Genomic DNA, 144179 nt, shown 5'->3' on the forward strand with positions numbered 1-144179 from the left:
ATGATGATTGGCTTCAGAGTTAAAAGAAACTTTTTTTTTTTCTCTGAGAAGGCCCTGATTTCACTTAAGCCAGGAGGCATGAAAAATACCCAAGAGTAATTTAAGGCTGCAGTGAAGATGATTAATAATGGAAGGGATATGCTAGAAGGAAGGATATCCAGTTTGAGATGAAGAAAAGATATAAGAAACAGGAAAGAGAGAACCATTAGGAAATAAGAGAACAGGTCATGTTCTTGAAAACCAGCAATTGATGGTGTTGGTGTTTGAACCCAGTATTAGTCTAAAAACCATGTCCCTCACTTTTATACTCTATAGGACAATTAGATGGATACACTTGTGGTTTTACACCAAGAACAAGTGTCATGGGACATATGCTTTCAAGATATAAAAATTATATATAGTAAGTGCAGAGTGGGAATACTAAACATTTAAATAATTTTTAACTCATTGCTGTCAAGCTTTATGTCTGGGTACAGTACTTGTTCAACATTATGATATGTTTTGAAGGAAAGTAGACTCCTCATACTTGCCTAAATGTATTTCCACTGTACCTTTTTACTGATGCCTATAACTTGAGTGTTATTTAATCCTTTACTTTAGGGCAATGTTTTTCAAATATTTGTGCACTTCACAATCACCTAGGAGATTTGATTTTAAAAATCTACCCCTAGACCTTACCTGAAAGTTCTATTTCAGTGGAGCCACACTTTCAGAAACATTTATTTAAACAACATCCTCTCAAAAAATTTCCTATAAAGAGAAATAATTAAGCGGGTATTAAGACTGTGGAAAAATAGCTAAAATTTGGTCCCGGAATGAATAAAGTTTTATTAAAAAGATAAGATCAGAAATAGTTCAATCATGGAAAACTGGCAAGCAAAGTCAGGATGAACTGGTTATGAGTCACGGGGGGTACATTTGGAGGTGCAACTTAGAACCTAGTAGAGCCAATCAGAAGGATGGCGAATTCACAATTTAGTCATGTGAAGACTAGCTATTTTTCTTCTTTCTGTAAATGATTGCCTTGATATATGGTGAGATAGCACTTCCTAGCAAATAGAACACATTCTATATTTTGCCAAGCTTTTCTGCAAGGGCTGTGTGACTCCATAGCAAATATGATATTTAACTTAGTCATATGCTTCAAATCTGTGGGAAAGTATGCATTCAGGAGCAATTCATCATGCACATCTGCAACAGTGCTGCAATTTAATATAAGCGGCTTATATTATTGATGAAAAATTCTTTACTATTAAAGAACTCTTTGCTTTAAAAAATACATTTTATCATGAAATTCAATCCAGATTGCATTTTACTGTTTTCTTTAATGGAGGATTTGTATTTTATACCAGAGTAAAATGGATAGAAAGAATATAATAACTAGGTATTGGGTGAAGGAAAACATTGACAATAAGCAAAATCAATGAAAAGCAAGAAGAAAAAAAAATGTTTATTGTTGAATGCCTAACATGATCAGCTTTAAATCCAATTACATAGTAAGTAAAAAGAGTGACGTTTAATATCATCCAGTGAAGATGAGTTTATCAGTTCTGAGCCAAAATGAACAGGAAAATAAATAGCTCAAAAGAGATAAAAGCAAAACAGATGCTGTTGCTGTCAAGATAGTGTACTGTACTAGGTTAGGCTGCTGGCTCCTTGCCCTGCTCCAACCCTAGAGATGCCACAGAAGAAACACAGTTTTGGATGGATACAATTAATCAACATAAAGACCATGAGTACTCCCTGAAGAGGCAGAGGACAGCCTGAGGTGTAGGAGGGTAAGAATCCACTGCCAAAGGCTTTGTCTCTTTGACTCACTGCTGTTGATGCATTGCCCGTCCTCATCAGTGTGATATAGCAGAGCGATTTCTCAATTAGCTGAAGCAGAGCTACCATTTGATCCAGCAATACCACTACTGGGTATCTACCCAAAAGAAAATAAATCATTAGACAAAAAAGATACCTGAACTCATATGTTAATCATAACACATTTACAATAGGAAATATGGAACCAACCCAACTGTCTATCAACAGATGTTTGGATACTGAAAATGTGGTGTGTGTGTGTGTGTGTGTGTGTGTGTGTGTACATGCATACCATGGAATACTGTTCGGCCATAAAAAAGAATAAAATCATGTCTTTTGCAACAATAAGGAAGGAACTAGAAGCCATTATCTTAAGTGTAATAACTCAGAAACAGAAGTCAAATACTGCATATTCTTGTTCTTACTTATAAGTAGAAACCAAGTAATGTGAACACATGGACATTGGGAGTAGAATAACAAACACTGGAGACTCAGAAAGGTGGGCAGAAAGTGAGGGATGAGAAATTATTTAATAAGTACAACGCCCACTATTCAGGTGATAGTTACACTCAAAAACCAGACTTACCACACAATATATCCAGGTAACAAAACTGCATTTGTCCCCTCTAAAGCTGTATGTTAAAAAATTAGACTAAACCCAGAGTTATAGGGGCAAGTGGATAATATCAGGACAAGCCCAGAGCACTGCTGAGGAATAAGTGGACTCAACAGAAGCACTGTTAGCAATCACCAGGGGTTTGGTGTAGGCCCTATTGTTTGCAACACAGAAAGCCAATCACTGAGACAATGAGTATTGCCAGGGAAGAAAGGCTGTATTCAGGTGGTGTTAGCTGGAAGATGGGAGATAAATCTCAAATCCGTCTTTCTAACCAATTAAAATTGGCGGTAAAAATAACGGGGAAGGAATGTAACTATGTGTGGGAAAACAGAAATTTAGGGAGGGGCAAGAAAGCAATCATGATTGATGAGGGATCTGGCATCTCATTGTCAGAATACAGTGATCTGGTGAGTTTCAGTCTCTTGATACTCTCTGGGAGCACTCAAACTTGCTTTCCTGAGAAAGAACTCAGATAAGACAAATTTAAGTTTTAAGCTTTAAGACTGGTAGGGTCAGTTTCTATGGTTATTCAAAAAAATCCATAAACATCAGTCATATGGGAAAATTGAGACAGTTTCAGCATGATGTTAAATGGCCTATGAGCATCCTGACTTTCTCTCCCTTATACACCACAAACAGTGGGAAACTGGAGGAAAATGAGACAACATCTCAGAAGTGAGGGATACCAAGGGCAAAGGAATATAGTGTTTCTCTTCAGGTCAGGCTTATGTATGAAAGAGAAAAAGAGACAGCAGGAAAGGGAGTCAAGAACAGGCTATGGGGACTTAAGACTCTCCAATCTGAATAGTGAATCCTTAAGTCCACACCAACTGAGTCAGAATGACTCTATTTTGTTTACCTGTTTATATTACCCAGCAGGATACTTGATGATCCAAGGAAAAATAAACTGACAGCTAACCCAAAACAAAGAAATAGGAATATAGATATAGATATATACACACACTACACACACATACATGTATATACTCAAACATAGTACATATATATATACACACATACAATAGGTATAATATAATGTATATATTACATACACATGGAATGAGAGCTCACTTCTAATAAACTAGAGATAACTCACTGACTATACATCATCTGCTATAACACGTTACCTATTATAAGATAACTACTTACAGTAGATAATGGAGAGACAGATTAAGGATTTTTTAAGCATAATAAGTATCTTAAAGGAAATGAGATACTGATAACATAAAATAGAAAAACTGTGATATGAAGTAGATAAAATATTGTTTAAGAAAAATGTAATAGTTAAAATTAAGGAAGTACAGCTGAGGAAACTGAAAAGGAAGTTGAGATATTCTTGCATAAAGCACTGGTGAGAAAAAAAGAGATGAAACATAAAAGAAAAAAGAGATACAAGGGAGAGATATATTTCATTTTGGAGTTTTAAGATTTTTAAAATTAATATATGGATTCTTTTTGAAGTATATTATTCAGAATATATTTTTGTTTTTCAACATGTCCTCAGTGTTCACCAATATTGTTGCATATTGCTGAATTTCCTTTTTAAAAGGATAAATAGTATTTCAGGATATTTATATTACATATTTTCTTTGTCAGTTATCTGTCAATGGACATATAGTTTATTTCCTCATCTTGGCTATTATGAAAAGTGCTGCGGTGGACACAGGATTGTTAATATCTCTTTAAGATCCCGATTTCAAGTCTTTCGAATAAGTATCAAGAAGTGGTATTGCTGGATCATATGATAGTTTTGTATTTAATTTTTAATATTTCATAATTAAAAATAAAACCTGCATATTATTTTCCATAGCAATTGCAGTTTTGTATCCCCACTAACAGTGTGTAAGAGTCTCAAATTCTCTATATTTTCACCAGCATTTAATATCTTTTGTTTTTTGGAGAACATAGAGAAAGAGATAGGGGTAGAAAGTTTATTCAAAAAAGATAATATCAGAGAACTTCCCAAACCTGGAGAAATATACGAGAACGTTCTAGAACACCAAGCAGATTTAATTTAAAGAAGACTACCTCAGGGTATTTAGTAAGCAAACTTCCAAAGGTCAAGGATAAACAAATGATCCTAAAAGCAGCAAGAGAAAAGAAACAAATTACATACAGTGGAGCTTCAATGTATCTGACAGGAGAATTTTCAGTGGAAATCTTACAGGTCGGGAGAGAGAGGCATGGCATAACTAGTGATTAAATTAAAAAAATAAAACAAAAAACCTTTTACCCTAGAATAGTATATCCAGCAGAAATATCTTTTAAGCATGAAGGAGAATGAAGGCCTCTGCAGACAAACAAAAGCTAACAGATTTCATCAAGACCAGACCTGTCTCACAAAAAATGCTAAGGGAGTTCTTTAATCTGAAAGAAAAGGATAATTATGTACAGGAAGAAATCATCTGAAGGTACAAAACTCACTGGTAATAGTAAGCACACAGGAAAACTTGGAATAGATTAACACTAAATGTGGTGTGTAAACTGTTGGCTTAAGTAGAAAGACTAAATGATAAACCTATCAACAATAACTACAACTTTTCAAGACATAGTACAATACACAACAAAAAGTTAAAGTGGGGAGACAAAGTTAAAGTGCAGAGTTTTTATTATTTTCCTTTTTGCGTGTTTGTTTATGCAGTCAGTGTTAGGTTGTCATCAGGTTAAAATAATGGTTGTAAGATTGTATTTGCAAGCCTCTTGGTAACCTCGTCAAAAAACATACAACGGATACACAAAAAAAGCAAGAAAGTAACGCATACCACCAGAGAAAATCACCTTTACTAAAAGAAGAGAGGAAGGGATGAAAGAAGGAAAAGAAGACCATGAAACAATCAGAAAACCAATAACAAAATATGAGGAGTTAATTCCCACTTATCAACAATAACATTGAATGTAAATGGACTAAACTCCAATAAAAAGCCATAGAATGGCTGAATGAATGAAAAAACAAGATCCAATGAGCTATTGCACAAAAGAAACACACCTTACCTATAAAGAAACATATCTACTGGAAATAAAGGCATGGAAAAAGATATTGAATGACAGTAGAAATGAAAAAGGAGCAGGAGTTGCTATGCTTATATCAGACACAATAAATTTCAAGGCAAAAACTGTAAGAAGAGACAAAGAAGGTCATTTTACAATGAAAAAGTGGTCAATTCATCAAGATGATATAACAATTTTAAATATATATGTACCTAGCACTGGAGCACCCAGATATATAAAGCAAATATTATTAGAGCTGAAGAGAGAAATAGTACCTCAATACAATATTAGTTGGAGACTTGAACACCACACTTTCAGGATAGGAGAGATTTCCCAGACATAAAACTGACAAAGAAACATTGGACTTAATCTGCACTATAGAACAAATGTATCTAACAGATATTTATAGAGGATTTTATCCAATAGCTTCAGAATACACATTTTTCTCTTCAGCACATGAATGATTCTTTAGCATATAGCATATGTTAGATCACAAACAAGTCTTCAAACAATGAAAAATTTAAATAATATCAAGCATCTTTGCTGACCACAACAGAATAAAACTGCAAATCAATTACAATGAAAATAATGAAAACAATACAAACGCATGGAAATTAAATAATGTGCTCTTGAATGACCAATGGGTGAATGACAAAGTTAAGAAGGAAACTGAAAAAGTTCCTGAAATAAATGATAATGGAAACACAACATACCAAAACTTCTGGGATATAGCAAAAGCAGTATGAAGAGGCAAATCTTTAGCTATATGTGCCTATATCGAAAAACAAGGATGATGAAACGTAAAGAACTAGAAGAGCTAGAATAAATCAAATCAAAAATTACTAGAAGAAAATAAATAGTAAAAATCAGAAATAAATGAGTTTGAAATGAAGAAAACAATACAAAACAGCAATGAAACAATAAGTTGATTTTTTGAAAATCAAACAAAAATGACAAACTTTTAGCCAGAATAAGAAAAAAAATTAAACAAGATACAAATAAAATCATAGTTAAAAAATACATATTACAACTGATACCACAGAAATTCAAGGGATCATTAGTGGCTGCTATGAGCAACTATATGCCAATAAACTGGAAAACCTAGAAGAAATGGATAAATTCCTCGACACATAGACCCTACCAAGATTGAACCATGAAGAAACTTGAACAAACCAATAACAAGTAATGAGATAGAAGCCATGATAAAAAGTCTCCCAGTAAAGAAAATAGCAGGACCTCATGGCTTCATTGCTGAATTCTACCAAATATTTAAGGAACTAATAGCAATTCTACTCACACTCTTCAAAAAATATAGAAGATAATGTTTCTGAACTCATTCTATAAAGCCAGTATTACCCTGATAGCAAAATCAGAAAGACACAATAAATAAAGAAAACTACAGGCCAATACCTCTGATGAATATTGATGCAAAAATCCTCAACAAAATACTAGCAAACCAAATTCAACAATAAATTTAAAAGATCATTCATCATGACCAAGTGGGATTTATCCCAGGGATGCAAGGATATTTTAACAATATAAATCAACCAATGTAATACATCATGTCAACAGAATGAAGGACAAAAACCATATGACCATTTCAGTTGATGCTAAAAAAGCATTTCATAAAGTTCAACATTCCTTCAGGATAAACCCTCAAAAAAAAAAAAAAAAAAAAAACTGGGGATAGAAGGAACATACCTCAACATAATAAAAATCACATATGACAGACCAACAACTAGTAACATATGTTGAATGTAACATATGTTGAATGGGGAAAAGCTGAAAGCCTGTCCTCTTTGCTCTGGAATATGACAAGGCTGCCCACGTTCTTCACTGCTATTCAACGTAGTACTGGAAGTCCTAGCTACAGCAATTACACAAGAGAAAGATACAAAGACATCAAAATTGTCAAGAAAGAAGTTAAATTATTCTCATTTGTTGATGATATTATCTTATATTTTGAAAAACCTAGATGCCACACAAAATATTAGAACTGATAAACAAATTCAGAAAAATTGAAGGATGTGAAAACAGCACACAAAAAACAATAGCATCTGTATATGCCAACAGTAAACAACTTGAAAAAGAAGTCAAACAGTAATCCCATTTACAATAGTGACAAATAAAATTAAATACCCAAGAGTTAACCAAATAAGTGAAAGATCTCTGCAATGAAAACTATAAAACAGTGATGAAAAAAAGTGAAGGATACCATAAAAAGGAAAGATATTCCATGTTCATGGATTAGAAGAATCAATATTGTTAAAATGTCCATAGTACCCAAAGCCATCTACAGATTCATTACAATCCTGTCAAAATACCAATGACATCTTCACAGAAATAGAAAAAACAATTCTAAAATGTATATGGAACCACAAAAGACCTACAGTAGCCAAAACTATCCTGAGCAAAAGGAACAAAACTGGGTGAATCACATCACCTGATTTCAAATTATGCTACGGAGCTATAGTAACCAATACAGCATGGCACTGTGGCATCAAAACAGACACATATACCACCGAACAGAAGACAAAACCCAGAAACAAATTCATACACATACAGTCAACTCATTTTCAACAAAGATGCCAAGAATATAGGCTGGGCAAAAGACAGTCTCTTCAATAAATGATGCTTGTAAAACTGGATATCCATATGCAAACAATGAAATGAGACCTCTATACCTCACCATATACAAAAATAAAATAAAAATGGATTAAATACTTAAACGTAAGACTTCAAACTATGAAACTACTACAAGAAGATATTGGGGGAACTCTCCAGGACATTGGTCTGGCCAAAAATTTCTTGAGTGACACCCCCAAGCACAGGCACACAAAATGAAAATGAACAAATAGGAGCATACCAAGTTATAAAGCTTCTGCACAGTAAAAAATCAGCAAAGTGAAGAGACAACCCACAAGATGGGAGAAAATATTTGCAAACTACAATCTGAGATGAGATTAATAAACAGAATTTATAAGGTGCTCAAACAAATCTGCAGGAAAAATAATTCAATTTTTAAAAAGGGCATTTCTCGAAAGAAGACGTATAAATGGCACACAGGCATATGACAAGGTGCTCAAAATTATTGATCATCAGAGAATTGCAAATCCAAACTACAATGAGTTATCATACATGGAGATATCATCACCAATTAAAATGACTTTTATCCAAAAGACAGGCAATAACAAATGCTGGCAAAGATATGAAGAAAAGACAGCCCTCATTCACTGCTGCTCAGAATGTAAATTAGCACAACCACTGTGGAGAACAGTTTGGAGGTTCCTCAAGAAGCTAAAAATAGATCTATCATATGATCCAGTAATCCCACTGCTGGATATATACCCAAAAGAAAGGAAATTAGTATACTGAAGAGATATGTGCACTCCAATGTTTACCGCAGAACTGTTCACAATAGCCAAGATTTGGAAGCAACCTAAATGTCCATTAACAGGTGAATAAATTTTAAAGATATGGTACTTACACATAATGGAGTACTAGTCAGCCACGAAAAGAATGAGATCCTGCCATTTGCAACAACATGAATAGAACTGGAGGTTATTATGCTAAGTGAAATAAGCTAGGCACAGAAGGACAAACATTGCATGTTCCCAATTATTTGTGGGATCTAAAAACCAAAATAATTGAACTCATAGAAATATAGAGTAGAAAAAATGACCTTCAGAGGCCGGGAAGTGTAGTGGGAGGTGGGGGTGGCAGAGAGGTGGGAATGGTTAATGGACACACACACAAAAAATAGAAAGAATGAATAAGATCCAGTATTTGATAGCATAAGAGAACGACTATAGTCAAAATAATTTAATTGTTCACTTTAAAATAACTAAGTATTATTTTAATATGGAATACTAGGCACTATAAACACTCTGGTAGTGGGATCAGTCAACTAAATATAATTGCATTATACTCTTTTGTTTGTAACACAAAGGATAAATGCTTGAGGGAATGGATACCCCACTTCATGATGTGATTATTACATACTGCATACCTATATCAAAATAGATCATGTACCCCATAAATATATACACTAGTGTGCAAAAATTAAACATTAAAAAACAACCAATGTAAAGAATATGCATATGGAAATTTAGTTTGTGATAGAGCTAATATTGCATACAGATGTGGAAAATAAAACTATTTATAAATTGTAAAATAATAATAAAACCAAAAAGTGATCCAAAAGTGGTTTTAGTTTAGTCTGCCTCAAAATTTCACCTAATTTTCTACATAAAAAAATGAAAATGTAAAATAAGAAGTAGACACATGTAGTCATCAAATTTCTAAAAATGTTACATTTCTATATATCAGCAATAAGCAATCTGAAAATGAAATTACAAAAACAATTACATTTACATTACCATTTAAAAGAATAAAATATTTGGAAATTAAAGTAAAGTAAGTCTTATACAACAAAAATGACAAAAATGCAAAATGTTGCTGAAATAAATTAAGGAAGATAAAAATAAATGAGAACATCTCTCATGTTTATGGATTGGAGATTTCACATTGTTAAGATGTCAGTATTACACAAAGTAATCTAGAATCAATGCAATTTCTATCAAAATCTCAATTACATTTTTTTGTAGAAATAGAAATGCACACTCTAAAATTCATATGGAATTTCATGGGACCTTGAATAGACAATCTTGAAAAAAAACTCTGGATGACTTACACTTTCTGATTTTAAAACATACTACAAAGCTACAGGAATCCAAAAAGCATGGTACTGGCATAAAGACAGACACATAGACCAATATAATATAATAGAAGGCCCAGTACTAAAGCCTCACATACATAATCATATTATTTTTGACAAGTTGCCAAGATCATTAAATGGCGAAAGGACACTCTTTTCAAGAAGTGATGTTGGGAAAACTGGATATCCACATGCAAGAGAATGAAGTTGAATCGTTCCCTAACAGAATATACAAACATTAATTCAAAATGGATCTTAGATCTAAATGTAAAGTTTAGATCTATAAAATCCCCATATAACAAAATACTCACAACATGAATAAAACTTGAGGACATTACGCTATGTGAAATGAACCAGTCCCAAAAGGACAAATGCCGTAGGATTTCACTTACATGAGATATTTGGAGTAGTCAAAATTATAGAGACATAAAGTAGAAAGGCAATAACAGGGACTAGGGGAAGGGGTGAGTAAAAATTTATTGTTTATTGGGTAAAGAGTTTCACTTTTACAAGATGAAAAGTTATAAAGAGGTATGTTTATGATGTTTGCATGACATTATGAATGTATTTAATACCACTAAACCATACACAAAAATGGTTAAGATATTAAAAGTAGTTTAATGGAGTTAAGATATTAAAAGTAGTTACTAATGGAAATAAGAGTCATTGATGAGTTATAATTATTTAGAAAAATATACAATATTCAACATTATATATACATACTAATGGGGCCTCAAAATGTTTAAAATAAGATGTGTAAAAATTACCAAATCAAATAGATAAAAAACATACACATGAGTGTTTAAACACAAGTTTTACCAAAAATAATAAATCAGATTGAAAAAGAACAAAGATAAAATTTATTTTGATAATAGAATTAACTATCTTGTAGTGATAAAAATGTTTACAATATTTTCTACAACATGCAGAGGATATATTTTACTTCAAGAACACATGGAAAATTTAGAATATTGATAATACACTAGGACCAAAAGTAAATCGTAGTAAATCCCAAAGACTCAACAGCATGCAGCTATGGTAGAATGCTTTGTGACATATTGGACTAAATATGTCCATACCCTATGATTTATTTATTCCACTTCTGAGTATTTTTGCAGAAGTCTGTAAAAAAAGAAAAAGCACAAGAAAACATTAACCGTGATGTTTTTGGAATAGCAATTGTTGCAAGCAGCCTGGGGAGTTTTTGTTTTAGTTTTTTTTTTTTTGAATCAGAGAATAGAAGAGAAATATTCAGTTGCACAAGGAAGAAAGTAAAGCACAAATAAAAAGTAACAACTAAATACTTAAGGAGCATTGTGAATAAAGGACAGGAAAAGTGCTAACTAAAAAATTTAAAAATAATAAACTTCCATTTATTTAAAATTTTAAAACATACAAAACACTTTACAAATAATAACCCATTTATGCCTGAGGTTGCAATTTTTTGAATTTTTGCAATCAGACATTGGTGATGGGCTTGAGCAGTAGGATATGAATAACTCCCATATGCTTAGTGTTCCAATAATGGAACACTAGGCATAAATGTGTTATTAAGGAAATACATCAACTGCATTGGAGTAATTGACCAGTGTATCGTGGAAATGGAAATAGTGAATTGACACAATAAAAGAAAATACAATAAACATACAGGAATGTTAACACTGACTGATGGTAGCAATGTATTATGAATGGAATAATGGCCCATTCTGCTCTCTCAACTTAAAGTCAATTCATTTCTTTCCATCCTCCATCTACAGAGAGCTCTATCATTTCAGCTCTGAAATACTGGGCAATATAAACAGTATGGTAGTGGGATCAACCAGTCTGACATAGAATTGGCACAATGAAGAAAAGTGTTATACATTTTGGAAGAGTTGTGACAAACAAAATATTGTTGTAATATTTTAACAGGTACAGTAAATCAAGTTGAAAGGGAGATTAGTAAGATATAGGATATGTGTTTTTTTTCTGTAGCGATCTTCAAATTGGGTCATATTGCCTTTTTATGGTAGATTACTTCAGTGTATCCAAATATGTTTCACATAGATATAATTATCTTCTTCCTTACTCTTGTCACTTAGTGCTAATGTCTTCTTTGCCAATGTTTTCAGTCGCATTCATCATTTGGCATTACACTGGATGCTGCAGTAATGGACTTTTATTCCTTCTTTTGTGCCATTCAACAGAAAGAAAATTACCTTTTTTTTTTTTTTTTTTTTTTTTTTTTTTAGAAAAAGGAAGCAAAAATAAAATAAAATATATACTTTTATGTTTCTCCCAGAAAATGGGAGTGAATTAGTTTATGTGAGATTTCATAAGGATCTATAGTAGGGGACACAACACGAATTGATGTAATTAAAGGTAAGTCATGTACATAAGTATCTCAGGTGGTATATAGCCTTGATAATCAATTTGTGACCTGAGGATCACGAGTATCAGCATAACTGGTAAATTGCTGAATCTCTACCCCCATTCCAGTCCTACTAAATTAAAAATCTGCATTTTCATAAGACCCTTAGGTTAATCATGTAAATGTTAATCTTTGAGAACCACTGGCATATAAGACAATCTGTACACACAAAGGCTATGGTAAATAGGAGAAAGCATAACCCATTTATAGCTAAAAACTTCCATCGTTTAGGTCCAGGATTTTACATCTTTTATAGCTTGTAAAGAGAAACCTGTAATGTAACTTTTAATACAAAATTCCCAATATTTATAATAATTAATGATAACAAACATTTAAATGTTCTCTGTTATTCAAAACACATCAATTCATTAATTTCTAAAGGCATTTTTTTTTTACATTCTCCTCTAGATATTTCGTATTTTGCCTAACTCTGAAGAGTTGGTGACTCTCCCCCTGAGTCATGGCTTATAGCTCCTTTAGGCCAGGAGGGAGAGAAAGAAACAAGGATGCTTCTATTATTGCAACCAAGATGTGGAAATTAGGTAGCAAAGATGCCTAGGAGTTCAGCCTTTAAATTAACATAGCTTTAGTTTGAGGCCTTGCTTCAACAATTTTAAGGGGCATGGCTTTGGGCAAATTACTTATTAATTTTTCTGCTTGTCCCATTAGCAAAATGAGGCAAGTCATTTCTGCAGTATAGGGTTGCTGGGAGGATTAAATGAGACAATGCAAGTGAAGAGCTTACCACAATACCCAGCATGAAGTAAACTAATAGTATCACCATTCCCACAGTCTAATGCAGTGACTCCTAACCCTTTCCGCACATCAGAATCACCTGGGGTGCAAATCAAAATGTACCAATCTCTGAGCCCCAATTATATCAGACTCCCCATGGGTGAGACGTGGGCTTGAGGATTTAAAAATGTAGGAGTTTCTAATGTGCAATCAGATTTAAATACCACTTATGTTAATGGAATGGAGCATATAGGTATATAGTTGATTTATGACTAGAAAGGAAGGTAATTCCCTGAGCCTTTAGCTGCTTTTGCTACCTCTACAATACCATTTTAAAACTCCGTGCATATGAGGAATGTTATCTTTTTTTTTTCATTTTTTATTGAAGTTTCTTCAAATGAAAAGTGTTTTTATTTATTTTCTCCTGTGGCTCAGATACTCTCCAAATTCATACATAGGACTTACTTATTGGTTCCTTAGATTAGAAATCACAGGATTATGAAATTATGACATTACTCCTTGTATTTCTTAGTCTTCATGCAAAGTAATGTATAGGAGTGATCAATATGAAATTATGACATTACTCCTTGTATTTCTTAGTCTTCATGGAAAGTAATGTATAGGAGTGATCAATCTTCTCCTTCACACTCAAATACTGTTCCAAGCATGAAATAATTAGTATTTTTTAATTATCAGTTGATTTGTTTGATCCTTCGTCATAAGTCAATTTTGTCACCGGATATTTGCATAGTTTATTCAAACCTTACTCTTTCAAACAATTCTCAGAGGTAAATTTAAATAATTATAAATCCCCTTAATAATTTTTTTTTAATTGTGAAGTCTTCTAAAAATGGAAAAGAATGCACTGAATGTTTTTTGGAAAAGATCTGAAGCATAGCTCATAACAGCATTCGTTTAATAATGCATTATAATTATTCCATATACATAAGAAGTTCTATGGAATACTCAATAATACATTCTAGTTGGCTGATTGAAAGAAGCTAAGACAGATTGAAAATGAAATTTTAGAAACTCTTAGAATGATGAGAGATAAACAAATATTCAAAGAATAATATGCCATGAGGAGTTACGTTTTCTAGATTACCATCAATACCAGTTAGGTACAGACAACTAGAGCGTACAGGAAAAAGTCAGTGGTGCCATGACTGGACTTAGCTACTTTTTGTGCTCAAAACTTTCTTGCTATGTTGTTTTTTATGTTACCAAAATATATGATTAAATAATGGCTTTTAAAAAAGAATTTTTCCTCTTCCTGGAGTTCAAAACCATTAAAATAGCTGATCATCATTACTCACATGATAATCAGAGGGAAACTGAAAAAAATCTAAGCAACACATGGACAGAAGCAATGAATCATGTTAACCACAAACCCCAAAATGCCCAAGACTTTGATGAAATTCCCAGATAAAGATAATTAGCAACATTTCCTTTCGTTTGACTTTTCATTTTCTTCACAAGAGAACTTATGTTTATATCACTTATTTTCTTTGTTAAGAACAATGTGTGATTTCTTATCATATATGGTAGAATTTATTTTTTATTTGATCTATTTCATTCATACCAAATAACAGAGCATTTTATTTTTACTTGTGGGATTACACAATGTGAGAGCTCAAAGCATTAATTATTTTGTTCAGGTTACGTCAAAATACATTGGATTTCATTGATATGGATGCTGGTACTGAAAAAATATTAGTTATTCTTTACTTGATCCTGGCTCCTTTCTTCCACTGTCTTTGTTTAAGCAATTGACAACTTTTTCCTTCCTTCCTTACTCCCTCTCTCCCTCCCTCCCTTTGCTCCTTCCTTCCTTCCCTCCCTCCTTCCTCTCTCTTTCTTCTTGCATGTATGATTTATTAAGCCTAACTCCAAAAACTTTTGACCCATTTTAGAACTTTGATGTGCCAACTCTGTTCTATCCTTTAGACTTTCTTTTTATACCTATACCCGTAATTATTTAAGTTTGAGACACAGCAGTAAATACAGCACCTTACTCCAATTATTGATTCCAATATTCTAGCTTTGAGTAAAATAACTGTTTCTATCTATCTGTCTCTTCTAACAGACAGTAAGGTAAAAATTCATAGGTGAGTAAGTTAAATTCTGTTAAGTAAGCGGCTCTTAATAGACTCCCCATTCCCTCAACCTTCTTCATGTATATGTCTAAAAGGAAATTTGGGAACTTATGTTGTCAGAAAAGAGAATAATATTTGAGTTCAGGAATTAAACATGTTTTTCCAACTCATATCTGTGGGACTGTAAAACAAATTTGAGTTTAATTGATTGGTATTTTTTCTTCCTGAGCACTGAGGCTGAACAAGAACAATGTTGTCTCCTACCTCTAAGTTTCATTTAAACTTTTATGTGTGTGAATGATATAAATCATCCTGAATCACAAGTCTGATCAGACTATTCCCTGCTCAGTCACCTTCAGTGATTCTCATTGCCTCTGAGAGCATGTACTTTTTAGTTGGCATTCAGAGATCTATCATATTACTTCCAAATATTTCTCTTTATATTCACCACATGTGCTTGATTCCATAAGTCTTCCATATATATTATATTCTCTAGACTTGTCCTCATCTCCACATATATCCTGTCTTTACCCAAGCTATTCTTTCAGCCGGAGGCATCAACTACTTAAGTTGAGACTTTACACCATCCCCTTGCAGCTTAAATGCCTGTATATCGATGTACCATTTCCTAATGCCGTCAAATGAAGGTAATTTTCCTTCATCTGAACTCCCCAGAAGTTTTTTGGAATCCGTTCTTTTAATTTACCATGTTCTTAATAGTATTATCTTTCTAGCCATCTGATTAATTTTATTCATCTAGCCTCTCTGTATTTTTATTTTATGAAGATAATGCTTACTCAGAGCTTAAAAAAGTCAAATAAGATGAAAAAAAATCTTGTAGTAAAACAGCAGGTCTTAACATGATCCTCATCTAACCACTAATTCTGTTGCCCAGATGAAGTAATGTTTAAGTCTTTTACCTATTTGTATATTGAAATAATTTGATAATACTATATTTTCTTAAGTTATGCATTTTAGACATTATCATTTTTCTATGTTATGAATTTTGAAGAGTATGTTTAGGGCACTACCATTATTGTTTTTATTATTTCAGCAGCTCTTAAAAAATTTATTCTATTAAATTAATGGTAATCAGTGTAACTAATAAACCCCCACATTATATTAAAGTCACACAATACAGGTATATAGTCTGGATAGCTGTCACCTCCAAATCTCATATTGAAAAGTGATCTCCAATGTTGGACATGGGGCCTGGTGGGAGGTGCTTGGATCATGGGGGAAGATCCTCATGAATGGGTTGGCACCTTTGCCATGGCAATCAGTGAGTTATCTCTCTTGGTTAACATGTGAGCTGATTGTTTAAAGGAGCCTGGCACCTCCTCCTTTGCCCCTTCTTGCTCCTCCTCTCACCGTATCATGGTGGCTTCTCTTCTTCCACCATGATTTTCAGCTTTCTGAGGCCTCACCAGAAGGTGAACAGATGTGGGTGTCATGCTTGTACACCTTGCAAAACCATGACTCAAATAAATCTCTTTTGTTTATAAATTACCCAGCCTCAGCATTCTTTTATAGCAACGCAAAATGGATTAACATGATATCACATGGATGGTATTTCTGGTCAGGGTGTAGAGCATGACAGCGACCCATTAGTCTCACCATGACAATTAGAGGGGAGAAGGCATAAACTATCCAAATTTTATTTTGTAAAAGACAATGGAGAACTCTGTATGAATTGAAGAATGAATGATCAGGGAAAGTCCTTCTTAAGTAAGAGGAGTTATTTTATTTTATTTTGTTTTATTTTATTTTATTTATTTAACTTTTGGATACAGAGTTTCGCTCTGTCACCTAGGCTAGAGAACAGTGGCGTGATTTTGGCTCACTGTGACTTCTGCCTCCTGGGTTCAAGAGATTTTTGTGCCTCAGTCTCCCATGTAGCTGGGACTACAGGCATTCACCATCAAGCCAAGCTAATTTTTGTATTTTAGTGGAGACGAAGTTTCGCCATGTTAGCCAGGTCGGTCTTGGACTCCTGACCTCAAGAGATCTGCCCGCCTTGGCCTCCCAAAGTGTTGGGATTATAGGCGTGAGCCACCATACCAGGCCAGGAGGAATTATGCAGTCACTTTTCTTCCTGGATAAAAGCCAAGTCTGAGCTTTAGTGAAGGATCAAGCTTGTAATAGGTAGAGACTCTGGTAGAGGGAAGAGACACATTTACTTCTCATATGGGCTAGTGTAAAGGATTAAAATCCAGAGGAGCCTCATATATATAGTGAACATTTTTTGGATGACATTTCTCCTCTAAGGTAGTGTTTTTTAGTAATGGGTTGGTGCACGAGGCCAGTGGTTTCACTAGAAGGCAGAGTGAGGTTTCCGTAATCTTGTGGTGCTGAAATTCCAAGGTCCTGCTGGATGTAGTAACCTGTAATCAGTCAATACATTTGAAACAAGAGAGGAATTGAAAATAACCAAATTTACAACCCAGTCCCAAACTACTTTAATTCATGATTGAGTCAAAGCAATCAGACCTTCACCCTATCTGCTACACAGAAAAAAGAAAAACAAAAAAAGCCTTTTCTTTCTGGAGGAAAAATAAAAAAATTGTCAACTTTATTATCCAGAGTTATTGTAAATATAATAAATTATAAGATATGCAAAGAAGCAGGAAAAAAACCACAATGAATAAGAAGTGAATCTTCAATAGTCACACAATATTGAAACTGGCAGACACAGACTTTAAAATAATTATTTTAAAGAATATGTATTTTAATATGTATTAAAGAAAATGACATGAAATATGAGCAAAAAGAATAAAAAAAAAAAGAATGTCAAGAGAGAATCTATAAGTATTCCTGATAAAGAGGCTGCTTTGCTTCAAGAGATGATTCATGGGATTCTATTTTGTGACTTTGTTGCTCTTTCAAGATCACTGGAAAAATAAAAATATTGAAGGTAATATGGGCTATTATTATATATGATGATTATTATTATACTGAATTTTCAAACTGAAGAAAAATATCCTTCATTTCTGGGATTCATTCTTATATTTTTGTGTTCTTTGTAATTTTTTAATGTAATGTTGGAGTTTGGAAAGTTTTCTACTGTTCCATCTCCTTTATTCCACCTACAGGGAGACATAATAAAGCATCTAAATTTTCCATTGAATTTTTAATTTTTAAATTTTTCTTTTAAATTTCTAAATGTATTTCTCTGATTCTTTATGTTCTCAGAATATTTTAATTTTCTTTCTTAGATGTGATATGTCTCTTTGTTTCTTTTAGGGTATTAAATATATATTTTAAAATATTCTATCTGGTTGCATTTTCTGTGTTCCAATTGAGTTCCCTCTTTTCTTCTGTTTGTTGTGTTTTCTGTCTTTTGCTTTGGAGGTTTCCCTTAAATATTGGATGATGATTGGTTTTCATATTTAAGAGTGAGTCACTAAAATGTTGATTGGAGACTTTGTGTATACGGATATGTTTTGCCAAATAGTCAGCATCACTGCAGATGGTTATGTTGAGTAGGAAAAGTTTCCATATGACTCATTTTCTAGTACCTCTGACTGCTGGTGTTTTTCAAACCATGCAGAGAAGACTGGGGATCTCACTCATGCAGTATGATGACCTCCATCTGACGATCTTATTTTCTTTTCCACTTCTCTTCCTGACTTCTTTCTGAGCACCAAGCTCAGTTCTCTCTCTTTCAGTTTCCTCAGATTAGACAGCAGCTCTTTATTAGGCAAGGTGAGGTGGAGGAAGGGAATTCAAAGATATTGGTGTCAAGCAGGATAGGATTTCTAGGAGGCAGTAATCATTGAGTATGCGGTCTTTCAACCAATTTATGAGTTTTAAGTTTCTTCCCTCAACTATACCTTCTGAGGTGGCAACTGTGTTCTGCTAAGTATTTCTTGGTTCCTGATGGATCAGTTGATTTTATTACCATCAGTGTCTCTCTGCAGGTGCTTGGAGCTCTACTTCCTTCACTCTGTCATATTAGTTACCACTCCTCCAGCTAATTTGTATTTTTCAAAAACTGTTGCTATCTTCATCTTGCTGTCATCTTGCCTCTGTTCCTCTCAGCCTCTATTTGTTTACTTCGTTTTACTGGGATAGTAAAAACAGGAGAAACTAAACATTTCTAGTCAACTCAGCATGATTAAGAGCAAGTTTATTGCATTTATATTACTTTCTTTTAAATAGAATTGCATTCTAATAGGCATCTCTTAAGGTGGTGTCTGAGTCTTAATTCTCATTTATTATTAATTAAATTCCCACAGAGGTGTTTCACAGTATGTGATTGCTCTTTTTCAGGCATACACACATATATAAATAGGAATAATAGTCAAAATAATTTAATGAATGGAAAGGCATAAGCACAAAGCAGATAGAATGAATGCAAGACTGATCAGAAAAGATACACTGCATTGGAGCATGCTAGCTGAACATCAGGGGTGTGTGTGTGTGTGTGTGTGTGTATACATATGTGTGTCTAATAATTTACAGATACGATGGTCAGAAATGGTGTCGTTTTTATTTTTGAGAGAGGTATCTCTCTTTACAGAATTTTAAACCTGTTTTTTTTAAGATAGAGCATTTCACTGTGAGTTCTTAGATACTAACTCTAAGTTGCCACAAATTTATTTTCAGTTAGCTAACAAAATGAACCTTGGACTCCCTAATGAATCTCTTGTCCTTGAGAGAAAATATCACTTGGTCTAGGGGTAATGCAATTAAACCATATTGAAGTAAAGATCATTTACTTTTTTAATAGACTGCAGACATAAAACCCCTTTTTGGAAAACATCTTTTATGTTTGTTAGCGTATTCAACAGTTTTACCTTAAAAGAAGGTTGTGAAGATGTGAAAAAGTAATTTCTTAAAAATGAACTGTAAGGCTAAAGTTACCATCACTTTAAATATGTCAATGATATGACCCACCTAGAATGTTACAGCATAATTTCAACTCATTGACCTACGGTTATAATTTTTTTAAGTTAGGCTAGCATTTTACCAATAGAACATTAATATATAAGGATGCAATTCAGTAAATAACTACAGATTTCATAAGACGAATGCAAAGACAAACTTTGGTTGAAAAGAGATTATATAATTCTATTAGACAATTATACTGCAAAAGGTTGAAGCAACAAGCAAACAATTTTAGCTTCAGTCAAAGCTTAAAACTATTAACATTCTTTTCAGCATCTCTTTTACTTTTAATGAGGCAGGATGAGTAAAGTTAGGAGGCCATACTGACCTGCCCTCTTTTGTGAAGCCTTGCTGATTCCTTTCACATCCCTTGGACCCTCGTGCATCAGCACCTAACTCTTTTGTGAGTTAAGCGGTCCTGCAGGATACCAGCTGACCGCCAAATGGTTACAAGTTTCTGATACCCAGTAAAAGCCCCTTATTCCTGTTGCATGTTTCCTAATCTCCAGACAATCAGCACCAAAGCCCAGGAAACTATTAAATACAAATTCCTGCCTTGAAGGACATAGGGACTTCTCTGGGATCCTGCACGTGCAGCTAGGCTCCAGGCGTAGGTTACAATAACCTTTTCCTTATTTTAGCAGTAACATACACACACTTAGAGGGAGATTTATATGCTAATGATACATGCGATGTGTGTTAGAGCATGTAGATGATGAACTCATGCGCCAACCGCAGGTCAGCCTTTTTATATTTGACCTCACCAATATTTTATGAAGATGTATGTACAGATCCCACAAAGGGAATTCTCCTTAATGTACTAGGGGCTGTCTCTTCCTTTGAGTGGCCCACTCTGCCACTGAGAGTACTTTTGCTTCACAATAAACTTCTTTGCCTACTCTAACTTTGGACTTGTTCTCAAGTACTTTCGTGCAGCAAAGTCAAGAACCTGAACCAGCCTACCAACAAAATGACTAGTCTCTAATAAAGCAATATAGAAGGTGATTTTTTTTGAAAACTTATACAGATTTAAATTTTGAAGAAAAATTAGATTACTAGTGATAAACACTCAGATCCCATCACAGCCTGAAAAGAAAATGTTGACAAACTACTACAATACTTGAGTCACTCTACATATTCTGTTTAAGTAAACATTTAGATTTACCCACTGACTAGTTATCCTTGAGAATCATGTAGAGCTTTCAAATAACGTAAATTAAAAACCAATGCACCCTAAAGTTATACTTTTTATTAAATAAGTATGTTACTTTTAGAAGAAGTGGCTTCGGGTGAAGAATTGGCATAACCATTTAGCTTCTTATTAAGATGATATTTTTCTAACTAACTAGGGATATTATCATTTCTCTGTTTCATGTAAATTTTGTAAACTGAAGAGAACAACTAATTTTATTTATTCAAATGTATTACACTTTTGCTAGCCATAGGCTGTTTCCACATAAAATCACAATAAACATTTTAGGAAAAAAGCAAAAGACAAAGAAAACCCTATCTTTTTGTCTTGTTTTGTTTTGTGAAAAAGACACAAGAATTAATTGAGATTTTATATTCCATGAAGGGAATTTTTGTTGTATGAAACCAATGCATGGTTTTTGTTTCCACTTGGCACAACCTATCCACAAATAATGTTTTTAAATTATGGATTTTACTTATGATATTCAAATTCTCTTTAAAAGAATTCTTCCAATTTATATTTAAATATACTTTCTGATTGAGAAACTGAATATATCAAGCATGAATCAAATGTACATTTCTTGTGAAATTTTTTTATTTTCTGTGCAACATTCTATGACCTTTTTTCAAACAATTGTATCAAAAGACATGCTACCCTACTTCATAATTATTATACTAAATAATCTCTATAATAATTGAATGTAACAAAAACTTGCAAATTTGAAAAATAATTATTCATAGTCACAATTATAATTAAGAATAATCACGAAACTATGCTTAAAATGAAATGCCATCAAGCAGAAATGTTTAAACAAAAATAATTAGGTATATTAGAAAAAATATTCACAGCCAACAAAAAGTTAAAAAATAGCTCAAATTAATGTTAAAAACATTATATGACCTAAATACAAAGTTAGAAAGTTTTACAGAATTTTTCTATATGAGAGAAAATCTTAAAGGTTTATATACTCTATAATAAATCTTTATTTTCAGCTCCAAGCAATTCAAAGAGGAGAGAAATTTAGATCCAAGTTCTAAATCAAGCTGGCATTTACAAACTTCTGAATATAGAATGAAGCTCTTAACACAATGGGTGCACAAAAATTATTTTTAAGTTACTGGTGAATTTCTCCTAGGGTAAACTTCAGAAGCTATTACAGTAAATGGGTTCATATAAAATACCTAAATAACTATAAATGAATCATTTCTAAAATTTATTAAAAATAATATTGGTATCATTAATTGAGCACTCACAAATATCTGAAATGATACTATATAGGTACTATTATCTTCGTTTTACAGATGAGGAAATGAGACATAGATAGTCTAATAGCCTGATCAAGATAGTGAAACTATGTAGATCTAAACATAGAATCTGGGACTGCCTGACCTCAAAGTTGGTATCCACTATGTTACTCTTCAGGCCCTGAAATTTTTCTGAGTGATTGGGACAGAAGATAAATTTGCAGTAGTTTCTGCTAGATGGTGAATTTTCTCCAAGCACACCCATTCTCTAAGTCCTTTATTAATGCAGTCAGTGAACTGTCTTCGGTACTAAGACATAAATAATTATCCTTTTCCTCGATGAGCTAATACAGTAACCTCCTTGAGAAGACACTGTATTATACTGTTTTATTTGCATGTGTGTGTGTGTATGTTCACATAAATACATGTGCATACTCCACCCATGATTCCTTTCTTTATTTCAGCAAAAAAGGTAATTTTAATCCAGCTTCACTAGTGATGAAGCTATTATTTCCCTGGAAGAGAAATTGAAGAAAAGAGAGACAATTTGGGACCTGGCAGTATAGGCCCAGAAAATAACCTTCAAAAGTCATGGCAATATAAAATAACATATTTTGTATGTAACAGTTACTACAGCTTGGATTTTTTCCTAAAGGAGTTGAGTGGGCATTAAAGTATTAAAACAAGGCTTATCCTGTTGAGTTCTATATTGTAACAACATGACTTTGGGGCTATGTGTGAGGTTTGGAGTGGAGTGAGAGTAAACCAGAGTTATGTGTAAGATAGAATTAAGAGCTTATTGCTGTCAATCAGAACAGGAATAATGAGGGCTTGATTGGCTCAGCTGCAGTTAGGATGAGTAAGAAAAAAAGGTTTTGAATGATACATAAAGCGCTAGCATTGAGAAAGCATCCTAAATCACTGGTTGGGTAAGGAAATACAGAAACCGAAAAGGAGCTGACTTTAAGTTTTCTAGCCTGAATGGCCATTTGAATTAAAAGTATCCATGATTCAAAAGAGGAAGAACATATTCTGGATAATAATAATAATAATAATAATAATAATAATAATAACCTCCTGGGAAATAAGTCCAAAACCCTACCAGTTTTATTTTCTAAAAAAATTGATATATGCATTTTTAAATGTATATGTATCTATATATACAATATGGTAATAATCTGATAAATGTAAAAGAAAATAAGATGTAAAATAAAATCTAGGCCCAAATTGAGAGCTAGCTCAATCATTTATTTTGTTCACTTGTTTACTAAAATGATTAATAAATCCTCTTGATTCAGAAACCCTTAGGGTTTTGTTATCTTTCCAACGAAGAATAATTTTGCTCTAGATGGTTTCAAGCTTTATTGTGAAGTAAAACCTTGGAAAGGGCTATATTTCTTAGTTTGCTGTTAAGTCTCCTGTATGCTCTCTACTTGTCTCCCAGTTTTGTCAAAGGATCACATCTGAATAGGTGGCTTTTGATTTATTCATTAACTATTTTATAAGCCAAATAAGACATGACATATAGGAAAAAAAAGGCTAATCCAATGCTATGGTATTTCATTATGAACAAAGCCTGGTTTCCTGGGTGACTCAAATACTATTATGGCATTGTTTTGCTTTGTTTTGTTTTGTTTTCCTTTTCCCTGTTTTCCTGTCTTTGAAGATTTCCTGCATTCTGACAATTTCCCAGCACCTTAAACTAAATACTGAATAGTAAATGCAGGGACTCACCTAAAGAGGTATTTTGCTTGCTGTTCTTCTATTACTGACAAATCCTATGTGATGAAAGGTCTTCAGACAACAACAAATCTCAAACATATTGAATCTTAGTTTGGGATTCTTCAAGATGACACTCCAATATATGGCAGAACAGAGTGAAAACAAATTTTCCAGTACGCTTTCAACGTGTAGGATGGACAATGATGAAGGAAAACAGTTATGTATTGATTGTCAGATTGCTGTTTTTACTAACTGAATGTTTTGATTTCTTAAATATCCTACTTTTGATGAAGAATTTGACTTCTCTGTATTGACTGAATTATTTCAACTAGCATGCTAAATTGACTAATAAAACTTAAGAAATGACTTAAGGGCTGGGCGCAGTGGCTCATACCTGTAATCCCAGCACTTTGGGAGGCCGAGGCGGGCAGAACACGAGGTCAAGAGATCCAGACCATCCTGGCCAACATGGTGAAACCCCATCTCTACTAAAAATACAAAAATTAGCTGGGCGTGGTGCGCACGCCTGTAGTCACAGCTACTCGGGAGGCTGGGGCAGGAGAATTACTAGAACCCAGGAGGAGGAGGTTACAGTGAGCTGAGATCGCACCACTGCACTCCAGCCTGGGCAACAGAGCAAGATTTTGTCTCAGAATAAATAAATAAATAATAAACAAATAAATAACAAGGTATTTTTGTCCTGAATCATGTTAGAAAGAATTTCCTAAACAATTTTGGGAAAAAAAAATCACATTCTGCAAAATTTAATAAAAGTTATATTTAAAAAATATCAAAAAATAAAGAAAAAATGCAAAGAAAGGGGGAAGGAAAGAAGAAAACTTCTATATAATTACTATGTTATTACTGTATTTCTTAGCTAAAATATAATTTTTAAATCATGGGTAAAATATCACTTATACTTAAAAAATTTACCTACAAAATTCTTGAAACTTTTAGAAATTATATGTATGTGTATATATGTGTATGTGTATATATATATGTGTGTGTGTATATATATATAAACACCCACACACTATATCAAAGAATGCGTCATTAATTCCTTGTAGAACAAATGCTCTGGTTATTATGCATTGATGTGTGGTTAACATATACTAACTAACCATTGCATTGTCTGCAATCTAGTTAATAATCAAGTTTCATGGGTTGACAAAGTATGGTCCCGGGCAAAATATGGCCTGTTGCCTATTTTCAGAAATACAATTTTATTGGAACATAGGTACACCAATTTGTTTACATATTGTTTATGACCATTTTTGCACTAATGAGAGAGTTGAATAGTTACAATGCTTAAATAGCTCACAAAGCTTATTATATTTACTATCTGGCTCCTTACAGAAAAATATTTCTGACCCTTGATCTACTTAATGATCATTGACCAATGTCATTTATCTTATTATGTACTTTCAGTATACATTTGTTATATTTTATAATAAAATCATAATCTATGGTATTTAATGAGATATAATTCTGTCTTTTTCTTACCTCATGTAAGCCATATTTTTATTATTTCAACAGTTATTTTGTGTACAGAGCCATACAGTCCCACCTTTTTAATTCTAGTATGTGTTACATCTGACAAACTTCTAGCACAATCTCAAACTACTAGAATATTAAAACTGTTTCATGGTCAAAGACATTTGGGAAACACTGATCTATATTTGTTTGCCTACATGCTAGATTCATTGACTAAATGGTTCAATAATCCTGACTAGAAATAAATAGTGTATCACAGGCTGAAAGGTTCCTTGAGAACAGTTTAGTATATTCTCAGAATAAGCCTCTTTTTATACAATTTTACCCTTTGTACTTGTACTTTCTTCCAATATTCTCTTGTTAAAATTGTGGAATAGTTATTATGCCCAATTACAACAGTCTTATATTTCAACAAGAAAAATAAGACATATGAGGGTTTTTAATAGACACTTCAGTTTGCATCCTGTAATAGTTTAGAAAGGGGATGCTACTAAAAAAAAAAACGAGGCAATACTCAATATTAAAATGAAATCCTTTCTGGCCAATGCCTTTTTGAGTGCCTTTTATATTGTTGATTATAATCTTTGCATACTCTATGATTTAATAATGGTTATTCATTACCTAGTAACAGCATGGTATTTTCCAAATGCGGGGTTACCTACTTCTTTATGTGAAAAAATGATTGGCTTGTGTAATTTTTCAACTATCACTCTCTACTTATGCAGTCTGATACCTTTCTAGACACTGTTCTGAGCCACCACATAATTTGATTAAGATTACGTGAGATTTCATCCACTCTGTTAAAGAATATTTAATCACTAAACTAGTGAAGAATTAGCCAAGGAACTCTTCGTTGGAAAAAAATTAACTGTGGGGTAATACATAGTATTCAACATTTGGTATAATACAGTTTATAAAATGTATGTATATATCATATATCAAATGAAGTGTCTACAATTAATAAAAAGAGATAATATTTAAATTTATTTAAAAATGTATTTGAAGTGCAATTTTTAATTATTTTATCTATTGAGACTTCACCTCGTCTTAATCATACTATTTTGGGTATGGCACTTAACTCTTCTCATCCTGTATCAGTAACAGGAAATGTGTTTAGCACACAGCTGAAATTCCCTAATGCTGAACGGGGAACTATTTAATAAATAGCAGCTAATATATCCCCTCTCTATAAAATATCTTATTATGTCTTTCCAAGCTTCAGCCAGGCATGCTTTTCCTCTGGATGACTGTGCATTAGCCAAATCTTAAGGACACATAACAAAGAATCTATTAAACAGAACAATTGGAAGACTGAAAAGTATATCCTCTTTTCTGAGACGGAGAGTCAGTGCTGTAAGCAAATATTACTTTTGGCATGCCTATATCACTACCAGCTATTACAACAGTCTTAAGTCCTTGATATTTGTTTGGAATTTCAGTGGCCAAATGATCACTGCTCTGTACTGAGTGAGAAAAATGACATACATAGAATAAGCTCTGTATGCAGCAAAACTTAACAAGTTTCTATCTAGTCAGCTACTGTTGCACAAACATCAATATACATTCCTCCAATTCATGAAAACTCATTAAATGTTTTAAAACTCTAAGGAAATATTATGAGCTAGGAGTACTTCAAGGTGCTGGAGATAGATCAACGCATAATGTTCAATGTAAAAATAGTTCTCATTCTCAGTGACCTTCCAGTACAATGCACGAGATAGAAAATGGACAAAAAAGTAGACATAAAATAGTATAGTATAATAAAATATACCACTTGTATAAGATATTAAACATATTGCAAGTAAAATAATATAGTATAATATAATGAAAGGAAAAATAAAGAATGCAAGGGTGATCATTGCTTATAATTTATAATTGTAAGGACTGTAAAAATGCCCAAGTGTAAGGATTAACTGCACAAATTTATAATCCTATCAACAGCAGAGCAGAAAAAAAACTGCCAGGTATGGATCTCACTTCCATGCTTTCTGGAGTTCAGGGAGAAAATGGTCCTGACATAATGAAATGCTATTCTGGGTACAGGATGAACATGCTGGTGACCCATCCTTGGAACAGAACTGCAAAGCTCTGCATGAAAGATGGTGTCCCTGTCCAGCTCCTGCAGAAGGAATTTAGGGGTGGGGTGGGATTTGGAGTAGGATTAATTCATAAATACTACATAAAATTGATAAGAGAAAGAGGGTAGTGTGATCCCTCTTTAGAAAATATGTTTTTTCCAATATTCCAGTAATAGAGAAGTCAGAAATTTCTCTGGATCAAGTTTAAGTAAGTTCTGTTTAAGACTTGAAAAGACATGTATGGGTTGTCGGGATGTTTGTGCTGTGATTAGAAATTTAGACAGGCAGTCCTTTGGGAAAAGGTTGTAATCAGATCATTTGGGAGGATTTGAAAGGTTAAGGTGGGAAAATCATAAAGCCTGGGTAAAGGCAAAGAAAATGAACATAATTGAGATTTCTGCCAGTGACATGGTGGATACGTGTACCTGTGCCAGCCCTAAAATGGTGTTCCATGGCTAGCAAATGCCAGGAGTCATGAGACTTGGGAGGCCTGTGAACAGGGAGGAGGATAGGGCCATGAAAAGGCAACAACTTAGGGCCATAATAGCAACAGGAACAGTCAGCTCAGTCTGGCACCTGGACCCAACATGAGCTGGCATTTCACCACCAGTGCAACCTTGGAGGTCACTTCTGGGGTGTCATGTCTTAATTTCCCCAGTCAGTGCAGAAGAGGGGACAACTATACTGCAATTCTACGTGTCACAGTTGAGCATCACGTGGTGCTACTTTGCCACCAGTATTTCTTTTGGTTGTTACAGGAGGTGAATATTCATCATTCTTCAATATTGTATTTGAGTCAGAACTACGAATTTCCAAAACAATGACTATTATGGGAATGACTATTATGGGAATGACTAGGGAACGTAAGTTGGGAAAAAGAGAATGAACAATCAATGTATGTATGTAGTCATACCTATATGTATGTATGTATGTTTATACGTATGTATGTTTCTAACTGATCAGTATTTGGAGCTTATAATAACTTTGAACTTTTAATGTCTACTGGAAATTAACTGTAAAAATCAATCAATAATTATGTAGTACCACCTCCATTAGCCCACTTAAATGTATTTTAAATAAACATGTAATCCAAGTAAAACAGCAAATATAGCGTTGAAAAAAATCTCCTCTTCTTAACAATATTCTTGTCTCTATGTTCTTCCTTTAGATAAATTTGAGAGAAGCAATGAAATCAACAAAAAAACATACAGAGCCAACATAGGCAGAGTGATTTTAAGGAGACAGACTGATCTCTAAGCCTTTAAGACTTGCCTAAAGCTGCATAAATATATAGAAAAATACAAAGGAAACATGGTTGTTTAGAAGGTGAAATTCAGCTGACCATGAAAGCCACAGAATAAAAAAAGCTTCCCTTTCTTCTTCCTTTACATATTGGGCTTTTATATAAGATCTTGGTTTTAAAAAGAGGCTTGTTGCTTTTTAAATAAATTTTCAAAGATGTTTCCAATCTGGTTTGTTTGAAGGGCATTTTGAATTAGATGCTCATCTCCATCATGAGCTCTAATGCCATTAGGCTTGTCCCTTATTTTCTTGGGGTCTCAGTTCCAGTCATTGATAAACAGGTATAAAATGTTTTAAAATATTCTAGAGTTGTTTTGATGATTAAATAAAAGGTACATAATGTATGTGTTACATTTTATTCCTTTCTTCCCTCTGTATTAATTCTCTTTCTAGTGTGAAATATCCTTTCATTAATGGTTCTAAGAAAAAAGCCCTATCTCGCCAAGGCTTGAAGACAATTGTGAGAACAAATTATGCTCATTTAGATGATAATTTTAGATTAGCATTGCTTATTTCACATATTCCAAGCACCTATAATAGTAATCCTAATTCATAGGTATTATTTCTGTATTGATTTGTACCGTAAATAATCTTGACAATTGACTTTTGTAATATATATACACATATTTATACATTTCATGCAATAAATGTAGAGAGAACACCTACTGTGTACTGGGTAACATCTAGTCATGGAAAATACCATGAATGAATAAGAGATACAAACTTTCTAAACTCACATATATAGCAGAAAGTTAATAGAGTAATGAATAGGAAATGTCTGAGTAGCTAGTTCATATTGTGTGGTTAGTAAAGAATTATATGTAAACTTTGTTTACATATAATGGGGCTACCCATTCTTACCCTTTACTGTAGAAAGACTGTAAGAAGGAATATTTGTCTCAACTGGAATAGCTGGTACAAACTCCTTAAGGCCAGATTGACTTGAGATGTCAGTAATGGACAAAAACCTGTAGGCAAGTCCTGATGTTTTGGGAGGAGAGTGGCATGAGATTATGTTGGAGAGCAGGACTTCTACAAGGAGGATATCTGTAGCACAGTTGTGGCTAGTATATAATGGGAGGCTTACAGTATGTAATCTGTTTTGCTTTGTTTAAATCACTAAAATTTTTATTAAAATTATGGTAAAATAGCATAATATAAAATATACCATTTTAGCCATTTTTAGTGAAAGTTGAATAGCGTTAAGTACTTTCACATTGTTGTGCAATCACCACCATCCATCTCCAGAACTTCTTCCGTCTTGCACAACAGAAACTCTGTAGTCATTACTACCCAGTAAGCAACTGTCTCTTTTCTTCTCCCACCAGCACCTGATATACGTTCTGTCTACACGAATTTGACTACTCCAGAAACCTCATGTAAGTGTAATCACACAGTATTTGTCTTTTTGTGACTGACTTATTTCACATAACGTCCTCAAGATTCATCTGTGTTATTATATATCAAAATTTCTTCCTTTTAAGCTTGAATAATATTTAAGTGTTCGTATATACCTTTTTTAATCTATCATTTCTTGATGGGCATTTGGGACATTTTAACCACTTATTTATTTATTATTTATTTATTTATTTATTTATTTATTTATTTTGAGATGGAGTCTCCCTCTGTCGCCCAGGCTGGCGGGATGGAGTGTAGCGGCATGATCTCGGGTCTCACTGCAACCTCTGACTCCTGAGTTCAAGCAGAATCACTTCTCTTAAGGAGAATCCCTGCCTCAGCCTCTGAAGTAGCTGAGATTACAGGCATGAGCCACCACACCTAGCTAATTTTTGTATATTTAGGAGAGACGAGGTTTCACCATGTTGGCCAGGCTGTTCTCGAACTCCTGACCTCAAGCGATCTGCCCGGCTTGGGCTCCCAAAGTGGTGGGATTACAGTGTGAGCCACCACACCCTGCCCATTTTAACTATTTCTAAGTGTAAAATTTAGTGGCTTTCATTACAATTCGTGAATTTCTTGTGTGTGTTTTGTTTTTAAAGAGTATTCTGCTTGCTATGCATAAAATGAGCATTCAAGGGTTGAGTGGAAGCATAGAGACCCGTTAGAAGGGCAATTCTAGCAATCCAGGGTAGAGAATGTGCCTATGGTGACTGTAATGAAGATGGACAGCATCCGAGAATAACACAGGTTCTTCTTCAGGGCATCTGGTTTTATTGATTTTCTAAGCAATCTCCCTCAAGCTCTCTCACTCTCATTCTCTCTCTCTCTCTCTTTCTGTCTCTCTCTCTGTCTCTCTCTCTCTCTCTCTCTCACACACACACACACTCATGTCCTTTAAAAAAATTTTTTACCACATTAATGGATCTTTTCCCAGACATTATCTTTCATATATTTTAGATGAATTCTGTCATTTACTGAGAACTGATTATTTTGACATTGTAAATAATAGTCCCAGTCGATTTGACTATTTAATACTATATCTTTTATCTGTTATTTAATTCCTATGCCATCTTTAATAAATATATGTACAGTGAATTACTGAGTGAATGGGTGAATAAATCAGAATATACGATAAAAACATTTGATTGCAGCCTTCAAAATTCTAGCTCTAAACCTTAGGGTCCCTAGAGATGCATTCCTGCTCCTTCTGGTTGTATCAGTCATCTGTACATGAAGCATAAAGACTGGTTTTATCAGCGATTTTGTTGAGTGTTTGATTACCCTTCTTAATGCTTCATCCTACTTCTCTTGGTTTGTAGGTGCTCCTGGGACATCTGCTTTTTAATTTGTTGATTTCAACCTTCCTCCTTGCTGTTAATATGTTTACTAATACACTTACTTAATAAGCTGCCTACTACTCTCTTAGGCCTACTCACATCGCTAATTAATCTTCTGCATTTTAGTTTTTTCAGTCTAAGCATTTACATAGCAGTATAAACAATTGTCATAAAATTTGAGACTTCCATCCACTCCTGTTGAGCACATGTGTCAGGTAAATATTTCCATGGTTCAAAATTCATTGCTTACTGATCTGTTGTTTTTTTCTGACCTGACTAATTCATGACTCTTTAATATCTTTACTTGAGAATGAAGAGGTCTTTTGAGAACGTCTAGTCTAGTAGTTCTCAAGCTTATTTATTAATGATGGATTCTTCTGTACAAATGAAATCTTATGCATATAAATAAGAAAATAAAGGAAATGAGAGAAAAGCTGCTCTTTTTGAAGTAACAAAAAAGGTAGAACCTTCCAGTTTGCCTCAATTTCCCTCAAAGTTCCTCCTGAAAAGAGTTGAGAAACCTATAATCCCCAAACAAATCTAGATTATAAAGAACTGATTTAAAACAGCTTATTATTTTACTGATAAAGACCCTGACCCAAAGCAATGAAGCTATCTAGAACCATAATCTAAGGGGTTGTGGGGAGCTTCTAGGTACCTCAACCATAAGGTGTTAGTATGAAAGAATGGGAAGAGACTTTTAATTCAGAAAAAACTTAGAGTTGAATACTGCCTTTTACCGTAACTCTTACCACTTTGGGACCTTGTGAAATTTATGTATCATCTCTGATAACACATACTTTTTAGAGATGGCAGTGATGATTGTATGCAAATTAAATGATAAAATACAACACAACCCCCCATATTCTTTTCATTATCTTTAAGCATTCTGTGGTTTATATAGATAACATTATTCCACCTCGTAGAAAACTAAATTTAAGCTCAGGTTTAAAAATATACAGTTAATAAGTGACTGATCTAGGGACAGGACACATGTACTGTTGACACTAAGTTCCATACTCTCCACTGACCACAGGTCTTAAGTAAAAAGAAAAAAAAAAGCGGTGAACAACTAATCATGTTATATTTATTTGATGCTTTGCTATGTACTTCTAAAATAATAATCTTACTTGAAGCCCACTCTAACCTATAAATTAGATTTTATTAGATTTATTTACAGAAAAGGAAACTGAAATTGAGGGGTTCAATAACTTAAAAAAGTCATAAAGCTAGGAAATTTTAAAAACTGGATTTGTCTCTTTTTTTAGGATTTAAGTCAAAAACTATTTCAAATACATGGTCATTTCTTACTCAAACGTACAATGCTGTTGTAACCAGATTGAATCTGTTTTGTTACTTGAAACAAGTGGAAAAATACAGTCATCCTTGCTTTCTGTCTTTTCCTGTCCATTTGCTTTTCTTAAATTTCAACATTACGCTATAAAACCTTGGAAATTATTTAAAAATACAACAGCCTAAGTTGTTTCAGCAGTTTAGGGAAACAGAAAGACTTATTTTTCTTTTTATCTCAAACCCCTTGGTAGTTACACAAGGTTGAAATAGCATAGTTAGTGAAATGCTCATCAAAAGTCGATATGTATCCTCTGTGTCTAATCTGTGAATCTGGCATCTAGGAACTTGCATGAGCCCAGGGAGCCTGCTGGCAATCAAGACTCATGAGGGTACTTACAGAAAAACTCTCCAGTAGGCCCCAACATAAACCCAGCACATGGAAATGACTCAGGGTAACTTCCTTCAGGCTAGTCTTTCAGCCGCAAGACAATACAATATCAGTGCTCATTCAGCCCTGCTGGGAGTCAAATGACTTCTGAGTAGCTTACAATATCCTCATTCCTAAATTATGAATCTATCTTTCAACCACAGAAGACTGTTTAGTGTGTGTATTCTGGTAGTTAAGAAATTCACACACCCACAGGGAGCTAACTACATTTTTTTTGTTTTCCATTTTCTTCTGTCTTTCTTACATAATTACATGTTAGGCTCAGTAAGAAAATACCCTACCATTTTTCTCAAACGTATTACTATACAACCTAATACAGAGACTGATACCCAGCCCAAATTTCTGTCACATTTATCTTTTTATTTGAGTATAATAACAATAAAATTTCACTGTAAAATTTTAAAAATAAGAAATAGAACCAAAAAAATCAAAATCCTACTGGAGCACTCCTATACTAATATATTTTCCTCTGATATGGTTTCATGAACATATAAAACCTGTGTGAACTGAAACGTGTTTCTGCAAATGAGCGACTATTGATCTATACTAAATAGAGTGTTCATTTTTATATTGCACATAGTGTTCATGTTCATTTATTCTTAATATTATATTATGAACATGCACCCAAGTCATTAAGTATTAAGTCTCAATATGATTTACCTGGTTGCATAATATTCCATCTCATGATTAGTTCAAACAAAATTTAAAAATGTTCCAATCGTTTACAATTAGATTTTTTCCAAAGGTTTATAAGCACTGCTGATATTAATTTACTTGTGCAAATAACCTTTGATTATGTCTCTGACTTGTTCCTGAGGACAGATTTATGAAAGTAAATAAAAAGCTCACAGAACACTGAATGATTTTAAGTGTTTTAAAATATTTCAGCACCAATAGCTTTCTAGAGATGCTGTAGAAATTTATCACCTAACCTGAAACTCCTCTTCGGATCATTATAGAAATACCAATATCTAGAGTTTGCAGAATGTTCAGAAAACACAGAAAAAAGAAAGAAAAACTAAGTACTACGCAAAGTTCTAACTCTCTAGGATTTACTATAAAACCATACCTTACATGCAGATATATCAATGGATAGATAGTTACATGACAGATATAAGTAATTAGATAACTACAGAAAGAAAAATAAGCCTAAAAATTAGATCTTACTATCTGTAGTAAGGATGAGTGTCCTCATCCTTTCACTTAATACTAAAACATATTCACTTCCTTTACCGATTGTAAATAGGTGATATGTGAAGAACACATATACTTTCCAAGTTAGCTTTTGATATTATATTTTCCAATTCTTATATAAACAATACTTTTAATAGTCTCCTTTGTGAGTTTTTACACTGCCTTCATGTAAATTCTTCATACTAGGAATAGGTTATAAATTCTTCATACTAGGAATAACTTCATGTTTTCATTAAGCCCTCTTTAAAATATTTTATAACGTTTATCAAGATGTAATTTGAATTTAGTTTGGCTTATAGCTCATTTGCATTTATTCTACTATATTTATATGGAGTTAGACAATGTTAGTTCATGCTGTATGTTCATAGAAACACAACTGGCTTAATGTAATTATAAAATTTGTATAATTTATTTATCTCCATTATACTACTCCTGCTGATCAGAGGGAATGAGTTACTGTAAGTTTATTTTAAAATATCATGCTATACTTGGGTGTGGGTATTTAGGGGAATTCCCCTACCCTACATTACAATCTTATAGCACACTCTGAGCATGACTAAGCTTGAAATATTTTCCTAAAGAAGACTAGGAAACAGGACAGAGCAAAGAAAAGTGAAAACATCATGTGAACTCCTCAGAAAGTTTAACTTCTAATCAATCCATTTTTATAGTAAGTTAAATATTCTTCCTCATTCTTTTCTGAATCCAAAAAATATGTTTTATATATCATATAAGTTTTAACTTTTCATCTAAATTAAAGACATTTAAAAGCAGGATCTGTGTTTTGCAGCTCTTTACATCCCCAAGGATCTGGAACAGTGCTCTGCACATAATAAACTTTCAACAAAAATTCATATTGATTAGCATGATGAAGTGCATGGTTATTTTTCTGTCTCACTAAGTTTATTCATAGGCAGAAGAGGAAAGGAGGAAAAGCTGCACGTTTGTCTATCCTACTGCTCATGCTTTTGAGAGTTCAGTCACAATTCCTCTCTCCCTTTGCCTTTCTAACTGTTTAACTCAAGAAACACAAAGTTATTGAGTATCTGTGTACACGGTGCTACATGACCTTTATATCTGGGCTCAGTATTTCTTAGTTTTTTTCAAAAACTTAGAATATAAAACTGCAATACCCCTAGTGTTGGAGAACACGAATAAGGTCTATTTTATAGGTTTGGCTGTTTGTTTTAAAGGAAGAGAAATGTACTATATTATGAAAACTCTTAGCCTGAAGTATAGATAAAATTGAAATAGCCAGGAATTTTTGTACTGTATTCCAAAATGGTAAAAGGCAAGTGATGCAATTATATTGAAATAAAATATGATGACTTAAAATTAAAAGTGTACGTCAAACGAAAATATAATAATTCAAATGTTCAAAGAACTGATATATCATTTTGAGTATATTAATAGCATAGGGAAAAAACATGAGAAAATAAATTTTATATGGCAGATCAAAGAATAAAATACTTAGAGGAACATATGCCCTTGCTTGAAAGATCATATATGAAACATAATAAAAAAAGAATATGGGGGAAATTAGTGGAAACAACATTCAAAAATAGAAGAACATACAAAAAATGATGCTTTGGATTTAGAAAACTCTAATACCAATGAGAAAATTGAATAGTATAAAATGTCTTCTTAAACAGAAGCAACTACAAGTCTCTAGTTCACTCTGCGATGCAGGCGAGCATATTGATATAATGATATAATCACTACGAGACTTTCACCAAGATCCTTTTCAGGGGTTAAAACAGTTCGTGGAACTGCTGATAAACTTGGTATTCATGAATATAACTATTTTAATAACTGAAGACCTCCATACAACCAAAATAGAAATTAGGAGTAGTGTTTGTGAGATATATCTTTTTTTTTTTTTTTTTTTTGAGATGGAGTCTTGCTCTTGTTGCCCATGCTGGAGTGCAATGATGCAACCTCAGTTCACTTCAACCTTCACTTCCCAGGTTCAAGCGATTCTTCTGCCTCAGCCTCTCAAGTAGCTGGGATTACAGGCATCCACCACCACACCCTGCTAATTTTTTGTATTTTTAGTAGAGATGGGGTTTCACCATGTTGGCCAGGCTGGTCTCGAACTCCTGACGTCAGGTGATCCACCCACCTCAGACTTCCAAAGTGCTGGAATTACAGGCATGAGCCACCAAGCCTGGCCTGAATGTGAGATATATTTTAAACATGTTAAACCAATTAAATTTCATCAAATTTTCCTAACAGCAAGAGCATAGTAAGTGAATTATAACTATTTTTAGCTTTGTGTTTTCAATATTTAATATAAGATTAATATTGAAAAAACTGATTTGTAAACAGAGTTATTGTGCATAGAATATATAATTAATGTCATTCAAATCTACTTGGTGGAATGTTTTTGTCTGTGCAGTATGAAGATTATGATTCATGCAGATGTATGTTGAATATAAGTGGAAGTGTGGCACCTATGCAATCATTTATACATTCAGGTGAGGTAGTTAATCTTTGCATTACTGGTAGAATGGCATACAAACTTGAAAATGTATGTATGCTATTCTAAAACCAATGCGTTGCTTTCATATATACTACAGTTACTAACTATTCCTTTTTACTCATTAAAACAAACAAACTAACTAACTAAAAACAACACAATGTAGAGATGAATCACCAAGCACCAAGATTTTGTAAGTTGCATTTGTCATTAAACAAACAAAACAAAACCAAAAAAAAAACTTAGAACAACACAATGTAAAGAAAAATCATCAAGCACCAAGGTTTTATAAGTTGCATATGTCTGTCCAGTATTGTAAAAGAGGATGTGCTAGACACAAACTTAGTTGCTGCAAAAATATCTCTCAAAGTGCTGCTATTGTCTACACCATCACTGTTTGAGTTCCTGTCATTTCTCTCCTAAACTATTCTGCTTCCTTCCTCATTATTTGTGAGTAAATTTTAGAAATGCAACCTAATCGTGCAATTATTCTGCTAAAAATCTATAGGTGGATTATCACTTTCTTTAGGATAAAGCTTAAATTTAGTACCATATTTTAATAGACCTTTCTTCATTTTGTTCATGATTTCCACTCAAATTCTCTTACTGCCTTTCTTACCATGTATCTTGTAATGCAGTTATACTTCATAAATTGTAGTCCACCAAATATCCTATGTTTTCCCATATTACTTTGTCTTTTCAAATACTGCTTGTGTGCCCAAATCTCTCCATATTATCCATCAATTTAATACACTATTCTTCAAACCAAGTTCACATCATCTTCTCTACCAAGCATTTTGTGACTTCTCAATCCTACCTTATTCCCAACAAACATATCTAAAATTCACTGGGTTTCTTTCTCCTACACCTCAATAATAATACCTGCATGCTATTAAGCTTGTTGCCGTAATTTCGGGGAGCATCAAAGATATTTGCTTACATATCTCTCAATCTTTTGACAACTTTCTAAAAACTAGGAGTCCCCGTTTCTTCATATATTATACAGAACCAATCTCATATTGTGATTATGAAATAAAATGAGACATGCACATTAGGTTCTCCATAAATGAGTGATCTCTATTTTTTTTTAACTTTTCTGTTATAACCACCACATGAGACTTTTTAGGGAGTTCACTTTATCTACGTTTTTTTCAAGACTTGGAAGTGCCTATAGCAGGAGCTTAAAATAATATTGATGAGGAAAAGGAGAGAAAGGGATTAAATGAAGGAGGAAGAAAGAAAGACCAAAGGAGAGCTAGGAAATGAGTAACAGCTTGAGGCAGAGTAGAGTAGAAATGTGTAGAGTAACTCAAGCTTTCATGTAAGGAGTACAGTTTCCAGGCTTCATAATTTGTGTCTCTTGTCAAGAGGCCTGTTGTCATTGATATAAAAGCAAACAAACATCCTTCCATGTTGCTGAGCATTCTAGTAGCAATAGCTTTTTTTTCTTCTTTTAAACAGTTTTTTCTCAAAAAGTCTGAGATTTTGGAGGATCATCTACTTTCCTGTGACTCAGGCATTTTATTCCTCATAAAGCCAAAACTGAAATATGACCTTTGTAATGATTTGTTACTTCATCTATTGTCTTGATTTAGGTTTCTATTCTTCTTTTATTTTATTACAAAGATGTTTTTCTATCTCACCCAATGTAAGACTGCTGTATAATGTTGTTTTATTTTAATGAATTTCTACTATTCACTTCCTTCAATTCTCTTACAAATGTTCATTTTGACCGGGTACGGTGGCTCATGCCTGTAATCCCAGCACTTTGGGAGGCCAAGACAGGTAGATCATGATGTCAGAAATCTAGACCATCCTGGTCAACATGGTGAAACCCCGTCTCTACTAAAAATACAAAAATTAGCTGGGTGTGGTGGCACGTGCCTGTAATCTCAGCTACTCAGGAGGCTGAGGCAGGAGAATGGCTTGAACCCGGGAGGCAGGAGTTGCAGTGAGCTGAGATCGCGCCAATCCACTCTAGCATGGTGACAGAGTGACACTCTATCTCCAAAACAAAAAGTTCATTTTTTCAATTTTGTAATTCTTTTCTTCAGGAGGAAATAAATAGAGGTTAAATCCCATTTTCACTTTTTATATTCAATGCTTTATTCTAAAACCACAACAGAAGTTATCCAACATAAAATAATAATAATAATAATTTCCTGAGTAACTTTTTCTCTTTAGTCCAGGGTTTTGTTTTGTTTTATTTTGTTTTGTTTATAGTATGTGCTTTGTTTTTGAGTTCTTGGTAAGATCTGTCTTTAAAGGGTGTATTTGGTCTATGGCATCTTTACATGGCACAGAGAAAACAAAGTTATCCTGCAAACCTGAGCATAGGGCACATACGGGTTCAATTGGTTGAGTTGAACCAAGTGACTCAGGTCGCTTTTCCCCAAAGTCCTTATTATGTTTCATCATGATTATTGCTCACTCCTTTAGTCTTCATTCACTGTCTTAACTGAAAGAAAGCACTAATACACAGCCTACTCGTTAACCTAAACTACTAGAAGCTGAGATTTGTCAGACAGCAGGAACCAGAAAACTTCTACAGAAAACTGGAGTATCTTTAAATATATTTTACACATTTGTCATCTTAACATATGTCCCCTATCCAAATCATTCTAGCATGATGATTGAGCCCATGGACTTAAGATCTTCCTAAATGTAAGACTTGCCTCCGAGACTTTGAACAAGTCACTGACTCATTCTTTGCATTGGTAGCTTTGTTTATAAACCAGAGACAAGCCTGGTTTCTGCCTGATATTATTATTGTATGGATTAAAATATGATAGCATATAAAAAGTATTTTTCAGAGTCTAGGCATGCTTGTGCAACACTCTGTTCTTCAATGCCATTTTATTAGCAGCTCAGTTCTGACTTGTATATATTATAGTGAACACATGAGTTTTACATGTATGTTACATTATAAATATGAAAACCATAAATGGTTTCTAAATAAAAGTGTTTAATGATTACTTTCATTCGAATGAAGACTAGGGCTCCACTTGGCAGGTGTGGTAGGCAGGTGTGCTGCCACAAACCGTGTCATGTTCATATGCAGTACATCGAGTCAGCAGTAGTAGGAGATGCAGGGAGTGGGGACTGTGCTGCACATCAGTTCTATCTCCTCTAATATCTGGTGATGGAAGATCTCCATGGGCTCAAAAAAATGTTGAGTTGTTGCCATGCATATTGCCACATTGCATTTTTAACAGTAACAGGTACAGCCACTGGAAAATTCCCTGCTCATCATCTATAGATTTTTCATTAACAGATATATTATTCCATTACATTCATCATATGTACAATATAATTAAGGAGAAGAAAAATCTTGTCACAGTATTATCATTATAAGGAAGGTTTTTTTCTCCCCCTATAAGAACACAAGCCCTATGGGATTAGGGCCCCACACTATGACTTTATTTAACTTTAATTACCTTCTTAAAGTCCCCATCTCCAAGGTGGTTAGAGCTTCAACGTGTGAATTTTTGGGGGGAATACAATTTGGCCCATAGCATCTGCACAAAAAAGCCCTTGCTTATAACACCCAAATATGATATTCCTTCCTCAGAACTCTAATAACACTGTGCTTATAACACACAGATTCTACTACAGTTACACTGCCTTGCTTTCTTATTTGTATGTGTGCCTAGGTATACTTTAGAGCTCATGAAAGGAAGTGGTAATATTTGCATCTCAGTCTTTTCCAAAGTTTAGCCATGGTCAGATATTAAGTGTGTACTCTCTTTTTTTTTCTGTCTAATTTTACTTTTAAAAGAGAGAAGATACGATCCTGAAGGAAAAATTTATCTAGAATAAGAAGGCTCTCCATCACTTGAAAATGCTAAACCCAAGAATCACTGTGAAGTTATTGATCTATCTTGTGCTCCTTGTCCTCCTGCCTATTCATTTGTACTATTAATTGATATTATTGTTTCTCCTACATAGTCAAATTGGTCTCTTGATCGCATTATTTCCAAGAAAGTGTGTGTATTATTAATCACAAACAGACTTAATCGAATGATTGGACAAGAGAAATAGTTATCTAAATATATATTCAGATATAAATATATATCCATCTAAATATATATCCAGAAAATGTAGTGTATAAACCCAGGGTAGTGTTTGCAAATTAACAAAACATGGTAAGTAACATCAGTATAAACTACGTAGATATTAACTCATTAAATGAAATGGTAAGTAGTGTTTATGAACTTCTGAAATAGGCTGCAGAGTTGGCAATGATGGAATAACTAATGGGTTATAATGGAAGCATTTGTGAAAAAACAAGTCTTCAAATGGGATATCTGATGAATTCTTATTTATTGAAATTTTATTTCATGGAAGCCCTAAGAAACAATGGAAGGTGCTACTGTGGATTTACTTGAAGTCCACAGAAAAGAAGAAATTAGGAGTCTTACAAGAAGTAGACAACTTAGAATTAGATGACAATGGTTGAAAGAGATAACTTAAAGACCAATATTTGTACCTGAAAAGTTAGAAATATACTTCTCAATGTCATCAAAAAAGAAAATCCTTTATGAGACATTGTGAGATAATTATATCTCAAGAAAGAAGAATGAATCTAAAAAATGCATTGCTTAAGAGAGTCATTTATTCACTTATTTTAACTTTCCTATTTTGAAAGATGTGTAAGTTTTTACTCTGAAGAGACACCTTAAATGAAAACAGTATGTCTCCAAAAAGATAATACTTGAAAACACTACAAATATTAAAAAGTATCCATCATGAAGGATGAATAAAAAATAATGTTGCCAACCAAAAATATTGGTTGCAGGAAACCTAGAGTTGAGAATGAATCAATGCTTATCCAGAATGCTAGGAGGTAATGCAGTAGATTGTCCTTAAATGGTAAGAGTAGCTAGCATAATACTGATTTTTAACAGGGTATAAAATGCCCTTCAAACTAAATTAGGTGAAACGAATATATATTAAAGTAATTGAAGTTTTAGTGAGAACATACATAATGAGGAAATATCTACACATTTTAATGATATTTTGTGTTGTTTCAGGAAATTTTTATCTCAAGTATCAAGACTGTCATATCATTTCCGAGAAATGTTAATTAGGAGGAGGTTTTTCATAATATATCATAAAGACCTGTCTTTCACCTCATTCTTGCCAAATTTTATTATTTCTTTAAATGGATGACTTGAATGAACCTCTAGAAGCCCAACTTTAAAAGATTAGGTTCACACTGTCCTGTGCTTACCACTGCATTGCGTAAGACATTTAAAAAGTACAATAATATGTCCCAGCAATAATCAACGGGGAAAATGTGAAGAGTTGCATTTGTGTTTAAAAAAACAATTGAAAATAATATGTGTGTGTGTTAGGGGTGGGGAGTTGGAAGGGGCAATTCTGGTTGAATAATATTTTAGAAAGAATAACATAAAATAAAATAAAGTCTGTTTTGAGGTCTAATCAAGCAAGACTCTTTTTATAATAATTAAAAATCATGGTTTTCAATGAAATAGTAGTGTTCAAAAAGATTGAAAGCAAATAACTTGCCCTGAAGTCTACATTGGAAAAACCCAATTAAGCTCTTAGGTCAGGTTTTAAGAGTGTTTTAAACAATCAGCATGCATCCAAAACGTGGTAAGCAATCTACTTGAGGGTTGCTAGAGAATATGTTCAAGGTGCAGATAGGATTAAAGGTAAACAGAATGTTGAGATAAAGAAGACAGAAAGATAGTAGCAGCTATGATAGTCTTAGAGCTACAGAGGCTAGCTACAGAACCAATATGAAGATATTAAAGAGATGAAGATTCTTTACCATAACAGAGAATATCTTAGAAAATTGATCTGTTCAACAGAGAAATGACCTGACTCAAACAGCACTGAGTTTCTTGTCACTTGTAGTATTTGAAACATATGATTGATGTCCACTTATCAGAGATATTGACATTGATAATTCCTACTTTAGGTGAGTGGTTAGGCAAGTTTATGTCTTAGGTCATATCCAACTCAAAATTTCTATGATTATATCAAGTGGAGGTGAAAAATCTTTTAGATTTGATGAACTCACACTGACATATGTAAGTGTAACTGATAATAAATGCCTCTTGGCCAGCTGGAGCCAAGAATGAGCTGTTCTTTCTTTTTATTACGTGTGGTGACTGTTTGAAAACTTATTTGAGGATATGAAAATACTTTATCCCTTCAAAGCAGTAATTCCTGCACTAATGTGATATTGCTAGAATGGCATATTATACATATTATAATATACATATATATATATATATATATCTCCATTCTTCTCGGAATAATGTAATAAATTACAGTATTTTTCTATCATAAGAATTGGTGGTGCCAATAGTAAGAACTTGCCCTTCTCATGCTAATATAATAGCAGATATTCCTGTTTCATTTCAAATTCATATATGAACAAAATAATAGAAATTCACATGTACAAGTAGTTCTGAAATATGTCAAGCAATTCCATAAATCTAAGTCAGATTTTCTACATGACAAATAACCATTATCAATCTCATGCTAAGTGGGTGTTTAAATGTTCAGAAAGCAAAACAATTGAAAAATAAAATCAGTCATCATAAAAATCAGAGCTATAGTTCATCAGTCAGGAGATGTCAGAAGGTCCCATATTTCCATAACTCCATTCAATCTGAAATAATCACAGACAGTGAAAATAAGTTATAAAATACATAAATGTCACTTTTGCTTCCCTGGTGTTTTGAACCTGGAAAAATTCAGATTCACAGAGACTCTACTCAGACATTTTATCAAAAACAGTCAGACTACCCTGCATGACTAGTTTGATTGCAAAAGAGCGGAGAAAAAATAGCTAAGGCAGACTACACAATCTGATCTATTTTGTAAGGATCCAATCAATCCAATGACTATGTCATGCTCTGGCTTCTAGTAGCAAAATTAATACTTGTTGTTTGAAATGATTCTTACATTGCATGTGAATAAGCCTAATCTTTTTCTTCTTTTCATTATATATATATTTATATATATATATTTATATTTATTTATTTATATATATATTTATATATATTTTTATATATATAAAAATGTGTGTGTGTCTGTGTGTGTGTGTATACATTCCCCTTGGGAACAAATATATAAATTTCTTCATTAAAATAATAGTTTTACAATATTTACTCCCACCTAAGACTTTCATTCTATTTACTGTGTCTCTTTCATCTGCTTCTTGCCAACTCATGAATGAACAATTTTTACAGAGTTCAGGATCTCCCTGTGAAGTTCCTCTTTCTGTGGCTTACATTTCTGCTCTTGGCAATTGAGTACCAGAGACAGCTCAATCTGATGCCAACTTTGGCAGCACTGAGCTGAAGCAGTTTTCCAACATATTTGACTCGGATCAACTCTTTTCCTCTGTTGATTTGCGTCCTGAGAGAACACAATTATAGGTAACAGCAAAGGGGGAATTTAAATTTCTCCTTGACTGGAGTCCTCATTTACCTTTGCAACAGCAAGAATTAATTGCATCTCAAGCCATATTTCATGGCTCAATCTTTTTCCTTGGATCCCTTATTAAAATACTACAAAGTTATTGCTAGTGCACAACGACCTTCTGCTCTGAGAGCTCGATCTGCAGGGAATGGGAATAGACCTTCTTTGGGTTGGCAGAAAATGTGCTATTTGAATCATTGCCCAATAACCAGAGACAGAGGTACTAAAGCAGATGATGTGTAAGCAGGTGCTTTTCAGGCCTCAGTGACAGCATTAGGAGCTCTGGTTGGGACCAATCTTCGTTCTGCCAGTTCCCCTACAGTGCACAGCGAAGTGTATTCTTTTGCTTTCCAACACCAATGTGCTAGTGGATGCATGTTTTATATTTTATAAATTGTAATAAGTTTGAGATTCCTTACCCAGCTTTGTACAAAATTGCTGAACATTTGTTCTGGTGCCCAGTCTATGCCCATGCAGTTTGAGGAGTTAACTGTAACAGCATACCTGTTTTGCTTCTTGGAAAATATAGCTCATAGTGGTTGTATTAGTTTTCTATTGCTGATGTAACAAATTGCTACAAATTAAGGTGCTTAAAACAAAATGAAGTTATTATTTTATAATAGTTCTGTTAGCAATCCAGCACATATCTCACTCGGCTAAAATCAAGTTGTCGGCAGGTCCGTGTTCCCTTCTGAATGCTCTAGAGGAGAATCCCTTTCCTTGACTTTTCTAGCTTCAGCAGGCCACCCGTTTTCCTTGCCTCTTGGCGTTCTTTCTCCATCTTCAAAGCCAACAACTGCTGGGCTAGTCCTTCTCACGTCACATCACTCTAACATTCCTTTTGTCTTCTATTCTCAAAACTCTTTCTCTGATCTTCTTCAACCTCCTATTTGCACTGTTTTTTTTTTTGTTTGTTTGTTTGTTTTCCAAGACGAAGTCTTGTTCTGTCACCCAGGCTGGAGTGCAATGGCACGATCTCGGCTCACTGCAACCTTCACCTCCTGGGTTCAAGTGATTCTCCTGCCTCAGCCTCCCAAGTAGCTGGAATTATAGGTGCCCTCCACCATGCCCGGCTCATTTTTGTATTTTTTAGTAGAGACGATGTTTCACTATGTTGGTCAGGCTGGTCATGCTCTCCTGACCTCAGGTGATCCACCTGCCTCGGCCTCCCAAGGTGCTGGGATTACAGGTGTGAGACACCGCCCCTGGCCGCTATTTCCAATTTTAAGAATGCTTGTGATTGGATGTTGCACCACATGGCAAAAGGAAATTAAGTTTTTGGATGAAACTATAGTTGTCAGTCACCAGAAAAAGTGATTTTCTGGATTAGCTAGGCAGATCCAATCACAAGCATCCTTAATAGGATAAGTTTTTGTAGATAAAAAGTCCTTAATAGGATAAGGATGCTTGTGATTGGATCTGCCTAGATAATCCAGAATAATCACTTTTTCTGGTGATTGACAACTTTAGTTTCATCCAAAAACTTAATTTCCCTTTTCCATGTAGTGTAACATACTCATAAGTTTCATAGGGCAGGACATGAACATCTTTGGTGGCTATATTCTACCTACCACAGCCCTGGTTATCCGTATGTTTCCCCTATCCTTGGAAGAATTTCTTCACATCTGACTGTAATCCTAATTACTATTTTTTAAACTAAAAGGTAATAATAATAATGGAATATTAATATATCATCTATTTATTTTACATTTATGGACAGAAATACTATCAATAAAATGTTCTATACTCTTTGGGCTAGCACACCTTATAGGGAGCAGGAAGAGAAAAAAAAAATTCAGAGTTTATAAGACCATGTACAATCTCTTTCTATAACCTGTATATTGTTGTATCTTTGAATTCCCAGGCAACAGAACACGCTTCTCAAATTCACACAGTTTAATTCCCAAGAACTGTCATAAGACTGTTGGTGAGAGTGAAGATCCTTGGAAAACAAGAATCGTAGTGATTTTTTTTTTTTTGAGATTTATGATTAGTCTCTTTTTAAAATTTTTTTTATTATACTTTAAGTTCTAGGGTACATGTGCACAACGAGCAGGTTTGTTATGAATGTATACGTGTGCCATGTTGGTGTGCTGCACCCATTAACTCGTCATTTACATTAGGTATATCTCCTAATGCTATCCCTTCCCCCTCCCCCCTCCCCACAATAGGACCCGGTGTGTGATGTTCCCCTTCCTGTGTCCAAGTGATCTCATTGTTCAATTCCCACCTATGAGTGAGAACATGCGGTATTTGGTTTTCTGTTCTTGCGATAGTTTGCTGAGAATGATGGTTTCCAGCTGGATCCATGTCCCTACAAAGGACACAAACTCATCCTTTTTTATGGCTGCATAGTATTCCATGGTCTATATGTGCCACATTTTCTTAATCCAGTCTGTCACTGATGGACATTTGGTTTGATTCCAAGTCTTTGCTATTGTGAATAGTGCCACAATAAACGTATGTGTGCATGTGTCTTTATAGCAGCATGACTTATAATCCTTTGGGTATATACCCAGTAATGGGATGGCTGGGTCAAATGGTATTTCTAGTTCTAGATCCTTGAGGAATCGCCACACTGTTTTCCACATGGTTGAACTAGTTTACAGTCCCACCAACAGTGTAAAAGTGTTCCTATTTCTCCACATCCTCTCCAGCACCTGTTGTTTCCTGACTTTTTAATGATTGCCATTCTAACTGGTGTGAGATGGTATCTCATTGTGGTTTTGATTTGCATTTCTCTGATGGCCAGTGATGATGAACATTTTTTCATGTGTCTGTTGGCTGTATGAATGCCTTCTTTTGAGAAGTGTCTGTTCATATCCTTTGCCCACTTTTTGATGGGGTTGTTTGTTTTTTTCTTGTAAATTTGATTGAGTTCTTTGTAGGTTCTGGATATTAGCCCTTTGTCAGATGAGTAGATTGCAAAAATTTTCTCCCATTCTGTAGGTTGCCTGTTCACTCTGACTTTAGTTTCTTTTGCTGTGCAGAAGCTCTTTAGTTTAATTAGGTCCCATTTGTCAATTTTGACTTTTGTTGCCGTTGCTTTTGGTGTTTTAGACATGAAGTCCTTGCCCATGCCTATGTCCTGAATGGTATTACCTAGGTTTTCTTCTAGGGTTTTTATGGTTTTAGGTCTAACATTTAAGTCTCTAATCCATCTTGAATTAATTTTCATATAAGGAGTAAGGAAAAGGTCCAGTTTCAGCTTTCCACTTATGGCTAGTCAATTTTCCCAGCACCATTTATTAAATAGGGAATCCTTTCCCCTTTTCTTGTTTTTGTCAGGTTTGTGAAAGATCAGATGGCTGTAGATGTGTGGTATTACTTCTGAGGGCTCTGTTCTGTTCCATTGGTCTATATCTCTGTTTTGGTACCAGTACCATGCTGTTTTGGTTACTGTAGCCTTGTAGTACAGTTTGAAGTCAGGTAGCGTCATGCCTCCAGCTTTGTTCTTCTGACTTAGGATTGTCTTGGCAATGCGGGGTGTTTTTTGGTTCCATATGAACTTTAAATCAGTTTTTTCTAATTCTGTGAAGAAAGTCATTGGTAGCTTAATGGGGATGGCATTGAATCTATAAATTACCTTGGGCAATATGGCCATTTTCACAATATTGATTCTTCCTATCCATGAGCATCGTATGTTCTTACATTTGTTTGTGTCCTCTTTTATTTCACTGAGCAGGGATTTGTAGTTCTCCTTGAAGAGGTCTGATTTTTAAAATAATATTAAATTAAGAAACAATAAATACATGTAAACGATTTGGAAATTATGCTTGGTCTAGGGAGCTCTTTTATGTCTTATTTATTTTGTTTTGTATCTACAAAAACTTACTTCTATGTAGCAAATGATATAGAAATAAGTTTTGTAGATAAAAAACAAACTTGTGCACTAGCAATAATTTTGTCATATTTTCTCTACATATATAATATTCACACACACATATATAGCAACCATTTTATCATGCTTAACATTAATGCTCAAGGACCAAATTTTAAAATTATAAATTAAATTGCATTTTTCCAAGAGGAAGAAATCCGAAGTTTTATTCTAAAAATAAAGTATGCAAATGTTATTAGAGAAAAATGACTTTTTAAATGAGACTCATTGCCTTGAAGATGAGATTGAAAATGTCTTTAATTTTAGCACCAGCACTTGAAGGGACAGTGTGCTATTTGCTTTGAACACTTAAGGCTAAAATTGTGGTTTCTTCGCTCACAACCGATTAGATGAATATGAATTTTTAAATGAAGAATTAAAAAAAACAGCTCCATAATTTCAAAAAATTTTAGCATCAATAACAATGCTAGAACATGAGGTTCATTTTTCTTTTCAATCAATAATCATAATGCTATTATAACTGTTCTTAAATCATTTAGTATAAATAAAGGGCTGAGGGACTGGGAATATCTATACATATGTGGGTACATATTTATACAGTTTATATATCTCTATATATAGTTACATCTGATACAGTTAATTGACTATCTCCTATTGACAGTAATACTAAAATATGCAATATCCTGTTAAATCTTTTATGTTTTGCCACACTTGGGGAAAATGTTCTACTATATGTTCCATCTATGTAATTTGATTATATGGAAATATTTAATTAAAATAAAACATTTAAATATTTGTGTGTGTGTGTGTGTGTGTGTATTAACAGTTTCTAAGCGCACATCTTAATGAATTCCAGGAATTGAACAGAGTTGTAGAAACAGCACACAGATCAAGAAAAAAAGTCTTGGAGTTGCTCTTCTTGAGGAGTATCTTTGTGGCATTCTCTGTATTTCCTGGATTTGAATGTTGGCCTGCCCTACTAGGTTGGGGAAGTTCTCCTGGATGATATCCTGAAGAGTGTTTTCCAACTTGGTTCCATTTTCCCCCTCACTTTCAGGCACCCCAATCAGACGTAGATTTGGTCTTTTTACATAATACCATACTTCTTGCAGGCTTTGTTCATTTCTTTTTCTTCTTTTTTCTTTTGGTTTCTCTTCTCACTTCATTTCGTTCATTTGATCCTCAATCGCTGATACTCTTTCTTCCAGTTGATCGAGTCGGTTACTGAAGCTTGTGCATTTGTCACGTATTTCTCGCGTCATGGTTTTCATCTCTTTCATTTCATTTATGACCTTCTCTGCATTAATTACTCTAGCCATCAATTCTTCCACTTTTTTTTCTATGCAGCCATAAAAAAGGATGGGTTTGTGTCCTTTGTAGGGACTTGGATGCAGCTGGAAACCATCATTCTTAGCAAACTATCACAAGAACAGAAAACCAAACACCGCATGTTCTCACTCATAGGTGGGAACTGAACAATGAGATCACTTGGACTCGGGAAGGGGAACATCACACACCGGGGCCTATCATGGGGAGGGGGGAGGGGGGAGGGGGGAAGGATTGCATTGGGAGTTACACCTGATGTAAATGACGAGTTGATGGGTGCTGATGAGTTGATGGGTGCAGCACAGCAACATGGCACAAGTATACATATGTAACAAACCTGCACGTTATGCACATGTACCCTAGAACTTAAAGTATAATAATAATAATAAAAATTAAAAAAAAAAAAAGAAAAAAAGTCTTAACAGTACTCTTCACTCTTCTAAGTCACCATAGACCATAGGCCACTCTGCATCCTTCAATTATAGCTTTAAAATACGTTCCTGATATTTTCAGGTTGCACATTTGTCTTTATCATTTGACTAAAGAGGAATATGGAAGCAAAATGATTGAGTGTCACTCCGACTTCAAATTGCTAAGTTCAGACCCTGGATCTGACATTTAAAATTTGTTGACCTAGGACATGGTATCAGACCTAGGACATGTTATCAGCCTCAGTTTTTCCCATCTGTAAAAATGAGAAATTTTAGCTCTAATCTAATAGGTCTATTGTTACTATTAAGTAGATTAATGCAACTAAAGCTCTTATAATTACGTCTTAAGTAAGTTTAAGAAATATTAGTTCTTAATTATCTTTGTCGTGTGGTAGATCTCTGTCCAGGATAGAATGTGTTACATTTATGCCACATCATTATATGTGAACAAAACCTTATTTTATTCTACTATAAGACTGCTATGGATTTTTTCCTTCAGTTTTTCTTTTTGTAATAATCAAAGGCTTTATTACCTGTTTATATGCTATTACACTGCAGCCAAAATTCCAGAATCCTAAAAAGTATTTTGTCCTTTTCTCTCTGTTTACATTGCCAAGTACACAGAGAACATTCGTTCATTTCTGTTGACTCTTTTTTATTTCTTTAAATGTGGTCTTTGGGAATCTCCTCTACCACTGAGAATGATGCACTTCAAAGAGTTGTCTTCTATGCTTTCTGTTGTCAAAGTAATTGTTTTTGTTCATCAATCTGCTTCTCTAGTCAGGGGCTGATAAACTTGTTTAAATACTGAATGCATAGTTTATCAGTTATAAAGGAGAAATTTGCCTTAAAAGAGTATAAATCTTGATAGGGCAGGAGACAATGTGTAATTGAAATTTTAAGCAAGACTCATCAGCTAGATTGCTGAGAGTCATACCTGTGTCAGGAAGTCAAGAAAAGATGAATGTCAGGATAATCAGTATGAAATATGTTTAAAACCTGGAGTGAGAAACATGGATTTGATTTAGAAATTTAGACATGGAAATAACTTTCTTTAACAAATGTTTCGTGTGCCAACATCATTTATATACATCTTTCATTCAGAAAATATAGAAGACTTTAGGTTTTGAGTTAAAGATTTAAGTGTCTTATATCTGTCTTCTAGAAAAGTCTCACTGTTTAATAGAATAGATAGAGCTAGTTTAACCCCATCAAACCAATGAGAAAATATGAATTTAATACCAAACAACGTAAGTGTTTATGATTGTATCATAAAGGTCTTAGATTAGACAATGACCAAGCAGACATTTAAAATAATCCTATATGAGGGGTTTTTCAATTTCAATTTTTATTTCTTTATTATTTACATGCATAAAATATAGATTCCTTGTCAATGACAATTTTACAGATAATTCATTTATTCTCATGAAAGCTACTCACTGGTTTCCTCTGAGAAGACTAATAATAAACCTCATTATTTTTAAAATAAAAGAATTGATTAAGCATAATACAGTTGTTGATTTTAAAAATCCATTTGTGCAGAAACATTTAGCTGAAAATAAAACCATATATTCTGTCATATTTCAATGATCATAGGGACATATAACTAGAATGAATTGCCCTCTCATTTAAAAAGAGAATGATTAGATATTCTTTCCCATAAGTAATTCTGTAATATTAAATGTGTTGATATAAAGAGCTGATATAAAGCTGACAGGAAACTATTACTGGTATCCTAACAACAACAACAAAGGAAACTATTACCTGTATCTTTATGTGCCAAATGTGGCTATGTTAGTGAAGCTAACTTTCTAGTCAGCACAGCAAAAATGACTATTTTATATTGCCCCTTCAAAGTTGTCAAATATATATATATATATATATATATATATATATATATGCTGACTTTATGCAACTATATATATATACATATATATACACACATATATATATGCTGACTTCATCAAGTTGTCTAGGTCCAATATATTGGAAACTCCTCTGTAAGTTTACAGGCAGGATTTTTAATAATTATTTGATTTTATTTTTCCCTAGAACTCTGAATTTAATGCCAAACAATGTAAGTGTTTATGATTGTATCATAAAGGTCTTAGAGTAGACAATGACCACACAGACATTTAAAATAATCCTATATGAGGGCTTCACCAAGTAACAGGCTGACTTTTGGAATAACAACTCTTTCCCAGTCTGTAAACGTTTCCAGAAGACAGAATTTATTAAATATCATGGTTTCAGGATGTTTCCACCCCAGAATTCTAAACCAGTCACAGAATCATTTCTTCTAAGGTCTTGATTAGAATCAAACAATCTGTAGAAACATGTAACAGAATCAAAATAGTAAATAATGTTTCTTTCCTTCTCTTGCTCAATACAATTCCCTCTTTTCTCCCAAAGAGTTTGCCGCTCAAAGTTGTATGAGTGCAGTCAGCCCTCCATATCCATGAGTTCTACATCCATGTAGAACTGCCAATAAAAAATATTCAGAAAAAAAATTCCACAAAGTTCCAAAAAAGCAAAACTGAAATTTGCCAAACACCAAGCACTATGCTGAATCCATGAAAATGAAGTGACGTGTAGGTATTTTCTTAGGTATAAGTAGTCTTCAGATAATTTAAAATACACAGGAGGATGTATGTAGGTTATATGCAAATACCATATAACCCATTTTATATAATGGGACTTGAGCATCCATGGCTTTTGATATCCAATGGGGTTCCTGGAACCAATCCCCCATGGATACCAAGGGATGACTGTATTGCCCTTTCCAAAAAAGCATCTATCAGCTCTGATTCGTGACTCAGAATAAGGAATTCCTTATTCATAAAACAAAATAGTAAGTATTCTGAGCTAACTGTTCTCAGTCATCAACAAATTAAACTTGGCCACATGTGGTGGCTCATGCCTGTAATCCCAGCACTTTCAGGAGGGCTGCTTGAGCCCAGGAGTTTGAGACCAGCCTGAGCAACCAATGAGACCCCATTGCAAAAAAAAAAAAAAAAAAAAAAAGCCAGTCCTAGCTACTTGGGAGGCTGAGGTAGGAGGATTGCTTGAGGCCTGGGAGGTCAGGGTTTCAGTGAGCTGTGATTGCACCACTGCACTCCAGCTTGGGCAACAAAGCAAGACCCTATCTCAGGAAAACAAATTAAACTTGTTTGACTCTATGTTTCACTTTGCTTTAATCAAGATTCTGTTTGCAAAATCCAAACGCTGTTTTTAAAACTCCTTACAATTTCCATTATGACTTGGAGAGGACAGAGGGAAGGGGGAAGAGTTGGCTTGTCTTGTGGAAGGAGATTCTGAAAAGGGCAGTTAATTACTTTGAAGTCATTAAGTAGAAAAACAAATGTTCTTTGTTTTGATAATTAAAACCCTTGTAGATAAAGACCAGAAAATTCTGGTCCTCAAATTATATTATAATATTGTTTTCAATACCTTCAGAATTTATATTACTCTTGAATTTCTTTTCCTGAGATTGGGTTCACAGTTTGGTAGAGATACTTTAAAGAGGTAGTTAGCCATAAAAACCCTAGAAGAAAACCTAGGTAATACCATTCAGGACATAGGCATAGGCAAGGACTTCATGTCTAAAACACCAAAAGCAATGGCAACAAAAGCCAAAATTGACAAAGGGATCTAATTAAACTAAAGAACTTCTGCACAGCAAAGGAAACTACCATCAGAATGAACAGGCAACCTACAGAATGGGAGAAAATTTTTGCAATCTACTCATCTGACAAAGGGCTGATATCCAGAACCTACAAAGAACTCAATCAAATTTACAAGAAAAAACAAACAACTCCATCAAAAAGTGGGCAAAGGATATGAACAGACAGATATGAACAGACACTTCTCAAAAGAAGACATTCATACAGCCAACAGACACATGAAAAAATGTTCATCATCACTGGCCATCAGAGAAATGCAAATCAAAACCACAATGAGATACCATCTCACACCAGTTAGAATGGCGATCATTAAAAAATCAGGAAACAACAAGTGCTGGAGAGGATGTGGAGAAATAGGAACACTTTTACACTGTTGGTGGGACTGTAAACTAGTTCAACCATGTGGAAAATAGTGTGGCGATTCCTCAAGGATCTAGAACTAGAAATACCATTTGACCCAGCCATCCCATTACTGGGTATATACCCAAAGGATTATAAGTCATGCTGCTATAAAGACACATGCACACATATGTTTATTGTGGCACTATTCACAATAGCAAAGACTTGGAATCAAACCAAATGTCCATCAGTGACAGACTGGATTAAGAAAATGTGGCACATATAGACCATGGAATACTATGCAGCCATAAAAAAGGATGAGTTTGTGTCCTTTGTAGGGACATGGATCCAGCTGGAAACCATCATTCTCAGCAAACTATCGCAAGAACAGAAAACCAAATACCGCATGTTCTCACTCATAGGTGGGAATTGAACAATGAGATCACTTGGACACAGGAAGGGGAACATCACACACCGGGTCCTATTGTGGAGACAGGGCAGCAGGGAGGGATAGCATTAGGAGATACACCTAATGTAAATGACGAGTTAATGGGTGCAGCACACCAACATGGCACATGTATACATATGTAACAAACCTGCACGTTATGCACATGTACCCTAGAACTTAAAGTGTAATAAAAAAAAGAAAAGAGAAAAAGAAAGAAAAGAAAAGAAAAAAAGGATAAACTAAATAACAACAACAAAAAAAAAAAAAGAAAAAGAAAAAAAGAGGTATTTAGTTGAGGTGAAGAGGAAACCATGTTTATGTCTAACAGCACCTGGGAAAATATGTCACAACTGTCATTTTGATCTCAGCATCTATCTCTCTCCCTTGAATCTGCAAATATTATAGAAGATGATCGTTTACCTTTTTATTCTTATCTGCTTGGACTCTCTCTCCTATTACATCCACCCCAACATTATTATCACTAATCATAAAAATGAATTGCCCTTCCAAAGAAATCTATAAAGCAAACCTTCAATGTCAGGTTGTTTAGATTTAGAAGAGAAGGACTCAAGTGAGTTCACTTTTCTTCATACAATTATTAGGGAAAACAAGCAAAATTTCCAGTAACCCCAAACACTGCCTTTTCTCCCTGGATCTAGTTAATTCCTATCAACTCTTTAGTTGACTCTAAGGACTGGCTCTAGGAGATCCTGACACCTAAAACACAGGTACAGATAAACTTGCATAAACGTTTTGGTCCAGGTCTTGGCCTCCAGTCTTATGATGGGTTGGTGGGATATTACTTCATCAGATGCTCATGACAGGGATTGCAAACTCGCTCAGGCTTCATAGTTGAAGGAAGAGGCAGTTCATTTGTCGAACAGGCATGACAGAAGGTTCCTCTGCAGTTCCTCTGACATCTTCCTGGCGTAGCTGACACACCTGTGGTTTCTCAGCGAGCAGCAGCTGATCCTGTTCATCCATAGGGTGGGGTTGCAGTCTATGACTTTCTTCCAGAGGCATTTTTAGTTTAACATTTTCCTTTTGCATTTTGTGCTTCCCATCCATCTTGGATTCTGGCTTCTGGGAACCCTTTCCTGGGATGTTCCTGTTGTTTCATAATCTTCTTTCGTTTTCCTGATTTAGTTCTTACTCAGGCTGGTTCCATGCCTGGTGAGCTCCTCGACTTCGAGCTACAGACTGTTGATTTTGTCTTCAAAGTCCTGTTTGAAGAGCCGGTTGTTCAACTCAGCAGACTGACAGCTTCGCTCAGCCTGACGCCATTTTTGTTCAAGTTGTTTAATGATAGCAGTCATCTGATTAGTCTTCTGTTCCAAGCTACTGTTTAGTTCACTTTTCTGTTTTACTCATAAGTCTGAACTCTGCAGCTTAAAGGCAAGTTCGTGCCTGAGGGGCCTGAGAGCATCTAGCTGCTGCTGAAGGGATACCAGGGCATCCTGCTTCTCACAGACATCCTTCTCTAGCATCTTCATATCTCCTGCCTCATGCTGATCTGTATCTCCAGTTCTTTTTCAACATCCAATGGTAATTGTGTCTCTTCTTTTAAATGGTTTCTTGCTTCACTTGGTGCTTGCCCTTCTGCAATTCTGTCTTGCTTGGGACCCTTCCAACTGGATTCCAGTATATAGGAACTTTCCTATTTAACTCATTACATTTGTTCTTGTAAGGTAGTAATCCCGCTGTTTGCAACCTCAAGCTCCTCTGTCAGTTTAGTGTTGGATTTTTCTAATGCATCTACTTTTGCCTGAAGGTTGTTTACAGTAGCATTCAAATGCCTGTTCAGTTCTTGTACAAAGTTCTTCTGGTCCAGAATCGCAGTAATCTGACTGTCTCCTTCACTACTTTTACTGCCGTTTCTGTTCTTGAAATACATTGAAAAATGTATAACTCCAACCTGAGAGTCCAAGTCTTCCCCTTTCACACTGCAATTGGCATCAATGACATTCAGACCCACCAACAGGCCATCAATTATGGCTCCTTCTTCTTCCATCATAAGGGCACTGGGTTCGTAGAATTCACTGAGAAGTTATTTCTTACTGATCAAAGCTTTCATATATTTGAAAGTTTCTTTTGCATTAATGCCAAACAAAGCCAAGCTCTTCCTCTACCTACTGGCGTCTTCAGTCCTGGAAGATTTTTAACACTAGCTGTTATCTCTGCGGCTCCTGGAACAGGCTTTTCTACCAGTTCTAGATCCCCCCAGAAGGCTTTATTTTGTCAAAGAAAAGTTTTTTCTTTTTTCTTTTTCTTTTTTTTTTTTTTTTTTTAAGTTTTCAAGCCCTGTTTCAGAGAGTGCTCCATCACTACAAAGAATTGCTGAAGAGGTGCATAGTCAGAGTCAAGAGTCCTCTCCAGGTTCAGAGCTGATTCAACCAAGCCCTTGATACTCAGCTTGGCCGTGTTCATGAGGTTCATGTGTTCCTTAGCCACGAGATAATTAGGATGGTGCTCCCGCTGCCGCCGCAGCGCCGCTGCTCAGCAGCAGCAAGGGTAGCCGGGAGCCGGCGACAGCAGGGTCCCTCTGGAGCGCTGCTGCTCAGCGGCAGGCGCACTCCGAAGCCAGCGTCTCCACCTCCTGGGTAGAGCAGGAAGAAGGGGGCGGCCACTGGCAAGTCAGCCTCCGACTGCCCGGCGCGGGAGGCCGGAGGCGGCCGCTTCTCGCCCTCACCTATAAGCAGTTTTATAAGCTTTCTGAGACCAGAAAAAAGAAAAAGAAAAAGAAAATCAGTCTCATTATTTTATATGCCTACAATTTTTTTTTAAAACCAAAAACTCATTATGGACAAAACAAAATACTACCGCCCCACTCCAAATTATCTCTGCATCATGCTCACAACCTCAGCACAAAGTTCAATAGAGGTTTATTGGATATGTTGGCTTCAATCATTGAGTGCCGTAATGATGAAATTTCGTCAGTTTTTGTAAACATTCTCTGAGGCCAGATAAAACTCAGGCTGTTCTGAGGGTTACACTAATTTTGAGAAAGGCTTGCAGTGAGAATCCCTTTTTTTGTCTACCTCAGAAAAAAACATATAGGTTTAAAATCCAGAGTTCTTTGTTAATGTCACACATCTAAAACCTAGATACCAACCTGTGTATACAGGATAATTACTTTATCGCTATGGTAATTAATATTTAATATTTTAGAATATTAGGAAAATTTAGAAAGTTTTGCTACTGCTGTTTGCCTTCATTAGGAAATGCTTAAACAATAAATTGATAAAAGCTGATGGTTAAAAAATTAATCTATGACATTAAATTTTATTTCCAATTATGTTTTATGGGAATTGTATTTTATTTTTTGTCTTTTTAACCACAATTGTTATTATCCTATATATAAACCTATATTTAATATCATGTATATGTCTTTGACATTTGAGAGATCCCTATTTTTATGAAATAATCAGCTTTGTAAATATTTCTTATTCTATTTTAAATACTTGGTTCTAAATTACATGAAATGCCAGTTTTCAGTATGATTTTGTGGACAATTAGACACACCAAAAAGTCACCACCACAGAATTATTGTTTAGTGAGAGGCCTTAAGCATGGAAATTGTTAAAGTAAACTTCTCTAACCACAATGGTTGAATGACTTTTTCACAGTGGTAATGGAACTATTTGGGTCACTTTCAGAAAAAGAAAAAATATATATATAGTTATGTTACTGCAATTGCAATACATCACTGTGTTATTAAAAATGGGAATTATATTTTTACTATTTTTTTGCCTTGCTTTGCCCACCCTCACAAAACAAGGTCCTACTAATTTAGCAAGAAAGTTGACAAGTTACATTTTAATCTGATGCAAAAAAATTTAGACTATTCAGATATTATTTTTAATTCAAAAAACAAAGAATATGCGTGTCTTCCTCACTTTATGAGATTGAGATAGCATTGAAAATTGTCAAATAATTTTTATGTAAAGTGGCAAATTTTAAAAAACAAATGTATTGAAATGCTTTCAAAGCAGTATTTTAAACAGATTTTGAATGCGTTGCCATACACTGTGATTTACATAAGTAAATCTCACCAAAAACAATGATTAATGTACTTACCACTTTCATTTTAGTGATGAAAAACATTTGGATTCCTCCACCTGGCCTCTAAGAGTGCCATCCAATTCAAAAGGGAATTTTTAATAATTAACCATTCCCAAATCTTTAAATGCTTGATGTATTGTAAACCCTTATGCTTACAGAATTTCAGAAAAGGAAGAGAACTTGTAAGTTAGTAGAAAAGAAGGTTAAGTTTCATGGTTACTAAAAATATTTGAGAGAGATGGATTAATATGCAGTATACATTTCCTGACAGAATTAATTATAACAATTTTTTAAGGATATTAAATATGAAGGTGTTAAACAGTGGGAAAAGAAGTAGCTTTTCCAAGAAAAAAAAAATGATGCTTATGTTGGACAGGGTGGGCAGGGAGAAATTCAGATTCTGTCAAAAAAGTAAGTACAATATAAAAAGCACATACACAAAATTTAGTTTGGTCTTTGGATTTATTTTCTTTTCTAGTTTTAGCAACTGAAGTCCAGTGTTGTTTCAGTGACTGGGCATGATTATACTTATTCACGTCTTTCCCAAAAATGTATGCATCAATTTTCTGTCTTCACACCACTTATATTTTATATCTATGTTATCATATTTGGCAGAAAATTACTCTTCTCTACATAGGCATTACAGCATTTTACATCATTCTAATTAGGCATATATTATGACATACCTGGTATAGCACATCCTGGTACTATTGGTAACAAAGGAAAATTTTGCTGAGGAAGTAAGATGAGAATCATAGAAGCTTTGATTATCAGATGCTGAGGACAGCTGTGGTATTAAAAGCTAATAGTTTGAAAACAATAATCTACTGAAAAAAATGATGGTACGGAATGACCATATGCATGCTATGTAAAAAGAAAGCATATACAGGCGCGCGCGCGCACACACACACACACAAGCTACAGAAACAGAGGCATATTTATGTAATACACCTCAGTTTTTCTTTAACATAGTTGATTTTTCTTTTTTCCCCCAGTGCTTCTGACAAGTTCAGTACATTGTATAGTTTCCAACCTTCAGAGTTCTTGCTAAGATTACGTTTTACTGAGATTAAGAAAAGTGTTTTTTGTGCTAATATTGTTTACACTAGAAAAAGCATGAAGGTGTTTTGAGAGATTGTCAAACTCAGCCACCGCTCAATAAACATAAAATTTAATCAAAATCAGTGTACTTCCTAGGAAAACCCAGCTTTAAAGTGAGCTGCGTACTCTGCTTTTGCAAAAAGCAGAAATACACAAACACACACACCCCTACCCATTCCCACCACACAAATACTCCTGGACAAAAGTCTTTCACTAAACTTTACCTATACAGAAGTTCGAGATGCAACCATGATACAAGGAAAATTGAATCTGAGTTTCAAATTTAATTTTCCCTGAATGTGCACATGGAGTGTGTATGTGTGTATGAAATAATTATATGTTGCTATTCTCAACTGATTATAATGCTATTACATAATCAATTTTACATTGCGAACATTATTTTTTTTAAATTGACAGACAAAAGAATGTCTGTTCACTGTGTATAACATGATATTTTGGAGTATCAATATACATTGTGGAATGATTCAATCTATATAATTAATGTATGCATTACCTCACATAGATACCATTTTTGTGGTGGGAACACTTTACGTCCACTCTAAGCATTTTTTAATAATACACTATATTATTAACTACATTACTATGTTGTACAATAGATCTTCTGAACTTTTTTCTCTTCTCTAACTGGAATTTTGTATCCATTGGCCAACATTTCCCCAACAACCACCCCTACCAACCCAGTCCCTGGTATCACTCTCCTGTTCTCTACTTCTGTGAGATGAACTTTTTTTAGATTCCACATATGAATTAGATAATGCAGTATTTGTCTTTCTGTGCCTGGCTTATTTCCCTTAGCATAATGTCCTTTAGGTTTATCCAGACTGTCCTTCTTTTGATAGCTGAATAGTATTCCAGTGTATACATATAAATATTTTCTTTTTTCATTAATCTGTTGATAGACACTTAGGTTGACTCTATATCTTGGTTATTGTGAATAATACTAAAACAAACAGCAGTGCAAATATTGCTTCAACAGACTGATTTCATTTCCTTTGGATGTATACCCAATAGTGGGAATGCTGGATCATGTGATGATCCTATATTTAATTTTTTGAGAAAGCTCCATACTGTTTCCATAATGGCTGTACATTCCCACCAACAATGGGCAAATGTTTCCTTTTCTTTACTTCCTTGCTAACACTTAGCTCTTGTCTTTTGATCATAGCCATTCTAACAGGTGCTTGGTCATATCTCACTGTGGTTTGGATTTGAATTTTCCTGATGATCAATGATGTTGAACATTATTTTTCATGTACCTGATTGCTACTTGAATGTTGTCTTCTGAGAAATGCCTATTCAAGTCCTTTGTCCAGTTTTTAATTGAGTTATTTATTCTTTTGCTATTGAGTTGTTTCAGTTCCTTCTATATTATGTATATTAACCCCTTATTAAATGTATAGTTTGCAAGTATTTTCCCTATTTAGTAGGTTGTCTCTTTATTCTGTTGATTGTTTCCTTTGTTGTGAGGAAGCTTTTTAGTTTGATGTAATCCCATTTATCTACTTTTGCTAGCGTTGACTGTGCTTTTTTTTTTTTTTTTTTTTTTTTTTGACTGCTTTTTGGGTCATATTGAAAGTTATTGCTCAAAACAATGTAATGGAGATTTTTCTCTAGTTTTTTCTATTAGTTTCATAGTTTTGGGTCTTACATTTAAGTCTTTAATTCTTTTTGAGTTTATTTTGGTATATGGTGTGAGATAGGGTCTAATGTTTTTTCTTCTGCATGTGCATATCTAGTTTTCCAATAGCATTTATTAAAGAGCCTATCCATGCCTCATTGTATACTCTTGATGCCTTTAGTGAATATCAGTTGACTGTAAATATGTGGATTTATTTCTGGGTTTTCTATTCTGTTCCAATGTTCTACTTGCCTGTTTTTATTACAGAAATATGCTATTTTATTTACTACAGCTTTGTAGGATATTTTGAGGTCAGGTAGTGTGATGTCTCCAACTTTCTTCTTTTTGCTCAAAATTGCTTTGGCTATTCAGGATCTTTGTGGTTCCATAATAATTTTAAGATATTTTTCCTATTTCTGTGAAGAAAGTCATTGGCATTTTGATAAGGATTGTGTTGAATTTGTCAGTTGCTTTGGATAGCAAGATCATTTTATCAATATTAATTCTTCAGATCTATGAACACAGGAAATCTTCCCATGTATTTGTGTCTTCTTCAATGTAGTTCATCAATGTGTTATAGTTTTTAGTGGAGAGATTTTTCACCTTCTTGATTAAATTTATTCCTAAGAATTTTATTTTTTGTAACTATTATAAATGGGTTAGTTATAAATTTTCTTTTTCAGATAATTTGCTGTTAGTATGCAGAACTACTATTGATTTTTGCATGGTGACTTTTATTCTGCAACTTTACTGAATTCTTTTATTAATCCTAGTAGTTTGGTGGCATCTTTAGGGTTTTCTATATTATAACATCATATTTGCAAAGAGAGACAATTTAACTTATTCATTTACAATTTGGATATCTTTTATTTCTTCCTCTTGTCTAATTGTCCTGGTTAAAACCTCAAATGCTATATTAAACAGAAGGAGCGAGAGTGGGCATTCTTGTCTTATTCCAGATCTGTGAGGAAAAGCTTTCCAATTTTCATTGCTGAATATGATGTTAGCTATTGCTTTGTCTTATATAGTCTTTCTTGTGTTTACATACATTCCATACCTGATTTGTTCAGTGTTTTTAATAATAAAATAAGTTAAATTGTATTCAATGTGTTTTCTGCATCTATTATAATGAGTGTATGAATTTTGTTCCTTATTCTATTAAAGTGATGTTTCACATTTGTTAATTTAGACATGGTGGCAGGAGGCAGACAGTTTCCTAGGCGGGAAGGGGTGGGTCCCTAGTGAAACACCACCTGCAAGCCAGGGATGGCCTGAAGCTTTGAGATTGGGCTTCCAGTTCCAGGTGAAGTCCTCCACCAGGAGTGAGAACTTCCTTGGTGCCTTTTAGTCAATCAAGTGGTGCTTTAGCCAGGCCCACCCATGGACCAATCAGCATACACTTCCTCCTGCCCATGGATCAATCATCACTCACTTCCTCCATTCTGAGCCCATAAAAAAACCAGGACTCAGCAGGTTCAGACACTCATTGGGACCACCTTACTGCTGATAGGAGATACCTACTTTGGTCTCCTCTCTGTGGACAGCCTTTTGGTCACCCAGTAAAGCTCTTCTCCACTTTGCTCACCCTCTAGTTGTCCATGTAACCTCTTTCTTCCTGGAAACTGGACAAGAACTCAGGACTGCCAAATAACTGGCATGAAAGGGGCTTTAACACATTCCTGGCTGGCTCACCAAGCTGTGGGTGATAATATACTCCCAGACCGTGGGAGTGAAAAGTGGTGACCCTTCTGGGGGCCTAGACTTCAGGATTCCCTGAGCCAGAGCTGTAATACTATAGCCCTGTCACTCTCTGCTGGTGCTGGGTGGCTGACCCACACAACATGAAGCAGTGGTGAGGCTGGACCAGCCCAGGAGCCACTGGCCAGAGCAGGGTCATGAGACTGAAATAGCTGTAACAGAAATAGTCCCGCAACAAACCCATCCCTTCACTTGCCATGCTGCAGATGACAAAAAGAAGAAGGACAAAAGAGCTGCAGCCTTTCTGGGAGCTCAGACCTCAGGGCTCCCTGAGCCAGGGATGGGACATGCCCTAACACACTCTTTGGGGCCCTGCAGTTCCTGGCATCTCTGAGCTTTCAGGCACCACCACATTTCCCTCATTCAGATGCTGGTGCCTGCAGTGGAAGTTGCTTGTGGTATGTCTGGTCCAGCCACAGCTTCACACAGAGCCATCGCCTCTGCCAGTGCCTGAAGCTGCCTGCCCCACTGCAGCAGCTGACATGCATGACTGTGCACAGTGGCCGGAACCCACACTCAGTCACTCACACACCACTTGCTGCTGTGTGCCTGGCTTGCCCTTGGCAGGTGTGGGATCCAGGTCAGTAGTGTGAGCCAGGTGCAGCCTGCTGGGCCAAGAAGGTGGAACAAGCCCAGTGGGCATGATCAAAACTCAAGCAGAGGCACCACCAACCACAGAGGTTTCTGTCTGGTGAAGCAGCACCCAAAGGATCCTGTGACAGTATGTTGAACCATTCTTGCAGCCCTGGATTTAATACCATTTGGTCATGTTAATAATCTTTTGTATGCCGTGTTAAATTCAGTTTGGTAGAAGTTTGCTTAGGATTTTTGCATCTGTATTCATCAAGGGCTCTTGGCCCACAGTTTTTTTTTTTTTTTTTTTTTTTTGATATAGTTGGTTTTGTATCAGGGTTAGCTGGCTTCATAAAATAATTTTGTAAGTATTTCTTCCTCTTTATTTTTTATTTTCTGGAAGACTTTGAGAATTGTTATTAGTTGTTTAAAAGACTGATAGAATTCAGCGGTGAAGTGATCAGGTTTTTGGCTTTTCTTTGATTTGAGGCATTTTATTACTAATTCAACATCCTTACTTGTTACTGGTTTCTTGCGAGTTTCTATTTCCTTCACAATTCACTCCTGGTAGGTTGTATGCATCAAATAATGTATCAATTTCTTCTATAATATCTAATTTGTTGACATACAGTTGTTCAGAATAGTCTTATGATACTTTGTATTTCTTTGTATCTGTTATAATGTCTCCTTTTTCCTTCTGATTTTATCTATTTGAGTCTTTTTTGGTTTTTCTTAGTCTAGCTAAAGGTTTCTCAATTTATCTTTTCAGATAAACAACTCATAAATTTGTTGATGTTTTATATTGTTTTTCTAGTCCCTACTTCATTTATTTCTACTCTAATTTTTATTATTTTCTTTCTTCTACAAAGTTTGTGCTTAGTTTATTCTTGTTTTTCTGGTTCCCTGAGATGCGACATTAAGTGTTTTATTTGAGATTCTTTTTTTCTTTTTTGGTGTAGCTATATGTTGCTATAAACTTCTGTCTTTGAACTGATTTTGCTGTGTCCCATAGGTTCTGGTATATATTTTTTTGGTCTCAATAAATTTTAATTTTTTCATTTAATTTCTTCATTGACCTATTGGTTGTTGAAGAGTATGTTGTTTAATTTCTATATATTTGTGAATTTCCTGAAGTGTCTCCTATTATTGATTTCTTGTTTATACCATTGTGGTCAGAAAAAAACTAGATATAATTTTAAAATCTTACATTATTCAAGAATTGTTTTGTGGCCTAACATATAATTTGTCCTAGAGAATGGCTCATGTGCAGTTGAGAAGAATGTATATTCTTCAGCTGTTGGATGGAATGTTTTGTATATGTCTGTTAGGTTCATTTGATCTAGAATGTAGATTAACTCGGATGTTTATTTATTTTCTGTCTAGATGACCTGTTCATTGCTAAAATTCTGCTGTTTAAATTCCCTACTATTATTGTATTGTTGTCTGCCTCTCTTTTCAGAAACATTTACATTTGCTTTATATATTTAGGTGCTCCAATATTCAGTATCTATTTATAAATATAGTATCATCTAAATGAATTTACCCCTTTATTATTATATAATGCCCTTCTTTGTCTCTTTTTATACTTTTTAAAGTCTGGATTAGTTGCTATGGATATAACCACTCTTGCTCTTATTTAATTTTCATTTATATGAAATCTTTTTTTCTATTGTCCTTAAAGGTGAAGTAAGTCTCTTGTAGGCAGCATATAGTTGGTTCTTTTTGGTAATACATTGAGCCACTGGGTCCTTTGCAGAATATAATTTATTTAATTTAAAGTAATTACTATCTGATAAGAACTTACTACCGCCATTTTATTAATTGTTGTCTAGTTGTTTTGTAGATTTTTCATTCTTTTCTTCTTCTCTTGCTGTCTTTTCATGCTAAGTAATTTCTATAGTGGTATGCTTTGATTTCTTGCCTTTTGTTTTTTATGTATTTTCTATTACTTTTGTTTGGTTGTTATTATGAGGCTGCCAAAAAGTTCTTATAGTTATAAAAGGCTATATTTAGCTGAAAACAATTTAACTTTAATTGCAAAAAAAAAAAAAAAAAAAAAAAAATGCCCACCTCTACTCCCACACAACATTTTGAATTTTTGATGTCACCATTTTTACATCTTTATAAATTTCCTATTCTGTAAAACTTTACTGTGGCTATTATTAGTTTTAATTATTTTGTGCTTTAGCTTTCATGCTAAAAATATAATATATTTACAGATCACTGTTATAGTATTAGAGTATTCTGAATTTGACTGTATGCTTACTTTTCTAGTTTCATACATTCACATTTTCATGTTACCCATTTGTATAGTGTTCTTTCAGCTTGAAGAACTCCTTTTACCATTTCTTGTAAGACAGTTCTGATGTTAATAAACTCCTTCAGCTTTTGTTGTCTGAGAACGTCTTTATTTCTTTCTGAAAGATAGCTTTGCTGGGTACTGCCTTCTTGATTGAAAGGTTGTTGTTGGTTTTATTTTCCTTCAGCATTTTGGATATATCACCCAATTATGTCCTGCCCTGTAAGGTTTCTGCAGAGAATTTTCCACTGCAAAGTTCTACTCTGTGATCTTGCTCTGCTCCTCTCCACAATTTTAGTTTTTATTTGGAAAAATCACAAACAATTTTCTATGTACCTATTGTTTACAAACTGTCAGTTATTATTTTCAACAAAAAAATTTAAATGAACTTGTCAATACTGTAAATATCCTTTATTATGGACTGAAATGTGTCCTTTCAAAACTGAACATTGAAGCCCTTATCCCGAAGGTGATAATACTTGAAAACAGGACCATTAAGTAGACAATTAAGCTTAAATGAGGTCATATGGGAGGGACCCTAATCCAATAGGAATGGGGTCCTTATTTGATTAAAGAGAAAGAGAGAAAAAGAAATACCAGGAGTATGCAGAGACAGAGAAAATGTGATGTGAAAACAGTGAGAAGGGAGCTGTCTGCAAGCCAGAGAGAGAGACCAAACCAGAAACCAACCCTGAAAGCACTTTGATCTTGGAGCTTTTAGCCTCCAGAACTATTAGAAAAAAAAAAAAAAAAAAAAAAATTCTGTTGCTTAAGTCACTTCATCTGTGGTACTTTTCTTATGGCATTTCTAGCAGATAAATATACCTTTTCTTGCTCTTACACATGACATTCTCATTTAATCTGATAAGATATTTGTGAATATTCAGAGGGCACAGAAATAATTCAAGTTTGAATGTTATTTAAAGTGTTTTTAAAATTTACCCTTATTATATCTTTCCAAAAACAACACAAAATATAGAAATAAATGGTAAAACTTAAAAGCTCTAAAAACTGATTGAGTATATTACAACTTTTCAGTCTAAAAATAATTTTTGTGTAAAAATCAAGGTTTTAGAAGGCACATTCTTTTAATACTTCAGTTATTTTAAACACTTTATAATCCTTTTTTTAAAAAAAATTATTGACAGTTACTTTAAATGGAAATCATTTCACTATTAAGCAGATAATTGGTGCCCTTTGCTTTCAGAAGTAATCAATTTTAAATGCAAAAGAAATTACTAGATAGGTAGCCTTAGAATATTCTGTATCAATTCAAAAATTATCTAGAAGTGGAAAATGCTGGTCAGGAAAACCTTGATGATTAAAAGTTCATCAAGGTTAACAGAGTTACTATGAAGTAATATCTAATTCCAGTCAGTAAATTACAAATCTGTATCTCAGAATGTATCATAAAATAGAATCCAGACTCATACTCTTAGGCACAACATTTTTCCTTTTAACTTTATGGTCTAATTTTATATATGAATTATAAATACATTGTGCATACGATATGTTAAGGATACAATATGATCTATAAATTTAAGTTTTCAATATTGTGTAGGTATATGAATTATTAAAAGCTTGCCCCCCCCCCACAGGTGGCTGAGTCAGGAGAATCACTTGAACCTGGGAGGCAGAGGTTGCAGTGAGCTGAAATCATGCCAAAGCACTCCAGCCTGGCAACAGAGTGAGATCCTGTCTCAAAACAAAACAAAACAAAAACAAAACGTGCCTCCCTTAGTAATATAAAAAATAATATGCAAAAAAATTTAGCATTTAAATGCTTGAACAATAATTCATACCAGTAATCCCAGGATTAAACTAAGAATTGCTAGGCTTCGTTGCCGTAGATAGAGCCTTTTACTACTAGAAGTCTTTTAAAAGAGCATATATTGCCACAAGAAATAGAAATTAATCAAATATAGCTTTAAGTTTAAGTACTGACAATATTCCATTTCAGATCAAGTCATTTATTCCATTATTAATTTATAAGAAGGTAATACATACTAATCACTTTCTGAACTCTTATATAGTTTATAATCTAATTTAAAGAATAAACACATATGCACATATACAAACAACAGGATTTTATTTTATTTTTATTTATTTATTTTTGAGACGGAGTCTTGCTTTTTCACCCAGGCTGGAGTGCAGTGGCATGATCTTGGCTCACTGCAACCTCCCCCTCCTGGGTTCAGGCAATTCTCTGGTCTCAGACTCCTGAGTAGCTGGGACTACAGGTGCATGCCACCCACACCTGGCTAATTTTTGTAGTTTTAGTAGAGACAGGATTTCACCATGTTGCCCAGGCTGGTCTCAAATTCCTGACCTTAAGTGATCCACCCACCTCATCCTCCCAAAGTGCTGGGATTACAGGTGTGAGCCTTTGTGCCCAGCCCAAACAACAGGATTTTAAAGAAGACCATGGGGAGATTTTGGTTAGAGCTGAGTTGTCATGCAAAGCCTTTTTGAGAAAGTGACATTTAAGCTAAGAACAGAATAGTAAATAGAATTTGAAAAGAGAAAGAGGGGAAGAGATTTATCAAAAGGAAGAACATTTGAGAGTGTTTTATAAATTTGAAATGAAGAAAATAACAACAGATTAAAGACAAAGAAGAGAGTGAGTGGGAAAATAGGTAAGGGTCAGGTAATCATGTTCTTGCAGTCATGTCAAGTAATTTGGATTTATTTTCTAAAACCAAGAGGAAACAGTGAAATATTTTAGGAATGATAAAATAAATGTATTTTAGCAACTCTATAAATTTTCCCACTGGTATAATTTACTGAGATAGAAGAGAAGTGTTTCAAATGTTATTTTTCTTTTTATGTAAATTTGGGATCAAGGGTTCAATTACAGTCATGTTAATATTGGGATGACTCTAATAAATCAGTATTGAAAGCTTATTTTTAAAGTGATCTATCATAAAGGTCTGGATAATTTTTAAAATTACATTTTGTTAGTATTAAATTAAATTATCTTTGGCCTAAAGCTGCCTTTGTACTTTAAATTCATACATAGCAAACTGCAGTATAACTTAGTATGTAAATAAATTGCTACCTAACCTAAGAGTATATTCTTCTAACAAATAGCTGAATCTCAGCCAATCACAGCAACTGAGTTTCAGCCATTTATGGGATGCCAATTGATCTTTGTCTAACAAGGCAAATGCCAAGCTGTAACCAATCAAGCTGTTTCTGTTGTCATTTCCTTATTCTTTCTATAAAGACAGCCTGCCCAGGTTGTTAGGTGGAGCTCTTGGAATCTTTCCTGGTTCTGAAGAATGCTGCCTGCTTCACGAATTGTTCTTTTCTCAGTTAAACTCTGCTGAATATAATTTGTCTGAAGTTTGTTATGTTAACACTGGTAATCAGAAGAGGAAGAAATTAGTTGAATAAATGGTTTAGATATAAGAAAGAGGCCTTCAAAGATCTGCCAAAGAAGGCTGAATATAAAATGGTTATCATGGTAAAAGGAAAACCAAGAGTGTGCAATGTCAGCAAAGAAAAGGAAAGAGAACTCTATGAAGGCAGGTTCAGCTCTCTCAATATTGCTGATAGGTCAAGCAAGATGAGTACTAAAACAATATTCTTGAATTTGGTCACTGATAGTAACCATGGAAAAGGAGTACCAGCAAAGAATTAGGAAATGGCTATATCAAAATAGAGTCAATGAGTATCTAAAAATTATATATAGATAAATTTATAAAGTTGCATTGAGAGACATTTATAAAAGCCTAAATAAATGGTTCAAAATATGTTATTTTAATTATAGTTTACTTTAAAATATCTATAGTTTCAAATAACGTCAGTAAAATTTCACAGATTTTGTAAACTTTATCAATGAGAATTTTGAAACCTAAAAAAAAAGTAAATGTATAGACCAAAAAATCTGAAGGGAAGGATATGTAACTAGGGGGAACTTGACTTACCTGATAATACCATGAATTATAAAACTATAATAAATGAAAGATCATTAAAATAATATAATGATAAATGTATAACTCAACTGAGAAGAAAAGATAAACCCTTTAAAATGTATACATGGAGGCTGGGCACGGTGGTTCATGCCTGTAATCCCAGCACTTTGGGAGGCCAAGGCAGGTAGATCACGAGGTCAGGAGAATGAGACCAGCCTGACTAATATGGTAAAACCCCGTCTCTACTAAAAAAAAAAAAAAAAAAATTAGCCAGGCATGGTGACAGGCGCCTGTAGTCCAGCTACTCAGGAGGCTGAGGCGGGAGAATGGTGTGAACCTGGGAGGTGGGGCTTGCGGTGAGCCGAGTTCGTGCCACTGCACTCCAACCTGGGCAACAGAGCGAGACTCGGTCTCAAAAAAAAAAAAAAAAAAGAAAACAAAAACAAAAACAGAAAAAGAAAGCATACATTGATACTGGATCTGTTACACAGGTAGAACCACATATTGGTGGGAAATAAACAGAGTTCTTCAAAAAGATTATTGTGGTACAATACAGTATCCATATAGAAAAAAAAAAATGACCACTCTTATAAAGTAAACAAAAATCAATCCTGGATGGCTGAAAGACTTAAACATAAAGCCACCACTGTAAAATATTTACAAAATAATACAGCATAGTATCTTCATGTTTTTTGAATAGGTTGAAACTTCCAAAACAAAGAGAAAAAGTGTTCATCATAAAGAAAAGGATTAATTTGAGGCTGCCTTAAACAGACTATTTTGCTTCAAAATAAATTATAAAAAGAGTTAAAATTTTAGCCATATTGTGGAAAGTGATACTTTTTCACAAGTTTAACCTAATATCGTAGTATCCAGAACATATAAAGAACTTCTAAGGATCAATAAGACAAAAACTAAACCTATTAGCAAAATGGACAAACAACTTGAACAGGCTCTTTACAAAAGAGGAAATACAGATGGCAGATAAATGAAAACCCAATGCTTAACTTCATTATTAATACAATAATTCAAATTACAACCACAGAGAAATACTGCAATACCCTCAAAAAATTGGAAAGAAAAAAAAAGTTCATCAATCCAAAAGGTAGATGAGGAAATTGAGGAATAATGCCTCATGGCATTAAAATTGGTTGAAAGACTTTCAAGATAAGTAGATAGTATCAGAAAATTTAAGACATGTTTAGTCTGTGATGAGCAATTCCACTCAAATTAATTCCCAAGGAAAATCCATGCATATGTGAACCAGGAAACATGGACAAGAGTGTTCATGGCAGCTTTGCATAAACAAATGCTAAAAAACATCTCAATGGTTCCTCAGTACTAAAATCAGTAAATGAATTGTGATATGCATGTCACAGAGACACAAATGAATAAATTATGGTTATTCACAAAATGCATGAAAAACATTCTTTTAGAAGAGGAAGATACTGAATATATATGATTCAAATATATTAATAAATTATGTTAACTGACAAAATAATTTTTTAGTGATTTACAAGTCAGTAAAAAAGGCAAAAGCAAAACAAGTAAATATTTCTCATTAAAGTTAGGAGAGTAGTTATTCACAGTGCTAGTGAAGCTGGTAGTTGTCTTTATGTAGGACATTGAGAATCCTGTTATATTTTCTAACCAAGTTGGTGTTTGCTCAAGTGTTCATTTCACAACATTTTTTTAAACTGTGCATTTGTTCATATACATTTGTATAATTTTAATGCACTATTTTTTGTGTTAATGGTAATAATAATAACATGCACACAAAGCAGAATTACTGAAATGGTAATGACTCTTTGTAGAAGCTTGGATATTAATAGGAGCAGAACCATGGGGTATTCTGTCACAGGAAATAGAGCTGAGATTGATTCTGTTAACCTAGGTGATGTTCAAACACTTTATGGATGCAAAATGCCAGCCTTAAAATATTTTCAATTTTCACAAACTTGCTTGTTAACACCTTTCTTTACTTAATTATTGGGTAACATATCATCTTTTATCTTTACTCCTTTTAAATATTTTTAAAATTTCATTTACGTTTAATTTTTGTGCATAATAGTACACAGTAGGTACATATATTTGTGGGGCATATGGGATAATTTGACTTCTTGTTACAAAAAAAACAAATTATATCCTTTTAGTTATTTTTCAATATATAAGTATATTATTATTAAATATAGTCACCTTGTTGTTCTGTCAAATACTAGATCTTATTAATCTTCATACTTTTAGAGATAATAGTTTGCATTTTAAAAGTTACTGTCTTCTGGCCGGGCGCGGTGGCTCAAGCCTGTAGTCCCAGCACTTTGGGAGGCCGAGACGGGCGGATCACGAGGTCAGGAGATCGAGAACATCCTGGCTAACACGGTGAAACCCCGTCTCTACTAAAAAAATACAAAAAACTAGCCGGGCGCGGTGGCAGGCGCCTGTAGTCCCAACTGCTCGGGAGGCTGAGGCAGGAGAATGGCGTAAACCCGGGAGGCAGAGCTTGCAGTGAGCTGAGATCTGGCCACTGCACTCCAGCCTGGGCGGTAGAGCGAGACTCCGTCTCAAAAAAAAAAAAAAAAAAAAAAAAAGTTACTGTCTTCTAAATTTACATCGTATTTTAAAATATTCTTGATGATAAGTAAGCACTTACTGAAGCACAAAGATGTTGCTTTCAGAATTCAGAGCAAAAGTAATCACCAGTTAAATATATATAATATTTATATAATTGTACTTCATTTTTAAATGCAATAGGAAGGGAATAATAATACTATATAAGAGATTTTACAGATGATGCATACATTATATAGTAATAGTGAAATAAAAATGTTATTTCTTGCTGGAATTCATTTATGTCAATAAATATTATTTGACAAAGACTAGTTATTAGCTAAGGAAAGAACGAATATATTAATAATAACCAGCCACTTTGTGTTCTAACATCAACTGTCATAAAACCTTCCTTTAAACCACTTTGGATTACCAGTTATTTTATATCCTTATGAAGAGAAGAGAACTGGACAAAATTTATGATATAAGTTAGATGAATGATACAACCATAGAAAGAAAACAGAAATATATGCTTTATTCCTATGTGTTTATTTCAGATATGTTAAATTTTAGGTGTATTGAGACTATTGTTTTTGATCTTTGTGATTGCTTTGTTATCCAAAACAAAAAACACTTTGTGACTTCAAATAACTAAATCTACAAATAAATAAGATATTTGTCAGTATATATGTGTATGTTTATATGTATGTGTATGTATTATTGAACACTCATATAATAGAAAAACACTATTACCAGATTCCAGCATCTTGTGACAGAATCAGGTCTCTTTGCTTCTTGTAATTTCTGTTCCAGGGCTGTGGCATTTTTAGCTTGTGATTATTTTGTCTTTTGTATTTCTCTCTTCTTCCATGGATAGGAGAAATTCTCATGGGAAGGGATAAAATATGTCAGGTTAGTATCTTTACTCTGTGCTCACACTCTACTGCTAAATCACTGCTGATCCTGCCAAAATAAGAAACTAGTTCATTGATTTACAATATGAATGGCCTCTGTCTATTGGTATAAACACACAAAGTAGAGAATCTTGCAGGACTTCATAGTAAAAATCTTTGATGTAAGATGAATGACCTACAAAATATGAGGAAATCTACTCCTTTCTCCACCTCAGTGATGTCTGTTTTGTGAGTAGATACATGATTTCTGCTCAAGGAATACAAAACTACCCATTTTCAGTTCCACCAAAATTTTTTAACAGTATCAAGAGCTCCAGGTGAATTACATTTTGGTGAATATGCCCAATGAGAGCACATTTCTTGACAAATGCCCAAAGTTTAATAAAGGGGTGTTTACGTTTGTATGTGTACGCAAACACACGGTACCTAGTTGAACTGTTTTCTTTCCCGCTGACTTTTTCTTAAGCAAATTCTATCTTGTCACTTACAACTTTACAGGAAAGATCATAAAAGTCACTCTGATTTTCATTTCTAAATATTATTAGAGTTATTTCAATAGTGAGCTTTGATCTCTAAAATTTACCTTCTTCTACTTTTCAATATTACAACCTAATTTAGCCTAAACTGTCCTTTAACTCACTAAATATTTAAAAAAGAATTTCTGATCTGCATTTATCTGACAAGGTGATGCATCCTTTTGAAGTTTTGTCTTCCATCACATCATGATGGTCTGTCACTCATGTGACAAGGGGTTTAAGATGAATGGAGTTGAGGAGAAAGGTCAAATAAAATGCACTGCCAGACTCTGGCATGACAAAATCCATCAAATAAAAGAGCAAAACCCCTTTAGCCTGTGAGCATTCGATTACAAATTGTCAAATGTTCATGATAATCTAAACTTCTGAGATGAACTCAAAGTGAATATTGGCTTCAAATTGAAGAATGGCAATAAGTTAGTTAAAATTAAATTGAACTACAAACCTGTCACTTCCAAGCATTTCTCTTTTTAGATGGACACCATGCTAAATTCCATCTTCAGAATTTGGTTTTATTTCAGTACTGGATTTTTACTTAGATTTATAATTGAATGTTTCTAGTTAGAAAAATGCTTTAAGTGTGCTTAAAAGGCAGCATCAAATCCAACTCATTGATTTGGCAGATATGCAATGAACTCACACACCCAGCTATTAACATGTGGAGTTTTATATTTTGCTATGTTGGAGTTGGAGAGTTGGTGAAAAGTTCAGAGAAAACATAAATTTATATATTCTCAGGGGAGAAGCAATTGTATTCTAGTAGGAAAAAAAAAATGGTATGAATGGCCAAAGGGGCAAGTGTAATTGTAAATGATTAGGTTGATTTATTACCAAAGTTGAGTTGCTAAATTACATGTCAAAATTGCTTTTAAATTTTGTGTTATTCATTTGTTTTTTACCTCTTAACTATACAATTTGAAATTAACATCCACACAGACCTCACAAGGAATAGCTATTAACATCAGAAATCTAAGGTATTTAGTTTCTGTATGCAACTAAAACCCAATTCTGGGGGCTGGGGTGGTATCTTTTATATGAAACACAATATTGGGAAGTTATGTGAAGGCTGTAAAATAACATATATAAATAATATAGATATGTAGATTTCTCATTTTATGTTTATATAAATATGTCTAAGTGGGAAATGTAATATAGCACAAGGAAAGTGATTGAAAATATGTATTAAATCATGTTTATCATGAATTATAGTATGAATAATCACTCTTTAAAAACTATCCTTATTTGTTTATGGAGTCAATTAACTAATTTAAATTAAAATATAAAAATATTTTAATAAGAAGTACTATTAAGCCCAGTATGAATGAATTGAAATGAAAGTGTTAATTCTGTATTTGAGAAAAGCAAAAATGTAAATTCAGACATGAGAAATAAATTTTATCAAGCAGAATATAATTTAAAATTAGTGATTTTTTTAACTTGCAAAGAATAAGTTAATTAGGGAATTTGAATGAATTTCTTTGGAATCACTGAGACAACACCTCCCCCAAGGAAAAAATTAAAAATAGGAAGTTTTCCACGTGCAATGGATCCCTTTTTTCCAAAGGATTACTTGTTTTTTGCTGACTGACCTTTTTCCGTGAGGGCTGTTACTGGGATTGATTAATTTAAAAAATTATGAATATATTACCCCAGGCCCCATGATTGGGTTTTAGTTGCATACAGTGACTTTTGCATTTTTTTTTTAGGTAAACTCATTTGACTTTCTTTACATCTTAGAGTAACATTCTAGATAAGGCCTTAAGAAATGTAAAAACAATATTACTCTGAATTTTGTAATGAAATTATATCATACCTAAGAATTGGGATATTTTGATAAACTTTTACTGTCTCAACTTTTATGGCATGATCCTTTTTTGAGAAGAAAGCAATTATTTAAGGAATGAAGTGGGAGCCTGCTACTAGAGAAGCAGATAGACTTTCTAAATAAAAAAGTCAAAGAATTATTTCGAACTTGTGTATTGTGTATTTTTATTTTCAAATATAGAGGACTTCTCAGGTGACATTTTATCATTTTTGGGTATAGTTTAGAAAAGATAGTTTTAAGATACCAAATAATGAGACTGCAAGTAAAATTTCCAATAACATTACATTATTGAGGATGTGATACCACACCACAAAAAAAACTTTACAAAATAAAATTCGAAGAAAATTGGGTAATTTTTTTTCTCTTTTTGTGTTGCAACCTCACTGCCCTCATGCATTATTGTGAAGCTTTTACTTGTAAAATCTAACCAACACAGAAATTTTCAAGCACCGTATGGTTATTAATGAACTGATCAGAAAGTGTTTAACAAACATTCAATATGCAAAAAACTGCTCATTCTTATGAAACCGTTTCTGCAGCTCATTTGGGTATGCTGGCATCTCTGAATGACGAGAATTAAACTGCTCAAGTGCATGGTAGCAGCAATGAGCTGCTCTACTTGTAACTGAAATCATGCTGCACTGGAGTCGATAAACCAGGTGAATAATATCTCTCTAAAGTGATTGTCATTTAAGGATTTTATATTTCAAATGCTCAACCAACATATATGAGAGATGATGAACCAACGAGCACCTCAGTGCCATTTATATAAAATCATATGGAACATGGGAAAAGCAGGGTAGCCCATGTATCACATTACAACAAATCTGAAAATATTGATGAAGGGAGAAGGCCTCAAGCCCAAAGAATAAAAAAATAAAAATAAGAAGCACATATGATGATGATTCAAAGTACTCTATTCCAAGATTGGGCTGTTTAGGTTGTACCAAAAGTCTGTAAGAGATAAATATATGATTTTTTGAAATAAAACTATACAGCAGATTGTAGAAGGTTAACTTTATAGGGACAACAGACCATTAAAACATAGCTAACCGTTTTGTTCCAAGACTAAACACCTTGTTGTGAGACAATCAGTATTTCCAGTGCATAAAACAATCTGAAAGTATACAGAAATGTACAGTAAGTCATGTTTTTATGAATAAAATTCTTAATAAATAATTCACTACCCCAGTTAAAATTATAGAAAACCAATAGATTAATCAAAAGTATACATTATAAAATATCTTGTCTTTCAAAATACTCCTCAAGTGTTATGGAAATTTTTAAATGTTACTTATTTTATAAGTGATACATGGGTCTCTTGCAATATATAGTTAGCAGACTAGAAAGTTGTTTCAAAAGAAGATGACTTACCATTTTCTAAGATGATATTGACAATTATGATATTAATATATAGACCATGGATAGAGATACATGAGCAAATGGTGATTGTAACATGGCTAGAAAAAATGTTGAGGTGCTATTTTCTGCAAATAAAAAAATAAAGTTTTAATGTAGAATATAATTAAAACTTTAATTAAAAATCCACATTAAACATAATATTAAGTGTTAGAAATTAAAAGCCATACACAAACACATCCCGATAATAAGTTATTTAGAATCATTGCTGATATTTATCCTAAAATGCAATTCTTATTCCTCAGGCTCCTAACTATTCATTCTTCTATTAAGAAACAAAGAGATCTTTATTATTAGGAGAGAAAATAGCCTTAAACACGAATAAAAAGTTTACCAGGATATGAATAATAATTAAACCATATCCTATGATATTGAGTTTGAGGCTTAAAATGGTTATATATGTCCCTTTGTAAAAGTAGGAGATGACTTACTATTGAGCAGAGTATATAATAATCATTTTGATTTATAAAAATATCTTCAAGTTCAGTAATAGTTGATGTTAACCCCAGACATGAAATCCAAATGTAGTAATCCGAACAGAGTCAGTGATCAATGACTATATCAAAGGTCAACAATTGATTTGTAAGAGCATATCTATCAGTAACCATTTTTCAAAAGTGATTTTTATGGACAATGACAGAGCTGATAATTTGTATGATGTAGTTTATAAATATTACACAGCTTTGTGCAAGGAGCAGTCTGTTTTGTTGTCTGGCCAGACCTGGGTCTTCTAGAATTCAGCAAGAGAGACTTAGAGCTACATTTCCTGTCAATTGTGACAAATAACCGTAATTTTTTTGATAAATTTAGTGACCTATGACAAATCCTATGAGATTATGACAAAACATGCATACTCCTTTGGTCATCAAATTTAAGGATAAAGCTTCTAAGCATAGCCAAGTAGCTGAAATGTGGCACTTTCAGAACATTCAAGGCAAAACTGAAAAGTATAGAAATTGGCTTGGAAAATGTTTAGAATGAAATATTAGGCAGACAACATTCTATTTCAGCCAATGCAATAAAATACTTTCACTGTGAAGAAAGCTGAAATGCCCTTTGAGTCCATCTGGAAAAGAACACTTTGCTGAAGTCAGCTCATTTAAGATAAATCCTCTATTACCATGTTGGCATTCTAAATACATTATCCAAACACATGAAAGTAATTGATGTCTTAAGCTTTAGGTGAAACCATAGGCAATGTTAAAAGCAAATAATGGATATGGCCTCCCCAGTGGGTATGATAACTGTTAGCTAACTTGTTTGGTATGACTTGGTGCTCTTGTGCATCATGTCTTCTATTTTTAGTGACTTGTGAGAACTTACCCCTTGGAGGTTTCATCAGAAGACAGAATGATGTTGTGATCTCATAATGAAGATGTTATGTTTAATTCATAAGTGCCACAAGCAAGAGGAAAGTATGTATAGAACAATGCTTCTAAAGAGCTACATGAAGCTGACTGGAGACTAGAGGAAAATATTCATGATTCCCATATGTTTACTATACAATGGATTTCTGAAAAAAAAAAAAAAAAAAGCTTGTACCCAGCATGCAGTGAAGGATTTTGCTTTCTGAGATGTCTTACTTTTAATTTAATAGATTTAAGGGTCTAATCAAATGTTCGGGGAAGTTTCATTATTATCCTAACATGCACAAAATATTTGAGATTGTTCATTAGTAAAGATAAAAGTGGCTATTAGTTGAAGTTCTATATAATATTTAAAATAATGTCATCGTTGTATTTTTGAACTGTTTCTCACTTTAGGACATGTTTTCAATAGACATCTAAGCAAATAAGGCCAACATCTGAGAGCTGTTGAAAAGTTTTGCAATTCAAAATTCAACTAAATTAAAAATAGTCAAAGAAACTACTTAAGTATTAACAAATTTGTTTCTGTGAAGCTAAAAAGAAGTATTTTCATATAGGAAAAGGAGAAAGCATTTCTCACTAGTATACCTACCTGCACTATGAAAAATGGTCAAGCATGGAAACTTGAATATACAAGAAGAAATATAGAATCAGTAAAAGCAAATATGTAAGAAATATGAAGATTTTTTTCTCTTAATTTCCTCAAAATGAAACTATTTAAAGCAAATTATATTTAGGATTTACTGAATATAAAATACATGACAATGGTTGGAAAATAGGGAGAATGGAAATTTGAGCATCATGAATCACTTTTTTAAAATTATCTTTTTTTGAGATGGAGTCTCGCTCTGTTGCCCAGGCTGGAGTGCAGTGGCCGGATCTCGGCTCACTTCAAGCTCCGCCTTCCGGGTTCACGCCATTCTCCTGCCTCAGCCTCCCGAGTAGCTGGGACTACAGGCGCCCGCCACCACGCCCGGCTAATTTTTTGTATTTTTAGTAGAGACGGGATTTCACCGTGTTAGCCAGGATGGTCTCGATCTCCTGACCTCGTGATCTGCCCGCCTCGGCCTCCCAAAGTGCTGGGATTACAGGCGTGAGCCACCGCGCCCAGCCTCATGAACCACTTTTACAAAATTGACATTAACAGAATATTGTACCCCATACCTGCAGAACACACAGAGGAGAGCAGATGAGATTTTTACAGTGATAGACCTTATGCTGCACCATAAATCTCAATAAATTTCAATATAATTAAATATTGCAGGGCATATTTCTGACTACACTATATATGAATTAGGTATTAGTAATCAGAAAATATTTTACAATGCCTAATACTTGGAAATTAATATATTTCTTTAAAAATTCTATGAGTTGAAAAAAAAAAACTCAGAAGATAATTACACACAAAAAAATTCAACTTGAATTAACAACACAAATTCAACTTGAATTAACACCACAAATCTAACAGTTTGTGGAATGCAGCAAAAGCTAGGTTTGAAGCAATTGTGGATCTTAAACGCTTATATTAGAATAGAAGATTTAAAAATTAACAAGCAAACAGAGTTCCTTAAGAAGCTGGATAAAAATAAACTTCATAAAAATAGGCAGAAGGAAATAAAGATAAGTACCAAAATGAATAACATAGAAAACAGACAAATAATATATAAAATTAACAAAGTCAAAGTTGATTATTTGGTGAGATTAATGAAATTGATAAACTCTTAGAAAGGCTAAATGAGGAAAAGAGAGAAAATTAAAAAATTACTGATATCAAAAGAGGACACATTCTTACCAATTCTACTAACAATAAATATATATATATATATATATATATATATATATATATATATATATATTTTTTTTTTTTTTTTTTTTTGAGACGGAGTCTCGCTCTGTCGCCCAGGCTGGAGTGCAGTGGCGCTATCTCGGCTCACTGCAAGCTCCGCCTCCCGGGTTTACGCCATTCTCCTGCCTCAGCCTCCTGAGTAGCTGGGACTACAGGCGCCCGCCACCTCGCCCGGCTAATTTTTTTGTATTTTTAGTAGAGACGGGGTTTCATTGTGTTAGCCAGGATGGTCTCGATCTCCTGACCTCGTGATCCGCCCGTCTCGGCCTCCCAAAGTGCTGGGATTACAGGCTTGAGCCACCGCGCCCGGCAACAATAAAAATATATTAATGCAATATTAAAATAACTTTTTGCCAATTAATACAACTTAGACAAATCATTGAAGAAAACAAATTACAAAAACTTAAATTTACAGAAATAGATAATTTGCACAGAAACATGGAAATCTAAAGCATCAGGTTAGAATCCAAAATTTTCTCCAAAAGTAAATTTAGGCACAATTGTTTCATTGTGTATAATTCTATTAACCATTTATAGAAGAAACAATACTGATGTTATAAAAATTCCTTCAGAAAGTGGAAGAGGAGAGAACTCCCCAAATCTGTTTTATGAGGCAGTCTAAATCTTTAAACCAGAACTTGACAAATGCATTACAAGAGAAAAAATTACTGATCATTATTCCTCGTGAACACAGACCCAAAAATTCTTAAGAAAATATGATCAAATTGTGTCCAGCAATATATAAAAAACCATTAGAAACATGTGACCAAGTGGAGCTTGTTCAAATAATGCAGTCAGATTAACAATTATTCATCAACTTATGTAAATCACTCTATTGTCAGGATAAAGGAAAAAGAGGCAATATGATAAATTCAACAGATGTCTAAATAGCAATTTATTAAAATCAATGCTCATTCATGATCAAATAAAACCTCAGATATCTCAAAATAGCATAGAATTTTCTCAATCTGTCATAGGTCATTACGGAAAACCTACAGCTGATCTACTTAGTGGTGAAATATTGAACACTTTGCCTCTAAAATCACAAAATGGAAGGTGTTCTTACTCTTACGATTTTTACTCAATAGTTTTGAGAATTCTATTTGATATAATAAAGTAAAATAAATAAATAAGTAAATTATCAGAAAGGAAAAAGTATAGCTGCCATTATAGTCAGACAACATTACTGTGTACCTGAAAGATCCTATGAAATATGCAAAATTAAAAAAAAAAAAAAAAAAAAAAAAAGAACCAAAAGTGAATTTAGCAAGATTCAGGACACAAGGTATGGTCGGGAAAAATTTAAAAAAAAAAAAAAAAAATCAGTTGTATTTTAGTAGAAATCTGGAGACAACACATTTCAAAATTCTATTAAACTAGCCTAAATAAATAAATAAATAAATAAATACAATGAAAGTTAGCAGAATTTCTATACTGAAAACAAAAAATCTTGTTCAGAGAGACTAAAGGAGTTTAATCAGAGGCATGAAACTTCATACCCAAAGAGATTCAATACTATAGTATATCAATAGTGTACAAGTAGGTGTCTAGGTTTATCTCAATCTTAATAAAAATTCTAGCAGGTTTTTTTTTTTCTTTTTTTTAGACGGAGTTTCGCTCTTGTTGCCCAGGCATGATCTCAGCTCATTGCAACCTCCACCTCCCGGGTTCAAGTGATTCTCTTGCCTTAGCCTCCCAAGTAGCTGGGATTACGGGTGCCTGCGCCACCACACCCAGCTAATTTTATGTTTTTACTAGAGACAGAATTTCTCCTGTTGGTCAGGCTGGTCTTGAACTCCTGACCTCAGGTGATCCGCCCGCCTTGGCCTCCCAAAGTGCTGGGATTACTGGCGTGAGCCACCGTGCCCGGCTTCTAGCAGGTATTTTTCTTTTGATAGAAACTTTCAGGTTGACTCTAAAATTTATATATAAATGCCATATGTGAATAAACTAAAAAATTTTGAAAATAGGGAGAGAGTTGTGATTTGGGGATAGGTAAATCTTTATCTCATATAGAACACAAACAGTAGTAACCATAAACAACTGATAAATTACATTTCAAGAAAAACTTTTGCTCCTCAGAAATAGCATTAAATGAATAAGCAGGCAAGCCATACTGGAATAAAGTATTATCAGAAATGTATCTGGTAAAGAATTTGTATCTAAAATGTAGAAATAATTTTCAAAATTTAACATGAAAAATTGGAAATAAATTACCACAAATGGTATTCAATAGTAAAATAATGGAAAAAAGACGTGAACAGACACTTGACATGAAAATATGTTCAAAATCATTCATCAGCTTAATGAAAATTGAACTTATCAGGTATTTCAATGAGGTATATGAATACCCCATCATTCCCACTAGAATATCTAATAGCACGAAGATTGATAACAGAGAGTATAGATGAGGAGGTGGAGTAGATGGAATTTTCATCAATTGCTAATGATAATATAAAATACTCAACCACCTTTGGAAAAGCGTTTGGCATTTATATATATACACATATTATATATTTATATATATACACATATTATATATTTATATAAATATATATTATATATAAATATATATTTATAATATATAAATATATATTTATAATATATAAATATATAACATATATTATAAATATATATTAATTTATATATTATTTATAAATTTATATATAAATAAATTTTTATATATAAATATATAAAATATATTTATATATAAATACATATATATTTATATATAAATATATTATATATTTTATATATGTTAGATATATAAATTTTTATATATTAAAATTATAAAATTTATTTATAAATTTATATATTAAATATATAATATATTGTATATAAATATATATTTATATATTTTATGTATAGTTTATATAAAATATATAATATATTTTATATATAATATATACATATTTTAGATATGATTATAAATATAATATATTTATATATTATATATAATATATTTATATATTATATATTTCTATATGATATTTTATAAATATATATTTATATATTATATACATCATAAATATATAATATATAAACTATATATATTTAGCCATATATATGGTTAAATATGTACCTACTCGATGACCCAGCAATTCTACTCTTTGATATTTACCCAGGAGAAATGAAAACATATATATACAAAACAAATATGTATAAGAATAGAAGTTTTATTTATAATATCCAATCACTTGAAAGAACCAAAAGGTCTTTCAATAGGGAATGGATTAATTCACTCACACAATGGAATATTATTCAGCAACAAAATGAATAAACCAGTGATTTACACAACAGCATGGATGAGTCTCTGAAAAGTTTGTACACACAAAAAAAGAAAAAATAAGGAAAAAGGCAAACCCCCCAAAAGAAGTAATATATAATTCCATTTACATAAGCATCAAAACCACAGAAACTAATTCGTGGTGTTCAGTGTCAAAACAGTGGCTGCCTGTTGGGGTAGGAGTTGACAGGAAGTTGGTATGAGGGAGCTTTTTGTATTAATGAAAGATCTATAACTTGATTGAAGTGTTGGTTACACAGGCATACTAATTTGTCAGAATTCATTGTATATGTATTAAGATTTAACACTTAATACTTTTTGCCTCAAAAAAAAAATAAAACCCTGGAAATACAATTTTAAACATTAAATACTTAAAGAACATAAACAGAGACTAGTTAAATCCAAGGTCTACAAATTTTTTTTTTTTTTTTTTTTTTTTTTTTTTTTTGAGACGGAGTCTTGCTCTGTCACCCAGGCTGGAGTGCAGTGGCCGGATCTCAGCTCACTGCAAGCTCCGCCTCCCGGGTTTACGCCATTCTCCTGCCTCAGCCTCCCGAGTAGCTGGGACTACAGGCGCCCGCCACCTCGCCCGGCTATTTTTTTGTATTTTTTTAGTAGAGACGGGGTTTCACCGTGTTAGCCGGGATCGTCTCTCGATCTCCTGACCTCGTGATCCGCCCGTCTCGGCCTCCCAAAGTGCTGGGATTACAGGCTTGAGCCACCGCGCCCGGCCAAAGGGTCTACAAATTTTACAGTAATGTTTGCAAACCTTGAAAAGTTATGGAACTTATTTATTTTCTTTGAGTATTTCTGACTGCTGTGTTTTGAATGTATTCTCTCCAAAATTCATGTTTTGAAACTTAATAACCAATGTGATGGTATTAAAAAGAGAATGGAATTAAGGCCCACATAAAGCAGGCTTCAAGTAGCCTTTCATTCTTGCCCTTCTGCCTTCCAGCATGTGAGGACGTACCATTTCTCTCCCCTCCGGAGGACGCAGCTCTCACCAGACAACCCAGCCTGCCAGCGTCTTCATCTTCGACTTCTGAGCCTCCATGATTAGAACATCTTTCTGTTTCTCACAAATTATCCAGTCTATAATATTCTGTTATAGGAGCACAAAACATACTAAAAGACACTGACTTTCCAATCCTATGACTGAAAAAGTAAAAACTTCCGGTCCTATGACTGAAAGAATAAATAAAAGGAATTATAACAGCTTCCATCGTCAGAAATGAAGAAATGACTTACGGGTAATATTGTTACATTTTCCTGAACGAATTATAAGAAAGATGATAAGAACCCCATTTTCCTCAAAATGTATAAGAACAAATGTAACCTAAAGTGATAAGATTTACATGAGACCAAAAATATTTTCTTATATTTGTGAAAACTAAGCAAATTTCCAAAACAACTTTGAGATTCTCTTTTTCTGGAAATATAAGAAAGAAAAGACTATTTCATATATTTAAGGTGTCATTCTCCATATAAATTCTGCAGCTTCTTGATATCCCTTACAGTTCTGTGAATGTGGCTGCCTAGGGATAAATAAATGTAGAAACAGAAAGCATTAAAGCACTTTGTGACTCCACAAGCTCCTAAGCATAATTCATGCAGTAGGAAAAAAGACAACTGAATTTTATGCCTGTGAAAAGGTAGGTTATGTGTCCCTTAAGCCCAAAGTGACATAGTATAAATGAATTGCACCATTTTTGGAAATATATCAACTAAAACACTGCTAGGAGTTACAATATGGAAAGGAATATTCTTCCTAAATGTCAAAATATATAAATATTCATAGCACAGACATTGCAGCCTACATTTTAACTCACTGCCTACTTATACCATTGAAGTGAGAAACATGAAAATCACCTTTCATGTGACCATAATATTCACATAGTAATGGGGACAAAAGTCTTTAAAATAAAAATGGGCACAAACATAAACACTTCTAAGGAAGGCCTATACTTTAAGTGGATTTTGTGTGTGTGCTTAAAGTTCATGAAACTTGCTTGTTTGACATTTTTTAAAGCATATTATCTCATAAAATGAAAAAATAAAATCCATATAAGTTGCATTTATTGCCTTGGAAAATGCTATTGTATGGAAAAAGGACGTATATTTGGTGAAAAGAGAAACAAAAATATCCTATTACTGAAAGAATGAATGGCATTTGGTAGAAACACATTTTCTGAAAATTGAAGATTAGGCAGTGCTGGTACAGTAGAATTTACTGCAATTGTTTGAAATCATTTCTGATACATCTAGGTGTTCACAATGCTGCCAAAAGCAACATGGGAGTGTGTACATGCATCAGGCCCATACACAACAAATGCCCTCCCAAGCGTCAATCTTTACATCATTACTAAAAATATATACACCCTTAAAATAATAAAATAGTCTAATATTAATAAAACAAATATCAGCATATCTGATATTAACACACATCCATCATTGGGAAGATGAAAGATAAATGTAAAACTGAGGAGAAGTTTTGGAGAATACATAAAGAGATATTATCTATGAAAATATTTTAGCCTAATTTTTTAAAAAGTCCCTGAATTTTTTGTTAAGTAATCTGTTGAGGTTACAAAAAGTTAAGTATTAGCATATGCAACACATATTTTCTCTAATTATCTATTAAAATGTTATTTTACATTTAATTTCTTAAAATTCTATGATTAATGATATTTCAATTAAAGGTCTATGAGGAAATAACCCCATACTATTGTTGTCCCATATATTATAGGTTAACAACTATATGGAGCTGTTTTCAAAAATCAATATCATTGGATTTTTAGGTAGCACCTTACCAATAAAATAGATACTGAATGTTCCTGCTAGATTTATAAAATCAAAAAGGAGTTTGATCTATGAACAGACATATACTACTAGGGCATATACTTATCTTTCCCTGATCTATGCATTCTCTCTCAATAGTCAAGTATTCCACAGCTGCCCTTGCATATATCCAGTCACTGAACATTGAATGCTAGTTTTCTTCATCTTTTTCATTGAAAAATTTACTTTAAAAACACAGGCTCTACTATCAAAATAAATATCTGCCAAAAAGATAACATTATACCTGAGTTTTAGCTTCAATTTTATGCTTTATTGAGACTAAAAATACCATCATTTGGGAAAGAGGCATTGAGTTAATATGTAAGTATATTACCAAATATACACATTTTATTGTCTTTGGATTTTCACCTTTTTGTTTGTTTGTTTTGACAGGGTCTTGTTGTTTTGCCAGCTGAGCTCAAGTGAGTGGCATGATCATGGCTCACTGTAGCCTCCCCAGTCTCAACAGCCCTCCATCTTAGCCTCCCAAGTAGCTGAGACTACAAATGCATGCCATCAAAAACAGCTAATTTTATTTATTTATTTATTTATTTATTTATTTATTTATTATTATTATTATTATTTTTTTTGGTGGACATGGGGTTTTGCCGTGTTGCCCAGGCTGGTTTTGAACTCCTGGGCTCAAGCAATTCGGCCACCTCAGCCTCCCGAAGTACTGTGATTACAGGTGTGAGCCAGCATGTCCAGCCCTGTTTTTCATACTATTGAATTACTTTTGTCATTTATAAACTATTAACCTTATGCCCCCAAATTCACAGCCCCTATAAACTAAAAAACTTTGTTTTTTTGTGTTAATATTTGTGTCATATATAATAAACATAATTTTTTTTTTCTTGAGACAGAGTTTCGCTCTTGTTGCCCAGGCTGGAGTGCAATGGAACAATCTCGGCTCACTGTGAAATCCACCTCCTGGGTTCAAGCGATTCTCCTGCCTCAGCCTCCCGAGTAGGTAGGATTACAGGCATCCACCACCACACCTGGCTAATTTTTTGTGTTTTTAGTAGACACAGGGTTTCACCATGTTGACCAGGCTGGTTTCAAACTCCTGACCTCAGGTGATCCACCCTCCTTGGCCTCCCAAAGTGTTTGGATTACAGGCACGAGCCACCATACCTGGTGGATAAACATGATTTTAAAAAATTTCAAAATTATTTTCTACTGCAAATCAATACTGTGTAAGTAATCGTAACGAAGTCACATTTATTTCACCCTGCTTAAGATGAACATTTGATATGGAACTATCAAGATAGTCTAATGAGTTGGGCTAGTATTGAACATTTTATTTTGTTAAAAACTTGTTTGATTTCAAAATGTCATGCAACAATAAAAATGACATTTCCACAAATTACACTGCATAACAGATGGCCTTAGATTCAATACACTAGACCTTGTTGAAAGACAATTCTACATGAGTTTATCCTGCTGCTGTACATCTTTTGTAAACAGAAGCAATGACTGCCCCTCGATCTGTACTATCTTATCAAGGATATTTGTACAGTAAACAGCCTTGGAAGACAGAGATAGTGTCTCCCTCTGGAGCAAAGGGCAGACATGCTTACTCCCCATTATGAAAGATTGAGAATCCCTAAGCTATGATTTCTTTCTTGCAATGCAAACCACTGATCACGCCAGCATCAGTGTGAATATATTCCCATGACCCCACAGGGAAAATGCACTAATGCTCATTGTGCTTGCTGTGATGTGAGTAATAAAGTTCTTTGTCTCTGCCTAGCAGCCTCTGTCAGCATCCCTGCAACTGTGGCAGGCTAACTTGTTAGCTTGCAGGTGGAGTGTGATCTCAGCCCTTTCACAGTCCTGGACGGTTTGGCAATGAGACTGTGATGTTGACAGAGATGTCTTTCTAAAAGAGGAAGGATGAGGGCCTCTTGGGCTAGGATAGGGAATACAAGATGACTCCCTGGGATCTGACATTGAATGTTTTTGCCTTAGTAAAGGAAAAACAGAAGGGAATATGTTCCCTGTCCTGCCTGTTAATGAACAGAAAAAAGAGTTAGTGCTTAGAGGCTGAACAGTGAAATACAGCTTTAAAGCAAGGTGTCCAAATGGTACCTTGATTGTTGTTCACCTTTTTCTAATGAGTAAAAGAGTGTTGAGGCAGGGGAATTATTATGGCAATGGGACGGAAAGCTCCATGGCCCTAGCTAAAAAGCCACGGGGCTATGGCAGCTAAACCAAGATATCCCAAAGCAGAAACAAATGTTTTCTGCAGCGAGAACCTTATAATTCAATTTATAGTTTTGGGAGGACAGAAAATATGAGAAATTTTTTCATTGAGCTATGAAAAATTGTGGATTGAAAATGAAAGCAAATGAAAATTAAGGATGAAGTTGCTTCATAACTCAGAATCACCCTTTCCTTCTGTACCCTCTGTTTATCTCTACCCCCTCTACTCTGACTCCTGTTGAAGATTAAACTGGCAGATTAAAGCACATCTCTTTAGGGCCACAAAGTTTACAAATAAATTATGGCTTCTCACTGAAACATCTGTGTCACTGTAGTGTGTTGAATAGTAGCCCTAAAAAGATAGGTCCAAGTATTAACCCCTGCTATCTGTGGATGTGATTTTATTTGGAAATAGGTGTTTTGCAGATGTAATTAAGTTAAAGATGAGATGAGAGCATTCTGGATTTAGGGTAGGCCCTAAATTTAACAACGCATGTCCCTGTAAGAAAAAGGAGAGGACTATTTGAAACTTAACTGCACAGCAGAGACCCAAAGAAGGTCATGTGAAGACCCAGGCGGAAATTGAAGTGATGTATCTCATGCCAAGAGATACCAAGGACTGCTTGCAGTCAGGAGAACCTGGGATTGAGGTATGGAACAGATTTTCCCTGAGTCTCCAGAAGGAACCAATCCTGTTGACATTTTAACATCAGATTTCTGGCTTCTAGATCTGTGAGAGAACAAATTGCTATTGGTTTAAGCCATCAATTTGTGGCAATTTGTTATGGAAACCCTCAAAAACTAAATAGGTACTATTTGTTGTCCACAATAAGGATCTGTTCTCTGATGAGACTGACAGAAATCAAACTGGTGATTGAGCCTGCACTAACAAGATTGGACTAGCCATTGCTGCTCAGATCATCATCATTACAGAGGTAGCAATATGTCCCTTAGCTTAGATTGGAACTCTGTCTACAATTTTCCAGGTTACAGTTTTACAGTTCTAATCCAATCATCTGATGCTATCCACATCACTATAAACTTTAAAATTAATCTCCATATATATGTTTTTGTTTTTGTTTTTGTTTTACTTTCCAGATTGTTTTCTGATGATAGTGCACTATTTATTGAAAAAACCATTCAACCTTGAGTCTTTGACAGGCCTTCCAGGATCGCTAAAATACACTGGCATCTGGTATTGTTGAATATTGGAATGGTCTCCTCAATATCACTCAAAAATATTTCTGACTCTACATCCATTATCTCTTATTGATCTAAACACCTTAGTAATATGGTTTTGTCAGTGGATGTTGCTGTACCCGGAAAGGGTCCATCTCTTCTCTTTCCTGGTGATGATCAGACATCAATTAAAGTGGTAGTGGGTTAAGTATATTGCTTGCTGGGTATGCTGCAATGATCCATCTGTGACACATAATAGGTCTCTGTTAGTTTTATGGAAGTTTCTTCGTCTGGCTTGCTTCTGGCCCTTGTGGATGAAAGGTAAGTGTACAAGGAGAGTATCGCTGGAGAAAAAAAAAATGTTGTAGTTACAGTTTCAGAAATGGGAAACTACATTTTTATGGCAACAAAGGAAAATCAACCACCCCACCACCTTTTCAGGGGATAAGTTTGGCCCTTGAAGGTATGAGACAGAACGACATAAATTACCTTTTGGTTTTCAGAGTCGCCGCTAGAGTACTCCTCCCCAAAGGAAATACACTGGTGCAGTTCCCCAAACTAATGCAAATACCTTAAATTTAACTTGCTGCTGGATTTGCTATACCCTACCAGGTAGCTCTAACTACAATTTGTTCACCATTTCCCTTAACCTTACTGAGAAGGCTATCTAATATAGCAGGAGATGGTTATCAGCTCTTAAACCTTCACCACAAAAACCTGCCATCACTTCTGAATTTTTTTCTACCCTCATTCCAGCAGCCCCCTTTAACAGGCAGAATTTTAAATTGGCCACCATCAATTCTCAACAATTGATGTTATCATTGAATGGGATGAGATCTGTGACTAGCTTCTAAACCATAGGACATGGCAAATCGATGGGCTGCTTCTCCCTTGATTAGGTTACATCATGTGGCAGTGTTGGTGGCCTATCACTCCTGTGATTATGTTACTACATAGAGAAAGGTTAATGCACTGTTTTGCTAGAATGGATAATCCCTTTGAAAATCCCTCTGCTGACCAGAACTAAGCTGCTATGGTGTGAAAGCTCAGAGAGAGGGCCCTGTGGCAAGGAACATCAGGGACAGCAAACAGCCACCATGAAAACAAGGACCTCTGTTGTTCCGCCTCAAGGAAATGTATTCTGCCAACAAAAATGAGCTTGAATATGGATATTTCCCTGCTCAAGTCTCTAATGTGACCCCAGACCTGGACAGCACCTAAATTACAGCTGATCAAGACCCTAAAGCAGAGAAACCAGATAAAACTGTGCCCAGACTTCTGACAAACAGAAAGTATGAGATAATAAATGTCTGTTGCTTTAAGAGGCTAAGTTTGTGGTGATTTGTTATGCTGCAATATAAAACTAATTCACCATGGCTTGGTCATCACATTGGATGTCAACTCATCCCATCACAAATACTACCTGGCTATTGGAATGAATGAAGGATAGTCATCAAGAATGAAGACAAGACTCAATTACTCATACTAAAACAGGAACTCTAAGACATACCTGCAGAGAGGAACACAGTAACGGAGGCTTTGTTATTCTGTGACCTCCACCAAACATAGGTCTCGTCTGGAGGACACTTTTATTCAGGGGTTATTGGTTACATTGCTAGGTCTGGATCATAACAGACCTGCAAAGGCTTAAGTAAACACTACCTCTGAGTTATGTAGCCCTCAGACAATGGAGGAGGTCTCCTAAATTAGGCCACTGTTGGTTACTTAGGGAAGTTTCTCTGGGTAGGGGTAGAGGAATCACTTGTTCTCTCTGTATATCTTGCAGGTCATTGTCCCTACAATGAGAGTCATACATGTAAAAAAGTTGCTATAAAATATGTCCATAATTTTAGATGAAGAGATCAGTGACATCATCTGAACTTTGAGAGGCATTCATTACAGACTCAGTTCACGAACTAGGGCATACTAACTTGATACGTTGAAAATGAGGTAAAATCTTAAGCCTTTCCATGTTCTTAACATATTTCCAAGTAATTTGCCACAACAATTATGAAAACATATTCAGGGAAGAATTTTTATATCTAATTTTTTTTTTTTTTTTTTTGAGACAGAGTCTTGCTCTGTCGCCCAGGCTGGGGTGCAGTGGCCGGATCTCAGCTCACTGCAAGCTCAGACGGGGTTTCACCGTGTTAGTCAGGATGGTCTCGATCTCCTGACCTCGTGATCCGCCCGTCTTGGCCTCCCAAAGTGCTGGGATTACAGGCTTGAGCCACCGCGCCCGGCCTATATCTAATTTTAAAAATCGGTTAACTTCACTAAAGCAGTAGAAAAAGTAACATTGTTTGCCTTCCTATTACATTATAATTAAAATCACATCTTCCAGCTATGTACTTATTTACTCTCATTTAAGATTCTTTTATTCCCAAGTGATTCAATTTATTCAACTGTGTAATGTCATTAACAAACAATTAATTGCCCATTAATTTTTCTAATTTTTCTTTAAAAAATAAATTCAAAATATCTGATCAACAGAAAAAAAGAAATAAAAATAGGTTATAGCATATCAATCAAAGAGTAAAATATCTTTTCGATCCTATAGTTTTGGAGGTGATTAAGATTATCAATTTGTGCCAGGTGCAGTGGCTCACACCTGTAATCCCAGAACTTTGGGAGGTGGAGGCATGCAGATCACTTGAGGCCAGGAGTTAATGACCAGCCTGGCAAACATGGTGCAACCCTATCTCTACTAAAAATAGAAAAATTAGCAGGATGTGGTGGCACGTGCCTGTAGTCCCAGCTACTCGGGAGGCTGAGGCAGAAAATTGCTTAAACCTGGGAGGCGGAGGTTGCAGTGACGTGAAAGCATGCCACTGCATTCCCACCTGGACAACAGAATGAGATTCTGTCTCAAAAAAAAAAAAAAAATTAATAATTTGTTGGCTAGGTACAGGCATGTGTCTATAGCTTTTACAAAATCGTAGAATCCATACCATTTTGAAACTTACATTTTCCCTACAATATGATCTCTCAGTACATTCACATATGTATCATTCATTTTATCAACTACATAATGTTTTGCTGTATAGCTCTACTGTAATATATTTAATCATTCTCTTCTGTTGAATAATTAGGTAGCCTCCAAGCATTTGTATTTTACTACTATAAGCAATAGTAAAGTTAAAATTGGAAAAGTAAGTTAACAGATTTTAATTTATTTGGCTCTAAGAATCCTTTTGTGTTCATGTATTTTGCATCTAAATAATTCACATCTTTAAAAATGAATAATATAGTTATAACTAATGTTTATTATATATAATAATTGATCATATATGATATAGAATTTATTATAATATAATTCTAATTAGGCGTACTAACATGTCTTTCATGAAGAAATAAACTGAGTCATGCAAATACACCAAAACTTGTAGAAATGCACCAAAACTTGTAGAAATGAACCAAAACTGGAACTCAAGTAGTGATGTTTATCTTTAGAACTAGAACAATAAGTTATCTTAATGAAGTGAACAAAATAAAGAGATATACCATAATCATGGATGAGATGACATAATCTATTCTTCCCCAAATTCATCTATAAATGTAGTGGAATCCCAATCAAGAGAAGCTTTCTCCCAAATCAAAGCAAACTTGGCTAATTCACAAAGTCTCATTTTATAAAGTGTATCAAATAGAATAAGAAAGTAATATGGGAGAACACACCAAGTTATTGCTGTCCACATAATCTTATTTTAAAACAATACTATTCTAATAAAACAATCTTACAAAATATTCTATATCATTTTATACAAAAGAAATTTATGATTCACAGTAGCCGTTGATATAGTTCTGTTCTACTTCGTGTCCTAAACTTACAAGGTAAAGAAGCCAGTTTGTACTGAAAATCTACACTAGACCATGCCCTTTGTTGGAAACTATATGAATGTTAATATAGAACCATCAGTTAGATCACATGAATCTCCAGAGCTAACTACATCCAAGGTTCTAGTTACTCTTATTACAAGTCTGCAAAGAGTCAAAAATAATAAGGAATTATGCTTTGTTTTCTTTCTTTCTTTCTTTCTTTCTTTCTTTCTTTCTTTCTTTCTTTCTTTCTTTCTTTCTTTCTTTCTTTTCTTTCTTTCTTTCTTTCTTTCTTCTTTCTTTCTTTCTTCTTTTTTTGATGTATGGAATACTTATTTACAGAACCTAAGAGCTGAAGGACTTCTTAATTTAATTTAATTTAATTTTGTTTTATCTTATTTTATTTTGAAAATACAGGACCTTTATTGGGGAGTTTTTTTTTTTTTTAATACATGTACATGTGCAGAACAAGTAGGTTTGTTACAAGGTATACATGTGCCATGGTAGTTTGCTGCACCCATCAAACCGTTATCTACATTGGAAATGTCTCCTAATGTTATCCCTCCTCTAGTCACCCACCCTCTGGCAGGCTCCGGTGTGTGATGTTCCTCTCCCTGTATCCATGTGTTCTCATGGATTATGAGTGAGAATATGCAGTGTTTGATTTTCTGTTCTTGTGTTAGTTTGCTGAGAATGATGGTTTCCAGTTTGATCCATGTCCTTGTAAAGGACATGAACTCATCTTTTTTATGGCTGCATAGTATTCCATAGTGTATATGTGCCACATTTTCTTTATCCAGTCTATCATTGATGGGCATTTGGGTTGGTTCCAAGTATTTTGTGGTGTGAACAGTCCTGCAATAAACATACGTATGCATGTCTTTATAGTAGAATAATTTATAATCCTTTGGGTATATACCCGGTAATGGGATTGCTGGGTCAAATGGTATTTCTAGTTCTAGATCCTTGATGATCACCACACTGTCTTCCACAATGGTATAACTAATTTACACTCCCACCAACAGTGTAAAAGCATTCCTATTTCTCCACATTCTCTCTAGCATCAGTTGCTTCTTGACACTTTGTTCTTTAAAATACCTTCTGTTTTTCTCTGAAACCTTCATCTTACATCACTTCCATTTCTTATGCCAAATGTTGATTTAATGTCTGAGTCACTATTCATTTTGGAATACCAATTCGATGCTTTAACTACTGGTTATTTTACAGAACCAGTTACTATCTTTTATATAAGATATTTACTTAATTTATTCTTTATTTTTTTAAATTTTGAAATATTTTAAACCCAAAGTGAAGTTTCAAGACTAGTACAATGAATACTTAGATATCTTCACCAATCATTAACATCTTACCTCTCATATATATGTAATTTTATTTATTCTCTGAAATTTTTGAGAGTTAAGATTAAAAAAATCATGTCAGTTTATCCTAAACATGGCAGCATTTTTTTCCTTTTTTTTTTTTCAGTGTTCTAATATCTGTAGTTATTCTTTCAGTCAGGTTTGCATGTCTCCTGTCATCTTATTTAGCTATGTCCCAGTTCAAGAGATAAATTAATAAATTTGGTATACTCCCAAGAAAGGTAATGTTTGTTTAATGAGTCAATAATATAAAAATAGGTGGATTCAGTGGTCTGATGAGATTTACATTAGGCCAAATAATTTCCAGTAATCTAAAATTTTCCCAAAATTATTCCATAGGTACACTGATGCATAGGCTGTTAAGTATAACCTATGTAAATGTTAAATTCTGAGTGTTAGATAATTATTTATTTATTTATTTATTTATTTATTTATTGAGAGGGACTCTTCCTCTGTCACCCAGGCTGGAGTGCAGTGGCGCGATCTCGGCTCACTGCAACCTCCACCTCCCATGTTCACGCCATTCTCTTGCCTCAGCCTCCCAAGTAGCTGGGACTACAGGCGCCCGCCACCATGCCCATCTAATTTCTTTTTGTATTTTTAATAGAAACGGGGTTTCACTGTGTTAACCAGGATGGTCTCGATCTCCTGACCTCGTGATCCACCTGCTTTGGCCTCCCAAAGTGTTGGGATTACAGGCGTGAGCCACTGCACCCAGCCGTGTTAGAGAAATCTTATACTGACATAGTGATTAATTAGGTGACTTGCACAAAATATTAGATAAAAATAATTTTTGAAATACTGTATTTTATGTATGTGTTTTTAACTTACAGCTAATGAGAAAATTCATTGACATATGTGACTATATCTCTTCTAGTTGATAAACAAAATGTGAAATGAAAGCTGCTCCCTGTGAAAGTAACTTGTATAGATTTTCATTTCACATCTAGCATTTATAAAACTTGGTATCTAATTGCCTTCTGTCACATTTCATTAGCTACGTCAGTCCATCTCAACACCATGCATCGCATGTCACAAGGATGTAATGCATCAGTAAAAAGAGAAAAGAGGATCTTATTTATATTGGCATCATATATTCACTTTGAATTGAGATACTCTCAGGTCAAGATCCAAGAAAAACATACAGAAGAAAATGGAGCAAGCCTCCGTCAATATTTTCTTTTGAAATTGTTCATAAATGTGCTAATACTTAAAATGAGTGGGTTTTAGTCACATTAAAACACCGATATTTCTGGCACCTCCTTCTCCACAGCAATCCTCATCCTCATCTGCAAATACATTAGAAATTGTATTAGACATATTTCCTCCTTGTTGACCAAATTTTGTTTCTTAATTAAGTTACAGACTACCTATTATATACAAATAAGAGAAATGAAATTAAAATAAACTTCCGTTTTATTTATCCATCAGTATCTTAAAGATTCAGATCAGCTCATTTTATGTCAAATGAAGCGTATTTGAGATCAAGGTTATTTTTTAAAGAATAAAATAAAGATTAATGATAGTTTGAATATGAAAATACCATAAAATTCTACAATTTTAGAGCAATTAAAATGTTATTGGCACATCCAAGTACTGTGTAATAGTTACGTTTGGTCAAAAACAATTAGAAATAAAGTTATCTAGGTGATGTGCTCCCAAATTGTACTTTGTATAAAACTTATTTATTTGATATATGTTTTAGATAATTTTTTTCTTTTTCTTTTTTTTTTTTTTGATTTTCTATTCAGGCAGGATCATAGCTTCTTTGAGGAGACAAGGAAACTGTGTCACAGTGTAACAAGAAGTTTAGGGAACAAAAATGGATTATTTTATCAGTACTCCACATAAGTCCATAACTTATACTTCCTTCCATATTATCTTTGGAAAGAGAAGATAAAAAACTCTCTTCAATTAAATTGATGCTTCAAATAAAAACTTTAGATATTTTAGTAAACATCTCAAAAGATACTAGAAAATCTCCCTTTGGAACTATTTTGAGAAATGGCTAAGGACAGTGTTGAAAATATAATATTTGAATATCTTGCATAAATTCCAAAATGTGCTGACTGTCCTACCAAAATATCACTTGTCATGGAAGTGATGCCCTTTTTATTTAAGTGACTGCAAGCCAATACCAGAATCAGAAATGCATTATAAAAATGAAAATATCCAGAGACCAGCCTGGCCAATATGGAGAAACCCCACATCTACTAAAAATACAAAAATTAGCCTGGTGTGGTGGCATGCACCTGTAGGCCCAGTTACTCAGGAGGCTGAGGCAGGAGAATCGGTTACACCCTAGAGGTGGAGGTTGCAGTGGGCTGAGATCGCGCTGCTGCACTCCAGACTGGGCAACAGAGTGAGACTCTGTCAAAGAAAATAGAGAGAGAGAAAAAAAGAAAGAAGAAAGAAAAGAAAGAAAGAAAGAAAGAAAGAAAGAAAGAAAGAAAGAAAGAAAGAAAGAAAGAAAGAAAGAGAGAGAAAGAAAGAGAGAGAAAGAGAGAGAGGGGGAGGAAGGAAGGAAGGAAAGGAAGGAAGGAGGAGAGAGAGGGAGAGAAAGAAAGAAAGAGAGAAAGAGAGAAAGAAAAGAAAGAAAGAAAGAAAGAAAGAAAGAAAGAAAGAAAGAAAGAAAGAAAGAAAGAAAGAAAGAAAGAAAGAAAGAGAAAGAAAGAGAGAGAAAGAAAGAGAGAGGGAGGAAGAAAGAAAGAGAGGGAGGAAGGAAGGAAAGGAAGGAAGGAAGGAAGGAAGGAAGGAAGGAAGGAAGAGAGAGAGGGAGAAAAATAAATAAAGAAAGAAAGAAAGAAAGAAAGAAAAGAGAAAGTCAAATAGAACATTTAGATACAGAACATTTGAAATATGAGATAATATTCTTTCCGAATTGAATATTTCTTAACTATCAAGCCGAATTAGCTGCCTTTTCATAAGAAAAAAGGAAGTTTTGTTTTATTTTTAACTATAGGAAATAAGTACAATATTCTGGGAAGTTTTGTAATAGTTGAGTAGCAGAAACTAAGGTTTGTTTTGCAATTTTTTTTACAATAAATATGTGACTCCCTCTGTTTTCTGAGTCCTGTTGACTCTTCCGCTATCTTTTGCCATAGACCTACACCTGAGTCCTCACCATATCCTGGAAAATTATCTCGGTCAGGAGGATACGTTGTGTCAATTGGCTTTAACCAATCCTGGTGTACCCCCTGAAAACAGAGATGGAATAACCCATCCCACACACACATTATAGGTGGGAAATTGTAGGTACTGCTAAGAAAAGGTAGAAAAGGTATAAATGATTCATAGCCAACTAACAAATGTTGACTGTATTAATACCTGCAAATAAATGTCTTTTTAAATCATCACTTTTTAAGTTTGTCGAGTCCAAACTTCCTTTCTTTTCCCAAAATTGAGCAATAGAAAATGGTCTCTTATTTACTTCAATTTTCTTTCATGGTTAGAGATTATATTTTCATTATTTAATTAGCTTATATTTTATTAAAATTAGTTTCAATGACAGAAAATCAATGACAGTTTTAAGAAAGTGTTTTTATTTATTTAATTATGTTACATAACTTGTAGTCTGAATACAGGCAGTGAAGAGGTTGGTCAGTTTTTCCTGGAATCAGAGCTAGAATATCCGTAATTTCCTGTTCTTTTCTCTGTCAGTCATCAGTAGGCACTATAGCTCCAGCCACCTTGCCAGCATTCAGACCAGGAAGAGGAGAAAGGTAGAATGGGCTGTGGCACCAGAGTGTCTTACATCTCATTAGCCACCCTACATTCAAAGAAGCCAGAAAAAATTACGACTTACTTTTCTGCTAGAGAAAAACCAGGCAAAGGAGAAACAATAAAGAATAGGTGATAAGTAAGCCAACCCATGCTACCTGCCCCAGATAATATTCTCTGTTTTTTAATGTACATATCTATTTAGCAACAAAAGAAGAGATCAGATCAGGAGACAAAATTGAAAAAGTCCATACTTTATTAAGCAGAAGCCTGACATGAACAATCTATCAAGGAAACAGATCTACCCAAGAACACTTAAGTTTCTTACTTGATGCTAGTTAAGGATTTATTTCAAAATAAAATAAAGCTCAATGGGAGTGCTCAGTACTTAACAATACTGTGAGTATATACTAGTAAAGCCTTCAAAAATAAAATATTTATTGCTCAGACTCCATCAAAATCTCCTAGGACTGATCAACAAATTCAGTAAAGTTCCAGGATATAAAATCAACATGCAAAAATCAGTAGTGTTTCTATACACTAACCAAACAACCTGAACATAAATCAAGAAAGCAATCCTACTTATAATGGCTTAAAAAACCCTAGCAATATATTTAAACAAAGAAGTAAAATGTCTCTACAAGGGAAACTATGAAATAGTGATGAAAGAAACTGAAGAGGACACAAAAAATGAAGATATCCCATGTTTGTAGGTTGGAAGAAAAAATATTATTAAATAAACTACCCAAAGAAAACTACAGATTCAATAAAATTCCTATGAAAATATCAATGACATTCTTAACAGAAATAGGAAATACAATTCTAAATTTTGTTTGGAATCACACATACCCCCCCCCCCAAAAAAATAGCTAAAGCAATCCTGAGCAAAAATACTAAAGCTGGAGGCATCACACCACCTAATTTCAAATTCTACTATAAAGCTATACTAAAACAGCATGGTACTGGCATAAAAAACAACACATAAGCCAATGAAACAGAATAGAGAACCCAGATGTAAATCCACATGCTAACTGCCAACTTATTTTTAACACAGTTGTCAAGAACATACATGGGGAAAAGTCTCTTCAATAAATGGTGCTGGGAAAACTAGATATTCTTATGCAGAAGAATGAAACTAGATCCGTATCTTTTACCATATACAAAAATCAACTCAAAATGAATTAAAGACTTAAATATAAGACCTGAAACTATAAAATCACCATAAGACAACATTGGGGAAACAGTACAGGACATTAGTCTGGGAGGATATTATTTTGGGTAAGACCGCAAAAGCACGGGCAACAAACGCAAAAAGAGACAAATGAGATTACATCAAGCAAAAAACCTGCACAGCAAAGGAAATAATTAACAAAGTGAAGAGACAATACACAGAATGAGAAAAGATACTTGAAAATTATTCATCCAGCAAGGGATTAATAACCAGAATATATAAGGAACTCAAACAACTCAACAGGAAAAAATAATACTAATCTAATTTAAAAATGGGCAAAAGACCTGGATAGACGTTTTCAATAGAAGACGTACAAATGGCCAATGAGTTTAGGAAAATCTCCTTACCATCACTAATCAAAAAAATGCAATTCAAAACCACAATGGTTTTATTATCTCACCCCAGTTAAAGTGTCTGTCATTTTAAAAAGACAAAATAACACGTGGTGGTGAGTGTGAACCCTCATACACTGTTGGTGGTAATGTAAAGTAGTACAACCATTATGGAAAACACTATGGAGTTTCCTCAAAACTAAGTATAAAACTGCCAGACCCACTGCTAGCTATACATCCAAAATAAAGGAAAATCAGTTTATCTAAGAGATATCTGCACCCTTATTTCAGCACTATTTGCAATAGCCAAGATATGGAATCAACCTGGGTGTCCAAAATCAGAAAAAAAATTTGGCAAATACACATGGTGGGATACAATTCAGCCATGAAAAGAATAAAACCCTGTCATTTGCAGCAACGTGGGTGGAACTGGAGCTCATTGTGTTAAGTGATATAAGCCTGGCACAGGAAAACAAGTATCACATGTTCTCACTCATGTGTGAGAGCTAAAAATATAGATTTCCTGGAGGTAGAGAGTAGAATGGTGGTTACCAGAGGCTGGGAGGGAAGCAGGGAGGATGAACAGAAGTGGGTTAATGGGTACAAACTTAGACTCAAATAGCAAGAGTAAGAAGGAAAATTATAATAAAACAATAATTTATTATATATTTCAAAGTAGCTAGAAGAACTGAAATGTTCCCCAAAGGTAAACGAGGTGATAAATATCCCAATTACCCTGATGTGATCATTATGCACTGTATAATCAAATATCATATGTACTCCAGAAATATACTATGTATCAAAATATCATAAGTACCCCAGAAATATACTATGATTTCACTAAAAAATAAACAAATTAATTGGCCATATTGTTTTAGAGTACAAATAAAACAAAACAAAAAACCACCATATCTATCTATCTATCTATCTATCTATCTATCTATCTATCTATCTATCATCTGTCTATCTCCCAATTGTAAGTATAAATGGCCACATGATGTGGGAACTTGGTTACCTGTCAGACTATGACGGTCATCTTATAGCCCAATAAGTGCTTTTGAAAAGCACTGAAGTTTACGTGAACAACAAAGACTGAATAGGTCAAGAGCAACAAAAACATAAAATTTGGCATAAACATCTCTCTTGTATGCAAAAGAGTCTGAGCGAGAGGCTCTGTCTCCACTTTGAGATTCACTCCCATGAATATGGCAAGCCTGATCAAAGGATAGTGTTTAGATAGTAACATTTTACCAGAATTTAATGTAAATTATTTTGTGTGTGTACCTTTACTGTAAAACTATATCTGAAGAAACATTCTACTATATTATTCAATGTCCTTTATACAAAGACAAAACCTCCCTCCAAGTTTAAAGTTGGGGGAAAATTCCCTTCCTAAATAACTGATATGCTTTTAAATGACAAAACCAGGTCTATAATCCTTCCTATAGGCAATGTGTATAGATATAGGAAAAAAAAAAACCAGAAAAATACATCTGTTCTAATGGCACACTCATCTTCAGGTCAGAGAATCACTGCAAGAAACTGCTGCCCGACTCACTTGGATTTTCATCATAATTCTATGATGCAGGACATTCAAGCTGGACCCAAACACTATCCCTAACGTGGCAATCACTTCCCTGTATAAAATGCCAAATTCCGGCCGGGCACAGTGGCTTCACCCACGATGTAATCCCAGCACTTTGGGAGGCCAAGGTGGGCGGATCCTGAGGTCAGGAGATCAAGACCATCCTAGCTAACACAGTGAAACCCTGTCTCTACTAAAAATACAAAAAAATAGCCGAGCATGGTGGCAGGCACCTGTAGTCCCAGCTACTGGAGAGACTGAGGCAGGAGAATGGTGTGAACCCGGGAGGTGGAGCTTGCAGTGAGCCGAGATCGCAACACTACACTCCAGCCTGGGCGACAGAGCAAGCAAGACTCTGTCTCAAAAAAAAAAAAAAAAAAAAAAAAAAAGCCAAATTCCATACTTAGTATGTAACTGACAACCCACTGTGCCAACAGTGAGTGGCAGGTTCATTGTGGGCACTGCCTGGGATACCAAAAAGACCTCCTAGCTAGTTCTTTCAATTATGTCTACTCAATTTATTTTAAAAATCATTTCAATTAAAGTCTGAGAGTTTGAAAGAAATATTAAAATGAAAGCATCATAAACCAAATAGATCAGACAAATCCAGAGTTCCTCTCCTTTCTATCTACATTTTGGTATCTCTAATCTCTAATTAAAGAAGGGGATACGGGTTTGTTGTTTTGTGGATATTTAGAGCACTTGTTGAGCTTTAGACATATAAATCCTTCAGCCTTTAGAATCAATATCTAGTCCATGAGTCAACTTTGACCGAGGCAGCTTTAATACACCGGTTAATTGTTAATGTTCTCAACACATGTAGTGTGATTGAGTAACAACTAATTTCTATATAATGTCTGTCTTGATCATTTATTAAGACCATAGTACTGACTTGCCCTCTGGGTTTCTATGAGGTTGAATTAGAGACATGTCTTGACTTTGTGGCCACTTAACCAGAGCTCTGACCTGGTCTAAGTTTACTAATCTCTTCCTGTGGCAGGGACACTAAGACCTCCCCTGGGTTCAATGATTCCCTACAAGGACTCACAGGACTCACAATCATCATACAGTTATACTACCAGCTATCATTGATTATGGTACAAAGCAAGGATACAGTGTATCCAATGTATTATATTAAGATACAAAACAACGTCAGCAAAGGAAAAACATGCCTGGATCATTCTGCCAATCATAGCTCATCCTCAATGAGCATCTAGAACAGGTATCAGTTATTAGCCATGGTGTGCTTCTATTTTGGGCAGCATTTTACAATTATTTCATTATAGTACTCTACCACTTACTACCCAGATGGTCTGCAAGAGGAAGTCTGTTCACCGTCTTTGATGTGGAAACACCGAGCATAAATTTCATGTTTGATGAAAGCATGGAATGTAGAAGGTGGCCTCATCTGAGCCTGGGTTCATTAGGCTTGTATGTGACTCCCTCTGTTTTCTGAGTCCTGTTGACTGTTCCTCTATCTTTTGCCATAGACCTACACCTGAGTCCTCACCATATCTTGCAGTTTAATCCACTGAAAAATGTGAAAAAGTAATAAAAATTGACCCAATTTCCATATTGAATATATCATAACAAGAAAATGAGAGAGAGAATGATATTCTGGAAAATATCTGAGAGAAGTAAAAACTGTAAGCAAAGGGGGTCAATGAAATTTTGTGGGCTTAGGTGTGTTCTAAAAAGATTGAAATGTAGTATGAATGCACAAAGTATGTTATGGCTAAGAGTTTTGTTCAGAAACAACAAATCTTTCTTGGCTATTTATTAGTATTAAAAACCATAAACAGATTGCCTAACCCCTCTGTGGTCAATTTCCTCCTCTGTTAACTGGGAATAACCATTTCTTGCTTCGAGTGTGGTGTGAGGAATAAGAGGGATCATATCTGCAAAACATCAAGTCCAGTGTCTAGTGCTTAATAAAAAGCAATGTGCATCCAATGTGGGCATCATCATTTAATTTTACACAGACAAGAACAAATATAGCAGAAATATGCAACACCTGAAATGAAATAAATGTGAGCAGATAACAAGATAAGGTCAACTGTCATTTTCAAGTTTAACAACATAAAATATGAATGCATTGGTATGAAATTTGGAATAGTGTATATTTTATAAGATTTTATGTATCATCATTAAGGGGAAAGGAGCTAGAAATAAAACATTATGTGCATATAACTTTGTATATGAAACCAAGACTATGGGAAAAGCTGTGTAAAAGAAAACATTGATTCTTTAATAAACAAAAGGAGGCCAAGAGAAATAAAGAAGTGCTCTAGGTTTGTAAGAGGTTGCTTTGGAATATTTAGATGTGAAATGTGCCAAAAAAGTGTCATGGATCCTGCTTTCACATTGATAAGAGGAACATGGGAAAGATAGATCCCCTAGGGTATAGTCCAAAGCATTACAAATATAACATGTAATTTCAATGAAATGTCACCATTATCCACTCACTTATTCTTCAGAGGGTTGGTGTCTTTATAAAGAGAAAACAGTATGTGCTCTTTGAGAAGAGGAAAAAAAAACAGGCATTTTTTTAGTAATTGAAAGGAAACAAGGCTGAAATATAGAGAATGAGATTATATATGTGCAGTGTAAGCCATAATGCAGATTTTGGATTTTACTCCAAGTGGTATACAACATCCTAATAGTCTCCAAAATACTTCAGTATATGTTGATGGTGATTAATAAGACAGAGGTATTAGTGATTAATGGCTGCAAACAGCTGGTGTTTAATGGACTTTCTATTCTTAATAACTTTTTGCAATTAGTTTCAGATTGATATAACTTTTAACTTATGAATATGCAGGATTTTGCTATTTGGTTGAAAAGTAAATGATCCACTTCCAACTGCATTATACTCTTGGACCGAAAGGAATTATAGAAGAGGATATTTGTGATAGACCAAGTAGATTAGGCAATCTCTGAAGTCCCTTAAAACAAATCACCCCTTGGTATTTTAGTAATTAGTTTTCTTTATATTTACTAGTTTGATTTTATTTATTATATTAACTTATTTTAAAGTAAAATTAAATTTCTCTTCTAAATTACACTATAAGAATTAGGTCCCTTGATGATTTATAACTCCTAGCACAATATCAAAGGTTGGCTAGGATGTCAACACTGCCGTAGAAAGTGTGCATTTGTACATCCATTTGAGAAACAAGTTAGCAGTGTTATAACACTACGAAAGTACCACAGAGATGATAAACACAAAATTCAGGTTATTAGTTACCTCCCAGGTGATGATTCATTAGCCTATACCAGGGGTCATCATCCCCAGGCTGCAGGCCAGTAGCATTCCATGGTCTGTTAGGAAGTGAACTGCACAGCAGGAGGTGAGCAGAGGGTCAACAAACATTACTTCCGAGCTCCACCTCCTGTCCGATCAGCTGTGGCATTACGTTATCATAGGAGCACCAACCCTATTGTGAACTGCACGTGCAAGGGATCTAGGTTGTGTGCTACCGATGAGAATCTAATGACTGATCATCTGAGGTGGAACAGTTTCATCCTGAAAGTTTCCTGCCCCACACCCCGTCAGTGGAAAAATTGTCTTCCATGAAACTAGTCCCTGGTGCCAAAAGGACCACCGCCCTATAGGCTTCAAAAGCAAGGTTTATTTCTTAAATTGATTGATTTCCCAGGAGTTTGCTTTGTCATTACTCTTTATGTCCTGTGTGTGTGTGTGTGTGTGCGCGCGCGCGCACGCGCGTGTGTTTCATTTAACAAAAACCAAAAAATAATTTTAGGCCTGGGGCAGTGACTCACGTCTGTAATCCCAGCACTTTGGGAGGCTGAGGCAGGCGGATCACTTGAGGTCGGGAGTTTGAGACCAGCCTGACCAATATAGAGAAATCCTGTGTCTTACTAAAAATACAATATTAGCTGGGTGTGGCAGTGCATGCCTGTAATCCCAGCTACTTGGGAGGCTGAGGCAAGACAATCGCTTGACTGCGGGGGAGAGGCGGAGACTGCAGTGAACTGAGATCATGTCATTGCACTCCACTCTGGGCAACAAGAGTGAAACTGTCACACACACACACACACACGTAAACTTTTCATCAAAACCAGAAAAAAAAAATTTTTGGAATGAAAATAATCACTATAAGCTAAAATTGTTTACATGTATGTTATTAAAAGGCAGTGCTTTTTTGTGATTTATGGTCAACTTTTAAATTTGAAAGAAAAAAAGGAACAGTCAAAGCATTGTTACAAAGGTAAATCTATCTTCTATATAAACATAAGAAAAGGTTATTATTTAAATAAGAGAAAACATATTATTGGTATATTACAATGTCCCAAAAGTATATTATTTAAATAAAAGAAACACATCATTGATGTTTTGCAATTTCCCAAAAGTTTAAAAGGTAAACTGAGCCCCACAATAACAATTTTAAAAGTTTATTTGAGCAAACAATTCAGAAATCAAGCAGCTTGAACCAGAAGTTGTCTGGGAGCTCTGCTGACAAAATACAAGGGTAATAATTTAATAGGATGAACACAGAAGTAAAGCAAAAAAAAAAAAAAAAAAAAAAAATTGATTGGTTACAAATATATAGTTGTTTTATTTAGTCTATCCCATTGGAAAGTCCCTGGTTATACCGTTATAAGTTTGTTGGCTATTTCTGATTGGCTGAGCTAAAGTTCTAGTTCTAGTTTTCTTTAATATTGGCATTTATAAGAAATAGATAAACTTAAATTTCACTTATGTTTTCAAATCAAGCAGTGTTGAGGTCATTCATGATGTTTAACTGGTTTTGTCGGTTCATGGATTCTTTAGGCCTGGACTTAATTTTAATCATTCCCCCATTTTGATCATGCTGGGAGCATGATCAAACAGTATAGCTTTACTCTTGGTTCCCACTATTGACATAATCACTAGATCAGAGTCATGTAGATGCTGTTATTATCAATAGTTGCTTTGGGATGTAAAGTCACATGGCCATCATTATTCAAAATTACATAGTCATTGTAGGCTTGACTAGTCAAGCTGTTGGGTCCTTCAACCTATCGAATCCTGATGGCAATCATTTGATGTGCGAGTGGCTGTTTTTAAAGCATTGAAAACCCTTGAAAGGGTACAACACAGTAGAGAGATAAATACAATAAATATAGGAGAAAAATAGCCAAAGATTGAAAAATTCCCCGGAGCAGAAATTGCCAGGTGCCAATATTTAACCAATTAAATAAATCAATGGAGAAGGTAACACCTGTTTGATAAAAGCCATACTTGTTCTTCAAGATCCTTTAAATTTAGGGAAAGAATTTCTAATTTATTATCATAGAACATCTTTTATCAATAGAAGCATATGTTTGTCCTTTTTATGCTGTTAAGGTATTAGGAACTTTTCAATTTTGGAGTAAGATTCTATTTCTTGAAGAGAATTTAAGGTATCATGCTATGAAAACAAAATAAAAAGGTTAATATTTTGAGCAAATTATGATCTTATTTTTCAGTCCAGAGGGCAGCTAGTAAAGAATAAATCCAGATGTGAGTTTGAAGACTATTTGGATTGTAGGGTGAGGATGGCAATTAAAATCTGAAAGATTTTCTTGATTTGCAGTTTGAACGCCTCTGGTTATACCATCAGGTTTCTGGTGAACTCTCTGAGTGACCATATACCAGCAGGCATGAAGGTCTTCAATACATAAACTGTGGTAGTGATTTTTCTAAAGTTTAAAATCTTCCAATTTCAGCTTGCAGAACTTGAGAAAAGAAAACTTTAGTTTTTCATGAAACTAGAAGAATTCAGGATTCAATCCAGTTTATAGGAAGCTAACAAAACTTCAAAGAAAATTAACAGGACTAACATTTTATAATGTTTACACTATAGTTTTCTATTGAAATATAATCTTCATTATAATCACTCTCATTTTTACCAAAAGTAGTTACAGTTAATTTTTAAAATAAGTCTAATTTCATTGAACTGGATCTAATTGTCTATATAAGTAGAGGAACAACAGTAATTCTATGCATATTTTAAAACATGCTATTTTACTTAGCGCTTTGGTAATATCCAAGTAGCTTCGTTTTGCATCAGTCAACATTACCTTTTTCAACCTATCTGGTAATGAGATGTCTCAGATTAGACCTTAAATTCTTCTCTAGATAAGGAAGTCAAGTTAAGGAGTTGCCCAATTATTTCCTATGACAAGCAGAATAGATTCTTATTGACCCTATTCTAATACCCATATTGCAAAAAAAAAAAAAAAAAAAAAAAAAAGGTAAGCGTTTCACATTCTGAAGCTATCAGAGATAGAGGAAAAAATATTCCATTTTAATTTATAAAAATATATTTTATCAAATGTCTGTAAGTTATAGGTAACTTAAGAGAAAAAGTGTTCCTTAAAACGGAAAAATAAGACAGAGAATAAGCAATGTTTCAAATAAAAGTTTTTAAAATTATAATTATCCATCAGCTAATTTAGTACCATGTAATTTCAGTTTGCTTAATATTGGGTTAGTAGTTCTACAAATCCATTGGTTTTCCATTAGAGTTCTGAAAATTTTTACCCAGCCTGGTAGTATGGTGTTAAAGTTACCAGAAACTTGTTCTTATCAGTTTTTTAAAATGTATATCTTGCAATTTGGTATCATAACTGCTTTCAAAGCTTTCAGAAAAGCATAAAAATAAAACAATAAATGTCTGTTCATGATAAAAGACTTAAAGTGACCCTTGTTAAAGATAAGATGAGAGTTTGGTATGATGGTATTGACAAGAAAATTTCATTGTTTTTGTGGCATACAGCAATTTAAGATAATAATTGGATTTACTACTGATAACATTATACCAGGATATAGGAATCTCCAGAAATTTCATATAATTTCTGGAACAACCATATCAATAATATATGTAAATTAAAGAAGGTTTAGCATCAATCACTTATTTGACAATGCCTCCCATGAAATTTAATATATCCAATAAGCCTAATTAGTTTAACATCTTTCTTTTTATAAGAAAAGTAAAAACCTTTTGAGATATTTCAGGGAACATTCTGCCTTCCAGAAATCTGCAAAGCTAATTTGAAGTCAACAAGACTTAGAATTTCATTTTGGGAAGCTGTCAAAATGTCAAAAGTTTAAAACAATTAAATAGAATTACAGGACATTGTGGAATAAAACCTAAGTGACAAAGATTTTAAGGGCAAATTCAAGATGTTACACAGTTGTAGAAAACAAAAAACAGCTCTTTTAATATTGAAAAGACTCACTTTTCTTAAATAATAAAAAACAAATAAAAGACAACATAAAACCCATGAAAGTATCCTAATGAAACACAAAATCTTTGTTTTATATGTCAATTACCTAAAATATAAAGAAAAAATTTCATTGTAAACAGTGCTGCAATAAATATACATGTGCTACCCAAAAGAATATAAATTAATCTATTGTAAAGACACACGCACATGTATGTTTATTGCAGCACTATTTACAATGACCTTTTTTTCTTTCCAGTTTAAGTAAACAAAACACACACCAGGGCCTGTTAGGGGATAGGGGGAGAGGGGAGGGAACTTAGAGGATGGATCAGTAGGTGCAGCAAACCTCCATGGCACACGTATATGTGTGTAACAAACCTGCATGTTCTGAACATGTATCCTGTTGTTTATTTTTTTTTTAGAAGAAATAAAAAAAAAGGAAAAGAAAAACATTCATGATCAAGAACAAATATTCCAAGAAAACTTGGTTCATGTAACAAAAAGAAAACCCAATTCTGGCTTTGTTTCAGTACATTACTGAGAGTATTATTTTTTTGAATTATAAATAAAATCTATCTAATCTTAGTAATTTGACCACATATAAAATTCCTCCTTTCCAGACCTTCAACACCCTTTTGTATCTCTTCTGTTTTGGCCTTAGGCTTCTCTTCTTTTATATTATTGAACAATTAGTCATCTTGCTTTAAGATGAAATGACTTCTTTGAACTTAATATAAACATATATTTTGTATACTCTTTTTATTAAAAATACATCCCATGTTCTATACATGTATATTTTTTGTTTGTTTGTTTGTTTGTTTGAGACGCAGTCTCACTCTGTCACTAGGCTGGAGTGCAGTGGCCTGATCTTGGCTCATTGCAACCTCCGTCTTCCATGTTCAAGCGATTCTCCTGCCTCAGCCTCCCGAGTAGCTGGGACTACTGGCGCCTGCCATCATGCCTGGCTAATTTTTACATTTTAGTAGAGACGGGGTATCACCATGTTGGCCAGGATGGTCTCCATCTCTTGACCTCATGATCCGCCCACCTCGGCTTCACAAAGTGCTGGGACTACAGGCGTGAGCCACTGCACCTGGCCCTTTATACATTTTTTTATACAGTTGCTTCCTTTAAATTTTACTATTTCTCATAGTTTTAATTACACATGTTAATTTAAAATCCTCAACTCTCAGTAACCTTAATATCTAATGAAAATTAGGAAGTACATAATTTCGGAGTTTTTAAATAACATATGATTCCTATAGCATAAGACATGTTTACCAGTGGACCCAAATATCACTAGTCTCTCTTCAATAAGAAGCCAACAATAGGTAACCTTAAACTTATTTTCAGCAATTAATATTTTTAGCTTATTTGGATATAATCTAGATATTTAATGAGTGGCTATCATTTAACTAGGTATACTTACAAGGTTTTAATTTACAAAAAAAAGATTTTGAAAACTATTTTCAGGCAGCCATTTATAATATTGAACCAAGTTGTCATCTCAGGTTTGCTTGCTTTCTCTCTCTTTCCTTCCTTCCTTCCTTCCTTCCTTCCTTCCTTCCTTCCTTCCTTCCTTCCTTCCTTCCTTCCTTCCTCCCTTCCTTCCCTTTTCTTTATCTATTTCTTTCTTTCTTTCCTTCCTTCCTTCCTTCCTTCCTTTCTTTCTTTCTTTCTTTCTTTCTTTCTTTCTTTCTTTCTTTCTTTCTTTCTTTCTTTCTTTCTTTCTTTCTTTCTTTCTTTCTTTCTTTCTTTCTTTCTTTCTTTCTTTCTTTCTTTCTTTCTTTCTTTCTTTCTTTTCTTTTCTTTTTTCTCCTGCCTTCCTCTCTTTCTCTCTCTCTCTTTCTCTCTCTCTCTTTCTTTCTTTCTCTTTTTCTTTCTTTCTTTCTTTCTTTCTTTCTTTCTTTCTTTCTTTCTTTCTTTCTTTCTTTCTTCTTTCTTTCTTTCTTTCTTCTCTTTTTTGACAGAGTCTCACTGTTGTCACCCAGGCTGGAGTGCAATGGCACGATCTCAGATCACTGCAACCTCCACCTCCCAGGTTCAAGCGAGTTTCCCACCTCGGCCTCCCAAGTAGCTGGGATTACAGGCATGTGCCACCATGCCCGGCTAATTTTGTATTTTTAGTAGAGATGGGGTTTCACCATATTGGTCAGGCTGGTCTCAAACTCCTGACCTCAGGTGATCCACTCACCTTGGCCTCCCAAAGTGCTGGGATTACAGCTGTTAGCCACCACACCCGGACTATTTTTCTTATTAACAAATTCTGTAACAGAGATGATATGACCTTATTTGATTAGTAAAGCTAGGTAGAATACCCATTTTTACTAAATCACCTATACCCTTATTCATTTAAGTTTATCCAAGTTATATGAACTTGAAAATTATGTGGTTTAGTTCTTTTGTTTTCTGAGAAAATATTTAACTTATATACAAACATTTTTTCTTTAGGCTGATTAAATAGAACTCTTATATATAATTTCTAATAATACAATCTAGATGTAGAATAATATTACATGTAAATAACATATATAGAAGGGGCATACATAAACCTACAGACAGAGGCAAATAGAGATTTATGGCTCCAGTTCTGAAATTGTAGCCATGTGCCAGATACAATCATATAAAACTCACTAGATGGATCCAAATTATGTTCTTGGCAGTTTTGATTACCTTTTCATATGGCTAAAGCCACTTATTAATATTCATGGAAGGGACTTTAAAGATTTTTCATTTGCCATTTTATTTCTCAAAGTTCCTCTTTTCTCCCCCTTCTTCTGATGAGTCATTTCCCTGAAGCCTGCATTTTAAATATTTAGACATGTCTAAGGCAAAGAGAAAGGATGTTAAGTTTTTTTCAAAGAGGAATTTTGGCTATCCACCTATTTTCAGAAGTCAATCTTATTGAGACTTGGACTAAATTTTAGATGAAAGACTGAGGGGATATCAGTCTATTACCAGGTAGTGTTTTTCCTTTTAGCCTTAGGCAGCTGATTTTGTAATAATTGAATTGTGTGCAAGACCAAGAGTTCAATTTCATTGTTGCAGATCCTCCTGGCTCACTTGAGGATCCAATTTTAACGGGAGTTGATGTTGACGAGATTCAGATGAAAAAGACAAAAGATCAAAGAGGTTAGTATATTCAGAATAATTTTTTACTAATGTGCTGTAGAGATATCTTTAGAGAAGCTTTTTTCTTTTGTAGTAACAATGTCTTTCGGAAGCCTCTGTACACTACTCAGAAATGTATCTCATTGTTTCTAAGGCATTCAGTATCACCTCATTTTTTTTTCCTAATGTGCCCAAAGACAAATGGTTTCATTTAGAATAAAACATCCTTATTGTGGTCACTGTAAATCTAAGTAATCATCCTGAGGTGCACCTATTTCTCTAGAAAAACAAAGGTTCTGCATTCATAACTTCTGAAAACAAAATTAGCTGGAGTTGCAGATGAAGAAGTCCCAGAATTCCTAAGGTTTGACAAACCAAAATACTCTGTCCTAAAATTTTATTTATCTGAGGTCTCTAATTGGACCCAGTTCAGTTCCTGTCAAAGACAAGTTCTACCTCCAGATCCCAATCCAGATTTCAGACCTACCCTGGAAACAAGTGCACGATACTATACCAAATCTAGTCCTTGTCTGACCAAGTCTCACCTGCAGAATAAAACTTGCTCAAATAAAGTTGGAGAGCTAACTTCATTTAACACTTACATGTATTGATTTGCCTGTTTGTGTTTATTTATATGTATACGTAAATTTGTAAATAAAGGTGTAAATTATGTGTGTAATTTACTTATATAACGTTCACTTATATGTGTTTTCTTAAACATTTATATGTATGTTAAAAACTATTGCTACAAATTTATGTTTTTTCTTTTTAAATTTCAAAAACATATATTCCCAGGGGCTAAATTGTGTGAGTTTAAAATTTAAGAGAAAAATTCAGGAAAAGACACAATTCCCCATCCTCTGGCATCTATTTGAAACAAGATGCAATGGTTAACCCTAGCTGAATATTAGAATTACCTGGAAAGAATTTCCAATTTCCCAATGCCAGAGACGCCACCCTCAGAGACTTAGATTTCATTGGTTTAAACTAAGTGAAAGCATTGGTAGTGCCTTAAAACATCCCTCAGGTGATTCCAATGCACTATCACTGTGGTTCTTCAACTTTGATTATCAGAACAACCACAGCAGCATCACCTGTAAGCTTTTCAGACCGTCTCAGGCTTCCTCCAATGCCTACTGAAGCAGAAACTTTGGTGCTCGGGCTCAGCAATCTGAATTTTAACACTCTCTTAAGGCAACTTTGATAAGGTATCTCTTTTAGTTTCTCTTTTATAATTCACTTTTTAAGAGGGGTTGAATATCTTAAAAGCAGATTAGAAAATTTGAGAGAAAAACTGAGTCTGCTAAGCTAATCGGGGCACAATTTTTTGGTGACAAAATTGTTCACAGAAGGTAGCATTGTATAAGGTCCTCTCTCTTGCCATGTAATAAATTCTGTGTGGTCAGCTCTGTTGCTTTAAGTGCAATTTTCCAGCTGCAGCAGCATTGGGGATGTAACTCTAACTTTTGGGTGAAATATCAGCAAGCAGCTTTGGCTATAAATCCAAAGTTTTCTAATTAGCCTTAGCAGATTTATCACTATTTTTTTATCTCTATTTGCCATATCTTGTGTCATAATTACAAATAGAGTCTAATAAAGAGGAAATGAAAATAAGGGAGTTAGTTATAGTCATTTGCCTCTTACAAATAGGGCTTCTTGCCAGAGGGTAATGGCCAGGTGTGTGAAATACTACAGCCATATCGAACAAAGAATATTTGTTTGATATCATTTGCGAAATGATAGGAGATGGCATATTTGAGGGAAGGGACACTTGACACCTTAAGTGAAAGTTGCATGTTAGAAGTTGGAAATAGTTTCTTATCTTTTTGATATGGCAGAAAAGCTTGATTAAGGGAGATCAGAAGAGCAAGTCATGGTCAAAAGGAGAAAACCAAGGAAGAAGGTACTGGAAAATGTACAGGGATAGCTTTGAGACAAATTCCATGGATGAGCACATCTTGGAATATTGTTTAGGAAAGAAGACGCAGACTCTCATAAGAGAGGCTTGTTTGAATTGTTTCTCTTAGTATGACTGTTTCCATCTAAGGAGTATAGTGAGTTTTACGATTGGGATGCAAATCCTGACTCCAACATTTCCTATGTGATCATTTCCTTACCCAGGCAAGCAATGCTTGTATTTGATTACTTGCATTTTTACTCTGTCTAAGTAAGTATCCTGTGGATGTTTTAATACTCATTTCCTTGATGAATAATATACTTGAGCTTTACTCATTTCATTTTGTCGTTATTTTTACTTTTATGCAGAAAAGCATTTTGTCCAGTTTTCTATTGCCTCAGTCACTGATTTTCAACATTATTTTTAATTTCATAAACTACATAAATATGTAATAAAGTAAAACAATTAATATGTGATATGGTTTGGCTGTGTCCCTACCCAAAATCTCATCTTGGAAAGTAATCTCCATAATGCCCACATGTTAAGGGCAGGACCAGGTGGAAGTAATTGGATCATGAGGGCGGTTTCGCCCATACTGTTCTCGTGACAGTGATTCTCATGAGATCTGATGGTTTTATAACCATATGGCATTTCCTCTGCTTTGCACTTCTCCTTCCTGCCACCTTGCGAAGAAGGTGCCTGCTCTGCCTTCTGCCATCCCCCTCTCCTCATCTAACATTTCCTGAAGTCTCCACAGCCACATGGAACTGTGAGTCAAGAAACCTCTTTTCTTTATAAATTACTCAGTCTCAGGCATTTCTTCACAGCAGTGCGAAAATGGACTAATACAATATTATTTACAATATTTTTTCTATCTTTGTTATTTTGGTGAACAATTTTCAGACTCATGCAAATACAAATTCCTAGAAATATATACTTTTATTTCAACTCTGTGATTTCACACATAATATAACATTCTTATGCTGACCTGCAACTTGCTTTTTTCCACTTAACAATACACCTTGAATTTTCCACATTAGCACATGAAGGTATATAACCATTCTAACTGCTACATAATATAACCCTATATAGGATATTTTATAGATTTCCAGGGTTTATAACACTTTGCTATCACAAGCAATGCTATGAAGTATCTCTCTCTGCATATGCCTTTGAACATATTTGCGTTTTCTCTTGGGGAGATAGTTAGAATTGAATTATAGAGTCATATGGAAAATGTATTTTAATTTTAAAATGTACTGACAAATACTGCTCCAAGGAGATTCATTAAATTCACATTTGCATCGTGAATAGGTATTCTCTTTGTGCATATACTCCATACAGTTGATTTGTTGAATATTTATTTTTATAACTGGGTGGAAAATGATGTCATTCATATTATTTCTATTAATATCAAATATTTTGTCACATGTTCATTAGCCTTTTGTTTACCTGATATGAATTAATTCAAATTAGCAATGAAAGTAAGCTAGAGTTAAAACAGTGTATTTGATTAAAAGTGTTTATATTTTAAATATATTTTGAAGGCAGGATTGGCTAATGGACTAGAGGAAGGGAAGAGAGAGATAGAAATCAACAAAAACCTTCAGCATCCCTTAAAATATACATTTATTAATGAACCAGTATTGAAAACAGATGTGATTCTAAAGTAATTATTTTATTTAAAAATACCACCCACTATGTTGCAAATGTAAAATAATAAAAACATTAAAAAAAAATTCAGATCCTTGGTTTACCCGAACAATCAAAGCTAAACTCTTTTAACTTGCATTTCTCTAGGATCACAGCTGTAAGCTTTCCATTCTCTGAAGAGTTCTCTCTTATACATGTGTATATGGAAAGGTGATATTTATAAAAAAACAGAAAGAACAAAGGTGATGAAGTGAAGGAGAAAAGGAGAAATTGTTCTTTTAGTTATATGTTGGCAATTTTGCATAATCTGAAATTTTTAATTTAGCTGAAAAGAGTATATTCATTATTTATCTGGTAATAAACTATTTGCTAAAAGTATTATAAAATACTATAAAGTACAATATTAAAAAATGATAGTTCCAGGTTTCTTCTTTTAGGTGTACCTATTTCTAAATGGTTCTTAATCTTTATACTTTAATTCTAGTTTGTATATGTAATGTTGGATGCCACATATAAACAATAAGGTACCTTATCTTTAGTCATCACTAGTGTTGGTTAGCTGAAAATATGGTTCACTCCTACCTAACCCACACATAAAAATTCTCTCTTTGTTCTCCTCTTCCCCCTCTGCCCCACCTCACCTCCCACCTCCCTATACACACACTATCAAAGCTATATATTGATCTTTTTATAATATCATCAATATTAACAAATTTGCTATTTATATTTTGTTTTAGCATGTCTACTTTTCATATTTCTATCTTCTCTCTTGCTATATGTCTAATAGATAACTTATTTAGGCTAGTCAAACATTAATGAAAGTCACAAATACTGTCAATAAAAATTTATGCACTATCCACAGGAGTGGGTGCCTTATCAGGCTGAGTGAAAATCTGCGCTGTCTGACAATACTGATTATGAATAAAGAATAATCAGATGATTTCCTTCTGTTGCCATAAGCACTTGAACAATTATAACCATTCACCCACTTCTATTGAATCCATATTCGTTGGTGATCCATCTGCGGATTACAAATCTCATATAAATTGCTTATAGGGAAAAGTTTTCCTAGTTCATCTAATATTACTATACAGCCATTTATTAATTAAGGTAGTATTTTGATTTTTTTAATATAGTCGACTCTTTTTAGCTTTGTTAGCATACTCCAGCATATGTGGGTCTAATTAAATATGCTAAACTGGTGGTATTGAGTTTCTGCCCAAAGATAAATTTGCAGCTAAGGTCAAACAAAAAGAGAGTATGAAACCACTTATGCAGTTAATTGTAAAGGTTTTAAAAGATCTACTTGAAAATATCTATTTTAGCCTCCTTGAATTTATTATACTGCATATTGACCTTTAAAATAATCAATATCTACACAATTATAAAAATGTGCAGAGTGTAACAGATACTTAATAAATGTTTCTAATGAATACTTAAAATAGTGATGATTTTGGTCAACAGAAGTGTAGGGAATTTTCTATAGAATCTCATAGCTCAGATGATCAAGAATGACCGAAAAACCAAAAGTCTTTCCTCAATAGTAGAAAAGCACATACTTCTCTGACCTTATTTCATATAACATTTCTTTGCATAAAATTCCCAGAATATGCCAAGTTTGTTTGTGCTTCAGACATTTTTCTTTTTTTTCTACTCAGTCTAGGATACTTCCCTGCAAATACTAACATACGATGACATACTGGCTGTGTAGTCCTTTCTCTTTCTCATAATTTTGGTCTATGCTCCAGTATCCCTTCTTCAAAAAGCCCAACGTATCTAAAGAGCCCCCAAATCCACCCTGTGCCCTTGCTGACAGGTATTCTTTATCTTAACAACAGTGTAATTTTGTTTTTAGGTATACATGTGTCATGGTGGTTTGCTGCACCTATCAACCCATCATCTAGGTTTTAAGCCCCACATGCATTAGGTATTTGTCCTAATACTCTCCCTCCCCTTTTCCCCAACCCCTTCACAGGTCCCAGTGTGTGATGTTCCCCTCCCTGTGTCCATGTGTTCTCATTGTTCAAATCCCATTTATGAGTGAGAACATGCAGTGTTTGGTTTTCTGTTCCTGTGTTAGTTTGCTGAGGAGGATGCCTCTCACATTTTTTCGTGATTTTTAATTATCTCGTTGCCTTCCCCACCTGAACATGATAAAACGTAAGAGATAAATAACTCAATTATACATACTAGTTGGCCCCTCAGTACTTGGAAGGACTTCAGTCAGAGGTTTGATTATTCTGGGTCCTACAGAATCTGAACATCTAGACAGCAGACCCGAGGATCTGCACATTTAACCAGCCCCCCACGGTAATTTTTCAGACAGAAGTAGGAGAATGCTTATTCTTTACAGCATTGGTTCTAAAATTGTTATTCGCAACACCAGCAGCAAGAACATCATCAGATAATTTTTTAAACTGTAAATTATCTTGCCTAAACCTAAATTTATTGAATGAATCACAAACACTGCAGGTGGGGCCCAGCATCCTGTGGTAAAACAAGATCTTCCATATGATGCTAAAGCCTGAGAACGGCTAGCTGTTCTTTGAATGAAGACAGTTGTTCTAACTAGCTACCAGTGATAGTAAAACTTAGTGACATTTTTTCTACTAGGTTAAACAGTAAAACCTAAAATAAATTAGTGATCACCTATTAAAATATGCCAATTGAGAATGATAGAAAATTTAAACTGGATTTCATGGGTAGCTTATAAAAACAACCACAATATTGTAAAATTATACCTCAACCAGTGCTAAAAATTAATACCGCTCTTTCAAATATATAAATCATGACTTTTTCTTATAACTTTATTCTTCTTAAAAAGGAATGTGCTTACAGTGTGAGGGAGTATAAAGTCAGAATTGTACAAAATACATGGAAATATTTTTTTTGCTTTAAGAGGCTTGGTTTCCAGCACAAATGAGCTACATATTTTTATTATTAGGGGTTTTTTTTACACCTTAGTTCTTTTTTATCAGTATATTTATGAAGATGGTAGAAGATATTAAGCTTATGGGTTTTTTGTTTGTTTTCCATTTGCCTTACAGTCATAGTCTACTTTGGCATGTTGTAGTGCTATTTCACTATCTGGGAGACAGCTATAATTCATTTGTCTTTGTAAATGAAAGCAAATAGCAAGAGTATTGTAGAAAGCTTCAGCTCAGTGTTTTACCATCAAGCTGAGAGGGTTTTATAAGGATAGTGCGGCACAGGCTCCAGAAGCCTAATTGACTCAGTTTTGTTCTGTAATAATAATTACAGTCCTTCTTAATTGAAGCCTGTGAACTCTGCCAGGGAGTTTTTAACTCCCTTTTTCCTTTACAGATTTAATAACAGGTCAAACTCTTTAAAAATAAAAACTTATTCCTCCTATATTCTGCTACCTACCCTGAGAAAATCTTCTGGAATCCTATGAATTATTTATTGATTGCTATTCAGACAAGGAGAGTCTACCTGATAGGATATATAAGAAATACAATATAAAAATTTCAATTATCAAAATTTCTGTTAATCTTCCCTGAAGATATATACTTAAGTCTTCATCACTTTGAAAGAAAGAATGAAATATTTTCTTAGGAAAAACTTACTGCTTTAAATTGGTCAGATAGAATTTGTCTTTATAATAAATGGAAACATATTTCTATGGTAGCCAGAACAATTTTACTGGTTTACTGAAAGTCATTGTTTTACTTGAGGCATTGCCAACTTAAATATCTTAAATATTTTTCTCAATTAACTAGAGTGAGGAAAAGCACATTCAACATTTGCAAATAATCACTTATGATATGTTTTTATTTTAAAGTTTCTCAGGTCCTTTTAATTAAGTGCAAACTTGTGATAGACATGGAGGCAATATTTTAATAAAACTGTAGGGATGCTTCATCTACATTTCTTCTGTAGGACATATATTAAAAATTTACACATCTTGTCTCATATTAATTTTAATTCAAATACTGTTTATACATACCTATGTTTAAAATACAATTAGCTTACAAATTAGTCTTAGTACGCTCTCAAAGTCTTAGTTTCTGCTCTCAAAGACATTTATTTTAATTGACTATTATTTAGGATACTCAAATTTTAATCACTAATATGTTTAAGGGCTTTTTCCTCATAATTGAGAGATCTATAGATTTAAGTTTAAAAATTACTTTTGAGAACTTCTAACAATATGAAAAACTCAACTGATATACACACACATACACATTTATGTGTATAAACATCAATGAACATCAATTAACAAATGATACAATATAACAATAATATCAATTAACAAATGATAACAAAAGTATAGAATTAAGTACAAATTGATATGGGGGAAGTCCATGGGTTATCTAGGCTCAGACATATGTCATTATTGCTGGGACGAGAGTTCTGCACACTGTTAGAGAAGATACAGCTGTGGTCTGTGGATGAAATGAAACTTGGAATTGTCTACTCTGCATAAAGCTCAAAACAAAATGAATGTTTGAAAATCTCTAGGAAGAAGAAAAAAGAACCACTTTAGAAGATTTGAAATCCCATACCTGGTCCACTTTGGGCTATGGGGTGTGAAATATAAATATGTGAAAGTGGAAAAACACAAAACCAATAAATAAACATAAACATTTTAACAGTTTTGGCTGGGCGTGGTAGCTTACAGCTGTAATCCCAGCACTTTGGGAGGCTAAGGCAGGTAGATCATGAGTTCAGGAGTTTGAGACAAGCCTGACCAACATTGTGAAACCCTGTCTCTACTAAAAATACAAAAGTTAGCTAGGCATGGTGGTACAAACCTATAATCCCAGTTACTCAGGAGGCTAAGGCAGGAGAATCGCTTGAACTTGGGAGGTGGAGGTTTCAGTGAGCCGAGATTGTGTCACTGCCCTCCAGCCTGAGTGACAAAGCGAGACACCATCTCAAAAATAAATAAATAAATAAATAAATAAATAAATAAACAGTTTAACAGATACCCATTAGGCCCTCAAAGAAGTAAAGTCTTTGCATCAAGACCGTCTTTTGTAACCAAGGCACCTGTAACTCCTACAGACAAACAAATCCCCACTGAAGACCACATTGCCCACATCTGCACCCCCATGTTTATTGCAATATTGTTCACAATAGCCAAGAAATGGAATCGACCTAGGTGTCCAAAAACAGATGAAGAAAATGTGACATACACATACACACACACACACACACACACACACACACACACACAAAATATGTAATATTATTCAGGGATAAAAAAAATGAAATCCCGTCATTCATAGCAGCAAAGATGAAACTGGATGACGGTAAGCCAAATATGCCAATAACAGATCATTAAAGCCTGTATTCCTCACTCACATTTGGAAGCTAAAAAGAGTTGATTTCATAGAAGTAAAAAAGTAGAACAGAGGATACTAGAGGCTGGGAAGGACAGGGGAAGAAGAAATAGGAAGATATTTGTTGAAGGATACAATATTTCAGCTTAGTAGGAAGAATAAGTTTTAGTATTTTTTAGCACTGTGGGATTTATACAGTTAAAAATAAGCTTCCAAGAGCTAGAAGACATTGAATGTTTCCAACACAAAGAAATAACATTTAAGATGATGAATATACTAATTACACGGTTCTCTATATATTACAGTTATTGCAACATCACTATGCACCCCATAAATGTGTACAATTATATGCCAATTTAAATATTTAAAAAAATTTAAAATATTTTAAAATTGTATTTGAATTTCTAGCTAATGACTAAGATTATATAAATTAATATTTTAAAAATTTGCAGTGATGTGTTTATGTAAAATTCCATAATCTTCTTTATGAATTGAAACAAATGAGAGTGTAGTTTTCTGCATGCACAATCAGAATAGATAATTAAAAGCAATGTATGTATATGAGTAGTAACCATACAAATATTTAATTTAAAAAATATTCTGTTGACATAAACAATGAAAACATAAGGTCCTTGGAGTAAACTTAAAAGATTGGTAAGCATGTTGTGAAAAAATTCTAAAACTTTGTTGAAAGGATTTTTGTTTTTTATGTATGATATTTTTACTAACACGAACATATTACAAGTCCACTACAAAAGATTAATGATTCAAAAGTCTATGTACCAAAATGGTGGTTCCCCATTATCTGCCACATCCAACTTTCTTAATTGTGTATATTTTCCCTAACAGGGACTACATGAATAAAATATGTAAGTTTTAAGCTACTATACAAATATCAATTCATTAGTAAATAAAATAAATCATTAAAAATACCCTCCATGATTCCCCAATAAGAAAAGGTAATCAATATTCTAAATTTTTGAAAATCATTAAAAGATATTAAGCAACCAAAAAAAAATATTTAAAGCGCAATATACCAGATGTGAAAAAGAGCTATATTTCATATACTTGTATACATATAAATGTATGTTTACATATATATGTGTTTCTAATTAAAATTCTGATAGCTTTTTATTAGTTGGCAAGAGAGAATCAGACAATACAAATGGAAATATCAGTAAAAAAGCTAATAGATTTATAAAGAAGATAATACTCATACAGCAGAAAAGAGAAATATTTACTTATGGAAATTTATAAGATATTAAAGTTTATAGTTAAACTGAGAGACTATGTACAGGTAGACCATACAAACATAATAAATGCTGAAAGAAATCAACATAATTTTTCAAATCCTAGTACACAAGAGCAGTGGAGAAAATATTGACGGTTCAATCTTTTTTCTTTCTTTAATCTTAGTCATTTTTCCCCCAAATACAAATGTAAAGGATTACAATTACATAATTTGTACCAATACAGAAAACATAGTACAAAAAATTTCTTGAAATTATAAGTAAAAAATCAAATATTCAATATTTTAAAAGTAAAATGCAGAATAAAACATATTAAATAAGTACAATTTGCTCAAATAAGACACAGAAAACATAAACCATACAAGTAGATATGTTGATAAATTTAAAAATTTACAAGTAACTGATATTGATCAATTTATAATTAGATAAATAGACTGATAAACTCCATATATACATTTACTATAACTGAAAAAACCCACAGGACATTCAAGATTAGTTGGGAGATGATATTTGTAAATCACATTTCTGACAGAGAAATAGTTTTCAATTCTCAATACTATTAAAAAACTGTTGCAAATTTAAAAACTAAAATGAGAAAAAAAGGACAAATTATATAAACAAGCAATTTAAAGATAGAGTAATCTGAAAGACAAACATATTAAAAAATGTTCAGCTTCCTTTGCAATCAGCATAATGTGAGTTCAGTAATAAGTCAGCTAGTAAACTAACAAGCTCTAACATCTTACAATAAATTGCAGGAATGTGGGGAAGTAGGAACTGTGTTCCCTATTAATATATTTATAAATTTGTGCAATCACTTTTGGTTGGAGTTACCATTGTCTAATTAAGTAAAAAAAACACTATATTTTCTAGAGGAAATTTCTATCTAAATCCAAGAAAAATGGTTTAATGTGCTCTATAAGTATAGCAAAAAAATTAGTAACAATGGGAATGATCAGCAATGAAAGTGTTGATGAATAACTTGTTATATTTTAAGGCAGTGGAAAGTATAGAGCAGCTAAAATAAAAGACATAGTCTTATGTTATCACAATAGTGACTGGAAAAAAAAATACAAAAGATTCGAAAGATGTTTTATATGGTACCATTTATTTTAAGAAATGCAAACCATATATGTATCTAAATTTGTATATGTGACAGTGTGTCAGTTCCAATCTTAAGCCAAAAGAGATGTTGCATATTTGCTGTCTCTTTTTGGAACTTTTGACACTGATCAAAATAAGCATATATTTGTTAGCCCATATTTCTGAGCCCGAGAGTGAGATATTTGGAGTATGTAAAATTTTAATCTAGACAATTCTACAGCCAATACACAAGTCCAAAAGCCATAAAGGAATCTTGATTAAGTTATGTCACTGAGTTGGGCACAATGGTGGGTGCCTGTAGTCCAAGCTACTTGGAAGGCTGAGATGGGAGGATCGCTTGAACCTGGGAGTTCAAGGCTGCAGTGAGCTGTGATCCTGTCATTGGACTCAGCCTGGATGACACAGCGAAAACCTGTCTCACAAAAAAAATTAAAATATGTCTAATATAGAAATTGGTACATAGGAGAAAGTTGTTTATAACATAACCTTAAATGCATAGTGCTGGCTTTAGGGAAGGGTGTTGAGCAGTGAGCCAACTGTAATAAAACACAGGAATGAGGGTGACCCAGGTTATATAGTGGCAAAATAATTGACAAGTCCATGAGCTGTGATAACCTAAAATAAAAGCAAAAAGTAGTTCATGATCTTGTGGAATTGTGTGAATGACTTGTGAGATAGAATGTACAGAATGCTGAAATAGTGAACTATCTGCTCAGGGACGACGTGAATTTATAGGCAGAAAGAACATGTAAAAAAGAATATAAAAAAAAACCTTTAAAAGTAATAAGAATTTATCAAGTAAACAGATTATACAAGGTAAAAACACAGTACTAAGTTGCATACCTTTACAGCGGCAACAAACATAATAAAAGTGAAATTTTAAAATGCCTCCATGCACAATAACATCAATAACATCAAACATATTGTCAAATAACAAAATTTCTACAAATTGAGTTTCAAAGATATAATTGGTTCTTATTAGCAATTCATGAACCAGGCAGCATTTAATCTACAAAACAGATAGTAAGTTAGCTGGATGTGGCAGAACAATTTGGCTTTTGTAAGACAGCATTAGTAAAAATGAGGAAATAACATAGTGCAAAAAGCAGACTAATTTTCATCGGATTATTTTTCTCATATGAGTTTAAGCAAAGGAGCCTCCCCATTATGCTGGCTCAAGTTAACTGGTCCCCTTTTGGTTGGTTGCTGTGAATTGCCTATTGTTTGGAAAACTGGCCTGTTTGGGGACCTGGCTATCATTTCTTTCCTGACTTCTGGCCAGGTTAGATCTTACAAGTGAATAACTAAGGTTTTGGTTTGGTGATGTGGAATTTTGGCACGAGTGACTCCATTTGGGGCCTGTTATTTCTTTAGCAATATAGAAAAAAATGTTAAAAGATCTACACTGAAAACAAATTATTAATGAGAAAAATTCAAGGAGACATAAATATTTTGTAGGATACTATATCAAACATCCCCCAAATTGATAAATAGAGTTAGCATAATTCCAGTAAGAATTCCAGTCAGTTTTGGGGAATTTTGTGGGTTGGGGGAGAGGGCATGGTAAATTTTACAATCTATATTGAACTACAAAGACCAATAATGGCCCTTTGTAAAAATGCAAGTATAAATAAATAACTCTAAAAGAGTGAACATTTTATATGCATAAATAAATATCAGTAATAGTAATGCATTTTGAGTTTTTAAATATGTGTATACTTAACATGAATAACAATATTCAAGGCACAAAAGGAAATAGGAAATTTAAATAGTGTTAAATCTCTTTTAAAAACCGAATCCATTATTAAAACCTTCTCACAAAGAAAACTCCAGTCTCAAATCATTTTGAAGGTGAATTCTTCCAAACATATAAGGAAGAAATATTACCAGTCTTACATAAAATTCTCCAGAGAATAGAGAAAGAGGGAATATCATATTCTTGATAATAACCACAAGGACTTTACAAGATGACAGAAAACTTTGTGAATACAGGTGCAAAAATCTTAAAAATAGCATAGAAAATCAAACCAGAGAAATATCAAAAATATATTACATCATGACTAGGTGATGTTTATTCCAGAAATGCAAGGATGATAAACCAATCAATAAAATTAAACATATTAACTTTAAAAAGGAGAGAAACTTGATCATTCTGATAGATGAAAAGGTATTAAACTTCAGTGTGCAATCATTATTTTTTAAAAACCTATTTGTGTATTAGGAACAAAAGAGAACTACCTTGATATGATAAACAGCATCTACCAAAAACCTATACAAATACTTAACGGCAAACTACTGAAAATTCTGCCTCTAAGTTGGAGAATAACAATGCCTTCTTTCAACACTTCTACTTACTATACTGAAGATCCAGAATAATGCATTAAAACATGAAAAATAACTAATTAGTATCATAGTACAAAAGGGAGACTACCATTATTTGCTGATAAAATTTTTATATACAAATAATAAATGGTAAATACATGTGAATGAATGAAACTGAATTGCGGTTCATACATACCACACATTTAATACTATTCAGTAACAAAAAGAAGCATTTTATTGACATACAAGAAGTACTTGGATGAATCTCTAGGGAATTGTGCTGAGTAGAAAAAAAATGCCAATCTCAAAAGACTAGACACCATAATATCTCTTAATGTAACATTTTGAAAAGGCAAAATTTTAGAAGATACAAGTGGTTGCCCGGGATTAAGACTAGAGGAAGGTGGTATTCAAGCAAAATGGGTGTGGTCATAAAAGGACAACATGAGGGATCCTTGTGGTGAGAGAACTGTGAGTATATTGACTGTAGTGTTGGACATATGAAGATATATGTGTGATGAAATTGTAGAGAACTGAATATGCACCCACACAAACTGTCATACACACGCACGCGCACACACACACATGACTTCTTATGCAATTGGCAAATTCTGAGTAAGATATGTGGATTGTATAATGCCAACATCACAGTGGTAATATTCTACTATGGTTTTACAGTGTTACCATTGGGGGGAATTGGGTAAAGTACCACTGACTCTTTCTGTATTATTTCTTTTCTTTGTTTTTCTTTTATAATCAGCAGAAATTTATCTCTCATAGTTCCAGAGGCTGGAAGTCTGAGATCAGGGTGACAGCATGGTCAGATTCTGGTGAGGGCCTCTTCTGGATTGCAGACTGTTAACTTCTCTTTGTATCCTTATGTGCTGGAAAGACAGCAAGCTAGCACTCTGGCTGCTGTTTATAAAGGCACTAAATTCATTCTTAAGGGCTCCATCCTCATTACCTAATTACCTCTGAAAGGCCCGTTATCAAATAGGGGATTTGATTTCAACATGAATTCATAAATTTTGGGAGGACACAAGCATTCAGTTATAGAAAAATGTAAGAAAATAATTAGAAAGTGATGAGTTTTAAGTATTACCTTTTGTTTTCAATATATCTGACTAGAAATTTATATAATTCACTTTTTAATGAAGGCTGAGTTTAACAATTGGCTCACAAAATTCCTGAAAATGTAGCAATCAGTTCTGGCAAACCGGAATGAGCTCCAGCACACAACCGGTTTTAAGACTTGGTGTAACATGCTAGATCACAGCTTAGAAGGTTTTATGAAAGAAGGCCAGTGGAGCAGAGACCAGAGAAAAGGAAATTGGTGGGGGTTCTCCCAGAAGTTAGATTCAAGTGATACCCATCTGAATATCCAACTTCCAGTGCTAACAGCACTGCATGTTTCTCTGGTCTGTAAGGAGTTGTGTAGCTCTGAATTACTGTATTATGCCATTCTCCAGTTGCTTCAGTTCTGTAAGTGTTGTCATGGCCAGATTTTAAGTTAATTAAGTAAAGTCATTTCTTTCATCTCTAGCATTCTTCCTCATTACCAAATGCAGTTCTAGGACTATAATATACCAGTAATATTGGTCTAATAATAGTGACTTACACTTGTGCAATGTTTTCTTTAGAGTACTTCCACTCACATTCTCACAACAGTTCTTAACATGAGCACAATGCCCTACAAAATCTGCTCCAACCCCCTTCTCCAGCCAGGACCCACTCTCTAACATGCAGCTTCATGGAGCCTCACTCCTCTTTCCGCCTGGATGCCTCCAATTGCCCCCTACCCCCATCAGTCTGACCATACACAACACATTGTTCCCTCCTCTCTTGTTTATTGTATCATAACAATAATTATGTTTCCTTCACTAGACTGTGGACTCATCTAACCAGGAATTATATCTGATTACTCTTGGTATCCTCAGCATAATGGCTAGAAAATATTACACATAAACATTGACTTTTTTTTTTAATGGAAGTAGGAATTAGGTTGGCAGTATGGCAGAGCGACCAAGAGAGCACTGGGGCCAAACTTTGCAAGTTTGAGTGGACTTTGTGCCCTTGGGCTGTGTGGCGTGGACACGTTATCTTATGTCTGTTCTGGGTTTCCACATCTGTAAATATGGGGAAAGCCTTAACCTCAGAGTTTTATGAAGATTAAAATAATACAAGTGAAGCACCTAGACCCATGCCTTGCATATGGAAGGTACTAGAAAAATGCTGTTGTTTAAATATGATTTTATCAATACTTCATGTATCAGTGGTAAACAAAGAACTAGAAATCAGGTTCCTGACTCTTACTAGATAGATGTTTACCCCACTCCCCTGCAGAGTCCCTTTGAGGTGATACAAGGCAGGTCCTTGCCACAGTGTCCCGCTGGCCATAGAAACGCCTTTTGTCCTGTCCACCAGTGAGTGTGCAGTCTGTTCCTACTGCTTTCTCACTCCCACCCCAGCCAGACTCCGACTTTCAGACCTCATCAGGACAGAGTCAGGCATTGCTTCCAGGCCTCCCAAACTCCAGGTGTACATAGTCAAGAATTTTCTCCCCACATTCTGCACAAGTCCCTGCAGGCCGAGTCCTTGTTTCTGCATCTCAGCAAGCAGTCAGTAATGCATGTGACGCTGGTCTCCAACCTTGATCTTCCCAAGTGCTTGTCTTGGAGACCCCCAACTTGGATTACAGGGTATAGAGGAAGGTGAAGCATTATGGCATTCCCTATTACTTATAAAATAATTCTGACAAATACTCTTCTAACAAATCCTAGCTTTGTCTGATAGAAGCTGTTAGGTACATCCGCTGAATCATCAATTTGTCGCTTTTTCCACAGCCATCATCCTGGTTTTAGTTCTAACACCTCATGTTGAACAGCAGCAGCCACTTGGCTGCTTTCCTTTTCTCCCAGATATTAGGTTCTTATTGTTACTGGAACACATTGTCACTAACTTGTTGGCTTAAAACAACACGAATGTATTATTTTATGGTTCTGAAGATCGCAAGTCAAAATGGGTCTTATGGGGGTAAAATCTGGGTGTCATCAGGACTGCATTTCTTCAGGAGACTCTAAGGAAGAATCCCTTTTCTTGCCTCTTCCAGCTTGTACAGGTTGTCCACATGGTTCCTGGTCCCCTTCCATCTTCAAAGTTAGCAATGGCCAAGAGAGTTTTTTATGTATCACAGCATTCAGGGTCTGATGCTCCTGCTTCCCTTCCTCTACATTTAAGGACCCTGGGATCACACTGGACTTACTTTGATAATCTAGGATTATCTCCCTATTTTATTTATTTTATTTCAATAGGTTTTTCAGGAACAGGTGGTGTTTGGTTACATGAATAACTTCTTTAGTGGTGATTTCTGAGATTTTGGTGCACTCATCACCCAAGCAATGCACACTGTACCCAATATGTAGTATTTTAACCCTTGCCCCTCTCATACCTTTTCCTCCCAGTCCCCAAAGTCCACTGTATCATTCTTATGCCTTTACATCCCACTTATGAATGAGAACATACACTGTTTGGTTTTCTACTCCTGGCTTACTTCATTAGAATAATCATTTTCAATTCCATCCAGGTTGCTGCAAATGACATTATTTCATTACTTTTTATGGCCAAGTAGTATTCTATGGGGGGTGTGTGTGTGTGTGTGTGTGTGTGTGTGTGTGTGTGTGTATCACATGTTCTTTATGCATTTGTTGGTTTATGGGCATTTGGGCTAGTACCTTTTTTTTCTGAATGTGCTGATATAAACATGAGTGTACAAGTATCTTTTTCATACAATGACTTCTTTTCCTCTGGGTAGTTACCCAGAAGTGGGATTGCTGGATCAAATTAGTGGAAGATCTACTATTAGTTCTTTAAGGAATCACCACACTGTTTTCAGTAGTTGTACTAGTTTACATTCCCACCAACAGTGTGAAAGTATTCCCTTTTCACCACATCCATGCCAGCATCTATTATTTTGGGTTTTTTTATTATGGCCATTCTTACAGGAGTAAGGTGGTGTTGTATTGTGGTTTTGATTTGCATTTCCCTGATCATTAGTGATGTCCAGCATTTTTGCCTATATCTGTTGGCCACTTGTACATCTTCTTTTGAGAATTGCCAATTCACGTCCTTAGCCCATTTTTTGATGGGATTGTTTGTTTTTTTCTTGCTAATTTGTTTGAGCTCCTTGTAGATTCTGGATATTAGTCCTTTGTCAGATGTAAAGATTGTGAAGATATTCTCCCACTCTGTGGCTTGTCTGTTTGCTGATTATTTCTTTTGCTGTGCAGAAGCTTTTTAGTTTAAGTCCTATCTATTTATCTTTCTTTTTGTTGCATTTATTTTTGAGTTCTTGGTCATGAAGTCTTTGACTAAGCCAATGAATGTCTAGAATGTTTTCCCAATGTTATCTTCTAGAATTTTTATGGCTTCAGGACTTAGATTTGAGTCTTTGATCCATGTTGAGTTGATTTTTGTATAAAGTGAGAGATGAGGTTCCAGTTTCATTCTTCTACATGTGGCTTGCCAATTATCCCAGCACCATTTGATGAATAGTGTGTCCTTTCCCCACTTTATGTTTTTGTTCCAAATCAGGTAATATGATGCCTCTAGAATTTTTTGTTTTCGTTTTTGCTCAGTCTTGCTTTAACTATGCAGGCTCTTTTTCGGTCCCATATCAATTTTAGGATTGTCTTTTTCTGGTTCTGTGAAGAACGATGGTAGTATTTTGATGGGAATTACATTAAATTTGTAGATTGCTTTTGGTAGTATGGTCATTTTCACAATATTGATCCTACCCATCCATGAGCATGGTATGTGTTTCCATGTGTTTGTTGTCTATGATTTCTTTCAGCAGCATTTCACAGTCTTTCTGTATTACTTCTTAGGACTGTATATAAATTTAGAATTATCTCTGTAAAGATTTCATTTAAACTGATATGAATAATTATAAACTTAGGATGCTCTACAAATTAAGAGTTGAGAACTAATTCCTTTGTATTGTGGAAATATTACAATCTGGGAATGTGTACATACTCTGATTCGGCTATCTTATGCTAAGACCCACACATTATTGACATCACATTATTCTACCAGCTTTTTTGTTCAATAATTAACATTCCATTTTTTACCTCTTTGATAGTCATAGAGCATTGAGTTATTTTAACCATTGCATAGTGCATGGTGTAGCTCTCTAATAATAATACATAGATCCTAATTTCAATTTCTGTTTTTCAAATACTCTAAACTCTCTCAGCAATGCATTCTCCCCATTTAACTTATAGTAAGTTTATATTAAATGGTCCATCATTCTTGCCAGTTTCAAAAGGTCCTTTATTCATTGTACTTTTATCATATCTTGAATTAAGGAAGCTAAGTGACATTTCTGTGACTGCTCACAGACTGGATAAAAATCATTCACGTCTCTGGTTCCATTTTGAAATCATGATTATTAAAACTACTGGGCATGAAGATGAGTTCAGCAAATTCACTCAATTTCTCTAATCAACTTCCTCTTATTTTTTTCTCCAGAAATATATCAAACCATCTGTGCTAGATTCACTAACATTGAACTTATCACATACTTTCTATTAATTGGCATGACTTCCTTGGTAACACAAAAGATATTGGACAGGAACAATCTCACCTTTATAAAACACCTACAAATTGAACTGTGCTTAGGATTCTGTCTTTCTACCCATCTGATACAATTGGGAGAATCACCTCCTCCTATCAAAGGCAAATCTGCACACCTAAGCTCTCCTTTATTTTACTTGAGCACTCAATACTACTAGTATTCCTTCTATGCTTCTGCCCAAATTGTCTTAGTCCTTTCTATCTTCTCTAACTCCTCTCCTAGTGCTTAATATGTTGGTATTCTTTGGGGCTTGATCCTATATGATTTTCTTTCAACCCATGTTATTTCCTATAATGTTCTCAGTTGCCAACTATATGTCAAAGACTTCCAAAAATGTATCTGTAACCAAGCCTCAAAAGTTGTCTATGTGGAAATCTCTTGAAATTAAAACTCAGTATGTGTGAAACCGAAGACCATATTCCTACTCTATTGATTCCAGTCTTAGCAGATAGCACATCAACCAATTTGTTGTTCAAAAAAGTCCTCCATACACAAACATAGCTAGGTCCAATTAAATCAATCTCTCTGATGTGCAGTAGTCCTCCCTTGCCCACAGGTCCACTTCTCATGGTTTTAGTTAACTCAGTACGAATTCAGTTAACTTTAGTCAAACTCAGTCCAAAAATAGATGAGTATAATACGAGATATTTTGAGTGAGAAAGAGACCATATTTACATAACTTTCATTACAGTTTGTTATTATAATTTTTTATTTCATTGTTACTATTAATCTCTTACTGTGCCCACTTTATAAATTAAACTTTATCATAGATAGGTATGTAGGAAAGAAACATATATAAGGTCCAGTATTATCTATGGTTTCAGGCACCCACTGGGGGTCTTGGAACATGTGCCCCACAGATAAGGTGAGATTACTGACTTTAATCACTACTAATGTAGTGAGTCCTATTATAATACCAAAAATATGGAAAATGTAATTTCTTACCTTCTCCAGTGCTAATAACCTCTTCTAAGCTACTGTCATGTCTTACCTGGGCTTCAACTAATTCAAAAGGCTCCAACTAATTTCTGTCTGTAATGTCACTGTTCTTTGCTTATATTACTTCAAGCTCTTCCAGCTTCTCATTTCCCACTGATTGGCAAGAATTATCTTTTAATAATAAACAAATATTGTCTCCTTTAAAGTTTTCTTTCCTAGACTAAAATTAAGACACCTGATTATGACCTGTAGAAACATGCATCATCTAATTAAGAAATGAGAGAGATCGCTTATCTTTTGTTTCTTCTTAATCTCATTCACGTAAATCCAGGCACATTGGCTTTATTTTTATACAAGAATATACCAGCACATTCCTTAAAACCGATATATTTTATATTCCCAATTCCTGGAAAATCCTTCTGATTTCTTAACATGTCAAGATCTTAGAATTTTAATTAGAAATTATCTATTCAAAAACACTTTCTCTGATTTTTACCACAGGAAAAAAAATGCCCTCGGGTCATGGTACTACTCTTGATTCTATCATATTTTTTTTATTTATAGAAGTTAGAATGGACTGTTTCATTTTTAATTGATTACTGACTGTTTTGGTGCTGTAGAATGTGAACTTCATGAATATGAACATCCTGTGTCATACTATCATTTTCTGTGATTATAGTAAGACCTGGAAAATAGAAGCACTCAGTAATATTTTAAATATATATATTTGTCCATAGCATGCTCCCCTCTAGTTTCTCATCTCAGATTTAAGTATAGGAATATCTAAAGGCTGTTTTATTATATGACCTATTGGATCCTTCTAGTCCACCACTGACATATAATAAATAGTAAAATTTTAAAACATGATTCTAAATAAAGCAACTCACTGCTTAAATATTCCCATTGGCTCCCTGTTGTTATTAGGATAAAGACCAGACTGTAACCATTGTGACAATATCTTGAATGAACTGAACTTTGTCTTTCTTCTTCTGCCTCCTCCTTCAACATCCTTCCCATTATGTTAACTTAAAAAACAGCTAAGATTTGTATTTCTTATTTCAGAGTTTCCTAAGTGGATTAATCTTGTAACAAAAAAATACTATTTTTTATCATGAGAAAAATGTCAAATTATGAGAGTTATATCAGCAATAAGGTGGAATAGAAGGCTTCAGACTTCACTCCCCTTGACAGAAATTTGAACTAGCAACTATTCAGATTATGGCCCCACCCAGGCAAGGAGATGCTTGCCACAATAATAGGCAGACAGAACGTTAATAAGAAAATACTAGACTTGAAAAATTCTTTAGACCAAATGAACCTAACAGATATATATAAAACAAACCATTGAACAGAATAAATATCCTCCTCAAGTGCACTTGGAACATTCTCCAGGATAGATCCTACATTAGGCCACAAACAAGTCTTAGTAATTTTAAGAAGATTTATATCACATCAAAGTTATTTTTGTAGCACAGTGGTTTGAAACTGGAAATCAACAGGGAATTTCATAAAATTCACAAATATATAAAAAGTAAATAATTTACTCCTGAACAACCAATTCAGTAAAGAAATTAAAAGTGAAATTTTAAATAGAAAAATGAAAATTCAAACACAAAACGCCAAGCCTTATAATAAGCAACAAAACCATTTTTCAAAGGAAAGTTTGTAGCAATAAATGCCTACATCAAAAATGAAGAAATATGTCAAATAATATTATACCTTAAAGAACAAAAAAGAACAAACTAAGCCCAAGGTTAGCAGAAGGTAGGAAAAAAATAAAGATCAGAGAAGAAATAAATGAAATAGATAGTAGAAAAACAATACGAAAAACTCAAGAAAACTACAAGTTTGTTTTTTGAAAAGATAAAATTGACAAACCTCTAGCAAGGCAAACTAAGAAAAAAGAGAGACGACTCAAAATCAGAAATTAAAGAGGAGGCTTACAACTGATACCACAGAAATGTAAAGGATTATAAGAGATTATCATGAACAATTACATGCCAATGAATTGAATAATTCAGAAGAAATAAATTCTTAAACACATGCAACCTACCAAGATTGAATTATGAAGAAATACAAAATCTAAACAGACCAATAATGAGTAGGAGATTGAATCAGTAGTAAAATGTTTTTCACTCTTCCTCCAAGGAAAAGTTCAAGACCTGATGGCTTAAATGTTGAATGCTACCAAATGCTTAAAGAACTGATACAAATCTTTCTCAAACTCTTCTTAAAAAATGAAGGAGTCAAGAACATTTCCAACCTCTGTTAACAAAGCCAGCATTACCCTGATACCAAACACAGATAAGAACATTATAAGAAAATTACAGACTAACATCCTTGATGAATATGGTTGTAAAAATCCTCAACAAAATCCTAGCAAATAGAATTCAACAGCACATTAAAAGGATTGTTGATCATAATCAGGTGGAATTTATCCCTGGGATGCAAAGATGGCTCAACATACACAAATTGATAAATGTAATATATCACATTAAGAGAATGAAGGACAAAACCCAATAGATTAATAAATGCAGAAATGAATTTGACAAAATTCAACATCCTTTCATGACAAAAACTCTCAATACATTAGGCATAGAAGGAATTACTTCAACACAATAAAGACTATATCAGAAATCCCACAAGTGATAATCATACTCACTGGTGGATAGTTGAAAGTTTTTCTTCTAATGCCACAAACCATACAAAGATGCCTACTCTAACCACTTCTATTTAATATAATACTGGAAGTTCTAGTTGAAGCAATTAAGCAAAGTAAAGAAATAAAGAAGGCATTCATACCAGAATGGAAGAAGTGAATTTTCACTGTTTATTGACAACATAATTTTATATATAGAAAACAGTAAAGACACCACCAAAACTGTTAGAACAAATAAACAAATATAACAAAGTTGCAGAATATAAAATCGAATCGACCTACCAAAAAAACTGTAGCATTTCTGTACAATAACCACGAACTATCTGAAAAAGAAATTAAGGTGACAATCTCTTTTATAATAGCTCTTAAAAAATAAAATACTTAGAAATAAAATTAACCAAGGTGCTAAAAGTCCTATACACTGAAAACTATAAACTATTGATGAAAGAAACAGAAAAAGACACAAATAGCTATCTCATGTTCATGGATTGGGAGAATTAAAATTTCCATAATATCCAAAATGATCTACAGATTTAACGCTATTCCTATAAAAATTTCAGTGTCACTTTTCAATAGAAGTTTCAAAAAAATCCTAAAATTTGTATGGAACCACAAAAAACGCTGAATAGCCAAAGCAACCATGAACAAAAAACAAAGTTGGCATCATATTATGTGATTTCAAACTACACTACAAAGCTATAGTAAGTAAAACAGCATAATACTGGTTAAAAAATAGACATATTGACTACTGGAACAGAAGAAGGAGCCCAGAAATGATCTCATACATGTATTGTCAATTGATTTTAAACAAAGTTGCCAGGGATACACAATGGGAAAAGTGCAGTCTCCTCAGTAAGTCATGCTGGAAAATATAGATATCTGCATGCAGGAGAGTGAAAATGGACCATTATCTCACACACCCTCACACTATATACAAAAACAACTCAAAATGGATTAAAGACTTAAAAATAAAACCTGAACCTGTAAAACTACTAGAAGAAAACATCAAGGACAAACTACATGCCAGCCACTGGTCTAAGCAATACATTTTTGGATTTTAATGCAAAAGTACAGGCAACAAAAGCAAAAATAAATAGGATTACATCAAACTAAAAAACTCTGTGCAGCAACAAAAACAACACACTGAAAAGACAACCCACAGATTAGAAGAAAATACTGCACATCTGATAAAGGACTAATATCCAAATTATATAAGGAACTCAATAATAATAAAAAAAATTAAAATTTGGCAAGAGACCTGAATAGAAATTCCTCAAAAGAAGACATGTGAATGGCCAACAGATATCTTAAAAAAAAAAAAAAAAAAAGTATTTATCAACTGGGCGTGGTTGGCTCACCTCTCTAATCTCAGCACTTTGGGAGGCTGAGGCAGGTGGATGATGAGGTCAGGAGATCAAGACCATTCTGGTCAATGGGGTGAAACTCCATCTCTACTAAAAATACAAAAATTAAGCTGGGCGTGGTGGCTCACACCTGTAATCCCGGCACTTTGGGAGGCTGAGGCAGGTGGATCACAAGGTCAGGAGATCAAGACCATCCTGGCTAACATGGTGAAAACCTGTCTCTACTAAAAATACAAAAGAATTAGCCAAGAGTGGTGGTGGACACCCATAGTCCTAGCTACTTGGGAGGCTGAGGCAGGAGAATGGCGTGAGCCCGGGAGGTGGAACTTGCAGTGAGCCGAGATCGCGCCACTGCACTCCAGCCTGGGCAACAGAACGAGACTCAGTCTTAAATAAATAAATAAATAAATAAATAAATAAATAAAACAAAAATTAGCCCGGCATGTTGATGCGTGCCTGTAGTCCCTGCTACTTGGGAAGCTGAGGCATGAGAATTGCTTGAACCCGGGAGGCAGAGGTTGTAGTGCACAGAGATTGCACCACTGCACTCTAGCCTGGCGACAGAGCAAGACTCCGTCTAAGAAGGAAAAAAAAAAAAAAGTATTTATCATCACTGACCAGGGAAATGCAAATGTAAAACTGTAATGACATATCACTTCACTCCTATTAGAACGGCTATTGTTGGAAAAAAAAAAAAAATTCAGTGAGGATGTGGAGAAAAGAGAACCCTTGTACACAGTTGATGGCAGTGCAAATTAGTACAGCCATTATGGAAAACTGTATGGCAATTTCTCAAAAAATGTAAAAATGTCACTATATGATCTAGCAATCCCACATCTGGTATTTACCCGAAAGCTCTGAAATCAGTTCGTTGAAGAGATACCTGCACTCCCATGTTTATCGCAGCACTAATCAAAATAGCTACAACATGGATGGAATTAGAGAACATTATTCCAAATGAAATAAGGCACAGAAAGACAAAGATTGCATGTTCTCATCTATCTAGGAAATCTAAAAGAATCATTCTCATAGAAGCAGACAGCAGAATGGTTATTACCAGAGGGTGGGAGCTATGGGGAATAGAGGAATGATGGTTAAAGGGTACAAAGTCTCAGACAAAAAGTATGAGGTATTTTTTGAAAAATACCTATCCCATGGAATGGTGAATACAGTTAATAATAAAGTATTATACATTTCAAAATTGCTGAGAGTACACTGCAGATGTTCTCACCACAACAAAAATGACAAGTATTCAAGGTAATAGATATGTTGATTTGCCTGACTTAATTATTCTGCATTGTGTTAATAGATTGTAACATCACTTTGTGCCCCATAAATATATACACTTATAATTTGTCAATTTACAATGAAATAAAATACATTTAAAAAATAAAGTATACATAATAATTAAAAAAAAATAAAAATAAGTGCAGCCCTAATAGTATTTTAATGCATTTACTTTTCAAATTGAACATTATTTTCAAAATGTATTCACTACTTCAAATTGAAAGTTTTTAAATGTGCTAAAATCTCCACAGACAACATTTATTTCATTAGAAACTTTTGGAAATACGGTTGTCTAGCAAATTATCATTTTAGTAATTTTAAACTCAAGAAAAAATTGTATATCTTATTTTGCACATATTTTAATAGATCATAGTTCTATAACATGGAATAAATTATTTCTTGATGCAATCTAAATATTTCATTATTATGCTAAATGTATTATCTTTTGTCATCTATGGTTTAATATAACATGTTTTAAGGTTTTCGAGTTAATTTAATCCAGTCCATCCCTTAAAAGTATAAAACATATAAAATTTACCGTTTAAACATTAGATTCATTTTCTTAAATTTTACCTTGTGAATCAATTAAATAATAGTAATAGTTTCAATGAAGACATTCCAGGTTTAATTATAACACTTTGTGTGATATAATTGACATATAGCATATTACTTATTTTTCCTTCAAGGATCTAGATGAGCAAAATATGTTCCACCTCCTGGGGCCAATATTACAAAGAAAACATTTTAATGAAGTAAAATACATTCCAAGGTGGAATTTTAAAATGTAATATGAGCCTTATTTTCTGGACTTAAAACTGATGAAAATGTAGCAAGTATTTTTTAAATTCAAATGGAAAGTAGAAAATTGTTGGAATGCTGTTTGCAAATAAGTCTGATTAGCTGTAGCTACATAAAGGTTTACCTAAGAGAAAAGATGGAGGAGCAACTTAGCAAGAGTAAATTAACAGAGAAGCAAAATCTTAGCAGGTAAATCTTATCTGTGAGGGAGACATTCCAAAAAAATGAAAAAAGAAAGAACTATCAACTTATTACACTTCAATATATAAATGAGATACACTCAAGGTCTGAATCATAGAGCTCTCACTTAAAATTGGTCCACATTCTCCCATCCCTTACACATTAAGGTATTTGGAAATGACTTTTTTTTGTTTTGTTGTGTTTTGTAATGGTAAATGGTTCTTCCTTAGGCAATAGGCAGACTGAATAAAATCTAGGAAATAAAGGACATCGTTGCCAGTTGCCCCCTAAATACCCATATATATCAGAAACTGTAATTGCGAACATAACTTCATGGCTTCATGCATTTTTCCTCTAAAATATTTCTCATTTTTATATAGCAGTATTATATATATTTTCAAACATGGTAGTAGTCATATTATATTCTGGTTTTTTAAGTGTTTTCCATGCCCTAAGCTTGGTTTTAAGCCAGTTCCATCTATTAATTTAATCTTTATGAAATTGTTAAAAGTGGTACCATCATTATCCCCATTTATAAAATAAGATACTGAGGGTCACATGGCTAGTAAGCAATCGAGCCAAGTCACACCAGATACCCAGTAAGTGCAAGGGTACTATTTATAAACTATTGTGTTGAAGCTTGTTAGGAGTATAACCATCTCACCTCTCAAAGTCCTCATATCATATTCCTGTTATGTGGTCTCTGTGAGTCTAGAAACACTATCCTTAAGGCAGCTCTAAAAACTCATGATTTTTAGTAGAGACGGGGTTTCACGGTGTTAGCCAGGATGGTCTCGATCTCCTGACCTCGTGATCCGCCCGTCTCTACTAAAAATACAAAAAACTAGCCGGGCGAGGTGGCGGGCGCCTGTAGTCCCAGCTACTCCGGAGGCTGAGGCAGGAGAATGGCGTAAACCCGGGAGGCGGAGCTTGCAGTGAGCTGAGATCCGGCCACTGCACTCCAGCCCGGGCTACAGAGCAAGACTCCGTCTCAAAAAAAAAAAAAAACAAAAAACTCATGATTATAATTTAAAAGAACTAGCTTATCCTGAAATTCTAAGCCAAATTATTTCAAAGAAATATATGTATGTTTGCTGAATAGGAATTGTTATGGGTACTAAAAGTATTCTTGAAAAATGTGATTAAATTTCTCAGCCCAATCCTGTCTACTACAGTGATAATTTTGAAAGCCTGGGAAATAGATGTGCGACATAGAGTATGTCCCTTGTATTTGCATCTTTGTTCTTCAAAATGTCAGTGTTGCTTCATTCTTACCTATTCAAAATTGAATTTTGATATTATTTTCAATGAATTTTAAAATTATATTCTCCACCAAATAAAGTAAAATGAACCCAAAAAGAATTTTAACTACTGTGTCCTTTCAAACTCTTTTGTATTTGCAGTTTCAGAATTCTAATTTCAGTATTAGAAATTCAGTCTATCACTGTATGGTTCTATTTTATTATACCATGTTAAATGGTCCCAAGTAGCATAACTTGCTTAGTCATGGTCCTTCTGTCAAATGAATAACTGCTGAGAAATGTACAAAGTACAAAGCTTTCTCATTAAGCAAAGGTGGCAGCTAGCTAATTAATGTGATTCCTAGAAAAATTATAATTATTCATTTCATCTAAAAGCCATTCGGCATTGGTATCCACTGTTTTTAAAACTTTAGAATCAGAGAACATTTCTGAAATTAAAGCCACTTTTAAAAATTGTTATTATGCCAAGAACTGATAGTAAGCATATTAGGTGCCTAATGCAGATTAGAACTATTATCATTGAGACATATAACTTCATTTGTAGATATTTCAGTGAAATTCTAAATTAGCCAATTGAGGAGGAGCACTTACTGATATAAAAGAAGTAAATCTAATAGATTTTACCTGACATCTATATTAGGCTTGAAACTCAAACTGAGAGAAAGTCATAACAAACAAACTAAACTACCTCACATTATTTTTTTTCCTTCTCTTTTTTTTCCTCCCCTTCCCTCCTCTTCCCTCCCCTTCCCTTCTCTGCCCTCCCCTCCCCTTTCCCCCCTCTGCTCTCCCCTCCCTTCTCCTGCCCTGCCATCCCCTCCCCTCTCCTGCCCTGCCCTCCCCTCCCCGTTTCTCTCTTCCCCTCCCCTTCCTTCCCTTCCCCTTCCCTTACCTTCCTGAAACAATGATTAGAAGTTGTCTGAGTCTTCTCAAAAACAAAATACCAGGAAACTGAATTCTTGCTTTTACTATTTATTTGTGTTGGACAACTAAGATACTATGCTTTTATCTTTAAATACTTGATCAAACGCAGGCCTGGCAGAACCAAGAAGGCACCAAAATAAAAGTAAAAGATTCTGTCCTCAGGAAACATTTTGGTGGGAGACGTGAGTCAGACTCATACATTGAGAAACTTTTTTACATGTCGTTCTTTTCATGTCCAAACAGATTCATTACTGAATTAAACATAGAATCTTCTTCCTGTTTGCTAAAAATGCCTACTTATTTCCTTCTCGCATAGAAATCCCATCAGATATTAAGCATTCTTCAGGATTGCAAAGTACCTCCCAGTTTTGCCAATTTTTCTTCTCATCTTTAAGAATAAAAAGATTTGGGTCAGAAGTGCTATGGCTCATGCCTGTAATCCCCCCACCTTGGGAGATCAGGGAAGAAGGATTGCTTAAGCCCAAGAGTAGAGAGACCAGCCTGCAGAACATGGCAATGACAGATGAAGCCAGCTGGGCTTCTGGGTGCGGTGCGGACTTGGAGAACTTTTCTGTCTAGCTAAATGTTTGTAAATGCACCAATCAGCACTCTGTAAAAATGGACCAATCAGTGCTCTGTAAAATGGACCAATCAGCAGGATGTGGGCAGGGCCCAATAAGGGAATAAAAGCTAGCCACCCCAGCCGGCAGCAGCAACGTGCAGTTGTGGAAGGATTGTTGTTTTGCTCTTCACAATAAATCTTGCTGCTGCTCACTCTTTGGGTCCGCACTACCTTTATGAGCTGCAACATTCACTGCCAGGGTCTGCGGTTTCATTCCTGAAGTCAGCAAGACCACAAACCCACCAGGAGGAACAAACAACTCCGGAGGCGCCACCTTTAAGAGCTGTAACACTCACTTCAAAGGTCTGCGGTTTCACTCCTGAAGTCAGTGACACCATGAACCCACCGGAAGGAAGAAACTCTGGACACGTCCAATCTGAATATCTAAAGGAACAAACTCCGGACACACCACCTTTAAGAGCTGTAACATTCACTGCGAAGGTCCACAGCTTCAGTCTTGAAGTCACCGAGACCAAGAACCCACCAGAAGGAATAAATTCCGGACACAGCAAGACCCCCATTTCCATAAAAAAAAAAACCTAAATAATTTAGCTGAGCATGGTGGCATGAACCTATAGTCCCAGCTACTTGGGAGCCTGAGGTAGGAGCATAGCTTGAACCCAGGAGATCAAGGCTACAGTGAGCCGTGTTCATGTCACTGCACTCCAGCTTGGGCAGCAGAGCAAGACTCTGTCTCAAAAAAAAAAAAACAAAAAACAAAACAAAACAAAAAAAACACCCAACTTGAAGACATGTTTTATTTCAAGAATTCCATGCCTAACCACTTAATCAAAAACAGTTAAGAACTTTAAAGTGGGTATGACTTCACATTATAACTTGCTGTCAACAAAGCTCAGGTGCAAATTTTTCATGACCATTCTGTGATTGCTTTTAAGGGAAGGAGAGACTCTGAATCCAAATATACACAAATATTATATTTTTTCTCAGTTTTCTTAATTCTGTGCAAGTAAATTTATGCCCTTACATGTTTAAGAATAAAACAGGCTTCTTTCTCATAGGTGGGAAAAAATTACTACAAATGCACTGTTTTAAAAGAGGCTTTGATAACATTTAGAATAATTGTTAAAGTGCATTTATTTATTTAAATAGAAAATGTGCTTTGATGGAGCAGGATGAAAATTTATTACTATAATCCCTACGACTCAACTGCGACCTGGTATTTATCGTTAGTTAAATGTATCAAGTCTTAGACAAAAGGTACATATGATTTGGGGACCGTGAAAAAGAGTTGTCCGTCTTTGTAAATCATTGTACTCTTTGCTTTATCCGAGAATAATGAGTATATGCCAAGATAATAGGTAAGTAATATTTTAGATACCAGCTACTGGAGTGTATTTGGAATAGCTACTTAATAGATTCATGCTACTCATTAATGCAGAATTTCTTAAACTCTTGGCATCTCCAGACCATTGAATAGATATTCGGAACACACATAAACCATGACATTTAAGCAAATTAAGAAAAAATGTGATTATTGCAATAAAATACGATATAATATAAAATTGTTAATAGTAATAATATCTGATGAGTTAGGAATATTATGCTTGCACTAATATATCCAGCTGTAACGTAATGATAAGTAGCTATAATTGTAAAGCAGTTTGCATACCCAGATATTTTCTTGTCTTAAAAAATACCAATTCTTATACGTTACTAAAAATGGACTACACATATTCAGTGTCTTTGTGAACTACTTATATATATTAGGATCAAATGTGGAGTGAGATATTATGGAGAGATTTCTCCTTTAGGGAACTTTTCAACACATCAACAGAGAGGGTAACATCAAAGGATTGTTGTAAGTTCCTTACTTGCTGACCTGGGTCAATAGTGGTATCTAACTGAAATAAGAAAAAAGAGAGAGAGAGAGAAACATGCCTTGTGCGCCTTTGGTATACCTTAGTGTGGATTGTAATTTATATGCAAACTAATTCATCTATGTATTCCATGGGTGCATATTTATACGATGGGTACATAGGAGGACCTATCCTACTGGCTGCTTCTGCTGAGTCAGTCCCCTGGCATTGTCTTTACTCACTGTCTATTCTGACTTCATGTATGATCGCATCTAGTCCCACAGGCTCAAAATATACCATCTAGTTGTTACCTACTACCAAATTTAGATCTCTAATTACAGTCTCATCCTTGAGTTCTAGACTCATATGCATAACTACACATTTAACAATTCACCTTGCAAGTCAACTTGGTATCTCGAACTTAGCATTTTCAATACAAAACTATTGAGCCATTCCCAAAACCATATTTTTATTATCATCTCA

General features: G+C 34.2%; 1 pseudogene; it reads right to left on the minus strand.

Annotated features, from left to right (window-relative positions):
• Positions 1 to 55752: 55752 nt before the first annotated feature.
• LOC114679034 (protein RUFY3 pseudogene) lies at positions 55753 to 59736 on the minus strand (annotated as a pseudogene).
• Positions 59737 to 144179: the final 84443 nt, after the last annotated feature.

This window comes from Macaca mulatta, chromosome 6 (assembly GCF_049350105.2).
Source record: "Macaca mulatta isolate MMU2019108-1 chromosome 6, T2T-MMU8v2.0, whole genome shotgun sequence".
Lineage (NCBI taxonomy): Eukaryota > Metazoa > Chordata > Mammalia > Primates > Cercopithecidae > Macaca > Macaca mulatta.